The sequence below is a fragment of the Hylobates moloch genome, unplaced genomic scaffold (genome assembly GCF_009828535.3).
Source record: "Hylobates moloch isolate HMO894 unplaced genomic scaffold, HMol_V3 SCAFFOLD_22, whole genome shotgun sequence".
NCBI classification, from domain to species: Eukaryota; Metazoa; Chordata; class Mammalia; order Primates; family Hylobatidae; genus Hylobates; species Hylobates moloch.
The window spans coordinates 25,228,306-25,372,484 of NW_026652297.1; positions in this window are offsets into that span (position 1 = coordinate 25,228,306).

Here is a 144,179-nt window from a genome sequence, read left to right on the forward strand (position 1 = left end):
CTGTGGTTTTCGTCTTGGCTCTCTGTGCTCCCATTTGGACTGTGAGTTTTATGAGGATGGGGGCTGTGGTGTCTGCATTAGTTCCTGCAGTGGCCCTGGAACCTTTCACAGAGTGGCACGGTGTAGGAGATGCTGAGTGAAAGAATCAATGAATGAACGGACAAACAAGTGAGCGGATCTCAGTGAATCCTATAATTACCCCGTGATGTGCTCAGGTGCCCACTCCTCCATTCATCTCTTTACCCTGGAGCCCCTCAGCGCTCTCTGCTCCAAGAAGAGGTCTTTCCTTACACTGCGTTATGCTCTTCCACCTGGTGAGACCCTCCGCCTCCCAGGAAGGGGGTGGGGTGGGGTGGGTGGGGTTACGGTGCTTCCATTACACTTGCAAAAGAGGCTTGTCTACTCTATTGGTGAAGTCAACAGACCAGCAATTCCATGAAAGCCTAGACAAATGCTCGTGCTTCCCATCATCTCCGGTGAGAAACACTGGCCTCAAGAGCAGACCTTCCATCCAGAGGCCACACATCCCCTTTTACCTCCCTAGACCCAGTCTCAAACATACAGCTTGTGTGCTAGGAAATCAGGTCACCAGACATTCCATCTTCTGCAGGCTCCTAGGAAGCAGCACACAACAGCAGGCCTTTTGTGGCCTGTCCACTGTGGAGCACCACTGTCTGGTTCCGATGTCGTTATGAAGTCTCCTTGTTGTTACCAGCATGACAGCTGCTTTGTCCAGCAAGTCCCTATTCTATGCAAACTGGCTAGGTGCCATTGCCATGAGATTCATAAGAATATGCATTCAGAAGATTAAGAGGTCCTGGGTAGCCACTGTTGTTCTACCAGGATTTAGACACCCACCAGAGCTTCTCTGACATTAGGGCAACAAGGAGAACAAAGCGTGAATCATCAGACCCCTGAGACGTGTTTTCCTGGCCGTGTCCCTCCATCTGCACTTTGAGTGATATGGTACAGCTGTTGTTGGAAAACACAGAATTCATCAACAACATGTGTGAAAGAAAAGAGGCCCTGTTACCTGAAAGCTTTCTACATTTTAGTATTTTTTAATCTGTGAATTGGGAGAAACTCTTTCCTTCCACTTCGCTGATTTTAGTGGAGAATTCCTGTTCATTGGAGAAAGCTGAAGGAAGGGCTGGAGCAGTGCTGCGGGTCGGCAGAGCCAGCTCCATGCTCCTGTCTCCGTATTGGTCCTGTGCCTCTCCCCACAGACCATCCGTGGAAACTGTCAGGGATGGAAGGGAGACCTTCCAACTGGCCCTCTCCTTTTGCATACATGGAAACTAGTAGAGAGGGCAGAGATGGAACCAGAGCCTAAGGCTCGAAACTAAAGGACAAAATATGCATCTCTTTTGGTTCATTTCTTCCTGTTGGCTGAAGACCCAGGACCTATTCTAGGTCCATAACATCTTCCTCAGCTTTTTCACAGGTACTTTGGCAGGAGGTTTATTTAAAGAAAGCAAACAGATCAAGAAAATTGAGTCAGGATTTGGCCTGTCTTGTCAGGATGCCTGGGTTGTTAAATTCTGGACTTCCTGTTTGTTAGCTCTGTGAGCCACACGACATTTTAAAACATCTCCAAGCCTCAGTTAATTTATCTGTGAAATGGGCATAATAACAGCACCTCCACAATAGGGATTTTATCCTGGAAATAGTGCTTGTGAAGCACGTAGCAGTTCCTACAACATAGTAAGTGCTCAGTAATGTTAGCTGTGATGAAGAATCCGGCCCTTCTGAGAAAAGAGGCTACTAGGCTAATGCCGCTACCCAGCACTAAAATTCACAGACGTGCTTTCACTTTGGTGATAGTAGCATTCCTGGCAGAGCAGCACTGCCTCCATTTGTGCAGCAGATTTTTCTTATATTCTTCCTAACACTTTCAGCCTAATATCTTTTCAGTTTCAATTTGCATCAGCCCAGAGCCTATCCTCACCCATCTTTATTCCATCGCCCAGGTTTTAAATGCATAGGAAGGATACTAAAACTATTAACAAACCAGGAACTTTACATAATGAGATGCAGACAACACAACAGGCTGGAATACAAAACAGGTGTATGAAAAAACCAGCGTGGCATTTGTTAGCAAGAACTTCATTGCTCCCCGTATGGGTCTTAAGCTGTTTGAAATGGATTTGAGGGTGGATAGAAAGTCAAAATCGAGCCCATGTGAAGATAGAGATAGAGAGACAGAGAGAGAGAAAGAGAGAGAGAGAGAGAGAGAGAATGGGCTCTGGGAAGACTTACTTTCTTGCTTTTAAAATTGCCTCTCCCAAGCCTCATGCTAAAAGCAAGTTAGCGAAAGGGTCAGATCGGCTCAAGAGAGCCAAGCCTGAAAGCAATTTTATCTCCTGAGGAAAATCCAGGGAAGCCAATTCCCCAACCTAGATTTCAGCTTTTTATATGAAAACAAGAGCAGGGAGGAAGAAATAATCTCTGTAGAGAGAAGTTAGGAAGCACAGGGAACTGGGAAGCAGGAGACTTGGGCTCCAATACATCCGAGGAGGATGCTAATTGTCCATCGGGGTGGGGGGTGGGGGGGCGGTGGGCACAGGTGTCCTTGCCAGGTCCTGTCTCTGTGGCTTTGTAAAACAGAGAAGAGAGCCCCGGCTGCGGACTCAGGAGGCCCGATTCCTCTGCTAAACGTCATGACCTGCTGCTTCACAACATGTTCTTGCCTAAGGTTTCTTCTCTGTGTAAGGCGAAGGTTGGACGAGATGCTCTTTCTATTTCTTTTCAGCACTGCCATTTTAGGATGTGCGTTCCCTGCCTGGCTGCCTGAGGACTGGAGGACTCTGCTCCTGGGGTTATGAAAGGGTTTCTCGGTGCTTGTCTTTCCTTCAAGGGTGTTTGTTGTCCCATTGTTGCCCACACCTGATTCTGAGCCAGACCATTGCTTCGGTCAGGGCTGTCCGAGTCAGCGTCCTCACTTGGCGAGACATATCACTGTGTGCACTTCAGAATTGCATCTCCCCTTAGGACAACTGGCACTGGGAAGAAAGGAAGTTGCTGGCAGCTCTCAGGGTGGCTGGGGAGCCAAAGGTCTGGGACAGTAGAGATAGCAAGTTGCTCCTTTCCAGGTTCTTTGTTGGGGTAAGTAAGGCAGAGGATGGGGCTGGAGTATGCCCTGCAGTGCTTGGGAAGTCTTGGGGAGCCGGTTGTCTTCTGGGTCCAAGAGCCACGGGCTAGAGGTGGAGGGAAGAAGACCCCTGCGGGTTCATAGAGAAGCCTGTGGGGAGCCCGCAAAGAACAGGGACACTGACAGACTGCAGGGCTCTAGGGCCTGCCCTGTCCTTCCCCAGGGTCACAGAGCCCCTGCTATGGCTCGGTTTTCAATGAAGTTGGCCAGGCTGCATTCGTATTAGCTGCAATAATTAGGATAAAATCTGTAAGCGTAGAGAAGAGGCTAATTTATACGGTGGATGCCATTGATGCTGGGTTAGCTTCTGAAACTCCAATTACGAGACAAATTTCCTTATGAACCAACTGCCAGAAAGTGCCCTTGTTGATATTCTGACAGCAGAAGCTAACTCGTTACTCTTCCTTTTTAGAATAAGAAAGGAGGAATGAAATAAAAGGCAATTGTCTCTCCTTGTTAATAACCTGACTGGATTCTTCTTCTAAGACTGAAAATGGCTAATGGGTCAGGTTCTAAGCCTGGCACAGATGAATGACATTAAACCTGACTTAAGTGGTTATTCTTGGCTCTACACAGAAGGGCTAGAAAGAAAATGACCTGCTATTGCAGCAAGGAATATTGAGATTAAACCAAGAGAAGGACTTTCCCTGCCTAGCAGAAACCTGAGACCTTGAGAAAAATCATTTTCTGTGGAGGATTTAGTCTCTGGGTGCCAAAGTCAAATAATCTGGGTCCAATGGCAATTTAGCCTTTTCCTAAACTGTATGAAGTTAGGCAAGTTAATTAGCCTTTCTAAGTCTCAAGTAATTAGCTGTAAAATGGAGATAAAAATACTCTCAAGGTCACAGAAATGTTATGAAAATTAAGTGAGATAGTGCATTTAAAGTGCCTAGCACACACAAAGGACTTAGGGGTAGTTTGATGGGACACTGAGCACATTTTATCAGGTACAAAGGAAGTAAGAGTATGACTTTTATCAAACTACTGCTGGTGTGCAATTCAAATTCTAATCCTTCATCCATAGATCCATAGAAGTCTTAAAACTCCTAGAATTCGAGACTTCTAGTCTTCTAATAAGCTGGTCTCTGGAAATAATCTAGTCTTTGCAATCAGAGTGACCTGGATTTTAATTCTAGTTTATCTGGTAGATAATTAAGAATTATTAAGATAACTAGAATAATTCTAGTTTATCTGGGAGATAACTAGAATAATTCTAGTTTATCTGGGAGATAACTAGAATAATTCTAGTTTATCTGGGAGATAACTAGAATTATTATCACTTATTAAACTTCTAGCTTATAATTATTATAAACTAGAATTATTATCTGGTATGCTTTGAATGTGTCCTCCAAAGTTCATTTGTCAGAAACTTAATTCCCAACATAACACTGTGGAGAGGTAAGACCTGTAAGAGATGATTAGGTTACAAGGGCTTGCCCTCATGAATGGAGTAATGCTGTGATGATGGGAGTGGGTTCCTGATAAAAAGAATGAGGAACGATTTGGTCCTTTTCCTTTTCTCTCTCTCACCCCATGAGATACCTTCCTCCATGGAAGATGCAGCAAGAAGGTCCTCTCAAGATGCCCGCCTCTCAGTCTTGGATTTCCCAGCCTCCAGAACTGTAAGAAAAAAGAAATCTGTTCTTTATAAACTACCCAGTCCAAAACATTATGTTATAGCAGCATAAAACTGACTAAGACATTCTCACAGAGAATTGTCATAATCTCTCAGAGCTCCAGCCCCTCTTCAGCAGCCTGGAGCTACAGCTCCCTTCTACTTTCTCATTGTGAACAAAACCCAAGATAACTTCATGAAGCATTTGGCACAGGGCCTGACACTCTAGTCACCCTACAAATCTTCATTCCCCTTGCTCTCTTGAAATAGTTAGAAATTTCAGTTAGGTAATTTCCTACCAGTCTTAATTTCCAGGGCTGGAGTACCAATTTACATATATTGTTTATTATATGTACATATACACATATGTAAATATATATATACATGCATTTATATTATATACTATATATTGTATATAATAATATAATACACAATGTATTTATATTATATTTATATATAGTATATATGTATTGATTTGATTTGATTGATTGGTACTCCAGCCCTTGATTTCCAGAGATGTAGTACTAATTTATATATCTATTTATATATGTTAATAATAGTAAGCCTCTGTACAATTAAAAAATTTTGTTATTATTTATCAAGATTGGGGCCAAGTGGCCCATAGGTAGCATTAGATGGTGCAATACTGTCATGAAAATGGAAGGAAGTTTTTTTGTTTGTTTGTTTTTGAGAAAGGGTCTCCTTCTGTTGTCCAGGCTGGAATATAGTGGCATGATCATGACTCACTTCAGCCTCTTAACTCCTGGGCTCAGGCAATACTCCTGTCTCAGACTCCTTAGTAACTGGGACTATAGGCATGTTTCAACATGCCTGGCTAATTTTTTAAAAAATGACAGTGTCTCGCCATATTGCCCAAGCTTGTCTCAAACTCCTGGGCTCAAGTGATCCTCCTGCCTTGGCCTTTGAAAGTGTTGGGATTATAGGCATGAGCCATTGTGCCAGGCAGGAGGTAAGGTTTGAGAATAAATTTAGTACTAGATATTTTTAAGAAGGGGGAATTGTTAAACATTTACAAAGACTACCAATTGCCAGATCGTGTCTTAGGCATTTTATGCTGTTACATGTATATCGTGGTGTTGGGATAAATCCAACTAGACTGTGACTCCTAGAATGTTTATTAGGAATTGCCTGAAACTGCAACTTGCAAATCAGATGGTTTCTTTCTAGTGGACTGTAAGCCCCTTAAAGGCAAGCCTATATCTTATACAAATTCACTTTCTCCACAGCTCCTGGAATAGTGCATCAGAAGACCATGAGAGATAGCTGGTGAATAGGTGGGTATGTGATTGTATTTATTTATTCTTTAGTTCAACAAATTTTTTATTAACTACGGTGTTCCAGGCATAGATCCAAGCACTATAGATAGAGCAGTTAATAAAAATTTACAAAGTCTATTGTTTGGATTTATTTATTTATTTATTTATTTATTTGAAATGGAGTTTCACTCTGTCACTCAGGCTGAAGTGCAGTGGTGTGATCTCGGCTCACTGCAACCTCTGCCTCTCAGGTTCAAGCAATTCTCCTGCCGCAGTCACAAGAGTAGCTGGGATTACAGGCATGTACCACCAAGCCTGGCTAATTTTTGTATTTTTAGTAGTGAGGGGTTTTCACCATGTTGGCCAGACTGCTCTTGAACTCCTGACCTCCAGTGATCCTTGCACCTTGGCCTCCCAAAGTGCTGTGATTACAGGAGTGAGCCACTGTGCCCGGCCAAAATATACAACCTCTATTTTGCTCTCACAGAGCTAACATGCTAGCAGGGGAAATATAACACTTAAGGTGTGAACAGATGCAAGTGGAGGGAGGAAATGGAGAGAGTGGTCAGTGGGTCAGGAGATGACCTGTCAAAAGCCACCTGTGAACCATCTGGATCTCCCTCATCTATTGTCAATGTAAGCTTGCATCCTGTACTCACTGAGGTCAGTGCTTCCAAAGGTAAAACTGCGGGTACTTTCAAGAATTTCAAGAAATCTATGGTCTTGAGCCCAGGAGCTACTAGACAGCTCTCTCTCTTTCTCTCAATAGAGAATGTATTTTTTAGAGCAGTTTTAGGTTTACAAAAAACCATAACTTAAAATACAGAGAGTTCTGATATACCCCTCCGGACCCCCGACCAAGTTCCCCTTGTTATTAACGTCTTGCTTTTGTGTGATCCATTTGGTACAATTGATGAGCCAATATCGACATGTTATTATTAAATGTATCCACTATGACTGTATCATAAGAATAGTTTCACTGCCCTAAAAACTCCTGTCCTCCATTTACTGCCTATTCATCTCTATTTCCTCCACCCTCCTAGCCCCTGACAGCCACTCATCTTTTTACTGTCTCCATAATTTTGCCTTTTTCAAGATGTTATATAGTTGCAATCACATAGGACCCTTCTCCGTTCACAATTCCTTTCAATTTTGGTTTAATTTGGTGGCTGCGTCCATCCCGGAGTGATGGAACTAAGAAACCTCTGTCCTCCCACAGTCGTATAGGCTCACTCATGTAATTGAGAGGCAGAAATGTACAAGATAAAAGTGTTCTCTCTTAGCAAGGAGGATAGATCCACCATTAGCCCAGAGGGGACAGATTGGATCTTTGCAGTTTCCTTGATTCAGTAAAGCACATTTAATCACTTAAATACTTTTTGATGATGAGCTGGGATGATCGTTATCATTTAAGCCAACTCCCCCCAGTCTCTGATGTGTCCTGAAGAAGAGAACTGAAATGACAGGGACATGGGAGTTTTGTTTTGTTTTGCTGTATTTATTTGTTTGAATCATCAACTTTTGCACTTACAATGATCCAAATTCACCTGGAAACTGCAGAGCTCCCACTTGGATGCAGGCACTGTGGTGCTGGCAGGATGGAGCGGCTGGCTAGGAGTCTGAGTGGTTAGCGTGAGGACAGAGGTATGCTCTGGCCCAGCTCTTTCCCAAAGGCACAGAGCACAAGAGAGCCCAGTGGAAGATGGCAGGGAAGGGCAAGTGTGTGGGAGATGTTGCCTGTGTTGTTTGTCAGATTTACGACCGCTAGTAGCACTTATCAAAAGTGACGTTTATTGGGTGTGAAATGTTCTCATTTGTTAGATAACACAAGCTGTTTAGTATTAAAGCAACTTTCACACAGCACAATCTCCTCTGTCATTAGGGACCTCCTAGGATTAATTACTGAGATCTATGCCCCAATGTGCAGATGCCTCCCAGAACCATCAACTTATAAATCACGCATGAGCTGATTGCTAAGAAATTTTCCTTAAAGCCTCGATCTTTCTGCGAGGGGGACTAGGCAAGTCATGTGAAGAGTCAGTCGCTCACAGATGAGCACTCTCTGGAGACCTGAGCTCCTGGTCTAAAAGGCAAGGCTGTCCCTGCACCTCTCAGACATGCATATTTAGCCTTTCAAATTATTTTATCCTTAATGGTGCTTTCTTTCTTTCATCATTGCACCAACAGCACTTGGAAAGTGTATGCACATAGTAGGCCGTAGGCCCTTAATCATGGTGATGGATGAACAAGAGCCCCAGGAAGGACAGAGATCTGCTTGGATCTAAAAGGTGGGTGTGCTGCTTATCTCAGATCACAAAGGCTCCCACAGGCTGAGCCGGTTCCAGGAGCCCGGTCTCTTCTCTGAATCCAATTCACCCTTCCTTTTGACTTGTTCTTTAAGGCAACATCGTCCCAGGTCTCTGACCCCTGAGGTCACCCAGAGCAACACTATGACACTGTTAGGGATCATGAGAAAAACAATCAGACATTGGCTACAAGGGAATGTGTTGGGGCATTCAAAATTACTTAGAATGAAGGTGGAGTCCACACGTAGAGGAAATACACCCACTAGTTACCAAAGCACTTCAGATCACTAATTGTTCTAGGGCACAAATAAATGAATATAAAATGCTACAAGATGGATTAGGGTGGACATTAGGACATTTTTATGGGCACTTACACACATTAATGGGCAACAGGGAAATAAAGGTTGCTGAATCTTCTGTATTGCACATCCACTGTGCAAGCTGGTAAAAATACGACATCCAAGGTAGTCCCAAGGCATGTGGATTCACTCTCCAAAAAGATATCCCATCTCTAACACTATCACCCTAGGTCAAGACATCATCATCTTTTACCTGTTGCAAAAATCTTCTAACTGGTTTTCCCATTTCTATGTCTGCTCTAAAATATTCCATAGCAACTGCTTAAAACATCTCAATGGCTTCCCTTTGTGCTTAGGATAAAATCCAAAATCTTGATCATGACTCAGAAAGCCCTGCAGGATTGGGCCCCTGACTACCCTCCCAACCTTGATTCTTACCATTCTTTCTCTCATTCACCATCTACAGCCACACTGGCCTTCTACTGGTTCCACAGATGTGCTGGCTTTTTACTACCTCAGGACGTTCGCATGGGCTGTTCCCTCTGCCCACAATGTTGTTCCTCTCACTGTCTACACCACTGGCTCCTTATCATCCTCCTGATTCCCTTCCAAATTCATCCTAAATGTAATTTCTTTAGAGAAGCCTTCCCTGACCACACAATCTCAACCAGACTCTTCTTCTGTTATTGTCTCTTAAAGCCCCCTGTCCATTCCCTTCGAAGCACCTGTTGTTTATTTGTGTTTTCATTTTTAGTAACTATTGCTCACCTTACATGGTATGATACATAAAGGCAGGGACCATGTGTATTTGTTCTGCCAATAGCACCTTAGAGTTAAGCATAGTGTCTGATGGCAGAAGAGACATTTAAGCAAAATCTGTTCTATGAATGGAGAAGGAATGAATTAATGAGTACTAAGAAATATAATGCACTTGTAATGTTCCCGAGAAACTTACAGTCCATTTTGTGTGTATGTGTATGTGTGTGCATTTGTGTAAAACATGTACTTCCTAAGAGCTCAGAAGTATTTGTCTGTTTTGTTCACTGATGTACCTTCAATATCCAGGCAACACTTGGCACTTAGTAGCTCAAATAAATGCAAATCAATATTTGTTGAGTGAACAATGAGCAGAAATATAAGGAACTATTACAATATTTAGCAGGGAGACTTAACCTAGTCTGCAAGCCGTAGCAGACATCTGAGAGTAAGAGGCATTGAAATGGAGAGCCAGCATTATCCACGTGAAGGGAAGGGGGAAGAGGTAGGGGAGAGTAGTTCAGACATTGTGAATTACCTAAAGGAAAGGCCCAAGGGAAGAGGAAAAACTGAGCTTGGCATGGTACAGGTCCAAAAGCAATTAAGTGTGCAGTAAGGCTGGATGAGTATCACTGCAGATATAGTTGGAGAATCCGTAAACCCTTATACTGGGAAGGAGTCCGCTGGGTGAAAATTGGGTTTCCCATCATATAAACAGGCACTGACTTTACTGTACTAGGCCATTCTTGCATTGCTGTAAAGAAATACCCGAGACTGGATAATTTACAAAGAAAAGGGGTTTAATTGGCTCACAGTTCTGCAGGCTGTACAGGCATGGTGCTGGCATCTGCTCAGCTTCCGGGGGAGGCCTCAGGGAGCTTTTACTCATTGAGGATGGCAAAGCAGGAGCAGGCACTTCACATGGTGAGAGGAGGAGCAAGGGAAAGAGAGTGGGGGAGGAGGTGCCACACTCTTTTACAAGACCCAATCTCCTGAGAACTCACTATCAGGAGAGCAGTACCAAGTCATGAGAGCTCTACACCTATGATCCAAACACCTCCCACCAGGCCCCACTTCAAGTATTGGAGATTACAATTGAACATGAGATTTGAATGGGACTAATTTCTAAACTAAATCATTTCTGTATAGATTGTTGGCAAGTTTGGTTAGGGCGAGTCAGTCCTTCCAAGTCTGCTCAGCCCTGTTCACTGGTTAGAAATAAATGCTTTTCTCTGCGAAGCTGAGGGCCAGATCCAGAGCCATGATGACATCACCAAACATGGCCACCTTGGCAGGCTCTGCAGGACAGCCAGTCGGCCTCTCCTTGCAGCCAGGACAAGGTCCCAGGGCTCAACATACCTGAGTACTGTGCTTAGGTGACATCCAAAGTCTCATCTCTGAGTTCTGGCTCTCTTTGTATTAATACTTTTGCTCTTAGCTTTCTTGGAGGGCAAGGTTGGGATTCCCAACCTTATTGAACACAATGTCTTGCCCATCATAAGTTTGTACTTACTGATGAACTGAATGAAACAGGGCAATGCAGAGATGAGAGGGGTCCTGGAAAAAGATGGTTGACCTTGACCACCTGTCTCTGTGTCGTTCCTGACTTCTTCTTCTATGTGTCCTGCCCTACATTTACCCAGGAGGCTCTTTCATGCCCCTCCCAAATCCTCTCTTCTTCCTACTCCAACCATGGGAAGCCCTGAACCTCTATTTTGTAGTAATCTAAGCTTCTTTGTCTTTTGCTCGGTCAATATTAATTGAAGGCAGATTATAAGTTGGGCTGTGTGTGAAGTTCTGGGGATGTAGTGAATAACAAATTGGCATACTCTTAAAATGAATAAAGGGATACACTTTATTTTAAATTTATTTTTATTTTTTCATTTTTTAGATGGGGACCAGTGCAGCCAAGGGCTATGATTTAATAGGGGAGTCAGATATTTATTTATTTATTTATTTAGAAATACAGTTTTGTTCTTGATGCCCAGACTGGAGTGCAATAGTGTGGTCTCGGCTCACTGCAACTTCCACCTCTGGGTTCAAGCGATTCTCCTGCCTCAGCCTCCCAACTAGCTGGAATCACAGGTGCCTGCCATTATGCCTGGCTAGTTTTTTTGTATTTTTAATAGAGATGGGGTTTCACCATGTTGGCCAGGTTGGTCTCAAACTCCTGAGCTCAAGTGATCTGCCTGCCTCGACCTCCCAAAGTGTTGGGATTACAGGCATGAGCCACTGTGCCCAGCCAGATATGAAATTTCAATACACAAGTAAATATATAACTCAAGTTGTGATGTAAGTTAGATAGGAAAAGCATAGAGTCAGAACACAGGTTATATGTGGTTGGAAGTCACTGAAGTCACTGAAGAGCCTTTGAAGTGACATTTGAGTTGAGATGAGTATAGAAAAGGCAGGTAACCATGCAAAGAGTAGGGGGAGCTTTCTAAGCCAAAATGAAGGCATGCACAGAAGGCCCGGGAGTGGAATAAAGCTCGGTATGCCAGAGGACACGAAGCAGGGCCGGAAGAGCAGGATGCGTTTGGGAACATAAGCCTGGCTAGATGAGGCCTGTCAGACCAGCTTAAGGATTCTAAATTTTATCCTCAGATCTAGGAGAAACTCCTGAAGAGTTTTAAGCAGAAACCAACATAATTGGATTTGCTTTATTTTATTTTTATTTTGAGACAGAGTCTTGTTCTGTCACCCAGGTTGGAGTGCACTGGCCCAATCTCAGCTCACTGCAACTTCTGTCTCCCAGGTTCAAGCGATTCTCCTCCCTCAGCCTCCCAAGTAGCTGGGATTACAGGCACCTGCCACAACTCCTGGTTAATTTCTGTATTTTTAGTAGAGACAGGGTTTCAGGGTTTCACCATGTTGGTCAGGTTGGCCTTGAACTCCTGACCTCAGGTGATCCACCCGCCTCGGCCTCTCAAAGTCCTGGGAGATCCTTTCAGGGGCTGTGTGGAGGATGGATCTGGAAGATGTGAATGAGGAATGCATTGCAGTAGACTAGGTGGAAACAACAGGGGTCTGTGCCTGGGAGCTGGACAGACAGGAAAGGAGAAGGAGAAGAGGTAGATTTTTGAGGTAGAAATGGAAGGACAGGTGCTGGCTTGGATTTGGGGAGGAAGAAAAGGATATGGCAAGAATAGCTCAAAAATCTCAGATTTAAATTTAAAAAAGCTCCTTCCCTTGCCTTGACTGTTCTAGCTGGTTCTTGCAATGACTTTGGGAGGAACTAACCAGGGAGTGTTGTCCCTGGTTAACAGAAAATAAGAAACGGAGAGACTAAGGACGTCATTGGAGTCTCACGGCTGGTTGGTAAAAGCCAGGGGAAGATCTCTCCTCTTCAGCCCCTGGTATCACCTCGGAGCCCTGTGGGACGGTGGAGGGAGGGGCGGGAAGCACCGTGTCTTGTGCCTAGGCTTTCTCCCATCAGGGGAGGGATGGCTCAGGAGGTGCCCGCTGGCCCATTGCCTCCAGGCTGGCCCCCTTCACTGTGGCTCTGTCCCGCCTCCACCCTGCATCTCACTGCCAGCTCCAGGCTCACTTTTACTTAATGACTCTCATCTCCCAGAAAGTTCCTCCCCAGAATCCACAATGGGCGACATTACGAACTCCTCATGTCTGGTGATAACTTTTTATGAGGTTTTTATTCTTTTACAATATATTAAAGCCATATTTTTGCCAGGTTTTTACTTCAGTTTATTTCTTGTCCTTGAATCACTCTTCTCCTTCTCTCCCCCCACCCCTCCGATTCCTTCCCCCACTCTCTTTACCTGAGCAGGCTTTGCACTGGAGATGTTTAATTCTCCTTTAATCCCAATTCCCAGAGGTACATGAAAGCAGCTTTACGATCCCATAAATCCAAGAAGATAAAGTGCATTTTTATTAGTTGTGTTGGCATCAAAGGGAAAAAAATGGAATCTAATGTGAAATAGTCAATAATGAATTTACTTAATAGCTATCCTCATCACTTAACATGGCTCATGGAGGGTAGTGGCCTGGCAGGTAGGGCTGGGGACTGGCAGCTTTCTCAAGAGATGAGGCAAGGGGTAAAATCCTCGCGGGTTGGGTGTATTTTTCTTCTTCCTCCAGCAGGAGGAGATTTCTTCCAAATGAAGCTAGAAGGCTTGAAGGTAGGGTGGGAGAGGCAGAGACAGGCTGGCTAGGAGTGGAAGCCCACTTTTGCCCTGGGGCTGCCGAAGGTCTCTCCTCTTTGCTCTCAGTCCTGGTGAATGGTCTGGCCCCTGAGATCAGCTTTGGTGAAAAATGGAAGGCAGAGTCAGGGATGAATGACATCACTTAGAAGGGGGTGTGTTCCCCTCCAGGGATCAGGTCAGCTCTGCAGGTAGCCAGCATCGCTGTGCAAAGGGGCCCCGCGTGCCCCATCCTCCCTACAAAGGTGAAGGGCAGCTCTGAGGGCATCCATGCTGGCTTCAGGTCAGAGCCTTGCTGTTCTCCCTCTTGGTCCAGGCAGGGCTCAGGTTTCTTATCCTAGATCCTGCAGGTCATTCAGCAACAATGGGCTACACCTTCCCCTATGACCCCAGCGCTGTGCCTCACATCCTATGTCTTTGTTGGTGTAGGCCCAGGGTTTGCAATGACTCCCTCATCCCTCCTCACCTCACTGCTTTCTCCTTCCCCCGTCCTCTCCTCCTCTTTCCCCTTAACTCTCTACTTCTGTCTCCCTTTCCTTGCAACCCTCCAATCTGCTTAGAGAAAGCCCTGATGCCTGTGCTGGCACTGGAGTGGGAAGGGCCTTTTCCACTCCAGATCCTAAGACTGCAGGGCGGCAGGCAGTCAAGTGATCCCTGGAGAACACTGAAGCTTCCTGGTAGTCTTTGCTTGTAGTTTTTAGGACCTTTTGGGGTTGAAAAAGAGAGCTTTTTTTCTCCCCTACTTTTTAAAAAGGGGAAAGGGGCATTTGCAAGGCCTGGAGTGGGGACAGGTTTATGCCTTATGGCCACTAGATGGCAATAGCCAAACGTGCAAAAAGCACGCTGCCCGAAATCCTACCGGCCGCCTCTCCCAGCATCTCTCCCCACGGAAGGCCGGGTGAGGGGGGAGGGTGGCGAAAGAAGAGGCAGGAAACAGACACATAGGTAGGCAGGGAGGGAGGCATTTGAGAAATGGGGGGGGGGGGGGGTCTGAAGCCGCACGTGAGGACAGAGGTGTCCGGAGTGCAGGATGCTGTGCTGCCCCCATGCAGGACTCAGCCTGCTCCCCAGTAGGGACTGACCACTGGGGCCCCAGCTGCTCTGTGAAGTCCTGGCCAGGTGAGGGTGGAGCACTGGCCTGGGCGTTACCACACCTGGTTCCTGCTGTGCTCAGGTGTGACCTTTGGGATGCTAGGTATTCATACAGGGAGAACAAATGGTTTCCTATTTCTCAAGGTGGCACTGAGGAGGGGCTGTGGTTTCATTTGATTTCAGGGGTGCCCTGGGGTCAATAAGGCAGGGCATAGCGCTGAGGTTTGCATGAGGTTGCAGTTTAAACTTCCTATCATCAAAGCTGTCCCTCTGCACAGAATAGCCTGGAGTCTGGATCAGCCTGTCAGTCAACCTGTCCACAAATACAGGCAGGGGAAGATGGTGGGTGTTCAGTCAATATTTGTTGAATTGTGTTTAATTGAATCATCTCTGCACTTCAGAACCTTATGAGAGAGAGAGAGAATTGGAGAATAATTTAGTTCAAGACCATGGCTTACTATCAGTGGGACTTCAGAAAAAAAAAAAAAAAAGAGATAGCACTGGGCTAATAGAATTTGAGGCAAGTGTTGAGGGTTTAGATAATAATAAGCTACAGAGTGACAGACAAGACAGGAAGGTCCTGGCACAATTAGGACATTTTACCTGCAGAGATTGAGGGTTCATATTACAGTTAGCAAGAGAAGGTGGGCCTAGGTTGAGTGTGGGTGCCCAAAAGTCAGGCTAAGGAATTGATTCTTGATACCACCGTAGTAGGGAGCTGTTGCAAGTTCTTGAGCAGGATAGTGACTGACTAGAAGTATTAGTTGAGATAACTCTCAACTATGGCTCATGACTGGGAGGTGATTGAGGGCAAGGATGGTGGGTGCTTCTTTCCTATGGCTCTTGCACGGATCAGCATCATGCTTGGCCTTGGTAAAGGTTCATTAGATGTTGAATTGAATGGATGGGTGGTAGGAGCCCCAAGGACATGGAGGCCAGCAATGGATGTCCTCAGCGGAGGTCAGCTTTCCTGGTGAGTGAATGGAGCAGAGCCAGGGTTGCCGGCGGGTTGGCAAGCGCCGCCCACGCCAAGTACCAGTTTTCCAAGGGCTGTTTTGTTCACTGGCTCAGCAGAGCGTGTGAGATGTGATCACAAGCTTGAAATAACACAGACAGTCTCTGCTCTCTGCCACTTCCTATTGTGCTGATCCTCTTATTTGACAATGCCTAAGAAACACCTACATCTTCCTCTCCTCCTAGACCAGCCCACTTGTGGGAATCTGCAGTCTGAGGATGGCAGTGTAGAAGGCACCCTGCCAGCAATCCCCTTGCCTGGACGGAGGCGTCCTTTGGGGTGGAGGGAGCATGTAGAGTCAGCCTTAGCCAAACAGTGGTGTGGGTGACACATCCGGGTGCTTTCTGGCTTTCCGCCGTGGTGGCAGGCGGGGCTGTCTGAACCACACGCTGTTTTTATGGAACAGCTTTCTCTTTTCAAGGGCTCTTATGTTCGCTTCCATTGCTGGTTTTGGAACAACTCTCAGGTTGGTATCATTTCATCCATTTACAGTTGAGCAAACTGAGGAGTGGCACTGGTAGGTGAGTTGCAAGAGGTGACACTATTCCTATACTGGGGACCTGGAGATGAGCTCCTGCCATCTCACGCCAAGCCCTGTGCCGGTCCTGTGAGGCCCTGCAAACTGGGCCCAGGCTATGTGAACAGGGTGGGGGACACTAGGCCAGTCGAAACCACCATACCAGTGCTCAAATGTGGAGGTAGTGAAGCCAGGTAGGACAAGGAGAAACATCTCCAGGGTGCAGCAGCGCAGTAAAACATGCATGTCGGAACCCTCATGCTTCCTAAAAACTCAGGGCCAGGCTCAAGAGAAGCTTAATCTTTGGTGTCTCTGGAAATCAGATTGGCAGAGAGATAGGATCCATTGTCGAATAAGAGCCAGGGGTCAGGGACACTCAGGCATCCAGCAAAAGAATGGGTCAGTTGTCAGTCAATGAATAGTCACTGAACACCTACTTACCACAGGTGATGAGTAAGACATGATTCCTGACCCCGGTGGGGACAGAGACAACGAAACCAGCAGTTACAGTATCATGTGCTGTTTATGGTAATAGGGGTGCATAAAAATGCCACGGGAATTGGAAAGAAAGAGTGGTTCTGTCTTCTCTGGACTGATGGGACTTCAGGAGTATGTGACAGAGGTCATGTCATGGACATGGATCACAGGGCAAGGAGCTGGACATGAACAGCACAGAATCCTTGAACGTGCCACCATAGCTGCTTTTTCTTGAAGCCTGTGGGTGCTGGAGCTCTGCAGAAATGAAGCTTCATGTTTCAACATTGTGATAGCAGCAGCACACAGTTTGTGGATTTGTTTGCCATGACGTCCTTCTCTTCTACCTGATCCCTTAGAACATCATAAAATCTAGTGCAAGAGCCACTAATCTTTTCCCTGTCTCTCAAGCCCCCTTTCTCGCCATCCCAGGTCTCTTTGCACAAGTCATCAGGACCACTGGAGTCCTCTATCATGAAGTTGCTCTAAATCATCTTTACAGACTTCAGGGACCAGTCTGAGAGTGAGTGTTGTAAGACTGGCTGTATGGGATACTCAAGAGTGGTTAAGTGTTAATGGACTTGCCTTTCACACATGAGACATTGCATTTTTATCCCTTGGTTGTAGATAGGTGTGTTTTTCAGAGCTAGTAGAGACCCTTTGACAGTGGTAACATCAGTGTGCCGTGAAAAAAATAATAACTCAATAATAGTGATAATAAGAGTCCTATTGGCTACCATACTGAAGGTCCAAAATGACATAGCAAGTGAATGGAAATGCAAGTGAGGATTTATCTGTGATTGGGATGGGCATTGCCTTGGGGCTGGTGATGCTGGTGCTGGTGGGTCTCCCTGACTTTGAATCTGATGAACAGAGGGCTGTATGGGAAGAGGGAGGAATAAGGGGAGGAGCAGAGAGTGGACCCAAGGCACGCTGCTGCTTCTAGCATAAGAAACAAGCTGTGAAAGCAGCTTACAGGCCCAGACTTTGTTCTCATTGCCAGGAGGCAACTTCTAGATCTATCCAGGCGACTGCAGCTTTCTACACACAGTACTCAGGTCATTTAACACCTCACAGACCTTACCTGTGCACTCAATTAATCTCACTTGGTTAGGGGGTGCAGAGCATTTTATAAAATGACAACATTGAACTTGATTCAGATTCAAAACTAACTAGCATTGATTGAGTACTTACTGTGTTCCAGGCATTGGGTAATTTTGTACACATGATCACATTTAATCTGTGTAACAACCTGGCATGAGGTGTCATCTCAGTTTTTTAGTTGGAAGGCCCAGGGGTGCTGCCCACAATTCCATGATGGATTAATAAAAGTGGCACATTCTTTCCTTTGTTCTGGCTATTTCTGAGGTCCTTTCAGTTCTGATATTCTATTACTGGGACCATTGAGAGAAACATCAGAATCGATTACAGCTGGGAGTAGGATGCTAGGAAGCTTCCAACAGGACAACTTCTTTTTTATCACTAACAATTTATCCTCTCAGGTTCTCTTTCCTTTTTCTCCCTTTTTTTTTTTTTTTTTGATAACAGTCAACGGAATAAAACTCAAGGAAAATGTGAAATTAGAAACAATAGAAAATTTGCATAATTAAAGCTAGAATACAGAGGAGAGCAGGAGAGAAAGGTGAGAATAACTTAAGTAGAAGATATTCATATCTAGGAACAGAGGTCTTGGATGAAATCTCAGCTTGCTACTTGTAGACTGGGTGGATGGGGCTCAAGAAAGTTAGATGACTTGCTTGGTGTGGCTGACACTGCCTGAATATTCACCAGTCACATTTCCTCTTTCTTTTGGGTTAACAGCTAGACTGAATTTTCTAGCCCTTCTGAAGTTAGGGGTGGTCAAATAAGTGTTGGCCACTGAGATGTGGGTGAAATTGGTGCATGCTGCTTCTAGGTTCGGCTGGTAAGAACCTCTCACCTGTCGGCAGGAGAGTGGCGTGAACCTGGGAGGCAGAGCTGCAGTGAGCCGAGATCGCGCCACTGCACTCCAGCCCGGGAGACAGCGAGACTCCCTCTCAAAAAAAAAAAAAAAAAAAAAAAAAGAACCTCTCACCTGTGACCTTCTCCATGTTTCTTCCTCTTCCACGGTGACTCTAGTAGCCACGTGCTCTGAAGATGACGGAGCCACAGATGGTAGAAACTTGGGTCCCCGAATTACTCCTGTGAGAAATGTATTTTTATCATGTGAGGTCCCTAGGATTTGAAGGTTTATCCATTGTAACAACTAGCATGATCTCAGCTAGGATACTCAGCTTCTTCATGTGGAAAAGCAGAGACTGGTAGCCAGAATGATTTCTGGGGTCTTTGCAGAATTTAACAGCTTCTGGTTCTGTGACACCATGAAGGAGGACAGCAAACCCTGGCAGCTTCACATTGAGCTTGAGTCATGGTATATTTTGAGCTTTTTTCTGGTCCCTGTCTTGGGCAGCTTGCATTTGAGGCCATCTATGGTAGATGTTTTCTTTCCTGGCATAGATGATTCAGGGCAGGACCTTTTCCCTTTGTGTGATTTTCATATGATGACCATGGTCTCTTCTTGCCTTCTGGAGTAGTAATGAAGGTGGAACAAAATAATGGTTGGCAAAGATTGCTTTTGAACACACCTAAATGCTACACAAAAGATTATTATTAATTATAATAATTAGGGTAGAGGAAATCAACAAAAAATTCTGGAAACTCTCAAGTGATCATTCTGAGTGTGACATTTACTTTTAGTGACCCCAGCCAAGTTACACAATATTAGCCCAGACGGTGGTATAATCCATTTTATGTAAATCTAATAGATGGAGATTGAAACTGTCATAAACAGATGTAATTAGAGAATAGTTGTTTTCAAGTAGGGGATCTTTAGCTATCAGTTTTCCTGATCTTATCTTGCTTCATACAGAGGGAGAAAAAGGCAAGAAACTTTAAAATAAGTTATCAATGAGAGATCGATTCAAAATAATGATAAAGTAATGCTGGGTTTAAGGAAGGATGGAGTCAGACTTAATAAAATCCAACTTAGATATGGCTTAAAAAATAGTACACAAAGTGTAGGTTTTTTTTTTTTGTTTTGTTTTGTTTTTTTTTTTTTTTTTTTGAGATGGAACCTCGCTTTTTTGCCCAGGCTGGAGTGCAGTGGTGCGATCTTAGCTCAAAGCAACCTCCACCTCCTGGGTTCAAACGATTCTTCTGCCTCACCCTCCCGAGTAGCTGGGATTAAAGGTGCATGCCACCGTGCCTAGCTAATTTTTCTATTTTTATTAGATATGGAGTTTCACCATGTTGGCCAGGCTAGTCTCAAACTCCTGACCTCAAGTGATCTGCCCACCTAAGCCTCCCAAAGTGTTGGGATTGCAGGTGTGAGCGTAGGTTCTTATGATGGGTTTCAGAGGCGGCTCTCTTACCACAGCCTCAGCCCCTCCCATGTGCTGGGAGCACAGCAGCGGGCCACAAACACAAAGTTCCTGCTCTAGTGGGGAAGATGGACAATGTGCATTTAGAGAACGCAATGTCAGCTAAACATAGCCAATCACCATTGCATCCCGCCATGTTTCTTTCTAAGCGGTTTACAGGTATTAACTCATATAAGCCATGTTAGGCTAAGTGCTGTTATTCTGATTTCCATTTTACAGGCGGGGACACTGATGCACAGAGAAGTTAATTGCCAAATCCAGGGAGACTGCTCTTAACCACTAATCCATACTGTTTCCTATTAGTGCTATGGACTAGAACTGACATAGGGCAGGGAATAAAATATAGTAGAGAGGAGGTAGCTAATTAGGTAGAATGGGTAAGAAGAGATGACATTTGAGCAAAATCTGATTGAAGTCAGGAGGCCAGTCTGAAGCTATCAAGGGAAAGAAAGATAGTGATCTAGGCGTAGGGAACCATGGAAGGAAAAAGCCCTGAGATGGGCAAAGGATCGTGGGTTTGAGGAATGTCAAGAAGGCTGGTTTGAACAAAGTGGATATGCAAGGGGGAAGGTGACAGAAGATGAGTTGGAAAGATGTCAGAGGCTAGATCTTGTAAAGCTTTGGTGTCCATAAATGCTTTGGCTGTTGTCTGAAGAATTATGGGCAATCCTTACAGGTATGTTTGAGCGAGGGTAGTAATGAGATTGAGTTAGATTATTTAAAATTTCAAACCATCCTGGATACTCAGCTTATGGCAGGAGTGAGGGGTGGCAGGAGTAGCAGTAGGAACCAGAATGGAGACTATTGCAATATTCCAGGCAAGAGAGATTCTGGGATTTGATCACAGCGATAATGGTGCAAGTGCCAGAGTTGGAAAAAATCGAACATGGGATATGAGAGAAAGAGAGGAATAAAGATGACATCAAGCCCTTTGACCTGAGCAAATGGGTGTGCAATGGTGATGGTGCCATTTGCTGAAATGAAAAAGAGTGAGGATGAGCAGGTTTGTGTGTAGTACAGGAGGTAAGTAACAGTACTGGTTTGGATATGCAAGTGAAGATCTTGAGTAAGAAATAAGATACCTGAGCCTGGAGTTCAGGGAAGAAGAAGGGGTTAGACATGTTAATTTTGGAATCCCAGCCACAGATGGATGAGATTACTTAGAGGAAAAAATGGCAGAGAAGTGGTATGTGTTGGAACCTCCACGTTTAGATCTGAAAAAGAGGAGGGACCAGCAAAGGAAACTGAAAGAGGGTCCAGGAAAGTGGGAGGAAAATGAGAAAAAGTGGGTTTCCAGATATCAAGAAATGGAAGTGTTTCAGGTAGGATGGCATCATCAGCAGTATTGAGTGCTGACTATAGGCTCAATAAAGTAGGGAGACCAAGAGTTGACCTCTGGATTTTGTAACTTGGAAGTGGTTTTGATGTATGAAGTTTTTTCATAGAGTGATAGGGACAAAAGCCTGTTTGGAAAACCAGCATTACTTGGCAAGGCTGCAGTACTACTTGTACTACTCTCAACTCTCAAAGGCTTGCAGAACAGCAATCTTTTGTTGTTATCGCGTTACCTGTTGGAGGCTGTGGATCAGCTACGGTTTTGTTCTTCGTAGCTTCTTTCAAAATCCAGGCTGAAGGAGTAGCTCCAATCTGGGGTTGCAGTTATTATGGTCAAAGGGAAAAGCAAGATTGCCAGTAGAAACTTGACATGCTTTGTAAAGCTTGTACTCAAATGTGGTCCATACCATGTCTGCTCAGCTTCTGTGGAGTAGCACCAGCCATATGGCCAAGGCTGCTGATGGGTAGGAGGCCTACTGTCCCTGCAGGGAGGCACAGCAGGTCACATGGCAAGCACCAGGGACACATGATCCTCCTACAAAGAAAGGAGGAGCCAATAATTGAAAACAATAACCCAATCTTCCACAAAGGAAGTTCAAGAGAAAATGGAAGGTGACTTAATAAAGATAAGAATTATAGAAAACTTCAGGAATTTTAATATCAAGGGAGTAGGGGAATAGGGCAGTAGCTAGAGAGGGAACTGGGATGAAGTGAGAACTTTGTTTGTTGGTGTTGAGATGAATGTTATTTCAGCATGTTTCTGTGTGATATACCGATCTAGAGAAAGGAATTGAAGCAGGAGAGTGATATGATAGCAATGAGGATAAAGTTCTGTGGGTGAAAGGCAGAGGGATTCTCTGGACAAGTGGAAGGGTTAATCTTCACTAGGAATGTCACAGTTTGTCCTCTGCCACAGAAGAAAGACAGAGCCTGTTGGCGCAGAGGCTGGGAATTGTGTGGTTAGGGGAAGATAAAGAATGATCTGATTGCTTCTATGTTCTCAGTGAAATAGACCAGCATTCGAGAGTGAAGAAGTGCAGAGGACTGTTGGAGATTTGAGTAGTGACAAGTTGTGAGATGCTCACTGCACAAAGTAGGAGAGTGAAATGAGCAGGAATATATAGTAGGAATGCCCACCTCCTTGAGGCTTGTGTTCATGGACTCCAGATGATACCACTCGAGGTGTTTGCATATTTTTCATCATTTCTGTTCACCTAGATGCAAGTATTTAGCCCAAGCTTGGAGGCTTCCCCAGGATGGCTTCCAAAATGGAAAGAGAAGCAGACAAAGGATAGATTGATTTTAGTAAGGGACTCTGGAATGAAAACAGAAAAGGTGTGATGGCCAGTGCACACAAGGCCTATGATCTGGAAGTCATGGAGGGTCAAAAATCATTGGAGTAGAAACACTAGAGAGAGTAAACTGGAATTTTGGAGGTGATGGCCAGAGTCGGATGTTTGTTATCAAGATACTAGAGGTGGAACACGATATTAGAGGTGGTATGACAAGATCCAGGTTGTGAATATGGGAGTGATTGGCTGAGGTGGGGCCAAGATGATTACTGAGCTGATTATTGAAGATGATGTCATGACACTGGGAAGTGAGCGTGTTTCATGGATCAAGTACGTGGATGTAGAAGTCATAAGAGGACATGGGAAGGATGGAGGGAGAAAAGGTTATAAATAAATGCAACAAAGAGCGATGGCAAAAGTTTCTGAATCTCATGATGCAATCTTAAAAGATCTTGCCTTTTCCTGTTGAGCAGTGTTGGGGAAGGGTGTGTCCTTGATGGCTAATTGGAGGTGTTCTGATGAAGGCTGGCTGGTAGGCTGGCATATGGAGAATGTAGGAGAGGCTCCAGGGTCTTGCAGGGGAACGTGTCCTCACTCTAGCTTCCATCCTGCCTCCCACTACTGAAGCACAGAGGCTCTGATGGATGTCTGGCCGGCTGTGAGAACAGATGGTATCTTTCTGCAGCAAGTCATAGGGGCCAACAGAGGCCTCAGACTTGGGGAAATTCAGTCACAGGAATGGTTAAATGGCACCACAACTGGGGCAGGGAGTGGTCAGTGTGCGTGTGTGCTGGGGAAAGAGAACACAAGCAAAGGAGGCACACTGTTTTGTCATCCCAGTAAATGATCTGTAACAGGGTCCCATCCATCATATGGGGTTTCTCAGAAGATTTCCCTTCCCATCTCCATGATTCCCACCCATCCCAGCTTGATAACACCATTTTGATTCAATGGTGTAACTACTGGAGGTCTGAGTACTCACACCTCTTGTAGTGGGGCATCTGCTGACAGCCAGATTAGGGACATTGTTTGATAGCATTGCTTTTAGTCCATTTGATCACAGAGATCTGAGATGGAGCTGATGTCTCACAACTGGATATTTGGATCAGCAAAATGACAACTGTTTAAATAACAGGTTCTCCAAAATATAGTCTTTTTCTGAGGCTTATTGTAATGTTTATGTTCCTGTGCTTTGTTTTTTGAAGCCGATATTCTTGGAGCTTTTCTTTTTTTCTCCTCCTGTGACCATCAGAAGATGGCAGCTGACTTGCCCCCCTCAGCTCGGGTTCTTTTTGTATTCTGTTTCACTGGTTGTCACAAGTTTTGTGTAGCATGATGTTCAGATGCCACCTGAGAGATTGCCATGTATGGTGCTGGGACTCTAAAGAGTCACTCATATCTGGGTTTGAACCTCCACTGTGCCTCATGCCTGCTATTCCTTAACCCTCTCTGTTCCTCAGTTTCTTCTTCTATTTAATGGGAATAATAATAGGCTTTCTCTCATGGGCATTGTATGAGGTAAAGCATGCTGACTCAGAGTAAGCATTTAACAAATTGATGGTAATAAGATCACTCTAATCAACAATGTCATTCTTATGATCAGGGCCAAAGGCACTGCTGTGAATCGTCTTTCAGTAATCATCTTAACCTCGGGTCTATGATAAGGTATTGAAAAGTCTGTACTCCTATGTAATAGCCATGGAAATAAAAATGGTTGGGCCAGGCACAGTGGCTCATGCCTATGATCCCAGCACTTTGGGAGGCCGAAGTGGGCGGATTACTTGAGGTCAGGAGTTCAAGACCAGCCTGGCCAACATGATGAAACCTCATCTCTACAAAAATACAAAAATTAGCCAGGCATGGTGGCACGTGCCTGTAATCCCAATTGCTTGGGTGGCTGTGACGGGAGAATCACTTGAACCTGGGAGATAGAGGTTGCAGGGAGTTGAGATTGCACCAGTGCACTCCAGCCTGCAACAGGGCCAGAATCTGTTTCAGAACAAAAACAAAAACAAAAACAAAACAGTTAGGGTTGTATTCAAATATGCTTCTAAGGGATGTTGGGCCTAAGAGACAGCAGATAGGAGATCTCTAAAGTCTTTTAGGAGGGCTAGGACATCATCCAGGGCTCTTTCAGTTTCAAGTGACAGAAACCCAATTCATATTAGCTTAAAGAAAAAGCATAACCAATCTTCAAATAAGCAGAAATAAAGGTGGCATAAGACCGACAGAAACTTTCCTTCTCCCACCCTCTTACTCAAACCTCCTGTTTTTCTCCTTTCCTTTCTCAAGTCAGTTTCCATCTCTGTGTTGACTCCCTTCTCTCATGTTTTCCATCTGGTTAAGGACCTGGCCATGGGAAATTCTGAAGTAACATTCTTATACCTGGAAACCCAAGGAGAAAGAATGAGCACTTTCTTCATCTCCACTTTGTGACAATTCCTGGGAAGAACTCTGATCGGTCCAGCCTGGGTTACAATCCAAGCCCTAGGGGATGGGGAGCCCTGATTGGCAGCTCTGTCAAAGTTAAAGGAACCAGGAGAGGGTGGAGCAGTTCTCTAAAGAGTAGCAATGGGAGCACTGTCAACAGAAGGCAAGGGATGGCTGCCTGGGTGCTCCCAAACAGCTAATGTCTACTGCGATGGGAAGTCCTAGGAACTCTAGCTTTTCAAAGGTGACCAGACTCTTGTGAGGCTCCAGTCTGCCCAATAAAGTGGTTAAGAGTGTAGGTGTGGCCAGCACAGTGGCCCATGCCTGTAATCCCAGAACTTCAGGAGGCCAAGGCCAGGAGGATCGCTTGAGCCTGGGAGTTCGAGACCAGCCTAGGCAATGTAGTGAGACTCTGTGTCTGCAAGAAAATTAAAAAAAAAACAAATAAATAAAATAAAAATAGCCAAGTTACAAAACATTGGCATACACCTGTGTAGTTTCAGCTATGTGGGAGGCTAAGGCAGGAAAAGCGCTTACAGCCAGGAGCTCAAAGCTGCAGTGAGTATGATCGAGCCACTACATTGCAGCCTGGGTGACAGTTCTGAAATTAAGAAAAAAAAAAGAGTGTATGTATGAAGTTTGACTGCCTAGGATCAGAATCTATCTCTAATGCATTTTGGATGTGTCATCTTGGGCAAGTTACTTAATCTCTCTTGTGCTTTAGTTTTCTTATGTATGAAATGGAGATTTACCCATCTCACAGAGTGCCTTTTGAGGATTAAATGACATAATTAATGCATCATATTTAGCAGTGTCTGGTGCATATGAAGTGTATGTAATATGTTATTAACACAGCATCATATCATCATCATTATTTTCATTTACTGGCCCTACGTCCGGGAACTAACCCCTGCTTATAAACTGAGAGCTCCCTTAACAAGACCTACACACTCTTCATTATCCAAATTGTGTGGCATCTGCTTGAGGCTGAGTAAGTGGCCCCGGACCTGAGAATCTTCCTCCACAGCCCTAAGAATGTCCTGAATGTTTTCCTCTCACCTGGAGAGATTGGGGATGAATCTTTCTTGGCTGTGTGTTGACTACTTTGCTTTGGGGAAAGAAGAAGGGGGCAGTAAGATATGAAACAAGGCATCTCAAAAAATACCCTGAGAACAAGCATTTGAGAAAAATCTCAGAAAGGTTAAATAACTTCCCCAAGGGTATCCAATTTGCAAGTCGAAGCAGAAGCCAAATCCAGGCCAGCTGAGCCCAAAGCTGGTGCTCTTGCTACATGTGTCTCTGTTGTGGGTCCCACACTCCCTTGCTTGACTTTCAAAGCCTTGTGTAACTGGGTGCCATCTTACTCTTATTTGTGAACACCTTGTAAGTTCTCATTCATAACTTTTTGCCTTTTTTTTTTGAGCTTCTATTTCCTGCATTGCCTTTTTTTCTTTTTTTCTTTTTTTTGAGACAGAATCTCATTCAGTCACCCAGGATGGAGTGCAGTGGTGCAATCTCGGCTCAGTGCAACCTCCACCTCCTGGGTTCAAGCGATTCTCATGCCTCAGCCTCCCAAGTAGCTGGAATTATAGGCAAGCACTATCATGCCTGGCTGATTTTTGTATTTTTACTACAGATGGGGTTTCACCATGTTAACCAGGCTGGTCTCGAACTCCTGGCCTCAAGTGATCTGCCCACCTCGGCCTCCCAAACTGCTGGGATTAGAGGTGTGAGCCACCATTCCCGGCCCCATTGCCTTGCTTTCTTCCCTTCACTTGCCTAAGTCCTTCCAGATCCAAATTGACTTCTGCTTTTCCACGAATTCCTCTCAGAAGCTGCCCGCTCTCAATGACCTGCCTCTGTGGCCACCCACGCCATGCCTTGGTCATCGTGACCAACAGACCACACTTCCCTGTGCTTTGATGACCATTGTTTAAGCTCCTCCCCCAGCTGGACAACTCATCTCTTGGTATCCCTACCTCCCTACAGGGCCTCACACAAGGTTGGGAACCTGCAAGACTAAATTTCAGGATGGAGGGATGGCAGGATGAGATTTAGGTAGCATGAAACTGGAGCTCAGATTGACTGAAATCTCAGTACTTCAGGTAGTAGATTTGCATGCCAGGAAGGGATTGACTGAGTGGGACCCAAGGCTTTCAGGGAGGGTGACAGGGCAGCACGGTTTCAAATTTCTCATTAAACTCAATCGGTAGTTATAAAAATATTATTGTTGTTGATATCTAATTTGATATTGCAGATCATTCAGAGATCTACTTCAACCTCATTTACACAGCATCCTTTCCTGGGTCTTAAGAGGGACAAGAATCACACTATCCACTGTGATCATCCCTGGGCAATACACGATTTAGGGGTCTCAGAGGATGCGAACAGCAGCACTGTTCACCCTTCCCACAGTACAGGGACATTGGAGGTTTTCAATCATAGTTTTGTCTTATCCATGGGAAGATAAAAGGCCCCGAGACCACAAGGAGTTACTGGAAAAACCAAGACTGAAATATAAGTCTCCTGAGTTTGGATTGATGCCATTGTCATAAAAGAAAGGAATAGGCTCAAAGGAGAAGTGGTTCCCAGTTTCTACCTCCCCACCAGGCATCTCTCCAGCCTGAGATTAATTCTCTGCTTTTGAGTCCTGAGCAACTTTCTGTCTGGCTGACAGCCTGGTTGAAGGAACCTCCTGGAAAGGCAGAATGACCGGGGCCAGTAACAGGGTGAGAGACCCTCACTATCCCTGCAGTTGCCTATCCAGTGTCCCCAGCTACCCACGCTTTAAAGAGCAAAGATACCCCCAGATGTGCGTTTCTCTCAGAATCGGTGAATTATTGGTGTAATTTTGTTACTGCAACTGAGCAGAGGAAACAATTAGGTTTTGCTACATTTTCACGGAGTAAAAGAAGAAAAAGCAGAAGGAAAAGAAAGGAGATGAGTAGACAGATGGGCGAGTCCTCGCCACCCCAAGACCTCCCTAAACATGCACTTCCTTGTCCCTGCAGGCCTATGGTCACCTGGCAGCTTAACAAGGCTTCAGCTCCCTCCCTGGACCCTTGTCCTCAAGCCCCTGCCCAACACCGTGCCCCTCATCCTTCCCTGGAACTTCCTTGTCATACTCCAAGCCTGGCTGTATCTTTCATATCTTTCCCATGACTTCCCTCCTCAACTCTTCTGAAGTCTGCTCTAGCTTCTCCCAGACAGCCTTCCCACTCTTGAAGCTCTGCCTTCTTCCCTGCCTTCAAAAGCCCACCACCCCCAAGTCTTTGACATGGTTTCTCTGTCCCCCAAGTCCTGGGGGTCAAGTCCAAGAGGCTGGGCCTCTGTCCTTCCACCTGCTGTTGACCATCATCAACTTCCAGCTGAGTCCTCTAGAGACCTACCCAGCTACTTAGGCTGGTTACACATTTTTCACCCTGATGATCTCTCTTGATCTCTATACACAAAGACAGAGAATATAGCCCTCTGGACTGTCAGACAGCGAGTGGAAGAGAAAAAGCTTTGACGTCAAATGAAGGAGATCTGGATTCCAGTCCCAATTCTCCATAAATCAACCATCCCTTTGTTCATTCCTACATTCACTTATTCATCAGACATTCAATGTGAGCTCTGTGCCTGGCATCCAGCTAGAGGTTAGGGAACGACAGAAATGATTAAAGGAAAGTTTGGCACAGAAATTGTTTATTGTCTCTGAGGAGACAGACACACAACCCAGGTACTGTGGCAGTGCAGTGATCGAGACAGGAGAGAGATGGAGGGAACACGGAGAAGGGCATTCTTCCCAGCCTGGGAGGATAAAGGGAGCTGCCTTTCTGAGAAGGGGCAGCTGACCTGGGTCAGAGAAGCTAAAAGAGGAGGAGAAAAGAAAGAAGCAGGAAATCAGAGGTAGAGGAGTCACTGAAGCAAAGGCAAGCAGCTTCGAGCTGTGAGGCGTGCATTTTGGGAGGGACTGCGTTTGCCAGAGGCTGACATGCATGTGGATTTATTGCTGCTACGCTCTGGGCAGGGAGTGCTTTGAGATGAGTTTGGGATGGATCCTGGAGGATTTTACAGGCTGTAGGAGGGCAGGTTGGGAATTTATCTTGTAAGCGATGAGGGTCCATTTAAAAATTTTAAACAGGGGAGGTGAGGTGCCTGTTCTAATGTGTGTTTCTTCTAGCATTGGTTTGAGGGATGGACTTGAGGAAGGCCAGGAGGTGAATTGGGAGGCCATAGCAGTAGTTCCCTGGGAGAAGGGAAGGAAAGGAAAGGACACGTTTGAAAAACGTTTAGGAAGTAGCTGTGGGAGAGATTGTTGGTTGGCTCTGGGAGGGCAGTAGAGGGAGGTGACCCAGATTGAGCCAGAGACTCTGGGAAGAGCGGGGTGTGTGAGGGTGGGGGGAGGGAGGACAGTGGTCATTTCATTTGGGAAGGCTGAGTCAGAGACTTGGGAACTTGGGTGGAGATGTCCAGCAGGCAATTGTGTGTGGATGGGTCTGAGGGAAGAGTGAGGGAAAAGGCTGACTGGAGGTGGAGACTTGAGGCTCCTCATCTTAGAGTGGTGTCCACACTGACAGTGCCTAAGCTTTCCCCAGAGAGAAGGCGTCCAGGGGGCTGGGGACGTCAGAAGGAGAAGCAACAGCCCATCAGGGAATCGAAGAACAAAACAGAATGCCAGAAGAAGAGAACTGGGGCAGTGGGCTCTCCCAGAGCCAAGGACAGGAATGTAGCAAAGGAAACTGAAGGGCAGTGTTATGGACTGAATGCTTGTACTTCCCCCAAATTCACATGTTGAGGTCCTATTCCTTAATGTGATGGTGTTTGGAAGTGGGGCCTTTGGGAGGTAATGAGGTTTAGATGAGGGTGGAGTTCTCATCATGAGATTAGAGTCCCCATAACGAGAGACCAAAGCTCTCCCCTGCTGCCCAACACATGTCAGCCCTGCGAGGACACAGGGAGAAGGTGGCTGTCTAAGCCAGGAAGCAGAAAACAAGACCAAGGCTGGGATCTTGATCTTGGACTTCCTAGACACCAGAACAGGGGGAAAAAAAAGTCTGTTGTTGAATTCATTGGTCTCTGGTATGTTGTTATAGGAGTTCACTAGGGTGAACCATTTCCTGATTCTTCTGGGACCAGGAATTCATTATGAAGAGCTGTCTTCAGGGGAGAGTTGGGGCAGATGTTTGGCTTAATAAATTAAGCAGTAAATAGGAGACGTGGAAATAGGAGCTGTGCATGAAGACTATTCTTTTTTTCTTTTTCTTTTTTGAGATGGAGTCTTGCACTGTTGCCCAGGTTGGAGTGCAGTGGCCCAATCTCGGCTCACTGTAACCTCTGCCTCCTGGGTTGAAGCAATTCTCCCACCTCAGTCTCCTGAGCAGCTCGGATTACAGGCACCCGCCAGCACGCCCAGCTAATTTTCTGTATTCTTAGTAGAGACGGGGTTTCACCATGTTGGCCAGGGTGGTCTTGAACTCCTGACCTTGTGATTCACCCTCCTCGGCCTCCCAAAGTGCTCGGATTACAGTCGTAAGCCACTGGGCCTGGCCGATTGAAGACTATTCTTTAAAAACCTTTGGCTGAGAAACAGAGGGAAGAGTTTATCCAATAGCTACAGAGGATCAAAGTATCTAGGAGGTCTCTACGAAATGTTTGTTCTAGGGCAGGACATCTCGCTTAATATTCAACTGAAAAGTCTTGGTATGAAGGACATTTCCATATCCATTGAGGGTCACTGCTGAGGAGACGACTGAGTATCTTACTCCATTCCATTTCCCTGTAACTCCATTGATAACTTTTGTTTAGAACTCAATGCCAGGAAAAAGTTGTTTCTTCTGAATAAATGTGCTCTCTTTCTTTCATATGACAGTAATGGCTTGCAACACATTTTACTTTGCCTGCTAGGAAGCCCAGAGGCCAATTTATGGCTAGCTATAGTGAAGAGTCTGTTTCTGACTCTTGGCACAAAAATCTCCTCCTTTGCCTAGATGATTTCTGATTCCTTTTACATCTTTATTTTATATTCACATGTATACAAGTACAGTTGTTATGTTTTTTTAAATGTTCAATATAAGTTTATTGAGCAAATAAAACCTGCAAATGGTGATTTTCTTCATAAATTGAAGTACTTTGATTGTCATAACATGTGTTCTGCACATAGTTTTTGACCAAATGTGGAAGTGTTTCTACAGTTAAACTTCAAATGCGAGTCATTATGTAAATATCATTTTATTTTAAGCTGTAGAAAATCCTTTCTGAACATAGGGAGGGTATAAATCACAAAAAATGGGAAGAGGCTTAACCTCTCTACACCTCAGGTTCTCCATCTGTGAAATGGTGATAACAGTTCCTGTCTGCCTGACTCAAGAGATAACGGATATGAAAACAATTTGATGGGAGCAAAACATTACACGAAGTCAAAGTAACATAAATAATATATTGCTTTTTGTTGTTGTTGTTTATATTCCTCAAAACGTGTAGCATGAGTCCTTGGCCGACGTATGGAAAATGGAGTTTGGAGTGAGAGTGGTCTTCGTGAGACTTTTTGACTCTAACAGTTCACAAGTCAGTGCCTTATTTTCAGAGGGTGATTGGCGTTTGCTGTAGGGTAAGGCTGACTGCCCATCTATGAGGTTTCCCAGGTGTTTGGGGTGAGACAAGAGTGAGGGGGAACAATGGTTAAGAGGTAAACTGCCTTCCTTGTTACACTGGATGGCAGGCCTGTCTCCCCGGGATTTTCCCAGCAGTCTTTGTGGAAGGCTCTTCTGCTGGAAGTTACAAGGAGCATGAGGTGGTGTGTGTGGGAGAAGCAGTGCCGAAGTTGATGAAGAGCCGCCAGCTGCCTGCAGGCCTGGAGGGGGCCATTTCTGCGTTGCTGTGCGGTCTGCAGGGTGATCGAGGGAGAAGGGATGACGGATGGGAGCTTCCTCCCTGCCATGGTCTGCTGGTTGGCCCATCACTCACACCCCCGATGGATTACCTCCTTCCACAAAGACAGGGCTATAGGGTGGGTTATAGATGAGCTGCTGTAAAAACTACTTTTTCTAATTACATTTTTGAGCTTGGGATGTGGCTGTCCATGGGAGGTGGGAGGTGCCTGATTCTGGAGGAGGAAGTGGAGAAATAAAGTGAGAGGAGAGTGTGGGAGGTTCTTCAGTTGTGTCGATAACTCTATTTAAACAGCTAAGAAGCATCTCTGGGTTTCAGGAATGGCTGTGGGTGAAACCATGTCTGGGGTTTGATGATCTTTCCTGGTTTCACTCACTTATTCACTCAACAAACACCTCCTGAATCACTGCAACGTGTGAGGCACTGTGTACAAGGCGTTCTCTAGACAGAACTTGTCATACTTTATTTTGCATGTGAAGCACTCCTGGATTTTTTTTTTTTTTTTTTTGAGACAGAGTTGCTGTCATCCAGGCTGGAATGCAATGGCATGATCTCAGCTGACTGCAACCTCTGGCTCCTGGGTTCAAGCGATTCTCCTGTCTCAGCCTCCCAAGTAGCTGGGATTACAGGTGCATGCCACCATGCCCAGCTAGGTTTTTATTTGTTGTTGTATTTTTAGGAGAGATGGGGTTTCACCATGTTGGGCAGGCTGGTCTTGAACTCTTAACCTCAAGCAATCCTTCCACCTTGGCCTCCCAGAGTGCTGGGATTACAGGCGTGAGCCATCACACGCAGCCAAGAATTTTGTTAAAACAGAGTGTGCTTCAGTGGTTCTGGGGCAAGGCCTGAGACTCTATACTCCTGACAAGCCCTGAGGTCCGCCAGTGCTCCTGATCCACAGACCATATCCTGTGTGATGGCGACAGCTCTGGACACACAGTCAGATACAACGTGGCCTCCCCACATCCATGTCATTTACATTGTGCCTCGAGGGTGAGCTAGATTTTTATAAGTAAGAAGAGGAGGAGAAGGAGGCTGGGGAGAGTGGGGAAGTTGCTTTCCAAGGCTGATAGAAGAAAGAGTGTGAACGGAACATGCTCGTGGGCAGGTTAGTTCCGAGAGAGAGGAGGATTTCTGGACCATCCCATTGCCAACAAGTTTGGAGCCTTTTCTATAGCAAATGAGAAGCTATATTCAGAATGGAGTGAAAGATCTAACCTGTATTGTGTGCACTTCCTTGTGGGGGACTTTAGAGGGGCTGGACAGAAGCTGAAGGCAGAGTGGGCTGGGAGGTCCTCTCAGGTCCTGGGGAAAGGCGAGGACACACGATAGAAGCTTGGTCGGGATGTGGAGAGCTGGCAGACAAAGCTGCGCTCCTCAGCTGGGGTGCTAAACTCACACCACCCTCTGTCTCCTTTTTCACCCCAGAGGCATCGAGCTCTATATTTTCAGCTCTTTTTTTCATGAAAATGCATCCTGTTGTTCTATCCTGAATACAGGCTTTCTGAAGACAGGGGGCCTCTTTTGTACCTTGCAAAGTAGCTTGTACTTAGCAGGTGCTCATTAAATATTTGTTACTGACAAGTGTTTGAGGAAAGTGATGAAGATGGGCTAATTCGCATGATCCCTTTAATGATTTGATCTGATGGCCTACAGTTTTATCTTTTAGGTTGCTGTCCCCCTCTCTCTCTCCCCGTTTGGCGGGAACATCTCAAGGTAGCAAGATTGAAAGGCAGTTGCCACAGAAGACATTAAAACATACTTTAATTTAAGAGACGAATGTGTCACTTCTCCCAGGAGCAGTTGATTTTAAAGAGAAGTCAGAAGAAAGCCACTGGTGCTGGCTCCCCACCCCCTCTGCCCCCAGCCTCTCTTTCTCTCCCTTTGTTATTCTGAGACAGGGTTTCACTCTATCACCCTGGCTGGAGTGCAGTAGCATGATCACGGCTCACTGCAACCTCGACCTTGCAAGCTCAAGTGATCCTCTCACCTCAGCCTCCCAAGTAGCTGAGACTACAGGCATGCACCACCACATCTGCCTGATTTTTTCCTTTTTTTTTTTTTTTTTTGAGATGGAGTCTTACTCTGTCACCAGGCTGGAGTGCAATGGCGCAATCTCAGCTCACCGCAACCTCCGCCTTCCGGGTTCAAGTGATTCTCCTGCCTCAGCCTCCTGAGTAGCTGGGACTACAGGTGCCTGCCACCACGCCTGGCTAATTTTTGTATTTTTAGTAGAGATGAGGTTTCACCATGTTGGCCAGGATGGTCTCGATCTCTTGACCTCATGATCCACCCGCCTCGGCCTCCCAAAATGCTGGGATTACAGGCGTGAGCCACCACACCTGGCCTTTTTTCTATCTTTTATAGAGATGGGGTCTCACTATGTTGCCTAGGCTGGTCTTGAACTCCTGGGTTCAAGTGATCCTCCTGCCTTGGCCTTCCCAAATACTGGGGTTATAGACGTGAGCCACCATGCCTGGTCATCTTTCCCTAGTCTTAGCATGTGGATGCGAGAGCTGGAAGATTCCCAAAGAACTGGCCCAAGACTCCTATTTGAAGGAGGAGAGGGAGGAGCCTTAAGGGGTTCCCAAAGTTGCACATCTGGGCAGGGACAGAACATCAGACACATTGTACTGGCTGCAGCAGGCTGGCACTGCTGACATCACAGACATCAGGACAGACCAGGAAGACACCCATCAAATTCTAGGCTGGAAGACGCGGAATACTCTGACTTTGCCCAAGGCTGAGCCTTCCTCAGAAGCTCCTGAGAAGAAAAGAATTCAGAGGCCTCATGAATGAGGCTCAGAAATTTGGTGCAATAATCACCAATGAGCCTCAACCCAGGGAAGTGTAACGTATCACCCCAATTTTATAAGGAAGAACACTGAGGCTCAGAGAGGTAAAGTAACCCGTCCAAGAGTCATAGAGGGGGATCGTCTGGGTCCAAAGCACAGCAGCCTCATGGGGAGCACCTTGTACTGTGTCCTGTGGTACCCGTTGGCAATGCAGACAGCAGGGGGGATGCATGCGTCTGGAGGAAGATTAGCATCAGCATTTCACCTGAAGCCTGAGGGCTCAAAGGAAAATGTTTTACAGGCAGCACTAGCTCTTTGGAAAACCAGGGAGGGCAGTGACCAGGGATGTGTCTCTGCTTCTGCATGGCATTATCATGCAAGCTGTGCAGTGTGCCCCAGCTCTTGAGATGAGAGTCACTGCAGACCACCACTTGCAGCCCCAAATCTCTATCCTCTGGAAGGACGGAGAACATATTCAGGTGCAGACCTCAGCCCTCTTGCATGCAGTAGAGGTGAAATAAGTCATTGTGGAAGGAATGAGTGAACGGAGGGAATCTGCGCTCAGAATCCCAGCGATGGAATTGGAGGAATGTGGACCCTGGAGTCTGGATCATTTGGTATTACGTTCTGGCTCGAACTCATACTAGCTGTATGATTTTAGGTAAATTTCTCAACCTTCTGAATCTCCATTTTCTCATTTGCAAACAGAGGTTGGATAGAAACACTCACTGTACAGGTTTTTGGAGCGTCATTTAGAGAAACTATGGGCAGCCCCTGGCCTGGTGCTGGGGCCTGTGTTAAAAGTCGCTTTCCGTTTATAGTCCTGGAGTCACTCTTATTAACTGGATTCTACAGTTACTCTGTCCCTTGTTGTCTATAGGCCTTTGAGAAAGTCACATATTCCTGTTTTTTGTTGTTGTTGTCTGTTTGTTTTTGAGACAGGGTCTCACTCTGTTGCCCAGGGTGGAGTGGAGTGGTGTGATATCCCAGCTCACTGCAGCCTTGACTTTGACCTCCTGGGCTTGAGCAATTCTCCCAACCTCAGCCTCCCAAGTAGCTGGGACTACAGGTGCACGCCATGATGACCAGCTAATTTTTCTGTTTTTTATAGAGATGGGGTCTTGCTATGTTGCCCTGGCTGGTCTCAAACTCCTGAGCTCAAGCGATCCTACCACCTCAGCCTCCCGGTTTTGGGATTATAGGAGTGAGCCACTGTGCCTGGCCTCACATACACTTTGAACCTGAAGTTTCCATACCTGTGACTCAAGGAATGATAACAGCTGTCCTGCACATGTGTGTCTTATAAGGATAGATGATGATAAGCTGATAATGTCAGTGAGAATGACAGTAGCAAAGCATAGCAGTGTGGCTGTTGTCCATGGAGCACTGACTATGGAGCCAGGTGCTTTCAAGAACATGCGAAGCTTAAATCAGACACGCCAAATGCTTAGAACATATCCCAGGCATAGAAGGAGTGCCCTGAAACTGTTTGCAATTGTCAGTATTTTTACCCCAGATGACAATAGTTCGGGAGACTCGAAGCCCAGTCAGAGGGAAAAGCTCATGGTCAAGTGTGCTGGGCACTCCACTGTCACCTGGGAATTATTTTCTTCTGTGGCCTTCCTTTTATTCCCTCCAGAGCATTTCCAAGGAGCAGCCAGGATCTGTGACTTGCCCAGGGACTTAGTGAGTCCAGCCAGCCCAGAGTCCAGGCCCTGCTGCCCAGCCAACTCCTGGCTGCTCAAAAGCACCAGGCTGTTCTGTAAGTGGAGGGCAACTGCACCTGTCCCGCACTCAGCCTCTGTCTCCTGGACTCTTGCTAACAGCTTCCCAGCTAGTTTCTCAGTTTCTACTTGGCCCTTTAACCTATCCTCTCCTCTCCCACAAATACAGTCTTTCTGAAGAGCAAACCTGATCCCATTCCTCCCTGCTTAAAATCCTCCCATGGCTACCCGCTACCCTGAAGTTAAAGTCTGATCTCTTTAGAATAGCACAGGAAGTCTGTCTGTGCTGGCCTTGGAATACCTCAACTGTCCCCTCAGGGGACCCAGTGCTCCAGACTTGAATGGTTTGAATGATTCAGAAAACCCTGCCTGGTCTCCTGAGTCCATGGTTTTGCAGATCCTGGTCCCTCTGCTTCAAACACCCCCTCCCATCCATCTATCCATCCATCCATCCACCCATCCATCCATCCATGCATTCGGTAAATAATAATTGTGCTCTCTTTACATGCCAGGCATAGTGTGAGTTGCCAAAGTTACAGCAGTCAACAAGACAGCGTTTTTGGCCCCTTGGAGCTTGCATTATAGTGGAGGGAGACACACCTTAGAAAGAGAACAAACAACAAAAATATGTATGTATTTTGAATGGATGTAATTATGTACGTGTGTGTGTGTGTGTGTGTGTGTGTGTGTGTGTGTGTGTGTGTTTATAAGTGGAAAATGCCATGAGGGAAATTAAACAGCATAGTGTGTTGGTCCCTGGGGTGAGGGGACAGTAGCCTTGGATTACTAATTCATTGGGCTAACGCTTATTTGTTTATCTACACTCCAATCAAGGGTCACTTCCTCCAGGAAGCCTTCCTGGATCAGAGCCCATCTGAATGGATGCCCCTTGTCAGTGCTCTCAGAGCACCACCCCCACCTCCCCGGCCATACCATGTCTCAGGGCTTAATGCGCCAAACACAACTTGTGATCAGTGTCTGTCTCCAGAGGCTATAAGCTCCCTGAGGTCAGTGATTGTGACCTTCGTTGCTCAGTGTGGTGCCTGGCTCAGAGTAAATACAAGCTGATGGTTGTGAGTGAATGCCTGGACTGCATGGTCCAGGGCTAGGACCTGGGGATGGAGAGATCAAGGAGGCAAACCCAGGCAGGTTCCACCTCACTCTATTTAGGAGAGTGCAGCTGCAGTTGGAATTGTGGAACTCAGTTGGGCGTTTGTTTATAAACGACAAAGGCAGTTGGGAGCTTTTGACGAGCACCTCATTCATCCTGCCCCCATCACCTTCTTGTCATTTTCCAGTTATTTAGAACCAACCGGCCAGATAGCCCTTAACCAAGCAATATACATGTTAATGTGGAGAGCATGGGCTGAGATTGAAGTAGCAGCGGAAAACACATTATTCAAAGGGGAAGGCAAGGAGAAAAAGAGAAATGAATGCAGGGAGAGGCTAGGGACAGCTATTCCCTTCATTCAAAGTCACAACCAGGCTTGTCTCCCCAGGGCCTGGTACCCTGCTGGGCCCCACACCCACTCCCCCACTCCGCAGCCTCCCTGCTAAACACTCTTCCTCCAATCTAAAAATGCCCTTAGTTTATTTTTAGCCCTTTCCAGAAGGCCCCGGCAGTCTAACTTTAATTAGAATTGTACCCAAGGAAGCCAGAGCTATTGATGGAATGATTTCTTTTCTCCTTCTCTTCTTGTTGGCATTGTGTAGGGGGTGCCAAAAATGCTTTCAGAGAAGTGGAAAATTTAGCGTTTATTTGTTTTTCTTGGCTGACTGGTACCCATCCAGGAAGGTATGTGAGAAGGAACACCGGAGATGGTGGGAGAAGGGGACACAGGCTCTTGCCTCCTCCTCTCGAAAGCTGTTGGGATTCCACACCCTGGCCTCTGGAGCGTGCCTTGTTTGCTTCCTCTGTGAAGTGGGGTTACCTTTCCTGTCCAGCCTCCCTTCCTGAGTTATAATGAGAAGCAAGTGAGGTAAGGAGTGACTTTCTTATTATAAAATGAGGTGACTTTCTTATTACAAGATGGTTTGTATAAATTAAGGATGAAGGCATGAAGGGCCATGGGTCCAGGGGCTGGAGAAGGCAGGCAGGCAGGCAGGGAGGAGGGGGGTCAGATTTCTAGGTTCTTGAGCATTGCTACATCGAAGTGACCTTTGCCTCCAACTCCCTCTGGCTCTAAGGGAAGATGGGGTTTTCAGAAGGATAGAAATGGTTAGGGGGAGACCTTTGGAAATGAAGACTCCACAGCGTGCTCTAGGACCACCTGGAGGGACAGCACCCCCTTTTGGTTCCAGGCCCCAACTCTGCAGGTTGTGATCACATCGAAGGTACCTGGCCAGGTGGGCTCTGGTAGTATCCCCAGAGTCTGACCAGGCGCAGCCAGGGTGTCAGAGAGTGGCAGTGAGGACTCTGCAGCCCTCCTGGGAGCATGGTGGACACTCATCTAGACAGGCATATACTCCCAGCAGTGGACACACGCGGCTATGCACATGCAACCCTGCACACAGACACACACACACACACACACACACACACATACACACACACGGGCATGCACACACACGGGCATGCACACATGCATGCTAGAAACTCACAGAAATTTCTGAACAAAACCATTATTAGTCATATCAGATTGGGTCATTGTGCCTGCGTTTGGTATTAGTCATTGCAGGTTGGGTTATCCTGTCATAACAAACAACTTACAACTAGCTCAGGGACTTAATACAAGCAGAGTCTATTTCTTTCTTTCACAAATTTCCTGTGGATCCAGGTGATTTTCCAGGGCAACTTCCCCACAGGTGTTGGCTCTGCATTCCACACTGCACCTGTCTCGTGGCACTTCTGTGTTAACAGGTGATCACTACCACAGGATCATAGCTAAATGCCAGCCACAGAACACTTTGGCAATTGCAGAAGGCAGGTCTCATTCCTGTGTAACCAGTTATTCATAAACACGAGTTACACCTTTTGACTCTCACCCCTTCCACTTCTCAGTTTCCTTCTCTAGCTTCATTTTCTCCTTTAGTGAAGAAGATGAACAAGATGACGTTCTGCCCAGACATTCTGAAGTAAAACATGCCCAGCAGACTGAGCATGGTGGCTCTTGTCTGTAATCCACTTTGGGAGGCTGAGGCAGGAAGATTGCTTGAGGCCAGGAGTGTGATACCAGCCTTGGCAACATAGTGAGACCGTGTCCCTATTTTTAAAAACAACAAAACTAAACACAACATGCCCAACAGTCTTGCACTCCTTTATCTTTCTGTCTTGGGGCTCTGAGTCAGGTGCTCTGATCTCCCCAAGGTCACCCTATTTTGTGAGAAATATCTGGGTGCATCCCTGAGGAACTACCTAGCAGGCCTGGCTCGTGCCTTCATGCCTCCATTCTTGCTCCTGATGCATGAAGTTCATCTGCCTTAATTTAGTGTCTGAGGTTTTCTAACTTCAGTCCAAATTAGTTTTCCAGACTCATTGGACACTTCAACTCTAGTCCAAAGCAACAGATCACTCTTCCTTACATATGGCCTTGGGCCTCAGGTCACCCTCCTTTTCTCCTTGTTCACTCTGCTCTTTCTACACTGATCTTGTTTTTGGTTCCTTGAATATGCTGAGCTTGTTCCTGCCCCAGGGCCTTTGCACTTGCTGTGCGTTTGCTGTGCTCTTCCTCAGCCCATTCCATCTCCTCACTGTCTTCTCAGCTGAGACGTCACCACCTCAGAAGGGACTTCTCTTTCACCACCTCTGGAGCATTGCCATCTTTAGTCTCCCCAGCATATTGACTTCATGTCCCTTCTCCCAATCAGAAGGTATCCAGTATTTTTTATTTATTTACATTTGTTGTTTGTCCTTCCCAATTAGAATGTAAGACCATGAGGTCAGGAACCATGTCTGTCTTCTTTACTCCTGTATCCCCAGCACTTATTTTTGAGACGAGTCTCTCTCTGTCACCCAAGCTAGAGTGCAGTGGTGCAGTTACAGCTCACTGTAGCCTCGAACTCCTGGGCGCTAGCAATCCTCCTGCCTCAGCTTCCCAAATAGCTGAGACTACAGGTATCCACTACCATGTCTTATCCCCAGCACTTAGTACAGTGAGTGGCACATAGTAGTTGCTCAGTAAAATTTGTCAACTAAATTGATGCTGCTTCTGAGTATTCACTCTCCTTCCTTCCTTCACCTGAACTTCCCCCTCACCCCATCCCCATTTTAGCATCTCTACAGCCTACATGTTCTTTCCATCAACTAAAAGATTACTTCTTTCATGAGTTTTTCACTTATCATGTTTCCAGTCCCCCTTCCCCCAGCAAGAAGGTATCATTCTCAAAGGACAACTATATTCTTCTTATGCTTCTGAACCTCACAACAACCCAGGGATAAAGTCCTCAGAAACAAAGAGGCTTGGAGAGCTTCTGTGGCTGGGGTGTAATCCCTTCATGTCTTAAAACTATGTGCCTTGCCTTCAAATCCAGCACCAGTCTTCCACATGGCAGCAATGTTCGTTTCCTCTTACATGCTGGTTATACACAAAGAAACCAAACTGCAGTCCCTATCTCAGTGGGAACAGCAGCTCATTGTACCTACTTCTCTCCTGATGGCCCAGGTGTCATAGAAGAGACATGTCCTGTGTGTCAAAGGAACCCCAAGGAGACTGCACCCTAGGGCTGGTGGGAAGGGGGCCCGTGATGACTTCCAGGAGGACGTGCTTTGGGAGTCTGGTCTTGAAAGAGGAGAAGTTGGCCAGGCTGGAGGACAAGATGGACATTTCAGGTCAAGACAACCTCAGGACAGCATTGGAGAAAGGGCCCATGCCCCCAGATTTGCTCTCTGGTGGCTATTCAGAGTCATAGATACCTCTTCCTTGATTTTGGTGCATGGAGAAGACGTGAAGTCAGATGCGACTAGAAGAGGCACCCCACCACCCCCAGGGCTGCACAGGTCCCTGGTGGAGGGTGGTCTCAGGACTGGTGAAGGAAAACCCGGCCTGGAAGGAGGATAGTAAAAAGACCCAGAAAGGGCTAGCAGAGAGGTGGCATTCACAGGGTGAAAGTTTAGCACCATGGACAGCAAAAGCCAGGGACTCCTGGAAAGTAGGCAGTCGGAAGTCTGCACCAGGTGTGTCCTATTCTGCAACACATTGTTATTCTTCAAACTTTAAAAAGCTTTTGAGAAGGTCTTGGGTTTGATTCTGTCATTAAGAAGATGTGAAGCCATGGGGAAGTTGTGTAACGTCTTGGAACCTCGGTGTTCTCGTCCAGAAACTGAAGATTATAATGCTAAAAGACTGAATGAAAAAAATGTAAGAGAAGTGGGAAGTGAGGACCATACCTTATTAAATATGTTTCCTTTTCTGTCTGCTTGTCAGGGGCCAGATGACTGCCCCTGACCAGGGGTCATGGTTGCGTAAAGGCTGGATTTCAAACGAAGGTCTGTGCTCACCTTGGAGCCTTCACTGTCTCTGGCTGGGAGGAGAGGTGCTGACTAAGCAGCTGTTCATCACAGCAAGGTGGGTTATCAGCCCCAGTTCCTCAAGTAATTAACCCCCCCCATGAAGCTTTTATGTTCACGGTGAGTGTTAACTGTGACCGCTCCTCCACCATCCGGACAGTGAAACTTACTCTCATTTTTCTGGAGGGTAAAACAGAGGCAGAGAGAGTTGAAATGCTTTGCCCAGAAGCCCTGCAAGCAGAGAGTGCTGGAACTAGAATTCCCAGGCCTGGACTCTCGAGTTTATGCTTACCTTCTTTAAGTCATGTTCTTCTTCCCCTATAGCTCAATTAAAAACAAAATAAGACAAAACAAAAAGCAATGTTGCCTGAGCCGAAAAGCACATAGCCAGTTAGGACAAAAGTTGATTTGTTGTGGCTGGATTGGTTTTCTCCCCCCTCAGACGGCTCAAATGCTTTCACAAATGGTTTTAAAATAAATTGGGAGATAAGGTAACAATAGTGTTTCTCAATAATGGTGACAATAAAAAGAAAACAAGACTATGTGGCTTCCCCCACTGTTTGACTTGCAGCTTTTGGGGAGGGAACTTCACTGGGGAGAGTAGGGTGAGGCAGTAGAGGGCTGCGTCTCTTGGGGGCCGGGTGGGTAAGTCTTGCAGATGATGGAAACCTATTCAGTTGTCTCCCATGACCACAGTTCTCAGAGAACACAGGAAGGATGGAAATCTTTATTTTTTAAATTTTATTTTATAATCTTTTTTTTGAGACTGGGTCTCACCCTGTCACCCAGGCTGGAGTGCAGTGGTGCAATCTTGGCTCACTGCAACCTCCGCCTCCGAGGTTCAAGTGATTGTCCTGCCTCAGCCTCCCGAGTAGCTGGGATTACAGATGTCTGCCACCACACCTGGCTAACTTTTGTATTTTTTGGTAGAGATGGGGTTTGACCATGTTGGCCAGGATGTTCTCGTACTCCTGACCTCAGGTGATCTGCCCACCTTGGCCTCCCAAAGTGCTGGGATTACAGGCATGAGCCACCACACGTGGCTGATGGAAGCCTTTATAAGGAAGAGATTTGGGGCTGGCAGAAAGTTAGCTGGCATAGGGCAATGCATAGTGAATATTCCCACAAATATGAATAAAACCACTGGCCACCTCCCTCGTTCCCTTGCTCATCTCCCAGAGGCTGCCTCTCAGATCTTCTCCACCAAGGAACCTGTGTCTCCTCTGTGTGAGAAGCTCCAGCGAGAGAGAGCTGAGTGCCTTCTCAGTGAGGTGGGAGATGGGTGGTCGCAGCAGTGGCTGGGGAGGCCTGGGCTCCTTCTGACTCAGTGGTGAGTTTGGTGTGACACCACAAACAGGGGGTTTAGTTACCGGAGTAACTGGGCTTTCATGAAAATGTTGGTTTGATGACAGTGATTATATGCTAGAAAAGTTTAGGAACCATTAGATGGACAACCTTTAAGGGAAATTCTAGGGCTAAAAGGGTGTGATTATTGAGATGTGGGTGGCTGGGCTGGGACTACAATGAGGCAAGAGAGGCACTAACGCACAAAATCGAAAGGGGCTTTGCTCTCGGGGATCTGCAAGCCCAGGGTTGCCCTTACAAAAGAGCACCTCCCTTCATTTTGCCCCCTGGTTATCCCTTGCCTCATCCTAGTCCCAGCTCTGGTGAGTGAGCAAATATATCAATATTTCTTTCTTAGTTCCTGGAGGACTGCATGGTCACCTGAGATCACCTGGATTAGCCAAGAGAAACAAAGAATAGGAAGGAGGTGAGTGGATGGCATGATAAGCTCTTGTCTAAACCAAAGAAAGTCCAGTCCACTAGGGAAGGGAGAATGAAAGTGTGACAGGAGGCTGGAGGCTTTCTTTCTAAAACATCTAGGAGGTGATGGGGGTAGGAGGGATCTGGTAAGAAATGAGTATGTGAATCCCAGAGTCAGAGAAATCTGGCCTTGAATCCTAGAAGTGTGAGCCTGGACAAGTCACTTTGGCTTGATTACCGGTTTTCTTATCCATGAGACTAGACTCTACTACCCTCTCCAGAGAGTTATTGAGAAGGTGAGATAAAGTATGTAGAAGGCTTTGGCAGTGTTGGTTCTGAGGATGTAAAAAGACAGTTATTTAGAAAATGCCAATTTCTCACTTTTTCCAGATTGTATCGTAGGGAAAAAAAATGCCATAAAACCTTACATCTACCCACTAAACCCCTAAATTCTGCCACCATCCTCCAGTGGAGACAGGGACAGTTCTTACAACTTGGGAATATCCTTTCTTGCTTCATTCCTAACTTGGATACCCTTGGCCCCCTGAGAGAGGGGGCACAAAAGAAGGAGGAGGTGGCATAGTTATCCTATCAGAGGACCCTGAGGCTGAGTCACAGCCGGGAAAGAGGCGGGGGCATAGGAGGGAAGGGGGGAGAGCAGCACAGGCTCTGTGCTGGGTGTGTGAGTGCTAAAGAGATGGTGTTCAAATCAGTCCAAATGACACCAGTATCTGGGGTCTTTCCTCTGCACTTGTGTATTCCTGTGGGTAGGCAGGGGTGTTGGTAACGTCTATGTCAGTCAGCTCTAACCTATGCACTATGATGAAGATAGTGATGGAATCTTGATCCATATCAAATGCTAGTAAGTGGTAGAGCTGTGACTTAAATTTGTTCTCTCTGGTCCCAGATTTGTGATCTGGCTATTCTGCTGATTTAATTTGGCTGTGGCCCCACCCAAATCTCATCTTGAATTGTGGTTCTCATTATCCCTACATGTCATGGGATGGACCCAGTCGGAGACAATTGAATCATGGAAGCGGTTTCCCCCATGCTATTCTCGTGACAGTGAGTAAGTTCTCTCAAGACCTCATTGTTTTATAAGGGGCTTCCTCCTTTGCTGGGTTCTTATACTTCTCCTTCCTGCCACCATGTGAAGAAGGACTTGTTTGTTTCCCCTTCTGCCATTACTGTAAGTTTCCTGAGGGCTCCTCAGCCATGCTGAACTGTGAGTCAATTAAACCTCTTTCCTTTATAAATTATCCAGTCTTGGGTATGTCTTTATTAGCAGCATGGGAATGAACTAATACATTTTCCATACCACATTCAGTGGTTCAAGTTCCCAATTTACTCTCTCAAGTCCTACCCTGAGCCTTCATCTGTGCTTTCACATGAGATTGTATGAGTTAGGGTAACATTAACTGCTGTCCAAAGCTCAAAATTTCAACTTGTGAGTCCATTCTTGAACAGATACCTTACTTCTGGGATTGCCGTTCTCATCTATCATTGTAGAAGGAGGGAGTGTGAAGAATCTTACCTGGGAGGTGGAATGAGATGCTTCACTTTTGCTCAGTCCTTCTGGCCAGAACTCAGTTACTTGGCCACACTGCGAAGATGCTGGAAAGCAGCTACTCTGCACTAGCCACAAAGAACTTCTGCATTTGGCTGACAAAGGTCAAGATGAGATTGTCAAAGAATAAGGAGCCCATGGGAGTCAACTTCCCAGGCCACCCTCCTTCTGGGGCCTATTGCCTCCATCTGGTGCTGGAGTTCTGTTTCCTATGAATCCACTGGGGATACCTAGAGTTCCCTACAATCTTTAATAGACCAAACAGGGAAAAGACCCTGGATTACACAGTTGTTTTCCCAGAATAAGTGTATATTGATCTTTAGGGGAGTTTGCTTTTCATGTTCTGCAACAAGATTTTTTTTTTAGAGAAGGAAATGCAGCTTTAGAATCCCATGCAAATGTGCCTCTGAGGAAGAAGGAATTGTGGGGTGGCAGGAGAGGCTTGGAGGCAAAATACCCGAGTACTGATGCTGGCCCTGCCCCTCCCTGGCTGTGTCCAAGCGGTGTAGCCTCTCTGAGCTTGTTTCCTCATTTATACTATAAAGCGAATCTCCTTCCCCCAGGGCTCCTATGAGGACCAGACATGGTGGAGGTGTTTGAAAGCATTTGGTATGTACTAGGCCTGCACCACATTTTAATATCAGACCTATTGGGAAGGAAGGAAATTATGCCCTCTTCCTTTCCTTAATCATCATCAATGCCTCGTCCCCGCTGTGTCTTCTTTTCACAGCAGAGCATTCTCCAAAGCTGTGTATCAGTTGAATTTTTTTTTTTTTTCTAAATTGAATCTCATTTCCCATGCACTGAGGGAGCTGGGGATTGGAAAGAATTCTCTAGTTTGTCTTTTTGTAAAGCTAATAACCACCCCTTGATGTCTGTGGTACATAGCAGCCTTTTCATTTATTGGCTTTGTTGAAAGTAGGGTTCCCTTGTATTTATTAAGAAAACCACGTATACATGTTTGGAACTAGGAAGGAGATTGAATGTGTCAATTGAAGAGATCTGGTCCCTCCCTGCCATCGGAGTGCAGCTGAGAACGAGATTCAAAATGTCAGAGACCAAACACAGCCACAGAAAACTCTTGGGAATATTAGTCCATTGGCACTTGTCGAGTTGTGGCTGGGACCTCTCGAGGAGGGCAAAAAAAGGGGCATTTTCATCTGAGATCTGTGGATGCTCTTCCAAGATCCCACTGTGCCCCAGGTGAAACCCTGGTGCTGTGTTTTTTCCCCTTTATTGAAATCTATTTCCTCTCCCTCCCACCTTACTTCCCTCCTATCAATTGTTTGCTGGTGGATGGAACACCATGTTCTGTTCCTCACATCTGTGGACCTGTCTCCTGAGGCCCTACGCCTGACTTCAGCACAGACACAAATTCATCTGTCTAGTCTTTAAATCTCATTTGGTTTGTCTGTTTTCCCTAATAAGAAGAATAGAATTAGTTAGCTTGCTACTCAGCAGGGCACCAGTATGGAATTTACGTAAATTATCTCCTTAATAAAATTACTAAATATAGCATCAACATGGTTAAAAGGGGAAAGAAAATAAAGCTCTTAGATTGTGAGTGTCTTTAAAAAACAAAGCTATGTTCCACCACCAGGGGAAATGAAATTTAGCTTCTTAACCAGTAGGTACAAAGTGGGGGAATGGGAATAAGAAAAAGGTTAGGGAGGACAGGAGACAGAGACCAAGAGAGAAGATAGGAAAAATCTCTAAGCCAGACATATAGATAACCGTTTAATTAATTGCTCTCCAGAGATTTTGCTGGGTGTTTGGAATCAGGTCAAGGATATAACCAGTGCTTGCCTTCCTGAAAAAGATATTCTGATTACCTTTTCTTACGTCAAAGAAATTGTTCCAGTAAAATAATTAAAGGTACTAGATGTGACAAGTCAGTGTGTTTGTGTGTATGTGTGTGCAGGCAAGTGCTATTATAACATACAGGCCAATACTGGGGGAGCTGGATAGAAAGAAAAACATTAGAAATCGTGGGCAGACGGCCAGGCAGGGTGGCTCACGCCTATAATCCCAGCACTTTGGGAGGCCAAGGTGGGCAGATCATTTGAGGTCAGGAGTTTGAGACCAGCCTAATGAACATGGTGAAACTCCGTCTGTACTAAAAATGCAAAAATTAGCCAGGCGTGGTAGCAGGTGCTTGTAGTCCCAGCTACTCGGGAGGCTGAGGCAGGAGAATGGCATGAACCTGGGAGGTGGAACTTGCAGTGAGCCGAGATTGCACCACTGCACTCCAGCCTTGGTGACAGTGAGATTTTGTCTGAAAAAAAAAAAAAAAGAAAAGAAACTGTGGGAAGAAATTGGAAATTTTTGAGAGGTACATTTTAGAATCACCTACAGGAGAAACACAGAAGAGACCCCACAAGGCCTGGATTCCACCTTCTCATTTCTTCTGTGTAAGACACCCTCTGGGTTCCACCTCCTGGAGTCTCTTGTCTTTCGAGCACCTCGTCACTGCCTTTGTTCAATCCCTCCTCTCTGTGTGTACTCTCCATAATACTCTCTGGCATCCCGTCTCTAACTTCTTATATTTTGTCTTTTTAGGGCTGCCAGAAGCATCTTTAAAATTATGCTTTGATTATGATATTGTGCCAAGAAAAGTCTGTGGACCCTAATATTCTCACTCCATACCCCTCAGCCTGATGTTCAAGGTCTCTATCTCTTCACCTGACCCATCCCTTCCTGTCCAGCTTCCTACATGAGATTCCTCTTTGCCACTCACCTGCCAATGATGCCAGAGAGATGCCCCCACCAGCTCTTCAGGCATCAGTCTGCAACCAGACATCCAGGCCTTTTACACTTCGCCTCTCCATCTCTGTCAGCTCCCGGCATAATGGACTGCCCCTCCCTCTGTTGCCCCAGCACTTCCAGCTTGTGGCTCTGTTTGGTGCTGGTCCTGCTTTTCAATACAGTCGAGTGTTGTTGCTGTATCTGAATGTGATGCAGCTCCATGTAGGGATTGAAGATGAGGGCTCTGGCATCAGCCAGGCCTGGTTCCTAGCCCAGATCTGCCACCTACCAGTTGTGTGACCTCAGGCAAGTTTCTTCATCTCTGTGCAATGCTGATTTTTCCTCTGTAAGACAGGAATAGAGAGGTCTACTCCATTGAGCTGTTAAGGGGACCAAATTGTGTAATGCCTGCAAAGTTCTTAAGTTACAGTAATCAAGCATCCAATAATACATTAATGTCTATTGTCTGTCTTTTGCACTTGGCCATGGGGTCCTTCAGAAAAGTACAGTGTCTTCTTCAACTTTGTATTTCCAGAAGCTAGCACAATATCTATCTCATAAAAGGCTTTATTGACCTTCTTGGATGAATAGGGTCACTGAGCAGTGAGGGATCCCTAAGTTCTCCCCCTACTGCTGGTTACCCTTTTGTTCAGGCTGAGAACTGGGATTCCAGAAATATGTTAAGTAGAAGAGAATGTTACACTTGAGGTGCAGCAGACATGGGTTTGGAAGCTGTGTCCCTTCTCTGTTGACTGCCTCATCCCCTTCAATCCCTGTTGCAGGCATGGAACCTGGGTGACCAGTTTATAGCAGAGAATTTTATCCACTTCTCTCACAGAAAGTGGTACCAGGTTCAGTGGTGACTCTTCCCTAAACGGGTGAGCTTGGGCAGTCAGACTGTCCATGGGGTGCGAGCTAACAGACTCAGGGTCTGTGGTCAGCCTGTGCTGTGCTCCGGGTGAGCAGGTCTGCCATGGAAAACCAAAGCCAGGAGCAGGTCAGCGTGAGGGGTGCTGGGGCTGCTGTAACTGAGAACCACAAGCCAGATGGCTTAAGCAACAGACATTTATTGCCTTAGTTCTGGAGACTACAAGTCCAAGATCAAGGTAAAGGGGTCTGCACACCAACAAGCAGAAGGTGTCTTGGGAGAATACCAAGGTCAAGCTGGCAGCAGGGTTGGTTCCCTCTGAGGGCTGTGAGAAAGGGTCTATTTCAGGCCTCTCCCCTAGCTTGTGTGCTTTCCTGGCAATCTTTGGTGTTCCTTGTCTTCTAGACCCATCACTCCAATCTCTGTCTTCCTCTTTATGTGATATTCTCCGTGTGTGTGTGTGTGTGTGTGTGTCCGTGTATCCAAATTCCCCCCCCCCTTTTTAAGGATACCAGTCATGTTGGATTAGGGCTCACACTAATGACCTCATGTTGACCTAATTAATTATATCTACAATGATACTATTTCCAAATAAGGTCACATTCTGAGATACTGGAGGTTCAGACTTCAACATATGAATTTGGGAGGACATAATTCAAGTCATAACAAAGGAGGAACAGAAACTATAACTAATGAAGGGGCAGTGAGCAGCAGGGGGGAAATGGAACAGGTGTATATAGAGAGGCAGGCCTGAGAGACCCTAGAGGTGAGATATATACATGCCTCACCCCCAAAAGGGTTACTCTTGTCCTCTTTTCAGCTCCCCATCCCCCACTGGCCCTCTCTCCTTTCTCTCTCTATACATACATACATACACACATACATAGTTTCCTGGCAATCTTTGGTGTGCCTTGTCTTGTAGACCTATATATACATACATATATGTGTATATTATGTATATATAGAGATGGTAGAGCTACTGTAACTAAAAACCACAAATCAGGTGCTTAAGCAAAAGATATTTATTGTCCTAGTTCTGGAGGCTAGAAATCCAAGATCAAAGTGAAGGTGTCTTGGTAGAACACCAAGGTCAAGGTGTCAGCAGGGCTGGTTCCTTCTGAGGGCATGAGAAAGGATCTACTCTGGGACCTCCCCTAGCTTGTGTGGTTTGCAGGCAGAAACCAATACATATATGGGTTCTCAACTCTCCAGTTCAAGCTCATGCCACTAGGCTCAACTCTACTTGGGTTCTGTGAGCTTCCTCTAAAGCCTTCAGGAAACTTCCTTTTGATTTGACCTAAAGTCATGGGATTTCTGTTTATAGCATCAAAATGACTTCTCTAGAATAGGGACATGCAGAAGGTCCGTTTTTACACCATATGTGGAATGTTTTTGTCTTCCACAGCTTTCTCAAAGCAACAGGAGAAAGAAACAGAGCTGCATGGTTAGAGGAAAATAATAAAGAACACAAACATTCAGCTGCATTGGGCAGATCTTCTCACAAACCTTCCTTTCCCCTTTCTACCCACACAGGCTCATTCTTATCCCCTTTTCAACTCCTATCCTCTATCGACTCTCTCTCCTTTCTCTCTGCTTATCCTATACTTTGCACTGGAATCCCACCAAAGCACTCTCCTGTTACATCAACCAAATTCATTTGTTGAAATCCTAACCCCCAAGCGACAGTATTTGGAGATGGGGGACTTTGGAAGGTGATGAGATCATGAGGGCAGAGCCTTCGTGAATGGGATTTGTGCCGTTATATAAGGGACTCCAGAGCACTCTCCATCCTCATTCTTCCATGTGAGGATACAATGAGAAGTCAGTAGTCTGCAACCCAGAAGAGACCCCTCACCAGAAGCTGACCATGCTGGCACCCTGATCTTCCAGCCTTCAGAACTGTGAGAAATAAATTCCTATGGTTTAGAAGCCACCCAGTCTTTGACATTTTGTTATAGCAGCCTGAAATGACAAAGACAGAAATTGGCATTGAGAAGTCAGATGCTCTTATAACTAATACTTAAAAATGTGGAAGCAGCTTTGGAATTGGGTGATGGATAAAGGCTGGGAGAGTTTTGAGGGGCATGCCAGAAAAAGCCTAGATTGCCATGAATGGCATTCCAAAGGTGATTCTGCTGAGAGCTCAGAAAGAAAAGAGAAGAGCTGTAGAGAAAGCTTCCATCTTGTTAGAGAACACCTAAGTCAGCATGAACACGATGCTGGTGGAAACATGGACGGTAAAGCCTATTCTGATATTCACATGTAGAAATGAGGAACATGTTATCAAGCAATGGAGAAAAGGGGGTTCTTGTGATGAAGTAGCAAAGAACGTGCTGAATGGTATTGTTTGTGTTCTAGCATTTTGTGGGAGGTAGAATGTGAGGCAAAGTGTTGAAGGATCAGCATGGCTCCTCTTGACTGCTTATAGTAAAATGAGAGAGGAAATGCACTGAAGGTGGAGTTGTTAATTGAAAAGGAACCAGAAGTTAGAGAATAAAAAATCTGCAGCCTGTCCATACTATAAAAACTGAGAAAGTATGTTTGAAAGATAACCCAACTGCCGTAGTGGACCAACAATGTGATACAGAGATTAGTGTGGGTGTGACCCACAGATTTAATCAACCATCTCTGCAAAAGCCACGAATAGAGATGGGATGATACCAGCAGAAACACTGCTGGCTGGGACTAAAGGAATCAAAGAAAATGTACAAAATGAAGGGAGCCTGTCACACTTCTTAGAGAAGTCTGGACTAGGAGCAGACCATAGAACTATTCAGCTGCCACTCTTCATGTGCTACTCTTTTTATTTATTTATTTTTTTTTTGAGATGGAATCTCAAAAAAATCTCCGTCACCAGGCTGGAGTGCAGTGGCACGATTTGGGCTCACCGCAACCTCCGCCTCCTGGGTTCAAGCGATTCTCCTGCCTCAGCCTCCTGAGTAGCTGGGACTACAGGCATGCACCATGACGCACGGCTAATTTTTGTGTTTTCTAGTACAGATGGGGTTTCACCATGTTGGCCAGGATGGTCTTGATCTGTTGACCTCGTGATCTACCCGCCTCGGCCTCCCAAAGTGCTGAGATTACCGGCATGAGCCACCACACTCAGCTACTCTTTAAGACAAGGAAAGAAGGACCTTGAGGGTGATTCAGAGATCACCATGACTTCCACTCCCACCGCAGACTCAGAGTGCAAGGGCCTGGGGAGCAGAACTTCCTCCACCTTCATTTCAAAGACTAGAACCAATGCCCAGTGGACCTCAGGGGCTAAGGCCATGTAGCAGAGCCTGGGAGCATAACCCCCACCCCAAAAGAGAATGGGCATCCCTTTCAGCTGTAGGGGTGATGTTGCCATCCTAGTGGGCTTGAAAGGTGAGACCACTTCCCCAGTGGATGCAGAAGGCAGAACATCAAGCCAAAGAGGATTGTTCTCAAGTCTTAAGGTCTCACGGAGCTTGCCTTGCTAGGATTTGGACTTGATTAATGGGAATGTCTATTCTATGCCTGACCCACCATTGTATTTTGAAAGCACGGAACTTGTTTGGTTTCACGGGTTCACAGTTAGAGAGGAATTTTACCTCAGGATGAATCATGCTTTGAGTCTCATCCATATGTTAGATGATATTTAGATAAGACTTTGGACTTCAAACTTTAGAGGTGATGTTCAGAAAAGAAGATTTTTGGGGTTGGTGGGATACAATGAATGTATTTTGCATGCAAGAAGGACATGGATATTTGGGGGGCGGGTAAAGGATGTAATGTTATAGACTAAATGTTGTATTTCCCCCACCCCAAATTCATTTGTTGAAATCAATGAATATGATGGGACTGGGAAGGAGGGCCTTTGGGATGTGATTAGGCCATGAGGGTGGAGGCTCATGAATGCAATTAGTGCCTTTATAAAAGGGACTCCAGGCCAGGCATGGTGGCTCACACCTGTAATCCCAGCACTTTGGGAGGCCGAGACAGGTGGACCACTTGAGGTCAGGAGTTTGAGACCAGCCTGGCCAACATGTGAAGCCCCGTCTGTACTAAAAATACAAAAATTAACCCAGTGCAGTGGCATGTGTCTGTAATCCAAGCTACTAGGGAGGCTGAGGCAGGAGAATCCCTTGAACCCAGGTGGCGGAGGTTGCTGTGAGCCAAGATTGCACCACTGCACCCCATGCACTCCAGCCTGGGCCAAAGAGCGAGATGCTGTCTCAGAAAAAAAAAAAAAAAAGGGACTCCAGAGAGCTCTCTCATTCTCATTCCACCATGTGAGGATACAATGAGAACTTGGCGGTCTGCAACCTGCAAGAGACCACCTCACCAGGACCTCAGCATGGAGGCTCCCTGATTTTGGACTTCACAGCCTCCAGAATGGTGGGAAATACATGTCTACTGTTGGTAAGCCACCAGCATATGGTCTTTTGTTATAGCAGCCCAAGCTGACTAAGATCCCTCCTCTCTCTAGCCTTCTAAGACCATCTGTGTAGGTAGGACCTTTTGTCTGGGCCATACAGTTCACACTCAGTTTGTTTGATGAGGAATTATTTCCCCACATTTCAAGTGGGTTGAGGTCTCATTTATCTAGTGAAGCTTCAAATTCCATAAAGATATAAACACTCCCTTGGCCTCACTCCATGATGCTCAGCAAACATTAGTGGAATAACTATATGGCTACATCCCCTCTTCTTTAAAAACAGGTTGTTTACAATGGTGCTAAATTCAGGAGGTAGATAAAGACACCTAGTGTGAAGTTCCCCTCCCATCCGTGTTTCTAAGCTACCAGATTGTTCTCCCTGGAGGCAACTAATGTTAACAGTTTATTGTGTATGTGTATTCTTCTAGAGATATTTTATGCATCTGCAAGCAAATACATATAACTATTCTTTTTCCTCTTGTTACATATGTAGTAGCCTGCTATACAGACTGTTTTTCTTTTTTTTCTTTTTTCTTTTTTTTTTTTTTGCTTAAGAATCCTGGTGTGGTGATTTTATAGATATGTCTGCCAAATTCTTTGATACTTGTCCTCTCAAGAGGGGCAGCTAAACTCCCCTTCCTTTGACTGTGGGCTGGAATTAGTGATGTGCTTCTAGCAGATAGAATACAGAGGACTTGATGGGCTGACACATCTGAGATTAGGTTACAAACAAACTGCATCTTCCGTCTTGGGTACGTTCTTTCTTTCTCTCCATCTGTCTCATGAATCACTTATCTGGGAAGCCAGCTGCCATGTCCTCAGGACACTCAGGCAGCCTGGGGAGGGGCCGAGGTAGCAAGGGACTGAGGGTCCCACAGCTGAGAGTGTAGAAGCCGATCTTCTGAGACCTGCCAACAGTGACATGAGCAGACTTGGAAGCAGACCCGAGTCCTCCCGCACAGGCCTTGAGAGGGCTGCAGTCCCTGCCCACAGCTTGATGCCAACCTCTTGGGAGATCCTGCACCAGAACCACCCAATTAAGCCACTGCCCAATCCCTGCCCTCTGGAAACTGTGAGATAATGTTTGTTGTTTTAAGCCAACATATTTTTTATGCGGCGACAGATAATACACATGGAGGTCCTTCTTCCTGAGTGCCTAGTGTGCCTATTCCTTTTCATAGCTACTTTGTATTCTGTTCACTGGACATAGCACTATTTATTTCAACCAATCCCCTACTAATGAACATTTAGACTACTTCTAAGCTTGTGCTCTTCAAACCATGCTGCAATGGAAAACTTTATGAAAATTTCTCACTCTGTTGCCCAGGCTGGAGTGCAGTGGTGTAGTCTAGTCTAGGTTCACTGCAGCCTGTGCCACCTAACTGGGCTCAAGAAATCTTCCCACCTCAGCCTCCTGAGTAGCTGGGACTACAGGCACATGCCACCACATTTGACTGATTTTTAAATTTTTTGTAGAGGTGAGGTTTCCTTATATTGCTCAGGCTGGTCTCAAACTCATGGGCTCAAGTGATCCTCCTGTCTCAGCCTCCCAAAGTACTGGGATTATAGGCATGGAAAACTTTATAAATACATCATTTCACCTGTCTGTGAGTACACCTGTAGAATAAATTCTTAGAAATAGAAAAGTCGTGGCAAAAGGTTTGTTTTTTAAAAAAATAAAGTCTTTCCAAATTCTTCCTCTTTTTTTTTTTTTTTTTTTTTTTTTTTAGACAGGGTCTTGCTTTGTCACTCAGGCTGGAGTGTAGTGGCTCACGGCAACCTCTGCCTCCCGGGTTCAAGCAATTCTCCTGCCTCAGCCTCCTGAGTGGGTGGGATTACAAGTACCCGGATAATTTTTATATTTTTAGTAGAGATGGGATTTTGCCATGTTGGCCAGGCTGTTCTCAAACTCCTGACCTCAAGCGATCTGCCCACCTCAAACTCCCAAAGTGCTGGGATTACAGGCATGAGCCACTGTTCCTGGTCCAAACTCTGTTGTATAGAAGTTGTACCAATGTATACTTCCATCAGTAACAGATGAGAGGCTGGTTTGTCTCCACCCTCACCGTCTTCCTTAACCCCTCTGGAATAGGTTACATCATAGAGATTCAATATGTTTTAAGGATTAAATTACATCTCCTGCATCTCCACAGCAAATGATTCAAAATGTCCTTGATTTATTTATTTAGAAAACCAGAGAGGTTTTCTGACCTTACCCAGCAGATACAGAGGCTCTGTCGTGGGTATAACAGCCATCAAAGCAGCGATGGGTGGTGGCAGCAGCAGCAGCAGCACTCATATGTTGAAAAATCAAAATAAAACCAGGCTAAGCCTGCTCTTTTCAGTTCCTGCTTACAGTAAGAAGGGAAAGGCCCAGGGGCCTGAAAATCCTCTGCTGTGGAGATGCAAAGGGAGATCCGTAGTTTGCAGGTGTCTGGTGACCTTCTAGTCCTGCAGGCAACATGGGGCAGGACGCTGCTGGAGGCTTCTGAAATTGGCCAGGTGGCTGGGCCTTCAAAGGCTTCCCCCACAGCATCTCTTTCTGTGCCTAGCAGAGCCCAGGGCTCACACAGTGGGAGGTACTGCATCTTGGCTGCAGGAGAGTGCCTATGAAGCCAGCTTGGAGCTGATAGAAGCAGCGAGGTGTCGGCTTCAACTCCCACCTGCAGGTTTCTGGTTCTTCTGGCTTTTGGCCATTTGGTGGGGCAGTCTTCTCCCAGGAGTGCACAGATCTGCCTCTCCTTGGTTCAGGAGAGTGCAAGAGGGGAAAAAAAGAAAAAGCAGCGAGGGTCCTAGTAATGGGACTTGCTTCCCAAAATTTGGAGAAGAATACTTCAAAGATGCAGGGTTTCCCGGAAAGAAGGAATTCTGTGCCCTCTTCATATAAAACTTCAATGGCTTTTAGTAAGAGGCTCCTTCATGCATGCACGCACTCACTCACTCACTCACTCACTCACTCACTCACTCACTCACTCACCTCCATATTTACTGAGCACCTGCTATAAGCAATGCATGTTTTAGGTATGAATTCCCAGCTCTTTCAGAATCTGTTTCTACCCAGATCTTGGGATGCTTGCCCATTGCTAGCCCATTGCTAGATGCCAAGTTCAAGTCCCTATGCCCTTTCCTTTGTCAAAAAACCCCATCTCACTCCACCCCAATCTCCATTGCTTACAGAACAAGTCCCAGCTCCTGGATCTGACTACCGAATCCTGAATGTTCTAGCCTACATTTCCCACGTCAGCTTCCTGTCTTGCCAGTTCTTGCCTCAAACTCTGCAATCTAGCCGCAATGAAACTATTTCCACTTGTTCATTCACATATTCAGTCATTTATTTCTTCATTTTTATTGTGTACAATACGCTAGGCACTGTGTTAAGTGCTCTGGCTATATCTGTGAAAAAAGGTGGCAGGACCCTTCCCTCAGAGACTTAACTTCTAGAGACAATAAGTGAGCAAATAATTAACCATTGCAAGTTATGATGTGTCTTGAAGGAAATAAACTGGGTGATGTGATAGAGAAGAGTGGATTAAGCCTGGCCAGGAAACATCTTTCCAAAAGAGGTGACAGGGAAGGAGGTAGCTGTGCTAAGATCTTGGGAACCTACCTCCTGAGCAAAGGGGCAACTAGGGCAAAGGCCAAGGCCCTGCTCTGTCAACCTCAGTCCTTTGTTCATTGCTGCTGTTTTTCTTTGGAACTTTCCCAAGCCCAATCTTCCTGATTCTGGTGGATGTCTCTTCCTCCAGGAAGCCTTCCTGGATCACTGCACACTGAGGGAGTGCCTCTGCTCTTGCTCCACTTGCCTGCCATGGTTCTTCATTCACCCTCTGTGCTGTAGGGTGCACCCCAGGCACCGAGCCATTGACTTGGGAAACTCAGCCCTAGCCAGATCCATGTCTGATTTGTTTGCTATTGCAGCCTGTTGTAGGTTGAATTGGGACCCCCAAACCAATATGTTGAGGCTGTAACCCCTGATACCTGTGAACGTGGCCTTATTTGGAAATGAGGTCTTTACCGATGTAATCAAGTTAAGATGGGGTCATACTGGATTAGGGTGGGCCCTAAGTCCAGCGACTGGTGTCCTGATAAGGAAAGAGAGATTTGGAGACAGAGACAGCCACTGGAAAGAAGGCCATGGGAACATGGAGGCAGAGATTGGGGTGATGTAGCCGCAGGCCAAGAGCGCCGAGGACTGCTGGGGGCATTAGAGGCTAGGAGAGGCGAGGACAGATTCTTTCTCTAGAGGACTCATTCTAAGAAGGGTTCTAAGAGGGGGCATGGCCCTACCAACAGCTACCAACGCCTTGATATCAGACTTCTAGGCTCCAGAACTGGGAGAGAATTAGATTCTACTGTTCTAAGCTAACCAGCATGTGGCACATTATTTCAGCAGCCACAGGAAACTCACACAGAGCCCCGGCCCTGGGAGGTGAGGGCATCCTTGTCCAGCGTTGGGCTGAATGAATGAACCCCATCAACTGCCTCCTCCTCTTTTTTTTTTTTTTTTGAGAGAGGGTCTCGCTCTGTCACCCAGGCATGATCTCGGCTTACCACAGCCTCAATCTCCCAGATTCAAGCTATTCTCCTGCCTCAGCCTCCTGAGTAGCTGTGATTACAGGTGACCACCAATAGGCCCAGCTAGTTTTTGTATTTTTAGTAGAGACAGGTTTCACCATGTTGGACAGGCTGGTCTTAAACTCCTGACCTCAAGTGATCTGCCCACCTCTGCTTCCCAAAGTGCTGGAATTACAGGCGTGAGCCAGCATGCCTGGCCCTTCCTCTTGTGCCCAGTGTGTGGCCTTGAAGTCCCCTGTGTCCAACCAGGGATGTCTCCTTGCAGAGCACAGCCTGCCAGGCAGGAAGGGGGCCACCCTCCTCCCTTGTGTTTGCATGTGGAAAATTCTTCTTGGCATTTCTTGGGAGAAATTTATATTTTTTGAATCCTGAATCCTGAGAAAAATCAGTCGAGAAGTCAGGAAAATGGGGAAAAGTATTATAAGTCTCTTGTGGGAATTAAAGCTTGTAATCAACATGCAGACCTTACAGCTTTGAAGGAAGGCACTGATGCTGAGTTGAAAGCAGAGTCAAGGGTTAAGATCGGCATTTCTGAGAGCCAGGTCAGAAGAAGGTAGAGAGGTGGCTATGACCTAATCCATCAGTCTCTCATAATCTCATGGCTGAGTTAACGTGTGTGTCTATGGCCCTGTATGCTGCACGTGGTGCATCCTTCATGCAATTAAAATACATATCACTAAATTTACGTGCAAAGTGTACTTGATACAGAACTGTTGAATGGTGTTCTAAGAAATAACAGGTTTTGGAAGCAAAGTAAGTCCTTAAAGTGGCCATTTGACACATGATTCTGTGTGATGTTATTCCTCCTTTTTAGGAGATCTGACTGTTACATGGTTCAACTGCCACCCAGTGATGTTCTCTGGTGTTTCCTGGTGTTTGAATATTTTCTATAGGTTATGGTCCTTTGTAAGCAGAACGAAGCTGAATATTTCTTGTTTATTAAACATCTTCCATAATACATAAAATTATAATAATAAAGACTATGGAGAATGTTGGAAGTATTTAAAAAATAACAAGATTTTGGACATTTCCATTTATTGGTTCTGAATCTGGAAGATTAATATCTGTCGGGAATTTGGAAACGCCACAGTTCCAGCTTATAAATAGTTGCTGTACCTCATATAAGCATTAGCTCAGTCTCAAACCCTCCAAAAGCTTTCTTTCAGCTGAAAGTGGGACTAGAGAGGGGCTGATTTTATCTGCCTAAGTGGAAATCCAGTTCTGATCTCAGCAGCCGTGTGACCTTGGACAAGTTGGACCACCTCTGGGAGCTGTTTCCTTACCCTGCTCCTGTGCCCCGAATGCCTGGGCTGGGTGATCTCATGGGGGTCTTCCAGCCCCTGCAATCTATGATTTAATAGCACTGCTCCAGGCTACATCTCTGAGTGAAAATGCTCTCTAGCCTACTTCTAATCCTGTTGGGTGTTGGGGAGGTTTTCTTGTGTCCAGCGAGAGGCAGTAAGGACTGACTTATGGCTCATTGCTATGCATATTCCTCCTATATGTGATTTTGTTTAATCCTCATCATGACTCAAAGGGAAGCTTTATTATTGTATATTACAGATGAGAAAGCTGAGGTTCAGAGAGGCATGTGTTGTGCCCCAAGGTCACAGATCAAAGGGAAGGAGGATGGGGGTGGTTCTATGAAAGGACCTCTGGGCTTGAGTGGACACTGGCACACCCGCAGCTTCCTCTTTCTTTCTGCTTGTTTGTATTTCTGGCCAGCTGCACACAGAGGCAGGCTCCTGGGGAGGGCTTTATGGATTCAAGTGGAAAGTGAAAGCATGTGGACAACATTGACTGTTCAGACACTGCCCAACCTTCGTTTCAGTGTGGAGGGGAGAAGAAAAAATTGGTGTAGATTAAAGTATGGCTTGGAGGCTGGGTGTGATGACTCACATCTGTAATCTCTGCACTTTGGGAGTCTGAGATGGGTGGATCACTTGAGCCCAGGAGTTTGAGACCAGCCTGGGTAACATAGCAAGACCTCATCGTTACAAAAAAAAATAATAATAAATGAGCTGGGCATGGTGGTGCATGCCTGTAGTCCTAGCTACTCAGGAGGCTGAGGCAGGAGGATCGCTGGAGCCTGGGAGTTGGAGGCTTCAGTGAGCTGTGATTGTGCCACTGCACTCCAGCCTGGGTGACAGTGTGAGACCTTGTCTCTAAAGTAATTAAATAAGGGCCGGGTGTGGTGGCTCATGCCTGTAATCCTAAAACTTTGGGATGCTGAGATGGGCAGATTGCCTGAGCTCAGGAATTACAGACTAGCCTGGGCAACATGGTGAAACCCCATCTCTACCAAAATACAAAAATTAGCCAGGTGTGGTGGTGCACACCTGTAATCCCAGATATTCCGGAAGCTGAGGCAGGAGAATTGCTTGAACCCGGGAGGCGGAGGTTGCAGTGAGCCAAGAGTGCATCAAATGCACTCCAGCCTGGGTGACAGAGTGAGACTCCATCTCAAAATAAATAAATAATAAATAAGTAGTTAAGTAAAAGTATGAGTTGCAGGGGTGGATGGCGATGTTGGCTGTGGTGTCTTTTTCTCACTCCATACAGGTAGGACCTCCTGTGCTTTGGGTGCTTTTTTCAGGTTGGGTTAAAGACGGGGCTAAATTGCAATTCCCCCAACCCACCATGGGCCCAGTGGTGTGAGCAGGAGGGGCAGGAGAACATGCGATCCCCTGGCAATGTTGGGTGTGGCTGGAAGGCACTGGTAGGATGGAAGGAATCTCCTCTCCTACCCTTTGTGCCTCTGTGTCCTCTTCCTGTAAATTGGGTAGGGGGTGGCTCTGGACTGTGGGGAATGGCAGTTCTTTTCTACTTCATATTTCCTGGTTATGTGATCAAAATAAAACTGTGTTCATGCTCCTGCTTTAAAAAAGTCCTTACTGCCACCATTTTTAAGCTGTAGAACAGATGGCCATGATATTTACATTACAAATGGATACTTCATTTGGCCAGAGAATCAATGTAGGTGTATTTGGGGGAGCAAGTTCTTTCTGTTAGGGACAGAATTGTATCCCCCACCCCAATTTCATATGTGGAGTTCTAACCCCCAGTGTAACTGTATTTGGAGATAGGATTTTTAGGAGGTAATTAAAGTTAAATGGGGTCCTGAGGGTGGGTTCCTAATCCAATAGGATTGGTGGTCTTTATAAAAAGAGTAAGAGAGATCTCTCTTTCTCACCATATCCCCTGCACACACTGAGGAAAGGCCATGTGAGGACAAAGTGAGAAGGTGGCTGTCTGCAACCTGAGGGGGGTGCCCTCAGCAGAGCCCGATCCTGCTAGCACCTTGATCTCGGACTTCCAGGCTCCGGAACTGTGAGGGAATACGTGTCTGCTGTTCAAGCCACCTAGTCTGTGGTGTTTTGTTATGGCAGCCCAAGCTAACACACCCTCCTTGTCCCAACAGCATGCCCATGTACTTTGACTTAACGATTGTTAAAGTGAGGGAAAGGTGTGTGTGTGCAAAGGTGGGCATATGTGTGTGATTCCTCCAAACGATGCCTGAAGACACAGCGTGTTTCCTTCACTGGAGTGGACCCACCCTTGCTGGTTGTCTACTGTCCCTCCCCTCCTTCCTACTCTCATACTACTTGAGAATATCTTCCTAAAACTGGGAACTTGTTTCCTCCTTGTGAGGTACTTGGCTTTCTGTGTGTATTTGTGTGTGGAGGGTTGTATGTGTATATGTGCGTGTATGTGTGTAGGAGGTTGTATGCGTATATAAAAAGACATGGTCTGTTTATAAGACCATGTGTGTTTATAAGACATGGTCTGTTTATAAGACCATGTGCATGTATTTGTGTGGGCATGTGTGTGCATGTGTATGTATGTGATGCAAGGTGTGTGTGTGTTCTATGTGTATGCATATGTGTGTAGGCATGTATATATATGCATGTGTGTATGCGTGTAGGCATGTGTATATGTGTGTAGGGGTGTGTATAGGATATGTGTGTGTATTTGTGGGTAAGTGTGTGTGTATAGGGTTGTATATGTGTGTGTATGGGTGTGTGTATGTGTGCGTATGGGTGTGTGTATTTATGTGTGTGTAGGGTTGTGTATGTGTGTGTATAGGGTATGTGTGTGTATTTGTGGGTAAGAGTGTGTGTGTATTTGTGGGTAAGAGTGTGTGTGTAGGATTGTGTGTGTGTGTGTGTGTAGGGCTGTGTGGGTGTTTGTATGTGTAGGAGCACATGTGCATGCATTTGTGTTTATGTATGTGTAAGGGTGTGTGTGTATGTGTACATTCTGTTTCTTTAGACAAACACTTGAAGAAAAGGCATCAGAGAAGGACTAAGAGATGCTCTCCCTGAGGGTGAAAGACCCCTTCCTCTGTGGGGTAAGAGCCTCACCGTAGAGAAGCCCTCAACCGAGACCTTGGGTGTTTTGGTTTTTGGCCCTTCCACCTCTGTTCCCCCTGCTCCTACATGGACAGGCAATGGAGCAGTCCAGCTTTATCTTCTGTTTCCTAGCAACCGTCTTTGGAAGGTGGAAGGCACATGGCAAGGTCTAGAGATTGGGGTAGGGCAGGTGGCAGGCAGGGAGGCAGGGGTCCTGGGGTGCTCCTCCTGGAAGGCCATGTCGCTGGGGCTAGGAGATGCTTTCTCTTCTGTGTAGCAGTGGGGGTGGGGGGCAGCTCTCATTATTTAATGGTATAATTTGTGTTGACAGAATGGACAGGAATATTTCATCAAGCAGTTACAAAAGGAGTCTGACTCGTTCCCAAACACAAAGGCGACAGGCAGCATAAATTAATGTGCGTGTGTGCTAGTGCACTAAGTGTTTGCTACCACACTTGCTGAAAGGGGGAAAAAGAGACACTGCCTTCTCCTTCTGAGACAAGAATTGCTTGTGGTGGGAAAGAAAAGGTGGAAAGAGTTATTTCCTGGCAAAATGAGCACAATTCAAGCAGCAAGCATCCTCTCCCTCTGCCATTCATCCCAATAAGAATCCCTTGGGGTCCTGGCCTTGTCTCTCACACAATTGGGACACACTTACTTCAGCCATCCTCAGTGAGAGCTGGGTTTGGACAAGACATGCTCTGGCTCCCTTCCGCCTTTGATGTTCATCTTAACTAGATGTCACCTGGATGAAGATCAAAGGTAGCCTTGGAGGAAAAACAATGTCATAAGAGGCATTTCTCCTCCCTGAGAGTGAGAGGAGCAGGTCGAGCTTGGAGAGAGGCTGTCTCCTCGTCTTCTTTGTCAAAGTCATAAGAAGAGCCCTTTCTCCCTCTGTGTCCTTTTTTTCCTCTTTGCTCTGTGTTGCTCTCCTTCCTTTCTCATCCCTTCCATAACTTTCTCTTCCCTTTTTAAAAGAAGGGTCTAGTGGGGGAGGTTTAGTGACACATGTAGTGTCACAAGCCTCAGCAGCTACAAACAGAAGACACAGTGTTGCAGGGTGAAAGGAATGCTGTTGAGACTCAGTAGCCAGGGTTTCCATTCTGGCCTTGCCACTAGACAGCCCCATGATCCCTGGGGGTCTGGGCCTCAGTTTACTTACTTATAAGGCACAGGGGTTGTACTAGATGCTCTTGTGAACTCCCTGCAGCTCCAACAGTCCAGGACTCCCTAGCCATTCTACTCAGGTCTCAAGACATGGTGCCCCTTGGCCTCCCTAAGTCATAGCCTGCTATCACCATCACAGCAGTGTCAGTGGGGACAAGATGAAGGGACGGAGCTGACTACACCCTTCAGCCTTCCTCCTTCTGACTCTTGGAAAGCACTGAGCAGCACAGTACTAAACTACAGGACTTCTTTTGGTTCCACCATCTCTATATATTTCTCCCAAATGAAATTAAAAAAAATTATTGAATTATGAAAGTACACATACATGTTGTAAAAAGAAGACATTCCAAGTGAAATTCCCCTGATAACCACTTTCCACATGGTGTATGTGCTCCCAGGCTTTTAAAAAACACACTTATAATGATGTAAATATGTGTTTGGATTTGTGGGATTTTGATTTGTTCTTTGAGGTTCTGATTCATGGACTGCTGACATGTTGACCACTGGAGCTGTCACAGCAAAAGAAGAGAAGGAACCAGCTTCTTTTGAGGGCAGTGAGATGTGTTTGTCCCCAGCTGTGAGCTAGGTCCTGTATTTTGGGCACCAGGAGCCCTATGCTCTCTCCTTATGCAAGTTGTATGTAAATTGCATCCTGGCGGAACTTGAGACTTCTAGATTTACTTCCACAAAACAATGACACAAAGCTAAGAATCTTCACAAAGCGTGCCTAAAACCAGTTTGTTGTTAGAACAATGGACACACTTTCTAGGGATTGCTGTTTCTTTCTCTCTTTCTTTTTAAGAAACTTAAACATTACAACGTATATGCCCTTTATTGTGAAGAAATTAGAAAACAAATGAGTCTGTAGAAAAGTAATCACCGTATTCCTTTATTTAGAAATATATTTAGTTTTTTTTTTTAATCAAAGAACACCTAAAGTTTTCCTGCATACATATTTAAAGAGCCTTTTCAGTTGACTTGATGCTTGCAGTTTAGAGATAGCTTGAGGTGACGTGTTATCTGTCCTACCTCCCAGGACCTGGACCTTGAAGCCATATTTATTCAGCCAGACTCTTGGGACATGGAGATGAATGTAACTGGGTTTTTGCTCTGTAAGTTCTCCTAGCATGTTAGGAGAATGGTCCCAGAAACAAATAAACAAATAAAAAACTATAGTTTAGCATGGAGCATGCTAAAATTTGGAAATCTACTAAGTATCATGGAAACAGAGAGGAAGAGGTCATTAACTGAATAGATGTGAATCTGGTAAATTTCAAGGTCATTGATAATTTAGAACATCTTCCTGCTTAGAGTTTAATCCCAGATACAAGTAGTTTGTTTCCACTGTGAGAGATCTCCAAGGTGCTTTCTGGTGGATTTGTGGCGAGGGGCCTCCAACTTCTACTTTCAGTATCACAAGGCAGAGATGTAGGAGGTAACGCTTTATTTCCTCTCTGCAGAAGCCTTGTTTTGCTTGCCTCCATCTCTTAAGTCTACAGCCTTCCATATGCTTGGGTGGGAGCCCGTGGGTCTCGCAACTCTGGGGCAGCAACATTGGCTTCATTTTTAGTGCATGCCAGTCTATAATCTTGGTAATTCCACCAGGCTGAGATAACTCTGGTGATACACAGATTTATTTCATGTAAGCCCTTAGAAATCTTTGCGTGGGACCAGACCTATGTCAATTCTCACTTATTCTGGAGGAGGGGTGTGGGGTGCTTGGCGACATCTTCATACAGTTGCAGAAAAGTGCATTTGATGTAAACTTTGAAACAGTGAAGTGATATGTGCTGATTTGGATTGAATTAACTGGAAACAGGCCCTGAGACAGAGAATTGCATTCAGAAGGCTTCTTGTGGACTGCTCTCAGGAAATGTACCTGTAGGAAAGTGAGGAAGACCGGATTGGGCAGTGAGAGAAACCAATTGATAATGCTGTTGCAGTTGGAATCTCAGCTGATCCTGTAAAGAGCTTTGGATCTGGGATGAACTATCAGAGTTGTCCCAAACTGAGGCAAGGGCATGATGGCTTGAGCTCATAATCACTGGCTATGAGCTACCTTCTGGGAGGTTGAGTAATCTTGGACAAACTAGTTCCCTGAAACCAAGGGCAATTCCCAGTGAGGAACACAGCTATGAGCTGTCAGCAGCAAGATCCCCATCAGCAGGGTAATGAATGACAGGAGGAAAGGGAATCAGAGCAGTATCCACTACAGTCTGTTTTTTGTTTCTCTGACCCACTGACGTCTTTAGTTTTCCTCACCTGGGGACAAGTCCTTTAGGATTAAAGTTGGTCTCACTTTCTGGGGAACTTACAGGTAAATAATTAGAGGGACAAACCATAGCTCTTTCTGTACAGTTGATCTTGAAGCCATAACTGACACTTACCTTCCCCCCACTCCATCACCCATTCTAGATACCCTCACCTTCAGCTGACCATTTTACTAGTCTAGGCAGTTTGCTTCGTGAGGTGGACTGGATCCTCAACCCTGAGGTGTCTTAGCCTCTGTTAGAATGCTCTTTTCAGGACATGGATGCTGTATCTGCCAATGTACTATTAAAACAGGGCGTGTGAAGCCATAAAACAAAATGCGTTCATGTCCTTTGCAGGGACATGGATGAAGCGGGAAGCCATCATCCTCAGCAAACTAACACAAGAACAGAGAACCAAACACTGCATATTCTCACTCATAAGTGGGAGTTGAACAATGAGAACACATAGACACAGGGAGGGGAACATCACACACTGGGGCCTGTTGGGGGGTGGGGGGCAAGGGGAGGGAGAGCATTAGGACAAATACCTAATGCACAGGGCTTAAACCTAGATGACAGGTTGATAGGTGCAGCAAACCACCATGGCACATGTATACCTATGTAACAAACCTGCACATTTCTGCACATATGTCCTAGAAGTTGAAGTAAAATTAAAAATTTAAAAATAATAAAAGTATGAAAATAAAAAAAAACAAAACAAAACTAGGGCACGTGAACACCAATAGATGCCTCAGTGGGTCAGCTGAGAGCTGAGCATATTCTTCCCCATTGTCATTATCTAACAGCAGCCCAATCTCCTGTCATATGATTGTTGCTTTTCCATGCCTGTTGGTCTTTTGGTATGAGGAACTCAAAGGCCTGGTTAGCAGTTGCAGTTTAAAGTTTAATGGACTTTTATGGAGCACGCATGTACAAGTGCTCCCCTCTCTGAGAACCAGGATCTGTAGAGCCCACAGAGCCTGATTATAGGATTGGGAGCATAAATTCCCCAAGTGGTTATGGGTTGTTGGTAAGTGGGGCCACTCCCACATTCACCCTTTAGTTTCCTGACTCATGTATTCTATGCACAGGGGACACAGTGCCATATAATAGGCATTAATTTAGAATCCATACTGCACTCAGAAGATGTTGTCATTTTCAAGTTGACATCTCCATTGTTTCTTTAAGAGGCCATTCCACTCCTCTATCAGGCTGGTGACTCCTAAAGGTACAGTAGATGACAGAACCTGTGAGTCCCATGGTCAAATACCCACTGCCATTGCTGTACTTTTTTTTTTTTGCCATTAAGTGGGTTGCTTGGCCTAAGGCAAAGTTGGTTAGGATTTTATGTCAGCTGATGAAATCCTCTCCATGTCCTCAAATAGTTGTGTTGGCCAAAGTCCTACAAGTAGAAAAGTCAAGACCATATAGAATAAATGTGTTTATATTAATAAGATGGAATCATTGTTCCTTTTAGGGTGAAAGGAGTTTAGAGTAGTCAACTTGCCACCGTGTGCCTGGTTCATCTCTTCAGGGGATGGTGTCAAAGATGGGTGCGGTCTTAGTTTCTGTTGCTGGAAAGTTGAATATTCAGCAGCAGCAGTAGGCAGATCAGCCTCAGTGAGTGGAAACACATTCTACTGGGCCCATGAATAGTTTCCAACACTTCTACCATGGCTACTCCACTCACATGTCCATTGTATCAGCACTAGGTTGGCCCATTACAAATACTGGGTGATGTCAAATGACCGAGTCCTTCTGCTCACTTTCTTGGTTTAGTGTCTCTTACATTGTGGATACATAGTGTCTCTTACACCAAATCAAATGGCCATTTGGTGGCCATTACATGCCATACTAAAATCTTCCCTCTTTATATCCATTCCCATCGGTCCATCTAAGTGAGTCTTTCTAAGACCTCATCCTCAATCTTCTAATCTTTCTTCTTTCAGGACCCTGGTCCAGCTGGAAAGTCCATTTAAAAATGCCCTAAGTCTACAGATATATTCACTTTGGGCTACTTGTCTTTTCACAAAGCGGAGGGCCTGATGCATCACACAAAACCTTGCCGATTTGGATAATTTCTCCTCATTGCTTTCTTCAGGGCCACTTTTGAATAGAGCTATAAAGCAATGAGTCTATTTGTACTCACACTGATGTGCCAAGTTGATCCATCCATGTACCAAACTTACACTTTTTCCTCTTCCATTAGCTGGGGGTAAGGGAGCAACAGGTGTGAGTTGTGGAAGGAGGTATGAATGCAACCAGAGAAGGTGATGTGGCGGTTGAGACCACCGATTCAGGCAGCTCAGTTGTGATCTCTGGCCCTGCTCCTGCTCAGTCCGAGATACAACACTTCCAGCTTACACAGATTGATGCTAGGTCAGCCTGACTGTCTCAGTGGGTATGACAGAACCCAGCTTATGATGGGCAGCTCTGGCTGCATGGCCACTTGAAGCCATGGTCAGATGGCCTGTGTTTACTAAGCCCCAGTGGCAAACAAGGTTCTGCCTCTCAAATGGAATATAATCCTGTGGTATATGGCATGGCCTTGCTCCAAAACCCTAAGGGTTTACACTGTGATCTCTTATTGGGGCTTGCCATCTACTCTACTTGATGTCTTTTCCAAACACAGAAACGTCTCATACCATAAGGTCTGCCATGTTGTATGGCCAAGTGACAAGTTTGCTTTTGCATAGCCCTTTTTATGCCCACTTACAGCTGGCAGATTTTCATGTCACCTGGTAACTGGGTGAGAGCAGTTTTTCCAAATGTGGAGTATGCTGCCTCCAGAACCCAAAGGGGCCTACCAAGAATTGTGTTCCTTTCTTAGTGGTGGGAGTTATGAAATGCAAAAATTTGTCATTTACTTAGGGGAATGCTTTGCTATGCCCAGATCACTGGACCCTAAAAAAATCTGATATGGCAGGTCCCTGAATCTTCATAGAGTTCATCTACACCTCTGGAGTACATGTGCCTTATCAAGGCCTCCAGAACACCTACTGCTTCTTATCTGGTCTAATTAGCATGATGTCACCAATACGGTAAAGCAATGTGATAATCTGTGGAATGTGCAGATGGTGTAGGCCTCTTTGTTTTATATTATGACAGAGAGAAGGTGAATTAAATAAGCCCTCGGGCAGAAATGTATATTGTTAACTTGTCCCAAGTGAATGCATACTGCTTTTGATCCTCCTTGAGAAGGGATGGAAAAGAATGATGCACTTGCTAGATTAATGTCTGCATATCATGTGTTGGCATGTTAATCTGCTCTAAAAAAGGTACCACATCTAGCAAAGTAGGCACAATTGGGGGCTGCTGTTTGGTTAAATTGGCAGTAGTCCACTCTCATTCACCATGATCTATCTGGCTTTTGGATGCTAGCATTCCCATTGCTATCAGGGAGTCCAGTATTGTAACAGCATCGCCTGCTGCCAGCTGTAGCTGAAAGAAGACAGACACCACTGAGCATATTAATGATGCTGGTATTCCTCTCACCAACACATTCTTTATCACTTTAGGAAATAAAATGTCCTCTTGGTTTTCATAGAACGTAGTCCGAAAGTGGGTTTTCTGCCTGTGTCCAGTCTGTCCCACCCATTTTTCTGAGCTCTTTGAGCCCTTCTTCCACCATTTGCCAGGGAAGTGCTGGTACATCCATTTAGTTTGGGCCATTACTGGTTCCAAACTTACAAGATTCAACCTGGCAATTTAGTAGCATCTTCTTCCAGGATCCTTGCCAGGGTGTTCAATTCCATATCATGGGGAAATTTTAATACATTTTCATATTAATATAACCCCCTTTATCCAACTGTGTTCCATCCCCTTGATCCATTGTGCTCAGAATCCAGCCTAATGCACACAATCCCATCTCTTCTTGATACATATCAGCCAGAACCTGCACCCCTTTGGTGTATAGTCCCTCTCTTCCATATAGTCCCTCTCTTCTCTGGCCTTTTGGTCTTCTTGATTTGCTTTTTCCTATTGGTCTGATTGACGGAAAGAAAGATTGGCATAGGAATCCCCAGGGGGCCAGTTCAGTCTTGCAAGGCAGTTGACTCACTTGCCATCATTGTATGATACTCAGGCAAGGAAGTGGGGGCACTATCCTTTATCAAGAGGAATAGGTACTTCTGCAGGCCAGCAGGTTTGGAGGAAGATGGGAGTTCAAAATTCTCAACTACATCATTACCCAGGTAATCACATCCCAAGTGTCAGAGTCCTACTCCTTTTCTGTTATGGCCTTGACCTTGGCATAGGAGACCTCTCAGCTGAGAATTCAGTCTTCTCTGAAGTTCTGTTGCTATTACATTATTAATTACTGAATCCGATTCTTTGTGTGGATGACCCTCTGTTATAGGTTTTTTTTTTTAAATGCTTCAAAGGAAGTCACCTGGCTTTCACATTTTGCCTCGAATTGTCAACTGATTATCATGAGTTTGATACTATCTCTCTTCAGCGAGTGAATCAGTAGCACTCAGCAACGGCCACCAATTCCATGGTCTTTCTAGTTACTATTTCCCTCATGCCTCTAAGGTGCCAGAGATATTACTCCAGCCAGTGCATCACCTTTTACTGGTGTTCTAATACCTTTAAGCTAGGTAGACATTTTGCAGTTGCACTGCTAATGCACACCAGAGACTATCCATACTATACTGACCACCAGGATGGAGTCCTCATTGCCAAATGGCCAGGGAATAATTCACCTCCAAAAGCACATTTGATAGCCCACTATCTAGGTCCAATCCTGGTACTAATGGGCTCAGATTGGGTTCCCTGGAAACAGACTATGAAATGGAGAATTTCACTCAGGGTTTATTAGGGAGTGCTCTTGGGAAAAACACCTGTTCAAAAAGAATGAGGAAGGGATGGTTGGGGAATGAGGAGGAAGAGAAGAAGGAGGAGGAGAAAGAAGAAAGCAGCAGTAGCGGAAATTACTGACCTAAAAAATAGTTTCCACTGAGGATTCAGCCAGTTCTGTGGGGAGCTTTGAGCTAGGATGACCTTTCCGACCTTTCAGAGTTGTTCCCAGTTGAGGCAAAGTTGAAACTTTTTGGATTCCCATATCAGTCCATCATTGGCCACAGGCTGTCTCTTTGGAGGGGTGTAAGCTTGGGCAAGGGAATTCTTTGTGGCTTAGGGCATCGCGCAGCCAGGGTCACAGCTGTGAATCCTCAGCAGTCAGTATTCTCAGCATCTGAGAATTGACAAATCAGCCCTGATGAGGGGATCTGAGGAGAGCACTGGAGTGCCTGCTGCAGGTACCCTGTGCTCATGGTTCCCACTGAGCAACAAGAACTGGATTTAGAAAAAGTGGGGAACAGCCTGGCAACATAGACCTCATCTCTACTAAAATTAAAAAAAAAAATTAGCCAGGCATGGTGTCTTGCACCTGTAGTCCTAGCGACTTGGGAGGCTGTGGCAGGAGGATTGCTTGAGCCTGGGAGATCGAGGATGCGGTGAGCTGTGGTGATGCCGCTGCACTCCAGCCTGGGTGACAGAGTGAGGCCCTGTTTCCAAAAAAAAAAAAAAAAAAAAAAGTAGAGGAGCAAAAATAGTACATTGGTAATGGCAACACCAATTTCACACTAGCCTAGGATTATCAAATATTATTCTGTTTGATCTTGGACAAGCTATTCAGTAATTTTTGTGCCTAAGTTTCTTTAATTATAGAATAAAATTACTAAGTAGATATCAACCTTGAAATGGTGCATAGCATATTGTATATAAAAAAAAATCATTGTTGTTGTTACTGATATTGGTATTTTTCAGCAACATAAAGTTATTTTCTAGCTCTGTTTCCCTTCTCATGATCTTCTAACCTGGCCCTTGCCCACCTTTCTCCTAAAATGAAACTTCTACTTCTATCTTGCTGGTTTCCTCACTTGTTCCCAAAAGATGCCATGCACGATGCTTGCACCGTTTCCCTTCCTAGACTCTGTCCTCATTGGTCTCCCCTAAGGCTATCTAAATCTATATGGTCCGCAAGGGAGTGGAAGGAGCAAGTGCTTTGGATTTAAAAATCTAGGTTTAAGTCTTAGATCCTCACCTTACTTAAGTCGCGCGACCTTGGGTAAGCCATTGAACATGTCTCAGGGTCAATTTCCTCACCATTAAATAGGATATAATAGCAACTACTACACTAGCTTGTCATGAGGAGTAAATATGATAACTAGGTTAAACTCCCAGCATAGACCCAGGCATATTTTAGTTTACTCAACAAGCATTGGCAATTGGATTCCTTCACGGCCTTAATGTGATCTAACCAGAGAGCCATTCAATGCACAATTATTGAAAGCCTGTGATGCACATGTACCTGCAAGAGATAGGAAGATGCAGGAGTTACAGCTCCCCCAAGGATGATAACAGTTGCCTTGCAGCTTTCCCAACCTGCTCAGTGTGCAGGCCCCCGCCCACCTCTCCCTCCTGGTATCTCCACTGCACAGACCCATACTCCATCTGAATACCTATCTCTTAGGCATTGCTATTTACATCTTCCTACATATCAGTTATGCCTCTCCACGTCAACTGTGAGCTGCTTGAGGAGAGAGACTTCCATATTCTTCCCTGTCCCCATGCAACACTTAACACAGGCACATGCCCTGTGCTCTCTAAGTAATTGCTAAATAAATACATTTTAAAGGAATGTTTGTGATCCTTGATAATACTGAACAGTTTTCATTTTGCAGGCTGACACCTGTTGGAACCATAACATCAATTTTGTGGGCTGTGACATCAAAATGCCCCTAATACACATGAGTATTGTTTGCTGAAACTTTCATTTTTGTTTTAAATGCCTGTCATGGGCTGGGTTGTGGTTTAAAAATAAGTTTCTTACTTTTGATTATGGTTTGAAAAAAGAAAAAAACAGTGACAGGATGCGTATGACAAGGCTCCTAGCTTGGATGCTGAGCCCCCTGTGGGCAGAACCAAAGACACTGGGCACCAAGACCTCCCAGCTGGAGAGGAAGCAACTGGTTTCAGAAAAGCTCTCCTAGGGTTGGGGCAGTTTATAAGACAGGCAGTCAAAAGAAGAAATGCTCAGGGGCCTGAGCACAGTCGCTCAAACTGCTTATTGTCTGGGCAACAAATAGGCACTGCAGGCTCACCTAAAAACCTCAAGTCTTTCCTTCAGAAAGACACAAAGCACTTAATACCCTGCTTGCTCAAGATTTTCCTCTAGGGATCCTTGTTTTCTCTAGAACTTTAGATTGTAATAGAAACACCGTTGCCTTTATTCTTTTCTCACTTATTAAGCTGAAAAAGTAACCTGGAATCTTTAGCCTTTGGAGATTTGGCGATAATTTCTTGATGCAAAATTTGTATAGACAGCTTGACCATGATTGAAAGACCACAGGACAAAATCTTTGAAATCGAAATTGAAATCCTTGAAACTGGAAATTCTAGGACTGGAAATTCTTTCCACCTATAGATGCTTTGAGGTTGAATTCAAAGTGTCATTGACCCAGGCACTGTTGGGAGTAGGAAGCCTTTTGTCTTAGGGAATTTGAGCCTCATCCTCTGTCTGCACTTTGTGGCATCAGCTGTGATGGGGCTTGTCTTGGCTGTGATGGCGCTTGCCTTCTGGTTCCATGTTCTGGACAAATGCTTCTACCTTTCCTTCTGGAACCCATGCCTAATGTCTGGCTGTCTGCTGCTTGTACTCAGAAAACTACTTTAATTTGGAAGGTCAAATACAGTCTCAAATGCCCTTTTTGTGCCTTGTGAAAGGCCTCTAAAGCTTAGCTTAACTCAAAGAGCTTAAATCAATAGCACTGGCCCATTTTCTAATCACAGGGAATTTAATAATGATCAGGAAAGCCATTGTCAGTCTGATCTGTGGGACTGTTAGGACTTTAACTATTGGAAAACAGCTTCTTGTCAAACTTACATACCGTTATCATATGAAATGTCACTCAGGAGGGTATTAAAATCCCTCTTTGGAGAGAAAGCATTATAGGGGTTCTATCAAAACTACTCTGTATGCTGATGAGTTAGGTGCTAGGAGAGAGAGAGAGAGCTAAAGACAAGCTTGGAGGTGGAAAGGAGGGAATTGTTCTCTTTTTGCCACAACACACCCAAATGGAGAAGGGGAGGCTTCTTGGTGTCTGGGTCTGTAATTCAAGAAGTCCCTTCAGACACCTCAGCCCAGGGGCCAGAAAGTTCATGTCTATCCCCTGAGGCCTGGGAAGCCTGTTGGGGCCCCTAAAGGGAAGGGTGAGAGGAGAGCAGCCATGTTGCTCCATTGCTCCTGGCAGAAGTTTGAGGCTCTTGGACTCTGGCGACTTAGCCCCATTTACCATCACAGAGACATACAATACAGGCATTTTCCCACTTAGATCCCAGCCATGTGAGTTTTGGAAGTGCTGCTGAGGTGAATTTCAACCCTGGTTACCATAATGCAGTTGGGCCTTTTGTGAGTTGAATGTGATGTTGTTGTTTTTAGGGATTAAATGTTCAAAGAGAACCACTGACTTGGGGTTAGATGGTTGGCCTTTAACAAAACCCTAAAGGAAAAGGGTGTGAACAGTTACATAACAAAAGATAAGAGGAACTACTTGAAAAGCTGAGTTGGCCAGCATGGTGGCTTATGCCTGTAATTAGCACTTTGGGAAGCTAAGGTATAAAGACTGCTTGAGCCCAGGAGTTTGAGACAAGCCTGGGCAACATAGTGAGACCCCTCATCTCTATAAAAAAATGTTAAAAAATAGCTGGGTGTGGTGACACGTGCCTATATTCCCAGCTACTCACAAGGCTGAGGCGGGAGGATTGCTTGAGCCCAAGAGGTTAAGGGTTGGCCAACTCTCTGCACCTGGGTTCTTCCAGCAGCCAGAAAGTTCTAGAGAAGAGAAATGAGTGCATGTGGGCTCTGGGGAGCACGTTCCTCCTGTCGTGTGCTCACATCAGACACCTTCCTTGATCTCAGCCATCTCCTGGGGCTGTGACCTCCTGGAGCCCAGAGTCTTTCCTGAGCCACTGCCATGAAGCCAAAATCCCCAGAGTGAAGCTGCCTGCACTGCATCCTATGTCACCAGCCCTGGTTGCCCTGCTTGACACCAATGGAGACCCCATCTCCATCTGACTTGTTTAAGGTCTTAAGTCTAACACCTCAGCATCTTCACAACTCCACTTGCCTTATCCCTCCCCCAACAGACCCCCCCGCCCCCAGGACTGCTAATCTCTCCTGCTGGGATGCACGTTCTCCCACCCCACATTTTGCAGGTTTTAACCTCTTTGGCTCTTTCAGAAGGCCTTAACCTCCTTAAGAAACTTATAACACATGGAGATCGAAGGCCCAACACTGATTTTAAATATTAGAAACTCAAACTCCGAGGTGGTCCGTGAGACCCTGTGGCTGGTGGGTGGCAGCAGGTGTCCAGGACACTGGCCTGGGGCTTCCTCCTGGCCTGTGTGCCTTCTGTGTACCACCTGCCTGGGATGTCTCCATGTTGTACAAAGTGAAGACTCTGGAGGGGGCCTTGGTACAAGCTTTGTTTCCCCAAAACTGAGTGACTGAGGGAAATACTGCAATCCCTCTGGTCTTCCTTTCTTCTTCTGTAAAATGAGGATAATCGTGTCTAATTTGAAGCTTAAATGTATTTAGTGTTCCTAGCACTAGAACTGGCATGTAAAGTATTTAATTGAACTGTCATTGACATGCTTCCTGAAAAATTACAGGAAAAGTGGATCCTGAAGGAAAATTGGGAGTTATGGACTACATGATTGTGTTTCCCCAAATTCATATGCTGAACTCCAAACCCCCAGTGTGATGGTGTTAGGAGGTGGGGCCTTTGGAAAGTGATTACGTCATGAGGGTGGAACCATCATAATGGAATTAGTACCCTTGTGAGAAGAGACAGGAGAGAGCTTGTTTTTGTGTTAGGCTGTTCTTGCGTTGCTACAAAGAAATACCTGAGACTGAGTAATTTATAAAGAAAAGGCATTTAATTGGCTCACGGTTCTGCAGGCATGGCACTGGCATCTGCTCAGCTTCTGGGGAGGCCTCAGGGAGCTTTTACTCATGGTGGAAGGCAAATAGGGAGTCAGGCACGTCACACAGGAGGGCAGGAGCAAGAGAGAATGAGGGTGGGTAGTGTCACATTCTTAAATAACCAGATCTCAAGAGAATGCACTCACTACTGCCAGGATAGCACTAAACCACGAGGGATCTGCCCCTGTGACCCAGACACCTCCCACCTAGGCCCCACCTCCAAGATCGAGAATTATAGTTCAACATGAGATTTGGCGGGGACATATATTCAAACTTTATCAGTTTTCTTCCTCTCTCTTTCTCTCTTTTTCTCTTCTTCTCCAAGAAGACAGACATCTGCAAACTAGCAAGCAGGTCCTCACCAGACATCAACTTGCTGGCACCCTGATCCTGGATTTCCCAGCCTCTAGAACCATGAGAAATATGTTTATGTTAAGCCATCCAGTCTGGAGTAATTTGTTATGGCAGCCCAGACTAAGGCAGGGAGCACGAAGAAATCAGGAAATATGGCCCCAGTATGATGCCGGGCTCTGTGGGAGACAGCTGCTTGAGGGCAGCAGAGGTGTCATCTCTAGAGGCTTACCACCTCTTAAGATTATCTTGGGGTTTCCAAGCAATGACTCATGACAATAATATCCAGGTGGACAGAGCCAGTCATTGAGTTCCAATGCATATTGTCTATACAAAAAGTGGGTTAGCCAAAGCTCTCCGTGGCTCCAAGGGCTGCACACAGTCTTGAGATATCAAATCATTAATAGGAGCCAAAAGTTCTTATTCTACCATCATTATTTGTATCGATAAAAGGAAGCGGAGGTATTGCTGATTCAAAATCACATGACCAAAATATCTTGTCTACTGTCCATCTCCTCCCCTAAATATAAATTTGACAGAGATCTTGTCTGTCCTAGTCTCTGCTGTAGCCCCAGAACCGGAGTGTCTGTCACAAAACAGGTGCCCAGTGAACATTTGTTCGATGGAGGAATGATGAACGGGTTAAAAAAATAGACCATGGCTGAAATTGCTATTTTAGCCAACAAACGCAGTATCAAACTATCAAAATTGCTATTTTAGCCAACATATGCAATATCAAATAATCAAATAGACTTGATTATTTCGATAGTGTGTATGTTGGCTAAAATAGCAATTTCAGGGTCTTAAAGATATGTGCATGCATAGTCACTTCTTGATTAGTTCTTCTTTAGTTCGTACATGCTTTTAGATCATCACTTACTGTCTCTTGCTGCCCATTTTTGGCCTGTTTTATGATTTGTTTGCAACCTATAATCATGTCTAAGCGGAGAAGACCAGTGAAAGCCAGGCAAGTTGATAGCATCTTCACTCTAGAAAAGAGTGAGAGTGTTGGGGTGAGTAGGTGAAGGGGTTTGATGTGGTCTGCGTCCTGCCATCTGTCTGTTTTCCCTGGTCCTCATGGCCATGTACAATTGCAGAAGTCAGAGGCAACCTTGCTTCCTCACAATCTTCCATGAATTGAGAGCACTTGCAATCTGTCTAGGGCCACAGTAATTGAAATTAATTGAATTTTAGAGATAATAACATTTATACTAATGTGTGTATTGAGAGGAGACAATAGTCTAAGAGATAAGTACCTAGGAGAGGTGGGGTGGGAGAACGTGCATCCCAGCAGGAGAGATTAGCAGTCCTGGAGCAGGGGATCTGGTGTGGGAGGGATAAGGCAAGTGGAGTTGTGAAGACGCTGGGGTTTTAGAGACGCAAGAGAGAGAAGCAACCTGGGGAGGAAGAGGCAGAAGAACCTTTGTATGATAATGATCATAATATTAATAGTGCCAGATTCCCTTTATTGAGTGTTTTTATGTGCCAGACACTGTATTTTAAAGTTGTGATGTTATTTTATCTTCACAAGAAGCTCATGAGGCGAGTTGTCCTCCGTATTTTATTTTATTTTATTTTATTTTCTTGAGACAGAGTCTTGCTCTGTCGCCCAGGCTGGAGTGCAGTGGCACGATCTTGGCTCACCGCAACCTCCGCTTCCTGGGTTCAAGTGATTCTCCTGCCTCAGCCTCCCAGGTAGCTGTGATTACAGGTGTATGCCACCACACCCAGCTAATTTTTGTATTTTTTAGTAGAGATGGGTTTCACCATGTTGGCCAGACTGGTCTCAAACTTCTGACCTCAAGTGATTTGCCTGCCTCAGCCTCCCAAAGTGCTGGGTTTACAGGTGTGAGCCACTGAGCCTGGCCTTATTTTATTTTGAAGAAGAGAAGCCTGAGATTTAAAGGGATTTAAATAATTTGCCTCAGGTTGCTTGGCATATACAAATGCCAAATAAGCACAGCTGGCCTTGAACAATATAAATTTGAATTGCATGGTTCCACTTTTACGCAGATTTTTTTTCAATAAAAGTTACATGAGCGTTGCTATCTCTCCAGCCTCCCCTTCCACCTCCTTCACCTCTTCCACCCATGAGACAGCAAGATCAGCCCCTCCTCTTCCTCCTCAGCCTACTCAACATGAAGGTGATAAGAATGGAGGCCTTTATGATAACCCACTTCCACTTAATAAATAGTAAATACATTTTCTCTTCCTTATGGTTTTCTTAATAACATTTTCTTTTCTCTAGCTTACTTTATTGTAAGAATAAACTATATAATATGTGTTCATCAACTATTTGTGTTATCGATAAGGCTTCTGGTCAACAGTAGGCTGTTAGTAGTTACGTTTTTAGAGAGTCAAAAGTTATAGTTGAATTTTTGACTAGACAGGGTTTCCCTGCATTGTTCAAGGACCACCTGTACTCTTGTTTATCTGCAGCATCTCTCATTTATCCAAAGCAGGAAACCAAGAGCAGAGAGGACCAGGAGAGAAGACATTCTAGATGAAGAGCCAAGGAGGCTGCTGATTCTGAAGCAGCCCCAAAGAGGGTGGTTTTGACAAGGACCTGGTTCCTGAGAAAATAAAGGAGGTCTGATTCCAGATAGCAAGCATTTCCCAAGAAAGGACTCTTTATATTTTATACATTTATAAATATAAAGGATTTATATTTTAAACATTACTTGACTTCTGCCCATTTCTGGATGGAAGTGGTACAATTTTAGCCGGCTTTGGGTTTGTCCCTAGCTCTTGTGCAGTGGTCTGCCTATGGTGCCCTTCAAGAATGCTTAAAGTGAGGGATTAAATGCACAAATGGGGTACTGCGTGAGTATGAGGCCAGTTGACCCTACTTATGAAAACTGCCATCCCCTCCCCATCTTTATCCCAGTTATTATTATTATTATTTTTTAAACTGAATCTACCGCCAGGTTCTCATACTATGAGAAAATGTAAACTTTTATCTTTATTGAACTGTAAGGGGCATTGTAGAGAGGACTGAGAGAGAGAGGTTTAGGAAAGAAGATGGTTTTAGAAGAGAAACCCTAGATCACATGAGTGATAGCAGCAGAAACTTACCCAAGTTGAGAAGGCAACCTTGTGGTGAGGTTTTTACCTGGATTGGGGGCTGTTCTGTCAAGAGGCCTTGAAGGTTAGGTAGCTGGAGTTATCAGCCACCTTGGAGAGAAGCCTCTGGGCATGTTGGTGCTTCTCTGTGTATAGCAGTGCCAGAAGCATTTGAACCAGAGTGACTCCATCTTAAATAAGGGCTGGTTAAAATGAGGCTGAGACCTGCTGGGCTGCATTGCCAAAAGGTTAGACATTCTTAGTTACAGGATGAGATAGGAGGTTGGCACAAGATACAGGTCACAAAGACACCAGTGATAAAACAGGATGCAATAAAGAAGCTGGCCAAAACGCACCAAAATCAAGATGGCGAGGAAAGTAACTGCTGGTCATCCTCACTGCTCGTTATACGCTAATTATAGTGCATTAGCATTCTAAAAGATACTCCTGCCAGTGCTATGACTATTTATAAATGCCATGGCAACATCTGGAAGTTACCCTCCCTAAAAGGGAGAGGAACCCTCAGTTCCAGAAATTCCCTGCCCCTTTCCCGGAAAACTCATGAATAATCTACCCCTTGTTTTGGCATATAATCAAGAAACAACTACACATAGACCCAGTCAAGCAGCCCCTGCTGCTGCTCTGTCTGTGGAGTAGCCATTCTTTAATTCCTGGACTTTCTTAATAAACTTGCTCTCACGGTACTCTTTGGACTTGCCCCAAATTCTTTCTTACATGAGATCCAAGAACCCTCTCTTGGGGTCTGGATTGGGACACCTTTCTGGTAACAGCAGTGTGATACTGTTTGGAGACAGACAGAGCTGGACTTAAATCTAGGCTCAAACATCCACTAGTTGAGTGACCTTAGGTTAGTCCCTTTCCCTTTTGAAACTGGGACTTTCTATTGTCAAGTAGGGCTGCCTCTCAAGGTTCTCTTGGAGTTCCAAATAATGACTAAAACCCTGGCTCATCACAGACATTCCATAAACAGTGGAGGTTTTGTGGATGTACTTGCCTTTGATCAGGCAGAGAAGCAGAGAAGAGAAGTTAGAATTCCTTTCCTTCCCCCACACCCTCTGATTTTTAGTGATTTTTGCTGTATTACATCTTTTGAAATCTGAATGTTGACCTCCCAACCTATTTTCGTTGATATTTAAGTCAACATTGAACTTCGTGTTTCCCAAATGGAAGGCTGTGTCATTATTAATCCATTTGGTCATTTCATTCCTTTCATTTTCAAGCCCTTTTTAGTTACTTATGCTTGAAAAGGTCTAACATGTACCTTTAATCTCCTTGTCATATAGCAAACTGCCATTTGCAGCTTTCTTTTTATAATATATGGATACTTTATTCAGTATAATTTTGTGCTATGGCAATATGCAAGTATCATTATTATGTTTTTGCATACTTACTATCTAGGTCAGATCATGGGACTATTCTTGTATATTTGAGAGAGATGACAAAATTAAAATGATAGTGAAATTAGGTACTATTATCTCAGCCTAATAGAGCTGGTCTCAAATTGAATGATGCTTAAACTGATTCCAAGGTCATGATATGTGTAAATTTCATAAGTCTTCTTGGCTTGCATTGCCTTGCATTCCTAGTCATTAGAAAAGCCATTCACCTCCCCACTAATCAGTCTCTGAATCCGGCAAATCCCAGCACAACTGTCAGCCATTCCCTCCAACTCAGGAACATGGCGTTGCCCCATTCTCTTATTTCCCATAGTCATTGTCTCTGGGAAACCTTACACAGCCCTCATACACCTCATCTGACCTTCCTAAGGCATAAACACAGCACCATAACAATAGTCCATTAAATAAAAAGGCTGTCTGTCCTGACATTGTGGTACCCTGAAAATACTGAAGACCGCCAGCCACTTAGAAGCAATGAAAAACATCAAACTGGGTAGAAATTGCGGTGCTGCTCTTAAGTTCAATTTTCCTTGTAGCTCAATTTCCTGGCTTTGCACTTTCCTAGGTACATCACATTAATAGAGGAGAAGGGCAGGAGGTACAGGGAGGTTGATAGTGGATAGCCAGATGGTCCTCTGGAGAGAAAGCATCTCATCCTGAACCATCAGGGAATAGGAAAGAGGTACTCCTGACAAGCAGGTATTCAGTGGTATGAGAAGTCATTTAAATGGGAAGTGGGAGCAGAGGTCTTCTGCTGGAAGGGAGTATCTTCATTATTGCTGTCATGGTGCCTGTTAAATATCCCCATCCATCATGTGTTCAATACCTCAGTGAAATTAGCCAACTGCATATTACAGCAGAGCTCTGATGTGCCAATCTCCTCTGAAAGCATTAAGCTGTCTCTGTTATGCGTTCTCCACACCCCCCGCCCCCTTTTACTGCCCATTAATGATCTTTCATTTGCATCACGGAACAATGAAGTCCTTTGGCCAATTATGTGAAATTACAGGTGCTCTGTAGATGCCCTCTGTCACCCGTTTACCGTCTTTGCTGAAGCCGTGGGCTGGAGTGGATTTATATTTTAAACATCATTTGACTTCTGCCCATTTCTGGATGGAAGTGGTACAATTTTAGCTGGCACAATGAGCCCCTGCCTTTGGCTTAATAAACTGGCTCATGCCCAGCCTGGATGAAACTATAAAGTCAGTTTTGACAGATCCCTTTAAGGGATCCTTTCAGCTCATAAACCAGGAAGGGAATAGGACATCTCAGAACATAATAAACTTGCCCCTTCTATCCCAGGAGACTTTTGGCATGCCTCCTCTGGGATGCTTCTCTTACCATAAAACCATTATTCCAATTTCTTTGATTTAGGGAAAAAAAAGTTAGTTTGTACTTTTGAACATAAGTAAATGTATCATAATTTTCTAGGAACTGGAATACAAACGCAGGGGAAATGAACACTATGGAGCATCTATTACCAGCCAGATGTGGTGATATGTACATGTATGTTGATTTTCAACCCAGCTCTGCAAAACAGATATAAAGTCTAACTTTATTAATGTGAGAATGGAAGCAATGACAGTTTAAGAAAATCATCTGGCCGGGTGTGGTGGCTCACGCCTGTAATCCCAGCACTTTGGGAGGCTGAGGTGGGTGGATCACCTGAGGTTGGGAGTTCAAGACAGACTGACCAACATGGAGAAACCCTGTCTCTAGTAACAATACAAACTTAGCCAGGCGTGGTGGCAAACACCTGGAATCCCAGCTACTTGGGAGGCTGAGGCAGGAGAATTGCTTGAACGTAGGAGGCAAAGGTTGCAGTGAGCCAAGATCGTGCCATTGCACTCCAGCCTGGGCAACAAGAGTGAAACTCCATCTCAAAAGAAAAAAAAAAAAAGAAAGAAAATCAATCATCCAAGATTGACGAAAACGTCAAAGACCATTACCTTTCTTTTGCACAAGGAGGCAATCTTGAGCAGACCCAGAGAAAAGCACTGGGATCTGAGCTGCACCACTTGCTAGCTGAGTTATCATTGGCAAGTCATTTATCCTCTATGTGTCCCAAATTCATCATCTGTATAAGAAGGAGAGAAACACTGTTCAGATCTAGGATTGTCATGAGATTATGTTAGACATCATAACAGCCTTGAGCACAAGCAAAGTACTCAAGGATTGTTATAACATTTCTTTCCTTTCTACATATGCTACTCAGGAAGAAAGCTGAAAAAACTAAAAGAAGAGAAGATGTACTCAAGTAAAAAAAAAAAAAAAACGCAGAGCATAAAAGCACTAAATTTCACAGCACTATATATTGATATTACATAAGTTTAAATAGGATAGTATAGCACTTAGTAGAAAAGCTTATCATTAAAGCAATGCCTGGGTAGTGTAAAAGTTAAAAGCAAGGAGTTAGGTGAGGGAGGGATCAATACTGAAGTCATACAGAATGACAATCACCTTTCTCCTTAAGAGGACTTTGATTGAAAAACATTTTATTTATTTATTTATTTTTGTTTTTGTTTTGTTTTGTGTTGTTTTGAGATGGAGTCTTTCTCTGTCGCCCAGGCTGGAGTACAGTGGTGCGATCTTGGCTTACTGCAACCTCTGTCTCCTGGGTTCAAGTGATTCTCTTGCCTCAGCCTCCTGAGTAGGTGGGATTACAGGCACCCGCCACCGTGCCCAGCTAATTTTTGTATTTTTAGTTGGGACGGGGTTTCACCAGGTTGGCCAGGCTGGTCTGGAACTCCTGACCTCGAGTGATCCACCCGCTTCAGCCTCCCAAAGTGCTGAGATTACACGTGTGAGCCACCATGCTCGGCCAAAACAAAAAACAATTTTAAGTAGCCAATACAGTCACATGACTCAAATATAAAAAATCTTAAAGGTTTGCAGGGGAAGTTTTTTTTTTCAATACATTCCCAAATTCTATTCCCCCATTTCTCCTCCCCAGAGACAGTTAGTGTTATCAGTTCCTTATTCTTGCAGACTATCTTTTCTTTTTCTTTCTTTTATTTCTTTTTTTTTAAAGAGACAGGGTCTTGCTTTGTTGACCAGGCTGGAATACAGTGGCGTGATCAGAGATCACCACAGCCTTTAACTCCTGGGTTTAAGTGATCCTTCTGCCTCAGCCTCCTGTGTAGCTAGGACTACAGGTGCATGCCACCATGCCCAGGTTATTTTTACTTTTTTGTAGAGATGGGGTCTTGCTGTGTTGCCCAGGCTGGTCTTGAACTCCTGGACTCAAGCAATCATCCTACCTCAGCCTCTCAAAGTATTGGGATTAGAGGCACAAGCCACTGTACCTGGCCAAATTTCTTGTAATGTGTGTTTGTTAGCATATATATAAAATATAAAATATATAATATATAATATATAATATATGTATAATATATTAAATATATAATATATAATATATCACATATACATATATAATATATGTATAATATATTGTATATTATATATTATATATGTATAATATATTGTATATTATATATTGTATATTATATATTGTATATTGTATATTATATAATATATGTTATATATTAGATTTAAAATTTATATTTTAAATATTATTTATATATTATATATATTATATATATATATCAGATTTAAAATTTAACTACATAAAAATCCAAAACATCTGCATGGGGAAAAGCACAATATACAAAGTTAAAATTAATAATATATAAATCTGATATACATATATAATATATTATACATATTATATATTATATATATAATTTTTTTTGCCCCCTCATATATTCTTTCTGGACTATTATTTACACTGTAATTTCACCTAAAGTATATTTTAGAGATTATTGGCATCTTATTATACCAAGAGCTTCCTTTTATATTTATGCCAGCATAACATTCTATTTTATGTGTTATAATTTATTAAATCCCATTGATGGATATCTATTTTATTCCCAATCTTTTTCCACCAGTAAAAAATGCTGCAGTGAATAATCGTGCACATATATCATTTCACATGTGTGTGAGACTAGAACTGGTTTTCTGGGTCAAAGATTTTGTGCATTTGTAAAGTTGATAGATATCGCCAAATCGCCCTCTGTAGAGGTTGTGATTTTCTCTCTTCCTAGCATTGTCTGAGAGTAGTTGTTTCCCTATAGCTTTTCTATCCCAGTTTTTAATGAAACTTCTGGATTTTTACCAATCTTATAAGTGAAAATGGTTTCCCAGTGTAACTTAAACAAATAGTTCTCATATGATGAAGGAGGTTGAGCCATTATTCTCATGTTTAAGAGCAATTGTATTTTCTTTGCTGGGAGATGTCTCCTGTGAACCGTATCCTCTTTTCTGTTGTATTGTTTATATATCTCTTAAAATTATGTAAAGTACTTCGATTTTCCAGCTTGTCATTTGTCTTTTAACTTTGTATATTGTGCTTTTCCCCATGCAGATGTTTTGGATTTTTATGTAGTTAAATTTTAAATCTGCCTAACGTGATTTTTTAATTCCCTAAATTTATGTAGAATTTTTATTCCAGTGCAGTTTGGGCCCTTGGCTCCTTTCCACATCCCTCTTAACTGTGTATGGAATAAAAGCAAGCAGTGAAATGATTTTTCTGCTCTTCCATGACTCTTGTTACAGAGCCAGAGGTCAGACCCATCCACTTCTTTCCATACATTTTGCTTAATACTAGGTGGTTAATAAATATTAAATGCATGAATGGGAGAGTGGCTAAAAGCATGAAGGAAATGCTGAGTTGCTGAATACAGGCCCTGACGATGATGATATGTGAGTCCACAAAGCACAGAGACTAGGTGTTTTTGGATTCAATATGTTTATTCATTGGTCAGTGAGTTAACAATGCAGTATACAACATCATTCACTTTGTGAGTGGCCATTAAATGTTAATAGTTACTGTGCAACAGGTAGAATAAAGGAAGGGAAAAAAAGGAGTAAATAGTCAAGACAAAACCAACAAAAATTCAGAACCTTGGATAGGACCGGGCCAGAGCTATTCTAGGACACACATAAGAAGTCCTAGTGCCCTCTAAACAAACCCTTTAGGACTTTCCCTTTCAGCATTTCTCATCTGTTCTCATGTCTAGGGGCATAGCGCCATTTTTCTCTCTAGAACTGGGCACTAGATTTTCAGCCACTACCCTATCACCAGCACGACTCCCACCTACTCGGCAATTGTTAATGCTGGCCTGTTCTTTGCAGATAGCTGTCCCCTTGCTCCAGACCAATTTTTAGGACTGACCATTTTATAATAGAACATGCTTTGTCCTATCCTGGAAAGATGGATGCTACTCTTGGCCACTTAACACTGTGAGGCGTGGCCAGATAAAGAAATCATGCTGAAATGGGAATGACTGCTACTAACTTACATATGCTACTCTTTAAACCCAAAGAATAATTCTCATATAGGAAGGTTTTATATAATGAGAAAGCTGAATATGGATACATTTTAAGCCTTAGGAATTTGGTTTGTAAGTTCCCGCAGTATTTGGTTCTAGTAATTAGCATTCTTTTAAAAACACTTTTTAGAGACAGAGTCTGGCTATGTTGCCATGACTGGACTTGAATTCCTGGGCTCAACCCATCCTTCTGCCTCAGCTTCCCAAGTAGCTGGGACTACAGGTGCAGGCTGTAAGCTGCATTCCTAAGTTTGGTAGTTGTTGTAGATAAACAAATTGTGCATGTGTCAGAGGCTTTTGAACCAGAGCAACTCCATCTTGAGTAGGGGCTGGGTAAAATAAGGCTGATACCTACTGAGTTGCATTCCCAGGAGGTTAGGCATTCTAAGTCACAGGATGAGATACACCCTTGCTGATAAAACAGGTTGCGGTAAAGAAGCCGGCCAAAAGCCACCAAAACCGAGATGTTGACAAAAGTGAACTCTGGACGTCCTCAATGCTCATTATACGCTAATTATAATACCACCAAAACAAAGATGTAGACAAAAGTGAACTCTAGTCATCCTCATTGCTCATTATACACTAATTATAATACATTAGGATGCTAAAAGACACTCCCACCAGTGCCATGACAGTTTACAAATGCCATGCCAACAACAGGAAGTTATCCTATATGGTCTAAAAAGGGGAGGAACCCTCAGTTCCAGGAATTGCCCACCCCTTTCCCAGAAAACTCATGAATAATCCACCCCTTGTTTAGCAAATAAACAAGAAATAACCTCAAAAATAAGTTACCAGCAGCCCTTGGACTGTCTTGCCTGTGGAGTAGCCATTCTTTTGTTCATTTACTTTCTTAATAAACTTGCTTTCACTTTATGGATTTGCCTCGAGTTCTTTCTTGCGTGAGACCCAGGAACCCTTTCTTGGGGTCTGGATCGAGACTCCTTTCCAGCAACACATGGTGCTTTAAACTGAAGACAAAGTGAAAAAAGAAGTCCCATTATAATAATGTTCCTTTATAATCGTAGTGTCAGGAGGAGTTTGAGAGTGGGGAGCATGCCAGGAGTCAGGGCTATCAAACTTCCGAAAAGATCTCTCTGATGTTCTGATAGCATCTGGGAGCCTGTGATACCTTAATTCTTCTGCAGGGCACATAGTAAATAGCTCACAAGGCTTCCTGGTGCTGTTTTATCTAATCTAATTCCTTTTCGGCCCCCTTGGCCACATAAGCACTTATTTTTCTCCATTCCTGCCCCTCTGGCTGGGAAGTAAGGTTTGACTCTGCCTTGCTGACATTCTTCAGAGCAAATCATCTTCAATAGCCAGGTTAGACTTGTGTATCTAAGCTGCTAAATGTGCACTGTCATGGAAGCTGTTGCCTTGATTTTGCATGACAGTATGCTGTTTACTCCTGTCTGAAGCCTGACACCGGTGGGGGGATGTCTGAGGTCTTCACTGCAAAGTGAAGAGACTTCCCGGAAGGAGCTTCTGATCTGGATGCTGACAAATAAGTAGACACGCTTTTATATCATTTTTTAAAGGTAATTCCAAGAGGGTGTGGAAGTGGGAGAATGTCAGGGTGCCACACACAGGCTGTCAGAAATGCTAAGGCAAAGTTTTTTATAATGCCTGAATACTTCAAATGATTTAACCACTGGAAGAGAGACAGACGATTATAGAATCTTAAAATAAAGCCAGAGAAGTAGGGAGCTGGAGAGGGCACTCAGGGTGGGCAGGAGAAATGATCATCTATTGAATGCCTGTCATGGGCCACACCCCATGCAAGTTGCCTGACATAGATGCCTCTTGGTATCCATGGGGGATTGGTTCTAGGAGCCTCTAATATACCAAAATCTGAGCATACTCAAGCCCTGCAGTTGCCCTGAGGAATCTGGAGATACAAAAAGTCAGCCCTCCCTATACATGGGTTTCACATCCCAGGAATACTGTATTTTTGATTTCTGTTTAGTTGAAAAAAATCTGCTTGTAAGTGGATCCATGCAGTTTAAACCCATGTTGTTCAGAAGCCAACTATACATATATATATATACACACACTATATATACATATATACACATGTGTGTATACATATATATGTGTGTGTGTATATATGTGTGTGTGTGTGTATATATATATGTATATATACACACACACACACACACAACTAATTCCCACAGTCTTATGACTTAAGCATTTTTAACATAATCATGGTTTAGGAAACTGAGGTTCGAAGAGACGGAATAATTTTCTCAAAGTCTTGGTACTAATTAGAGTGGAATAAGTCAATCTCTCTCCAAGACTCATCTCACTAAGCTATCTCCACCTTTCCCACCCATTATATTCTCCTGCTTTAAAGGTGAGCAAACTTAGACGCAGGAAGATAAAATGCCTTAACTTATTTCTCAATCCAGAGCAACAGGAAGCGAAAGAGGAGGAGAGGAGAATCCTTTCATCTTCATCCTCTCATCCTTCATGTCTTTATTGATGTGTTGTGATCACCGCAGAGATTTTGTTGTTAACATAGTTTGAATCCCCTTCATGGCAGGTTCATTTAAGTGATGCTCATTTAATGAGTTGATAGAGTTGTTGCAGTTTGGAGCTCAGATGCTCACATAAGGGGGGGTGGGCAGACTCCCTCTAGTAACTCATTACTCAACATGCCAGCCAATACGCAGGAGCCTTGACTAGGACCCACGTGTGCCTGCCTCTGTGTGTGTGTGTGTGTGTGTGTGTGTGTGTTTGTGTGTGGATGCGCATGCATGTCTGTATGTTCAGAGATCAAGCAGGAGTGATTTGTTTTTTGTCTCTCAGTTGATTCCTGGCAGCTAGACCACTCTGTACATCCTAGGGAGCTTAAGGAAGTTAGTGGTCTATAAATCATCCACTAAGCCCCCGAATGAGACTCTCTATTGGAAATGGTAACAGTAACTCCGTCAAGAGTAGACTAGGGTTGTGGCCTCATCTTTATTGTCATAACATCTTCTGAGTCAAGTCACGCTCTTTGCACTTGCTGTCTGAAGCTGGCATTTGGAGATAAGCTTTTGCGATGTGTCATCAAGCCAGGGACTTCTTATGCAGGAAGGGAGTTGTGTTTTCAGGCATGTCTAGCATGATAGAAGCAAGGAAAATGGAACCAAACTGCTTTGGTGGAGTCCAGATCCCTTTTATGTGGTCCAGAGGATAAAGTCTGTGTGGTCCAGCTTGGACTGAAATTGCCCAGAGGCAATGAAAGGCTCCACAGATAGGGGTAAGTTTTAGTAAAATCAGCAGTGATGATTGTGTATGAGAAATGGCTCATAAGTGGGAAACCACTTTATAATCCTGTCTGTGGCTGAGCCAGTAATTTATCAAGTGACCTTATGTTAATCATTTCACTTGTCCGGACCTCCACTTTCTCATCTGTGAAATGGAAATAATGGCATCTGATCTATCTATTTCATAAGATTGCATCAAGGGTCAAAAGAGCTCACATATGTAAAACTGCTTTAAGGTATTTATGGCCCTATATGACTACAAGGTATTGTGAGGGGCAGTGTTGCATATCCCCCATTCAACAAGCAAAGTCCTGTTGATTCTACATTCCTTCTAATTCTCCCATTGTAGGAGGTAGATTTATGAGGTGGCCGCTAAGATTCTTTCCCCTTGGTGCACAAGCTCTGTGTGATCTTCTCCCCTTGAGTGTGGGTGGGAACTGTGACTATGATAAGTGATGTCGTTTGGCTGTGTCCCCACCCAAATCTCATCTTGAATTGTAGCTCCCATAATTCCCACATGTTGTGGGAGACACCCAGTGGGAAGTAATTGAATCATGGGGGCGGGTCTTTCCCATGCTGTTCTCATGATAGTCAATAAGTCTCATGATATCTGATGGTTTTATAAAGGGGAGTTCCCCTACACAAATTTGTCTTGCCTGCTGCCACGTAAGATGTCCCTTTGCTTTCTCTTCATCTTCTGCCATGATCATGGGCCTCTCCAGCTATGTGGACCTGTGAGTCCATTAAACCTCTTTCCTTTACAAATTACCCAGTCTCAGGTATGTCTTTATTAGCAGTGTGAGGATGGACCAATACAATGAGATAGTCATTACTGTTATTATGTTAGCTTATTTACCACTCCGCCGTAACAGCCTGGAATGGGATCTCTCCTATTGGCCACCATGAGTTCTACTGCAAGGAAATGAATTCTGCCAACAAACAAGTGAGCGTAGAAGAAGAATTTGTGCCTCAGATGAGACCCCAAGCCTAGCTGACACCTTGATTTCAGCCTTGTGATATGCTGAGCAGAGAACCCAGCTAAGTTCTGTCCAGACTTCGGACTTACAGACCTGTGGGATATTAAATAGATGTTGAATGAAGCTGCTAATATTGTGGTCATTTATTATGCAGCAATAAAAAAAATACACCCATTTCTTCCTGTTATTTCACTTTTGCTACTATCAAACACATTCCAAAAAGTACCTTATTTTACCTAGACTATTGCCATAGTCTTCCTGGAACCAGTCTTTTCTTCTCTCCCCTCCGCTCTGGTAATCTATTTCATACTGAGACATGTGGCTTCTCTAAATTATATATATCCTTGATTCTATTGGTGAATTTTTTTTTAAATTTTCACATTTCTAAAATAGGGCTGTGTCTCATGATGGATGTGCACATTTAGTATAGTGCTTGTTTTCTTCCCCCAAAAGCTCTTATTAAATTGATGATGCATTTTACTAATTGATGGTGTCTAAAAATTGAGGAAATCTGGTAGCTTGTCTTAAACACATCTATTGTAGCACTAAATAAAATCTAGTGAGAGCCTTCCTTCAGATGCCTTACCAGAGGAGAAAAGAGGATCCCCTTCTCAAGACCTTCTTGAACGGCATCAACAGTAAAAGACATTGATGATCAGGAGTTTCCCTAGGAAGAAGCTGGTGCAGGTGACATCAGCCAACAATATACTGGGACTCAACATCTTTGCAGTTATTTTCTTCTTTCTTATTGCTCCAGGATGTTGGCACCCCAGATTCTTCTGTCACCCCTCTTTCTCTTTGGCAGCAATGACCAGCATTCCCAGTACAGAGTATTCCCCGATTCCCAAACAATGCCACAGATGGTGACACATTTCTTGTGATTTTCCTATTTATCATGTCTCTGCTTTAGCAGAGAGACCATCTGGGATCTCCTCCCAGGGATCCCAAGAGATTCCATTCATTGCTTGACTGAAGCCTTGATTGGATTTATTTTAGGCAGAGGAGAGAGCTCTGGCACAGGAGCAGAAGGCTCAGCTATCACTCATCAGCTGTATGACCTTGGTGGTGTCACTCCTTCCTCCCACAGCCTCAGTTTTCTCATCTGTACAATGAGATGTTCTCTAAGGTTATTGTTATATTCTCTGACTAGCCCCAGAGCATCTTTTGCCTCATTTCAAATCTCCCCCAAAGTCATAGCAGAGAGTGGGTACTACAGGGAAGTCAGTCCATGCCACCAAGGGCTCTTGGGTTCCCTTGGGCATCCCAACAAGAGAGTTGGGGGAGGCCCAGGTCCTCTGTTCATCCCATTGTCCTTAGGAGGTAATAGAGCCATCACCCAGACTTCCTACAGCATGTTTTCCTGTACAACCAGACTAACTGATATCCTTCTGTCTCCAAGTTCATTCCTGCAGATGTTTCCAATCCTCATCACTTTATCATAATTGTTATGATAAGCATTTCTGCCAAAATGGTAGTAAAAACTCAATTTTCCTGAGCAAAATTAGCAACAGAAAGTGTTCACGGCTCGTGCAACCTGGTTATTAAGCCATAGCAGGAATTGGCTGCAGCTGTGAAGTAAGATATAATTAAAATCTGAGGCCCTTCACCACGTATCTGGTTTGTGCATTTGCAGTGTTGTAGATACATGAATTATTGGGGCTGACCAGCTCAAGCTGTCCACTGGGAACCTGTCCAGTGGAATTATATCTATTTGAATGTTAGAGAGAGAGAGAGAGAGAGAGAGAGAGAGAGAGAGAGATGCAAGTATACACATTCAGGACAGTGCAGCAATAACTTGAGTAGACACATAAGGTATGGAGGTGGAGGAGACAGACCCCCCCCGGAACTCATGGGCTCTAGTTTAGATCTGCCATCTAAATCACATTTAGATCACACATCTGTGTGACTTTGGACCAGTCACTTACCTTTCAGATTCTTAGCATCCTCTTTGGTGATATATAGGAAAGTAAATATTATTCATAAGACGCTTGGTTCTAAAATTCCTGGCTGCTATTCTATTTGTAAAAGATAGAAATAACGGCCAGGCACAGTGGCTCATGCCTGTAATCCCAGCACTTTGGAAGGCCGAGGCAGGTGGATTTCTTGAGGCCAGGAGTTTGAGACCAGCCTGGCCAACATGGTGAAACCCGTCTCTACTAAAAGTACAAAAGAAGGCAATAGTGGTGCATGTCTGTAATCTCAGCTACTTGGGAGGCTGACGCAAGAGAATTGCTTGAACCCGGGAGGTGGAGGATGCAGTGAGCCGAGATTGCGCCATTGCACTCCAGCCTGGGAGACAAGAGCAAAACTCCGTCTAAAAAAATAATAAATAAATAAATAAATAAATAAATAAAACAGGCCCAACATGAATAACTCAGAGCCGTAAGAGTAGAGGACATCACAGATTCATGAGGGAAAGACAAGACTGATGGAAATGAAGCCAGGAAACGCTGAGCAGTAGACTTACTCTGATCAGTCTTTTATTTTTCAATTTATATGGACACTAGTATCTCATTAACCCTTTTTTCCCCTAAGCAATCATGATTTTATTAAACTCATATGCAGTACTTTTATCTGCTGAAGCCCCTGGCTGGGCTATTAATGATAGCGCTTTTCTTGTTATAAAAGTCAAAGGATGTTTTGGGACTGGCCTCTGGCCCCTCTACTCTACTGCCACCCCTAGACACAGTTGTATCTTCCAATCTTTCATGTTCATTTCAAGTGAAGGGTGTGTGGGTACAGTGAGTATTATGGGTCTCAGCACCTCCATAGACATCTGATGCTTTGATTTCACTTACATACCTTAGGGCTACTGGAGAAAGCTGATGTTCCTGGAATGTTTCTCATGCCTTACTCATTTATTTGGGCTTCAAAAGATGCTGGTGGTCCTGACTTGGATCCCCCAGAGGCCCTGGTTGGTAGCTTGCAGATGAGATTCTGCTTTGGAGCTGTGGCAGAGGACAGGAATGCTGTGGTTGGCAGGGCATCTAGAATCCAAACATCTATTTTCCGTCTTGGTTAACCTGCTGGGGGAAGCTGTCCTTCAAAACGGAGGATTGGGCTGAGGAAATATAGGCTCATTTCATCTTACAAAGTCTGCTGTCTCCCACTACTCTCGGGCACTTTCAGCAGTTTGGCCACATGTTCAGTAATCTGTCTCCTAAAATCTCAGAGATGGTCCATCCTCTAATTGCCCCTTGTCTCCTGTGTCCTCCCCACAGGAACCATGTTAAGAATACCCCCGGGAGGGTGTGGTAATCCAGGCAATACAGGCTCATGCCTGTAATCCCAGCATTTTGGGAGGCTGAGGCGGGAGGATCACATGGGGCCAGGAGATTGAGACCAGCCTGGCCAATATGATGAAACCCTGCATCTACTAAAAATACAAAAATTAGCCAGGCATGGTGGTACACATTTGTAATCCCAGTTACTTGGGAGGCTGAGGCACAAGAATCCTTTGAACCCAGGAGGCGGAGGTGCCAGTTAGCTGAGATTGCAGAGTGCACTCCAGCCTGGGTGACAGAATGAGATGCTGTCACAAAAGAATAAAATAAAATAAAATAAAAGAACACCCCTGTGTTGCTGTGGTTTTCTCTTCACTGCTACACAAACTGTGTGGAGGTGGGTCAGCTTCTTGTTCTCTAGGGGTCTTGGTTTTTCTCATGACTGTGAGAACTGGGCTAGAGAGAATCTCTAGTTTTCTTGTAGGAAAAGTTACGGCCTGTCATGCTTCCTAGACCAATGTAGACAGCCGGGATTGGACTCTAGCAGAGTTGGCATAAGGATTTTTAGACTATGTTTTCTCTTGCAATCGTTGACCCAGGTTTTCACGGATTGAAGTTAACTCCTGCCTCAGGCCCTCAAGATAAAAGCAGGCAAACCTGAAATGTGACAACAAAGAAAAAGTGTGAAGGGTCCCTAAAATATGTCAAATATCAGGGGTCTGCCCCGTGCTAGGCATTGTTACCAACATTGCCTCATTTGGTAGCACACAGTGCTTAGGAGCAAAAGCTCTGGGTTCTGATTGCCTGTGTTCAAATCCTGCCTGTAATACTAAGTATCCATATGGTTTTGGGAAAGTTATCTAAGAATTTCACACCTCAGTCTCCCGATCCATCTGTAAAATGGGGTAAGAACACCCCACCACGGAGTTATTGTCAGAAATTAAATATGTACATGCAAAAAACACAGAAAAGAAATGAACATGTAACAAGTGCTAAATACATTTTAGCTATTATTACTACTATTCAGTCTTAATCACACACTCACCCTTTTACAAATATGGAAACAGGCTCAGAGAGGTTACATAGCCTACCTGAACTCACCTAGCCAGTTAGTGACAGAGTTGAGATTCAAACCCAAGTTTATCTGGCATCAAGCTCATATTGATTTTTTTCCCACTCTACGTTTAGAGTTGATGAGAGTCTAGAAGAATTATTTTCCCATTCCATTTTGACTTTCATAGCATCACCATGAAAACATATTAGAGAAATCCGGGACTCACGGTTCATTCCACAGACGTAGACTCTGATTCAGGAAGGGGGCTGTCATGCTGAGATTTCAATGCCTCCAATGCGGAATTAGCCTGAGCCCAGACAGAGTCCCGGCTGGGCAGAAACTGCGCCACTCACTTGGATTGGCCCTTTCCACCAGCCAGTGTGGGAGAGGCAGAGAGTGTGCTTCTGTTACAGTCAAATGTTCATCGTGGAAATAGATAATTTAGCTTCCTTGAGGCTTGGTTTCTGCATGTAGGAACTAGAGCCCGGTCCACTTGCAGGGTTGCAGTCAGCGTGGCCTGACAGCTCCCCGTTCGAACTTCTTGGCACGTTGTGGGGGAGACCTCAGCCAGTGTTCATTTCCTTTGCACCCCTTTCTGTCTCTTATGCTAGTTGATCTGACAAAATTTCCCAACAATCTGAAACTGTGTATCTACACTCCTCCAATCATTTCTGTGTTTTTACATATAAAAGTAAAAGCTTATTGAGGATTGTAATTGCTTGGAGACTTACCTTCTTGAAGTCTCTTTGGGTAACCAAAGTCTCTCTGGCTTCTCGCACTGTTTCTGATGTTAACATTTTAATAACACACTCAGAGTGTTTTTGTTTTATGAATTCTAATATAGATGGAAGTTCTCCCCCAGAGAGGTTTTTAAAGCAGGTGTTTTTAAGTGAATAACTCAATATCTACATGCATATTTCTGTGACTAAAAGCCATTTTTTCTTCCAGATGTCAAATTGCTCTAGTTTTCAGGCAGCTCTGCGGTGGTCACCTGCCTTGTTTAAAGATTCTTTTACCTTTCTCTGAGGAGCTTATTACACTCTGAAAGCCCTGTATGTGTGTGTGTGTCTGTGTTTGCGTATGTGTGTTGTACAATCAGAAAAGTTTGTCCACAGCTTAAGGCAGACTTCCTCTCCCTCATTAGTTGAAAAAAAAAATAGCTGTAACATCTATGAACATATCTCTAAAAAGAAGGCCTGACTAGGTAACAATTCATGTACCTCTTCTGTTGGACTTATTTTCTCCCTTCTTATAGAGAATTGCAGTATCTGCCTGATCTGGAGGAACCTTCTGATCTCATTCCACACCCTGGACATGAGCTTTTGATCTCAAAGCTTATAGGACAGTGCATAATTGCTGTGCTCAGAGAGTCTACTGCGGAGGGGGCAGGAAAGAGCAATGATCCCTGGTGTGGAAGTGTGGTCCTAACAGAGCTTCCCAAACTCTTGTATCTAGGGGACTCTCCTGGGAGATCTTAATAGGGATTTCTCCAAAGTTACGGTCACAAAAGCTTGGGCCATACCACTGCTCCAGCATTCTCAGGGTGTCAGGATACCTACTTATAGATTAGGGAGCTCGATATCTTGCAATTAGAAGTTCAAGACACAGAGAGGGGATCAACACATACTGGGGCCTGTCGTGGGGGCAGGGGGAGGGAGGGCATAATAATAAATAGCTAATGCATGCGGGGCTTAATACCTAGGTGATGGGTTGATAAGTGCAGCAAACCTCCATGGCACAGGTTTACCTATGTAACAAACCTACACTTCCTGTACATGTATCCTGGAACTTAAAATAAAGTAAAATAAAAACTCCAGTTATTGCCTTTTTATAACCAGCATTTCCTGAAGTTATTTCAACAAGGAACATGTTTCTTGTTGCACACGTGGTAACGTGCCGGGGAATGCTGTTCCGCAGGACATCAGTTGTGAAGTGCTGATAAGGAATAGACAGATCCCCTGAAATGAGCATGGCTACTCGTTTTATCCATCTTGGAGCTGAAGGGAGGGGCCGTGCCACCTCTGGTCTTTGAGATCATAGAGCCTGAGAGAATATAACATCAAGCTGGAAAGGACTTGAGGCGCAGTCAGCTCAACCTTCCCACCTTGACCTTGCTCAGGGAGGGCAAGAAGCTCTCCTCGGGCTCACGGAGTAAGCGGTAGCAGCATGACAGTGACTGGAACCTAGGTATCGCTACCCATGCATGTGGGGCTGCAAGCTACCGCCTTAACGGCAAAGGCCAAGATGGAGCAGAGAAAAGGAGGGAGATGAAACATGCAGAAGGAAAGATAGGGAAGAGACAAAGGAAGAATGTTGGATGCAGATTCTTAGACTGGGTTACTGGGGGTGGCGGAGGACTGGCAAAGCCTAGAAGTGCACAGAGCATGTTGAACGAGCTTCTGGCGAGAGTTAAAAAAAGTATCAGCGTAGAAGGAATGTGTCTGCCTAGGAAAAGGGTGTGGCAAGAGGAGGAGCAGCACCTGTGGAGAGCCTGGAACACTCCGCCGAGAATGACTTTTGGAGCCATTTGGCAGAGATTAGGGAAAAGAATAAGGGGACACGCTCCAGTTAGGAAAAAAAGACATATGGGGATTTAGATTATGAACAGGCAGGAGAGGAAGAATGAGGAATCATTCTTTGGAGACAAAGCCTCCCCGGAACAGAAGCGATGCTGAAATGCGTAAGTCGACAATAATGACGGATCCCTTTACTTTTATGGCACTTTACAGTTTATAAAGCACTTCCACCTGTGTGGTCTCACATTCCTCTGGCAGCGCATCCAGGTTCTTAAATAATGAGAGCTGGGAGAAGAACTGGTGAGAAAGCTCCCTGTGAAAAGTAAGAGGCAGGATAGTTAGGGAAGGAATGATCACTTGGATTCATCCATTTATGAAAATAAATGGAGAGGCAGTGTGCGCAGCACAGCAGTTAGGCGTGCGGAGTCTACAGGCAACTCTCTGGGTTCAAATCCCTGCTCTATCACCTAATAGCCATGTAACCTTGGGCACATTGCTTAACCTCTCTGTACCTTGGTTTCCTTAGATGCAAAGTGCGGGTAATCACAGTAACAATTTCTAGGGGTTTTATAATGACTTATCTTTCTTCTGCTTATAGGTGTCCGACAGAGCTAGGAAACCAGTTGGGGAAAAAGTGGGAACACGCTTATTAGAAAGTAAATTTCTCTATGGTATTATAGATACTATGTACTTTTAAAATAACATTTGTCTTGGCAATAGATTTGGTGTTTAATCCATTCGGGGGAGGTGCTTTGGAGTTGGTAATGGAAATGAATACGTGTGCAAAGTCCAACACAGGAGGCAATTTAACCATAGATGTGTCAACTGGAGGACTGAAAGTGCCTTCGTGGTATTTTGAGACCTGGATAATGTTCTGATTTTTTGGTCTCTGGGTAAAATGGGAACATGTGTGGGCCCCGCTGCCAGGACCTACTGAGGGGCTTTATCTGCCTGCCCACACTGCACAGTGCCAACTGTCTCCAGAATATTACTAATGTCTGCGTGGGCCCAGTGAGACCTCTGTCACCCGCACCCCTGCAGACACAGCCTCCAGGTCAAACCTTAGTCTGGTGGCTAGAGTTCACTACCAGACAACAGCTTCCTCTACTATTCCCTGCCTTCCTCCAATCCACACACCGTGGCTCAGGCCTCCCAAAGCCCAAAGATGGAGTCAGAGCATCCCCCGAATAGGTGTCACCCACTCTTCTTCATTGCAAAATTCCTGTATGAGATTCTGCACGGTGTGTGGTCTGAGCATAACTCAGTGCTTGGCACACGGATAGGCCTGTTCATGTCAGCTTTTTGATAATTTTAGGTTGGGGTGTCTTCTGTCCCAAAGGGCTGGCTTAGAAACTCTGAGAACCAAGGAGGGTGGTGAGTGTGCCCAGAGGTACCCCCTAGAGTTCACCCTGAGACCTGGAGTGCCCAGCAACATCTAGACAGGGATCACTCTCCTCCACTTTCAGTAGGTGCAGTTTTGGGAGAGGCAGGCGAACAGGACGTCTGGTGACAATACGTCCTCAGAGCTCCTTGAGAAGGTCTAAGTACAGTAATTTGTTGTAATGACTCAAATTTAAAACAATAACCCAGAGGCGTAATAGCCTGGGCCAAGAATATCTCCTGCATGTGATGGGCCGTTAATGGGAAATGAACGGTTTGATTTGGTGGCAGAGAATTTTCAAATGGCTTTCACTCTGGATGTGTAGCGTGCGGTGTAGAGAGTGAAGTTTCCTATCAGGGTTAATTTGGACCACTTCCTCTCTGCCTGCTGAGAGCCATTCTTCTGATGGAGGCCCCTTTACTGCGCCACTCTCCCGGCAACTTGAAGCAAATCTCTGAGGCCTCACTCCTGTGTTCCTTCTCTCTCATTTTTTCCCTCCCTTTTCCCTCTCCCCCGCCCTCTCAGTGAAGCTGCTAGTTCAGAGCCACTCTTCTTAGTGACGGCCAGGGAGTAAATCTATTTTAGCTGTAGGGCATGTGTCAGCCAGGTGGAGAGGTGACAAGATAGTGTGGAAATCTGCCCAGACCATGGGAGACGTGGGGGCCATCCCCGAAGCTCCCGTGTGACACAGAAGAGGCAGATCCAGCAGGCAGTGACTGCAGTAAGGTCTCCTTGCTGAACAGCAGAAGGTCTGGGACTGGAACCCAGCTCCACTCTCCTTCCCCTGTCTCTGGAGGACTTCCCACCACTGACAGCATTGACTCAAGAGCCTGGCAACCATCTCTCAGGAAGGCCTGGGTTTAGAGGGCCTCATGTTTCAAAAACATCGTAGAATCTTAAAAGTCACTGAGCCCAACTGCTCACCCAGGGAAATGGTTCTCTTCCTTTGCTTTTTAGGCCTCACTCCTCCTTCCTGGTACTGCCTTCCAGGCACCCACTGCAGACCCACTCAGATAGCATCACCAGGACTCCATGTGCCAGCATCAGCCTGTGCTTCCCCATCAACAGGGCCATCCTCACAGTGCCCTTCACTCTGCAAATGCTCTTAGGGGACTTCCCAAGAAATTAATCTCTAAGGGTAGAATTCCACATTGTCATTACAACAGGCCAAAAGGAACACACACAGACACACAGAGTGACACACACATATGCACACACATATACAAAGACATACATAGATATACACACTGAGAAAGACACACAGATGCACACACATACATATGCAGAGACATACACAGACACACACACACCAACACCTGCACACAGATATAGACATACACGGACACACAAACCAACACCTGCAGAAAGATACAGACATACACAGACACACATAGGGATATACACAGACACACACACCAATACTTGCACACAGATACAGACATACAGAGACACACATAGGGACACACACAGACACACGCACACCAACACCTGCACACAGATATAGACACACATAGAGACACATAGAGACACACACAGGCACACACACACATACACACCTACACACAGATACAGACATACATAGACACACATAGAGACATACACCGACACACACACCTTCACACAGATACAGACATACACAGGCACACATAGGGACATACACAGACAGACACACACCAACACATACACACAGATCCAGGCATATACAGACACACACAGAGACATACACAGGCACATACCCCAACACCGGCACACAGATACAGACATACAGAGACACACAGAGAGACACACACAGACACACACACACACACCAACACCTGCACACAGATACAGATATACACAAACATAGAGGCATACATATATACACACACCACTTATGCAGACATACACAGACACACATAGAGACATACACAGACACATACAGACACAGCCAGATACCCACAGACTGACACACACACGGAGACAGACACAGTTTTTTGTGGGAGACTTTTACAACTCAGCACTAAGAACACTGGTTTCATGATTCCTTGACAGAAAATAATTTCTTTGTGGAGAGTCAACATATTCAGTTCAATACAGCAAATAGCCCCTGTACTGGGTTGAACCATGTTTTCCAAAAAGCCATATTCAAGTCCTAACCGTGGTACCAGCGAATGTTACCTTATTTGAAAATAGGTTCTTTGCATATATAATAAGGTGAAGATAAGGTCACACTGGATTAGGGGGTGATATGGTTTGACTGTGTCCCCACCCATATCTCATGTCGAATTGTAATCTGCTTAATCCACAAGTGTTGAGGGAGGGACCTGGTGGGAGGTGATTGGGTCATGGGAGCGGTTTCGCCCATGCTGTTCTCGTGACAGTGAGGGAGTTCTCACAAGAGCTGATGGTTTTCTAAATGGCAGTTTCCCATGGGTTTTCTCTCTCACCTGCTGCCTTGCGAAGAAGGTGCCTGCTTCCCCTTCTGCCATGATTGTAAGTTTCCTGAGGCCTCCCCAGTCATGTGGAACTGTGAGTTAATTAAACCTCTTTCCTTTATAAATTACCTAGTCTCAGGTGTGTCTTTATAGCATGTGGACCCTAAGCCAATGACCGGTGTCCTTATAAGAAGGGGAGAGGAGGGACACATGCACACACACACAAACAGGGAAGTACGCTGCATGATGAAGGCTGAGATGGCAGTGCTGTCAAGGGATGCCAAGGCAGCCACCAGAGGCAGGAAGAGGCAAGCAAAGTTCTCCCCTAGAGCCTTTAGCGCAAGATGGCCCTGATGACATCTTGATTCCAGACTGTGTCTTCCAGAACGGTGAGAAAATAGATTCGTGTTGTTTTAAGTCACTAGGTTTGTGGCCATTTGTTAAAGCAGGCATGGGAAATGAATGTGGTCCATAAGTGCTCGCTGAGTGCCAGGCAGGTGCTCTTCCAGAGGCAGGAGACCTAGCAGGGGATGAAGCGGGCGCAGCCCTGGCCCCAGGGAGCTCCCCATGCTCTCTTCAAGGGCTCTGGAGTGCTCAGCCCTGATTGAGATTTTCCCTCATTCCCTCCCAGCAGCACCCACATCAGCTCCACTTCCCTTTCATGCAGCTCTACTGTGGACTGGGCATCCTCCACCCATCCAGCATGGGGCTGACAGCCGGTGGAAAGTTGTCCCGTCCCCTCTAGACAATGACTTCTCTAGGAGTGTGGGAAAGTATTTGGCTTTGGTGTTGAATAGGCCCTAGTTTTAAATCCTCACTCCATCGCTTAGCAGGTAAAACTTCCATTTCCTCATATGTACAAAGGGAATACTTGGATTTGACAGGAAATTGAGAGGCAGATTCCAGAAGCAGACAGATGGACCTAGGTCCTCTCATCTCCCTTTTTACTGACCACTTGCAAACAGTGTGATCTTGAGCAAATTGCTTACCTTCCTAGGTCTCAATTTCTTCGTCTGTAAAATAGGAATTTGGATGGCATTGGTCCCATATCAGGGCTGTGAGTATGGACTGTTACACCTGTAAGTTGCTTACATGAATTCCTGGAAAATAGAAGGTGCTTGAAAAAGAGTCGCTGTTATTATCATTTTACTAGTAAGGAAACCAAGTCCCAGAGAGGTGTTAGAGGCTGTGCTGGTCTTGATATCATTCTCAGGCTGATGGATTCTCTGAATAGCACTGGATTGCTCGTTTGAAAAGTATTCATCAAGAGGCTGTACTTCATGCCATTAAGAGTCCCAACCTGAAATCAGCCCTAAATGCCGTCTCAAAACTTATTAATTACAAGCTATGTGACCTTGAGCTTGTTACTTAACCTTTGTGGGCCTCAGTTTTTTCACCTATGCAATAGAGATATCAACCTCACTGGGTTGTCAAAGGGGTGACATTAGGATAAATGTTAATACTAAACCACATATTGGAAGCATTCATAAATGTTTGTGGCTACTTGTATTTGTTAGGATTAACTTCAGCTGTATGTAACTAAATAATAGTGGCTTTAAAAGCCCCCAGATTCATTTTTTTCTGTCAAAGGAGTATGGAGACAGGCAGTCCAAGAATAATAAGACTGGGTCACAAAGTCACCAGGGACCCAGGCTCTCCTTGTGTTTCTGCTCTGACATCCTCAGTATGTGGCTTCTATGCTCAAGGACATAGCGTGACCCAGTGTGGCTGCTGGAGGTGCAGCTGTCCTGTCCATTATCTGAACAGCCCAAGGGAGGAGGAGGTGTGTGGGGGGATGCGGGAAACACCTCTCAGTTGAGCTGGCTCCCTTTCTTTTTCTGCAGCTTTATTGAGGTACAGGTGACACCCGTCAGCTCCTTTTAGGGGTCCATCTCTCAAGTCAGCTCTTTGCTTCAATCTCATTGGCTGGGACCTCATCACGTGGTCTCATCTGTCTGCAAAGGAGGCTGGGAAATAGAGTCTTATGGCTGCCGGCAGTCAAATTCAGGCTCCATGACTAAATATAAAGGATAAATGGACATCAGGAAGGCAAATACCAGCCTCTGCCAGATTGTTGTTATTGTTTTTATAGTTGTTATTCTCATATACCAGGAACCCATCCTTTAGGAATTTTCTATTTTTAATGCAATGTTATAAATACTGTGAGAGAGGTGCATAGTAAGGGACGTGGAGCACTTGGTGGTCAAGGATGAACTTGATCTGAGGCATCAGGGAAAGCTTCACAGAAGTGATGTTCAAGGTGAGCATGATGTTTAAGTGATTTGCTAGGATTACACAAAGGGCATGGAATTCCTAGCAAAAGGCATGCCATACATAAAGTCTCGTTATTTCATGAGCCTGGCGCTTGGCAGCTTGGAATTGGGCTTTTTGGAAATTGTGCTACTGATGGACGGGACAAACTTCCAGGAGTTATCCTGGCACATCTCTGATGCACATAGTCTCCAGGGCAGGTGGTGGGGGTGCTGAGCACTGCTATCCATGAAGGTTTCCTGATTCTCAATTTCGATTTCACCAGACAGCAATCTATTTGTTAAATTAAAACTAGCTGGTTATTGAAAGAAACATATTTATTGAGAATTAACTGCAGTGTGCAAAATGGGTATTTACTACCTACTTGTCAAACATCAGTGAATTTGTGTTTAATAGTCATTTTTTTCAATTAACTCACAAAAATGCATCCCATTAATTCTAAATTAAATGCATATTTGCAGAACTCTAATTCACAACATCATCAAATCATGTCTTCCCAGCCAGTTTCTGATGGTTTTGTGTTGATGAAAGAATCTCAGTTGTTGTCCTTAGAGACAAATATTTTTTGTATGGATAAGCAGTTGTAACTTGGATTAGCAGACAAGAGCCTCTTTTTTCTATTCACCTCTTCCCTGTTTTCTTCCCTTCACTCCTAAATCCTTCATGTACTACAAGCACCTCGAGGGTGCCTCTAGCTGAAATGATTTTGGATGGTCTAAATTGATGGTTTAAACTTGACCTCTGTCTTTAACCTCCCAGTGATAGAAGGTCTTGGAAAACTTATCAAGCAGTAGATCTCCTTTACCTAAGGCGCAGGTCAAGATCACATGGCTGGGAATCAAAGAATCTGGGGGTTTTTGACTCTTCTTCTTCTTCTTCTTCTTCTTCTTTTCTTCTTTCTTTTCTTCTTTTTTTTTTTTTGATGCTGAGTCTCACTACAGGCATGCACCATCATGCCCAGCTAATTTTTTTTTTTTAGAGACTGGATCTCGGCTGTGTTGCCCAGGCTAGTCTTGAACTCCTGGCCTCAAGCAATCTTCCTACCTTGGCTTTCCCAAGTGGCTGGGATAGTAGGTGTGGACCGCTATGCCAGGCTAATTCTGAATTTTGTTATGTGACCTTGGATAAGCCCTTTTCTTCTTTAGAGCATTTGTATCAGAATGAAGCTAAGCAGGTTTCTTCACTGCAGCATTGTTAAGAGAAATTGCCATGTTAATGTGCACAGAGAACCTCCAGTTGGGAAATGGGTATAGTTTTTCTAAAGCTTCCTTGACCACAGAACATTTTTTGTTACTGGATCATCTGGTGGATTGGTAATATGAGAAATACATTTTGGTAAAGGGTAGGAAGGATGATTTCTAGGGTCATCTGGCTCTAGCATTTTAGGATTTTGTTTCCTAGTCCAGAAACTGGAGCCAGCTTCCAAAGGCTGACTTGGCAATACAGGCCTCTCTGCCCGCCAGACTCTCCTACTTCTGCCCCCCACTTCTGGCCAGATTAGAGGAGATGTGAAACATTGCCTGGCATCTTCAGAAGCCCTGCCCTTTGGAAATCTGCCAGACAAGGGTAGGAATGGAGTGATCTCTGGAGCCTGCTCCCTCCCTACTGCATCCAGCTGCACTTAGCATTCGGCCCCTCTCCTTCCCCAGCACAGCAATTACATGCTCAGCATCCACCTCGGAAATGTGTAAGTGGTAACAAATGCCCTGAGGGTTCATTATCATCCAGCACTGCAGACAGTACTTGCGTGGGGGCATGGGGCACCTTACAGAAGGCAGTGATTTCTCTCCTCGCTGACTGAGTCATGTGACTGCACATATGCTGAAATTGCAATGAGAGGGGCTGCACAGCCCACTCTCCTTGGCACAACATTGCTATGGCTGCTAGTGTGGCTGCCTTTGCACAAAGCTGACTACTGCACACCCTCCATACAACTCAGCAGCAGTGGGGACTACCCACCACCGCCATAGCTGGTAGAGAGGTCTCTATCTAGCCAAAGAGGATACTTTACTGATAATCCATAATCAAACAGGGCAAAGCTCCTAGAAGCCTCAGAAAGTGCATGCCCCCAGGAGTCCTCACAGAGGTTTGCTGATACCCTGGCTGTCCCTTCCCAGTCCAGGATCTTTTAGGTCATTAAGATAGTGGGTCTAATGCCTCAGGATGCTTTTACATTCTTAGAAATTATTGAAAATCCAAAAGACTCTGCTATATGCTGATTATTATTATTATTGTTATCATTATTTTATTTTTTTGAGACAGGGTCTTGCTCTGTTGCCCAGGCTGGACTGCAATGATACAATTATGGCTCACTGCAGCCTCCATTCCCTGGGCTCAAGCAGTCATCCACCCTCAGCCTCCTAAGTAGCTGGGACCACAGTCATATGACACTATGCGCTGCTAATTTTTTATGTTTTGTGGAGATGGGGTCTCACTATGTTGCTCAGGCTGGTCTTAAGCTCCTGGGCTCAAAGTGATCCTCCCATCTTGGCATTTGTAAGTATTGGGATTACATGAACTAACCATGCCTTGTCGATATGCTGATCATATTCATTGGCATTTGTTAAAGTAGATATTATAACTGAGAAACCAAAAAAGTTTATTACTCCATTTCAAAATAAGACAAATAAATGCCTCGTGAGTTAATATAAATAGAACACTTTTTTCTTGCATAAAAGAACTATATTTTTCAAAGCAAACAACACATGTGTCAAGAAGAGTGGCTTTGTTTTACACTTTTGCAAATCTTTGCAATGTCTGGCTTAGTAGAAGATGGCTAGATTTTATTTACTTCCTAAGTCATTTGTCACGATATGTTGTTTTGGTTGAAGTATATGAAGATGATCCAGCCTCATATGGATCTATATTTGGGAAAGGGAAGACCTCTCAGGCCCTCCTGAACAGGTCTCGGGGATGCCCAAAGGTCCCCAGGCCACACTTTGAGAACCACTGATCTAGTGTATATCTTGTCGGGAGATGATGTGGTGGGGTGGTATTGCATTTAGGTGGTCTATACAGCAGAGAAGCAGCCACTTCTCAGATCACATGTGCTTCTTTTGCCTGGGCTGTTGCTCTAGCCTCCTAGATTGTCTTCTGAACTCTATTTTTCTTCCTTAAAATTTTTTTCCTTTTGGAGACAGGTTCTCACATTGTTACCCAGGCTGGAGTGCAGTGGCACAATCATAACTCATTACAGCCTCAATCTCTTTGGCTCAAGCAATCCTCCTGCCTCAGCCTCCTGAGTGGCTGGGACTACAGGTGTGTACTATTGTGCTTGGCTAATTTTTAAAAATTGTTTTAGAGACAGGATCTTGCTATGTTGCCCAGGCTGGCCTCGAACTCCTGGCCTCAAGGGATACTCCCATCTCAGCTTCCCAAAGTACTGGGATTATAGGCATGAGCCATTGTGCCCGGGTCCTATTTGTATCCCTTTATAAGCATCCTCCACACAAAATCCAGAGTGAGCTTTTCAGAGATAAATTGAATTGTATCACTCCCTTGCCCACAAGCTCTGAATGGTTCCCATCACACTTAGACTGAGGTCCCATCTTATAGGCCTGTGTGCCCTGGTCCTTGCCTGAGCCTCCTACCTTGTTTCTCAGTTCTCTCTCCCTTGCTGGCTTTGCTTTAGCCATTCTGGCCCTTTCTGTCTCTGTGAATGTATGAGGATCAGTCCCCATTTGGGGCTCTTGTCCAATCTGTCCCCCTCTCTGGTTACTCTTCCCTTGGACATTGGCATGGCTGGCTTATTCTTGCATTTATATTTCAGTATAATGTCACCAACATGGATTCACACTTATTACCCTCTTTTGTTTTCCTTATAGCCTTTGTCACTATCTGCAATTGTCTTCATTATTTTGTTTACTTTTTTATGATATCTCTCCATGTGAGGAAGTTAGTTTCATTGGAGCAAGAACTTTATCTTATTCAATACTGTATTTTCAATACAGTATTAAATGCTTTGTACAGCATCTGGCATGTAGTCAATGAGCAGTGAATATATCTGAATGCATGAATGAAAAAATAACTAAGAAAAAATATTTTACTGTAAATCAGACTCAGTTTTGGATTATGACTTTGTCATTTACTAACTGTGAACTTGGGGAAGTTTCTTTTTATGATACTTTTCTTATAAGTAAAACACTGATTACAATGATCTATTGTACAGGGTTGCTGTGAGCTTAGATAAGATAACAAATGTAAAGCACTTGTCACATAAAAATCATTCTGTAATTGGCCCTGTCTTTCCTTCCTCTTCCTAACCTAGCTTGTCAGTAACATTTCTAGCTCCAGAAACGATCATATCCCTCTTTTTTTCCTGAGGTCCAACCCTTCCTAGACCCTTCTTCTAGTGGATAGTTGAGTGGAAGCTATGTCTCTTGACACCTAGTCAAGTGCTGTCACTACTGCCTGTTTCTGGACACAGTAAAACTCATAGCCCTGCTGGAAGCACTCGGTTGTGGGTCTTCAAACGATGGCTCCTTGAACACCTGATGAGAATTAACTGGGATATTTGCAAAAGTGCTGGCTGCTGGCTTTTGGCCTCCCTGGAAACCTATTGAATTAGATGATTCAGAGGACAGGATCTAGAAAATGAATTTTCCTGGAGATCCTGGTGCATGCTGAAATGGGGAGAAAACTGGTATGAGAAATGAGCAGAGGGCACAAAAAGATTTTCTTTTATTCTTCCCTATCTGTTCACAGCTTTTTAAAGCCTTCTCAAATATTTATGCAGTAGCCTGACTTGTTCTCCCAGTTGGGCCCCTGAAGACACTGGCTCTCTGACCAGCTCTACCCCAGTGAGGAAGCTACTCCAGGGGCCCAGGACAGGGTAGAAGCATCCGTGAGTGCTGCTCACACCCCTACCTTGGGCTTTCTTTCCCAAGACAGAGGGGGTACAGCAGGGTGCTTGAACAATCCATAGCAGCGGACACAGTATGGAATCTCGGGACAGTGCATGAAAAAGCTATTTGAAAAACAACCACAGCCACTCTTGCCAAATTCTCAGGATCCACTAGAAAAATAGAATAGTCCTTTCCCATCATTCTGTAAATCATTCCACTGAAAGCCATCAAAAATGCATCCTTAAAAGACATTTTCACTAGCAGCTCAGCTAGAAGACACACATCCTGCCCCACTCAGTTTTTCTCTCCTGGTAACCAAAAACAAAGTTCCAGGAACAGAGGAATAAGCTTTCTTGGAGAAAGCTGTCATTCTCCATGTTTGAGCTTTTTGCCCTGGATTCTAAATGCAACCACACCTGGTTTTCCCCAGGGGTAGATGGTTTGATCTGAGAAGCAAACATTCTGTTGAAACACGTCTTTTATTGACAGCAGTTAGTGCTGCCCTGGCCCTGTGAAGGTGGAAAGAATTGTTGGAGAGCCAGATGGGACTGGAGTTGAATCCAGGCTTCTACTCATTAGCCTTGAGATCTTGGACAAATCACTTAATATCTCTGAGCTTCAGCTGCTTGAAACAAATGATAAAAAAGAATAGACTCACAACATGGTGACAGCACATTTGAAGTTCTCGCACATGCCCAATACCTGGCAATAGCAGTTGCTCAAGTAATACTATTTTCGTATGGTTGGCCAATAGTAAGAGTCTCTCATGTTGCTTAAAGGTAGTAGGAAGTAGGAAAATGATGTGTGTTCCTCTCCCTGGTGTAGGAGGCAGTAGAACTGGTTTTTGACTTAGCCTTGTCATAGAACCACCAAGGTGTGACCTCGGTGATGCCACTCTCCCTCTCTGAGCCTCAGTCTCTTCTCCCAGGAAGTGAAGGAACTGCAGTAGCTAATCTTGAAAGTTCTTCATTCTAACTTCAGACTTTAGGATTTCAACACTGATAGCCCAGACCTAGCTGATAGCCTGGGCCTGGTTCTCCTCCTGGAAGTCTCTGGCCCTGCTGGCTCTGTGAATATTTTCCAGGGAGATCAGTGGGCTCCTCTGTGAAATGGAGGCATCAACCTCCTTGCTGCTTTGCTTGGGGTTGTGGTGAAGCTTTAAAGGTGCAGCAGCTTTAGGGAAGACTCTAAAAATTAAGAAGCACTATGTTAAGTGATGCAGGATGGCTGCCTTTGTCTCTTGTGCCTGGGCTCTTTCTTCACAGAGCTGAGTACTAGGCAGGGTACTGGAGGCTAGACGGCAAGCCTGGTGTGAGGGCTGCACACAGACCCTGTCATGTGGATGTTCTGGCTGCGAATGGTTCTGCTCTGCTCTGCTCTTCTCTTGGGGCCACTCCAAAGAAGTAGTGACAGGCAGGAGGAACAAGGAGAAGAAGGACAAGAAACAAGAAAAAGTTTCAAGACGGGATTAGAATAAAGGCGGAAAGAGTAGAAGTCGGGAGGAGGAGACTAACAGGAGCTAAGGAAGAGGAGAGGAAAAATGATTCCCATTACTCTCTCTTAATATTGCCCAGGCATCAGCAAGACCATCATCAGCAGATCAGAACACCTCACTATGACCTCTTAGCTTGATTTAAGAAATAATTCCTAGCCAAACTGCGGTGCCTAAATCTATAGCAAATGTCAGCAGCCAGGCCTGAAGCCACAGCTGTGATCTCCCTCATGTCAATAAATCCTTGAAGTTCCTTCTCCCTTGGAAGCTGGGGTTTCTTCTGATGCCGCTGCTTTCTACCCCAGGCTGCCCTTTCATGAGTAATTTCTTTTAACCCGAGGATTACAGCTGTGAGCCATAATGAAAAGATTTCTTCTGGACTGACACTGTGGAGAAGCTGCTGTGCCAGCAGAAGAAACCTAGGAAAAAATACAATGAAATCCAATGGCCGACCCACGGCTGGGTGAAGGCAGAGCAGCGGACTGAGGAGGCCTGGCTGTTGTGCATGCCACCACTCCAGAGAGATCTTGCAGGTGGTCCAGGAGACACATAGTCTCTGGTCAGTGCTGTCTTATGTCTGCTGGGACTGCAGAGATGCCAGGGACAAGAGGGGCTGCCTTGACACAAGGAGAGGCAGTAGAAAGTACTGCCACCTTTTTCCTGCTAGTTCCTGTTTCTCAGAGTCCCTGCTTTCCACTCCCAAATGGAGGAAATAATACTGAAGTTCATCTCGGTTATTTACACTTGAGATTTGTTTTTCTTTTTTTACTGAGATGGAGTCTCACTCTGTCACCGAAGCTGGAATCCAGTGGCAGGATCTCAGCTCATTGCAACTTTCACCTCTTGGGTTCAAGTGATTCTCCTGCCTCAGCCTCCCGACTAGCTGGGATTACAGGCGTCTGCCAGCATGCACGGCTAATTTTTTGTATTTTCAGTAGAGACAGGGTTTCACCATGTTGGCCAGGCTGTTCTCAAATGCCTGACCTCAGGTCATCCACCTGCCTAGGCTTCCCAAAGTGCTGGGATTACAGGCGTGAGCCACCGTACCCAGCCGAGATTTCCATTTTTTATAGGAAAAAGTTGTGCATTCAGATGTTTGCAGGAAGCTCTATCCATGGCCTTGGGACCTCAGGAGAAGAGAAGCCATGTAGATTTTCAGCTTTGAGCAGCACAGTTCAGACATGGAGGGGAGGGCTTTGTGCTGTCCCCTAGCCTCTGTCCACACTTACATTAGGGATAGAAAGCGGAGGCAGGCTCCTCATGGGAGCTTTGAACATTCCTCGTCTCCTCTTGCTCCTGAATGGCATAGCTCTGAGGTCGTGAACCTCTGGCACTGTCCCTTGTTTTGACAAAGTGTGTGCTGCACGGAGAGGAAGAGAAGATGGGCATAGAAATTCAGCTTGGAATGAACATTTCGCTTTGGGTGGTGGGGCCAAAATGGGTGACAGCACATTTGAAGTTCCTGCACATGCCCAATGCCTGGCATTAGCAGTTGCTCAAGTTATGCTATTTTCATATTGTTGGCCAATAGTGAAGTCTCCCATGTTACTTAAACAGTAATAGGAAATAGAAAAGTTCCTCTTGGCACCTGGGTTTGCATGGCGTGGATGTATGGGCATGTGTGTGCACACATGTGCCTAGAAACACTTCTTCAACATGGCAGGACTTCATTATTCCGCAGCTTCATTAGTCCTTCTCCATTCTTGAGACTCAAGCTGACCTGGTTCGAGCTTCTCAGAGCCCCTTCCACCCCCAAATGGAGGGACTAATACTGAAGTCCATCTCTTATTTACACTTGAGATTTCTGTTTTTTATAAGAGCCTGTCAATCCAGGTTGGATTAATACCCTTTGAATATGTTTTGGGGCATGTCTCACCAACACAGATGAAAATTTACTTTGGTTCTACAATTGAACTTCCCCCAGGGATGCTGTTTGCACATTATTTAGGCAGCTTTGCACTTCTTGATGTAATAACATGTTCCTAAAAAGTTGTGTAAAATGAGAATTTTGGCAAATAGGATCATATTTTAATGTAATGGGAGTGTTTGTTGCTCATGGGAATTCTATGGTGAATCATTTTAGGAAATAGAGAGTTCTTTTTTTAAAACACTAATAGCCATTCTCAATTTATCTTTTTGTTCTTCCATGTGGTTTTCCACAAACCATATTTTCTGGAATCGAGCCCCTCCTATAAATGCTAATGGCCAGCTTCAACTTGTTCCTAGATGGCTAAGGTAGAGTAGTGACAAATTAGTCATTAGCTGACCTCACTCCAGGTGTGTGCTACCTAAGACAGAGCCCTGGACAGAGATTTCAGGCACCTCTTCTAAGTCTCTTCTTGTAACTGCCATGAATTAGCAGTGTGGCCCTGAAGAAATCACTATCTACTGTTCTGTTTTCTGAATAAAAAGCTCGGGGTTAGAGTGTGTGTCATATAGAAACTATTTTGTATATCATTTTACTAATGCTGAATGCTATGTGTTTCCTTGCTTGTACGGGTTGGGGGAAATAAGAGATGCTCACACATCCAAACTCAGAGGGAATCTCTTCTTTATATTCTCTTCTTTCTGTCACAGAGCATAAGCAGATATTAATGGACTGCGAGTGTCAGGGATGAGGGATGGTCCCCTCTGACTTCAGAGTTCAGCCCAGCTTAGGCTGCCATTAGCTTCCTGCTGGCACTTGGCTTTGCACGGCAGGTGTGTGTGTATATGTGCATGCACACATGTGCTTAGAAACCCTTCTTCCCCCATCACAGCAGCACTTTATTATACCACAGCTTTCTTAGCAGGATGTTAGGATTCTGGGTCGAAGGCTCTCCTTCAAAATCATCCTCTTAATTTGCAGAAGCAGCAGCAAGGAGACTCTTAAGGTGCCGAAAACTAACAGAAGCTGAAGTGATGAAACAGAGATGACAGGAGCTGGGAGAGTGATGGGGAGGAACACACACTTCATTCTACCCAGAGGTCCAGCCTCATGAGGGGATTCTTGCTGTAAAGGGTTTGAGCACCTGGTATTTATTTGAAGCATTGTGGATTTATTAAGTGTTTCTAGAAAATAAGAAGAAAAGGCTGAGTTGCACTAGTGAAACCAGCGTGATGGAGAGAAATGAAGCCTTTCTGGGCAGAGGGAGTGAAGAAGAGCCATGGGATGGCAGAGGATGGTGGGAAGGCTGGAAGGAGTGGCTTCCCAAGAAAAGGGACCTAAAGGGAAGGAGGTGGGAGGAAGAGGAGGTGAAGAAGGAATTGAAGGATGGGGGAGGAAGAGGGGCAGGGATTGGACAGGATCACAGTTTAAGGGAAGCAACATTACACAGGCCAGAGGAACTGAGATGGAAGACTCAGGAATGAGTGGAGGAAGAGGCCTCGCCAGCCTTCTGAGTCACCAATGGCTGAAGTGGACACAAGAAAGAGTCTACCAGTCCAAGAGGACAGGTGTTTCCTTCATCTTATCAATAATACCAGTGAGATGAGACGTGGTTGTGGGGGGTGTAAAAACTTGCCGATCATCCCTGTGGCTTTCTCCAGGCAGTTATGCTGGGGTGAGGTCTGCTCCTGCAACTGTACCTACGTGTCACCATCTGTAGGTGTGTGCATTTCATAGCAAGAGTTTCATTTGCACCGGTATCAGCATGTCCTGGAAGGGCCAAGAATTGGGAGGGAAATGACTCACTGCACCTCCTCAGCTTCAAGCTCTAGTGCCTTCTACTAACTGTGGAACTTTTGTTTTATCAGAAGAAAGTGGAAGAAATATTTTTTAAAACTTTTAGGTTCAAGGGTACATGTGAAGGTTTGTTACATAGGCAAACTCACGTCATGCAGGTTTGTTGTACAAATTATTTCATCAACCAGGTATTAAGCCCAGTACCCAGTAGTTTATGTTTTCTGCTCCTCTCCCTCCTCCCACCTTTCACCCTCAGGTAGACCCCAGTGTCTGTCGTTTCCTTCGTTTTGTTCCTGAGTTCTCATTATTTAGCTCCCACTTATAAATGAGAACATGCGGTATTTGGTTTACTGTTCCTACCTTAGTTTGCTAAGGATAATAGCCTCCAGCTCCAACCATGTTCCTGCAAAAGACATGATTTCGTAAGAGAAAAGAAGAAAAAGAAGAGATAACATCTTGTCTGCCACAGCTGAGAGTCCCAAGTTCTGTTTCTTTCCCCTCTTGTTGGAAATAGCCAAAGGCTCCTAGGAAGAGAAGGGCTAGGGCAAGAAGCAAAAAAAAAAAAAAAAAAAAAGGGTATCTGTAGGAGACATTTTGAGGGCTGTCTGGGGACTGCAGGACAAAATGAAACAGGAAGCAAGAAGGAGGTGAACTTTGTCCATTTCTTCCCTTAACTTGGGACTCAGCTGTAGCAGCAATGAGGCTTTTAGGTGATTTTTCTGTGAGTGGCCTCTCTCCAAGACGAGGAAGGATATGGGAGGTGCTCTTTGGGGAGTGTGCCTGACACACAGGTTTGTAAATAAAGATAAATCTGCATCTGGGGCTCCTGGAAATTTTTGAGGATAGGTTTAAAATTTCCACAGAGGAAGAATAACAGGAACTACAAATTACTGATTTATTGTTACTTTATTTCTATCTGCAAGTCAATGAGACCTTGGTGACATTTGAACTACTCATTCACTAACAAACTGTTAGAAATTCATGAGTTGTTACTTTTGATTGTTCTTTTTTTTTTTTTCTCCCAAAGATAGTCTTTTGACTAAGGACTATTTTGTACCTTTGTTATGGGCTGTTAGCCCATGAATGCTGCTCATATTCCAGGCAGGTATTCAGGCATCCACATCTCACACATCACCCCAGCAGCAGCCTTGACAAATATTTTCACGCCCTGACGTCTCTGATTGAGGCCAAAGATCTTAATTAAGCAAAAAGATAAGTAGAATAAAATGTACACCAAGGCATTGCCAATGAATTGGTGAATTCTCCAAAGCTGTGGACATTAGGCAGCTACTGTTGGAAGTTTAACACAAGTAGTCACAAATGTGAATCCATCCATCCATATATATTTACTAAATATTTACTGTATCCAGTACTGTGCTAGGCTCTACAGAAGAGCAAACAGAAGAGCAAACAAAATATGAAGTATTGTCCTTGACCTCAAAATTTGCTAATGTAACTTCATTTTGTAAAGAAGAGTCTAAAAAATAACCCATTGATGGTCCTGTAGATTCCCTGACACCTATTATGTAAGTAATATTTCAATATTTCTTTTTGTTTCATGAGAGTGTTATGGTATCAACAAACCCAAACTATTGTTTCTTTTTTCCAAGTTGGTCTCATTAAGATTCATAGAGTCTTTTCCAGAATATATTATATATAATGAAACAAGGAGAAAGAATATGTAAAGTTTGCAAAATTCCTGGGAGAAATCCCTTTCGGTCCACATTATTCTTACTTCCTACTTAGTGTTTATATTGGAGAATAAAGACAATTTTGTGCCCCAAACAGGGTAAGAGAGTTGGTGGTTGGTTGTTGCCACTGGCCTATGGCTTTTGTCCAGAGAAGACGGGAATGGGGGTCCAGTTACCCAACTCCTTCAGAATAGATGGTTTCTCATGCCCAGGGACCTTGGTTACGGAGTGTGAACAGGATTCTCCTAAATATTTCAACTTCAGAAGACCTGATTGAAAGTCATCTCAATTAAGCAAGGACTGAGAGTGTGCAAATATTATTTGAACATTTGTTAACTTTTCCTTAAATGGAAATGAATGAGCAGTAAAGTCACTTTGATGAATCTTACACAGAGCCTCTGTCCCAGAGTCCTGAAACTTCACCTGATGGTAATAAAGAATCAAAGTAAGTCCTCTGCCAGGCTGCGTTGGGTTGGGATGGATGGGTGAAGGGTCCTTTCAAATTTTGTAGATCCCAGTACATTGCATCTACGGGGTATGTGTTTAAATGATGGGTAATTGACCCACATAATTCCCCATCCTCCTGCCTCATGGTTAGAATGTGTCTGCACTGGGGATTCTGCATACATTTTCATCACATATCTACCTTTCTGGCTTTTAAGTAATATCCTCTCCTTTGTTTTTTGCCAACAGTGTTCATGAATAGTGAACGTAGGAAAGCATTATCATTGCTATGTTTTATTTTCACACTGTATCTCAGTATCAGGCTATACTTTCAATGTAGTAACAACTGTCACTGAGGCAAAAAGTTTTAATTAAGCTCACACATGATTATTTTCCAGCAAACAGAGCCTAATTGATGAAATTGCTAATTGTACTTCCAGGTGCAGTCAGCAGCCAGTAGTGCATCATTAGTATGCAATATGGCATGGGCTGTTACATGGTGTGATACTAGATTATATATTTACTACAAACGTACGTATTGTTCTTTAATGACATCTATTTGTTCATTCAAAAAATATTTATTGAGCATGGACTCTGTGCCAGTTATTAGAGTAATAATAGCTGCTGTGGCAAATGAGTTTCCTCATCTAAGAAAAATAAAAGTTAATTATTTTTTCTGCACATAAAGGTCTAAAATGTTCTGCCGCGTGCCTTCCATGTCATGATTCAGGGACCCAGGCTCCTTCCATCTTGTGGCTCCCCCATCCACTAGGTTCTCAGACTCTTTCATTTCCAACTGGTGATTGTTGAAAGAGAGGGTGATGAAGGCATACCCCACTTACGTCTTACCCACTTTCACCTAGAAGTGACACATATCACTTTTATTGGCATTTCATTAGCAAGAATTGTCCTGCAACACACTTGGAGGAAGGGGGCTGGGAAATGCTGTCCCTGGCTGTGCACTTACAGTATCATATGTATTTTATGAGACTCTTTGCGGGATAGCTGGCTATCTCTGCCACAGCTGGCCATGTCTGCCATGGCTAGACATTTCAGGCTCTAGGGAAATAGCAGTGAAGAGAAACAGACAAAAATATCTGGCCTCATGGAGCATAAATTCTTGAATTAAAATTCTTAAATTCTTCGTGGGATGAGACAGACAATAACCAGGCTAAATCAGTGTGTTGCAAAGCAGTGAGAGCTGCTAAAACTAAGCAGAAAAAGGGGTAGAAAGCATGAGAAAGAAGGATTTGAGATGAGATAGTGTGGTCATAAGAAAGCCACACTTTCTATGAGCATGAGAGAAAAACTAAAGCAGGAAAAGGGGTAGAAAGCATGAGAGAAGGGTTTGAGATGAGATAGTGTGCTCACAGAAAGCCTCTTGAAAGAAATGATATTTTAAGTAAAGAACCAGAGAGCATAAGGTGTCCAACTAGGTGAATATCTAAAGGGAAAACATTCCAGATGGAGAGAATAGCAGGTAAAAGGAACCTGAAGCTGGTGGAGATAATAAGGGTGAGAATAATAGAAGGTGAGATCAGAGAGGTAATGGTCAGGCCAGACTGTGTTGGGCCATTTAGGTCATAGTAAAAATCTGGGCTTTTTTTTTTTTTTGTAACTAACTTTATTGAGCTATGATTTTCATAAAATATACCCATTCGGTAGGTTTTAAAAAATGTAGGCATGAAGACATCCATGTAATCGCCACTACAATAAAAATATAGAACATTTTTATCATCCCCTAAAAGTATCCCTATTTATAGTTCATCCCTGGCCCCAAGCAATCACTGATATGCCTTCTGTCATCACAGATTAGTTTGTCTTTTCTAGGATTTCATATAAATGGAAAGGAACAGTAGGTACTCTTCTGTGTCTGTATTCTGTCACTCAACATAATGCTTTTTAGATTCATTCATATTGGTGTCAGTATCACTACTTTATTTCTATTTATTGCCATTATATGAATTCTATTATGTGGATATACCATAATTTATTTAATCTTTCAACTACTGAGAGGCATTTGAGTTGTTGATAATTTGGGGCTACTATGAATAAATCTGCTAGGAACATGATGTTCAATTCTTCTTTCTTGTGGACATATATTTTCATTTTTCTTGCATCTAGGAGTGGAATTGCTGGAAACCATAGGGTAAGTATTGGTTTAACTTTAAAGAAACTGTCACTGTTTTCCGCAGAGGTCATGGCTTTTCACACGTCCACCAGCAATGTATGTGAGTTCCAGTTGTTCCATATCCTCACCAACCCTTGTTTTTGGCAGTCTTTTAAATTTAAACCATACTAGTGGGTATATAGTAATATATTATTGTAGTCTTAGTTTGCATTAATGACCATGAATATTGAACGCCATTTCACATGCTTTTGATCATTTATACAACTTGTTTTGTTAAGTGTTCAAATATTTTGCTTAAAATAATTTTTTTGTTCTATTGAGTTGAAATAATGTTAAAAATATTTTCTTGATGTAAGTCCTTTGTCAGATATATACAGTCCACGAATTATTTTCTCCTAGCCTATGGCTTGCCTTTTCTCTTTCCTAATAGTATCTTTCAAAGAGTATATGTTCTTAGTTCTGATGAAGTAAAACGTATTTAATTTTTGCATAGTTAATGCTTTTTGTGTTCTAAAGAATCTTTGCTTAGATTTTAAAGATTTTCAAATTCTAAAGATTTCCTTTTGTTTTCTTCTAGAATTTAATTTTAATTTTTATTTTTTAGTTTTAGATTTAACCTTTAGGTTTATTATCTATTTCAACTTAATTTTAGCATATAGTGTGAACTGAGGGTTAACATTTATTTTTTTACAATGCAGTTATCTAGTTGTTTTAGCACAATGTATCAATAGAACTATTTTTTCCTTTTTGAATTACCATGGCAGCTTTCTTGAAAATCAATTTACCTTACGGTAAATATGGTAAATTTGTAACTCTATTTCTGAACTCTCCATTCTGTTCTACTCATCTAAAGCAATTTTTCACCTATACCACATTGTCTTGATTACTCTTGCTTTATTGTAAGTCCTGAAATCAAATAGTTTAAGCTTTTCAACTCTATCCCCTTTTTTGAAAATTGATTTACTATTTGGTTCTTTGGAGGTTGTTAATTTCTTTTTTTTTCTTTTTTTTTTTGGAGACGGAGTCTCGCTCCATCGCCCAGGCTGGAGTGCAGTGGCGCTATCTCGGCTCTCTGCAAGCTCTGCCTCCCGGGTTCACGCCATTCTCCTGCCTCAGCCTCCTGAGTAGTTGGGACTACAGGTGCCCACCACTACGCCCGGCTAATTTTTTGTATTTTTAGTAGAGATGGGGTTTCACCGTATTAGCCAGGATGGTTTCGATCTCTGGACCTCGGGATCCGCCCATCTCGGCCTCCCAAAGTGCTGGGATTACAGGCGTGAGCCACTGTGCCGGCCTGGAGGTTGTTAATTTCTACCAAGAAGTCTTCTCAGCTTTTAACAGAAGTTGCGTTGAATACATAGATCATCTTGGGGGAAAATTAACGTTTTAACAATATGGATCTTTCCAACTGTGAGTGGTATACTCTTATTTATTTCAGCCTTCTAAATTTCTCCCAGCAATATTTTGTAGTTTTTAGTCTATAAATCTTGTATACATTTTGTTAAATTTGTACCTATGTGTGCCATATTTTTGGAGCTACTATAAATAGTATTTTTAAAAATTTTATTTTCTAATTGTTCATTGCTGTCATATAGAAAAAATTTGATTTTTGAATATTGCTTCTGTATACTGCACTCTTGCTCAATTCACTTATTAGTACAATTAGCTTTGTTTGAATTGGGCCTTATACAACATAAGAAGTATTTTGGCTTTTATGCTGATGAATCATATGGGGGTATGAGAGCACAAATTTTTGGATCTTAGTTTTTGAACATGTTATAGGTAAACATGTAAGGCTGCTAGTTAAATGCATCTGGAAGTCACAGAGGGGTTATGGGTGAATATGTGCATTTGAAATCATTAGCTTAGCAATGATAGTTAAGCCATAAAACTTACTCAGATCATCAATATTTAGGAGTTAATGATGAGGAATCAGCAAACCAGTTTGAAAAGCAGCAGTCAGAGAGGTATGGGGAAAACCAGGTGAGTGTGATACCTTGAAAATCAAGAAAAGAAAATGTTTTAAGTAAATTGCTTTGGGAGGCCGAGGTGGGCAGATCACTTGAGGTCAGGAGTTCGAGACCAGCCTGGCCAACATGGTGAAACCCTGTCTCTGCTAAAAATACAAAAAAAAAAAAAAATTAGCCAGGCGTGGTGATGCATGCCTGTAATCCCAGCTACTTGGAAGGCTGAGGCAGAAGAATCGCTTGAACCTGGGAGGTGGAGGTTGCAGTGAGCCAAGATCACGCCACTGCACTCCAGCCTGGGCGACAGAGTGAGACTCCATCTCAATAAATAAATAAAAATAAGTAGATTGGTCTACTGTATCAAATATTGCTTATAGATCAAGGAAGATGAAGGCTAAGCTAGACCCTTGGAGTAGTAGATGTCATTCGTGACCTTGACAAGCAGCTTTGGTGGAGTGCTGGATGTAAGAGACTGCTTGGAGTAAGTTGAGAAGAGAAATTGGAGACAATGGGTAAAAAGAACTCTTCCAGGGATTTTACTCAAAGAAGAGAAATGAAATGAAAGTTGGAGGTAAGTGGAGTCAAGAGAGGGTTTTTGTGTGTGTGTCTGTGTGTGTGTGTGTGTGTGTGTGTGTTGTTTGTTTCAGTTTTCAGTAAGAGAAAAACACAGCAGATTTTTATGTTAGTTTGGATGACGTCGAATGACCCAGGCTGATAGGGGAGAGTGAGAGGAGAGTTGCTGGACAAAGGTTTTGAATAGGTAAGAGGGGTTGGGATCTAGGTGACAGGAAAGGTGCAGATGTCTCCTTCACAGGGACTGGAGAGAAGGGAGGGCAGGTGTATGCAGATGGATGTATAGATGGGTGGCAGGAACTTGTGAACATTCTCTTCTTATTGCTTTCATTTTCTCATTGAATTAAGTTAGGTTGGTTTGTTGTGGTAAAACATTTAGAACAGTGCCTGGCCTACAGTAAGTATGATGTAATTCTTTGTTAATTAGGTGCTTTTTCTGATTTCCCAGAATCCGATCATAGAATGATGATTGGATATAGATTTTCACCTTTGATGCTTGAGTTTATAGGCTTTGAGCTACAACCAACACCCGCGTTTGGGCTATTGCTTGGTGTTACCTGTGAAGAACTATGATCTTGTTGGGTAACTGCTGCATGTGGATCTCTGTTCTACAAATAGCATAAACAGTCTATAAATAGTGTAGATAGGTAATAAATAGTGTAGTAGCCTTCCTTCCTACAAGGCTTCTACACTATTTATTTGTGGAATGATAGAAGCCCTTCCTCTTCTCTAAATTATGAAGGCCTAGAGGCATGGGCCTGTTGTTTCGTGGCCAAGTGCATGGACAGGCTTATTAGTATTATGAATAGGTAATCTAAGCTAATATATATACACTCAGCACTTACCAAGTAAAGCATGTTATGCTAAGTGCTCTCTATTATTTTCTTTAGCACACTCAACAGCCTTGTGTGCATGGTCTTATAAACATTCTATATTTGTGGAAACTTAACTCAACCTGCACCAAGCCACTCGATAAAATTAGATACCAGGTTTTTGTCCTCCAATTGTGCTCTTCTGCTCCACCTGCTCCCACTGCCTCTATTGTCAGCTATCACTGAGCAGTGGACAGGAGCGCTGGGCTATCAGGTGACACCGGCTCTTGTGCCAGCACTACAAATCACGGGCTGATTGAACTTGGAAAGTGACTCACCTCTTGGAAGATTTTTCATCTGCATTCTGTGAACTCAGATGATCCATACCATTTCTTCCAGCTCTAACGTTCTGAGATTTTAATACTTCCACGGCTGTCATGTTCACTCCCCACATATTTTAAGTATCTAGGTCAGGGCATCCCTAGGTGAAGAGGTGATTACAGGTTTAATCAGGGCAGATCCTGAGGCAGCTCTGGACAGTGTGAAGCCACCACCTATTGCTTTATCTCTGTGCCTTTCCCACCAGTTACCAGCAGAATTAAATAGCTAACACGACCCCAGCCTGGGCTCCAGGAAGAGCCACAAGACAACCTGCTAGGTCCAAGCCACAGGCTCCTCTGGCTCCTAGAACACTTGTCCAATGGCCTGACAGGCTAGTTTTAGTGCCTGGTATTTATTATCTTTGCGGAACCTTGGCCAGGAGCCTGGAGCCTGGACATGCGGGGTTGAGTGATTAGACATGGGGCTCTCATACATCTAACTTTAAAAAATCTCAATTACATCACAAAAAGGGTCCAGGGTAACAGATGGGGTCCTGGGGACTATCGTGTAAATAACAAACAAGTGCACTTGCCGTGATGCATGGCTGGTCCCAGGGAGCAGGAAGAGCTGGAGCTGGCATCTAGGCATGCTCCCCAGCTGGGGCGCCCAGAGGCGGAACATCCAGCAGGTGGCAGCGCTCACAAACGATACAGTCCGCACTGACACCTGCAAGGTCCTGGGGGGCGCCAGCTCTGGGTGAGGGGGTTGGGGGTGGTGGTGGGGTGTTCTGGGATTTCACAGGGGCTGGTCAGAGAAGTGTTTTATGAAGCAGGTGGGTGGAGTCAGGAAATGAGTGATCGTCCAGAATCTTGCAGATGCAGAGACAGAGTAGAGAAGGCACAGACCACGGCAGTAAGTATGATTTGGCAGTGACCCCTTGGATGGGACACTGTACCCCTGGAAACATAATTCAAAAACAGAGGATGCATTTTCATTGAAAGGGAGCTGGAGGTATCTTTAATCCAAACAGCGTTTTTGCAGATAAAGAATCAGAGGCCCTTAGGGAAGAGGTTGCCCAGCTTGGTTGGTAGCTGGCCCTGATCTAGACTCCACAAACACCTGGGTCCCTGGGTCCTTCTCCATTCCTGCTACACTCAGCTCAGCTTCCTGTAGTGACCAGCTATGTTTATAAACAAGAATTTTGTCCCTTGCTTCTGTGGGTGTCCCTGAGGTCTCACAACCTGACAAACAATTTGAGGCTACATGGACCTCCTTGAAGAGGACAAGGCTCCATGGCCTGTCTTTGTCTGCAGTGCCATGGCCAGAGAACCATCCTGTCCTTTTCTCATATGCACACAGTGCACACACATGATACACATGCTTCTCTTTCCTCTCCTTGACGGTGGTCTTTTCTTTCTGCGTGTTCATCGTCACTCATGCTGAAGAGTGCTTGTTGAATGGTTCTCTGGCCGTTAGGCTGCAGGCAAAGACAGGCCATCCAGGTCCAGTGGCATGAGGAGCCATGGGGCCCCGTTGAAGGACACTGCTCCTGCGATGGAATGGCCAAGGCTGGAGTCTCTGCTCTGCCACTTCTGGACTTGGGACATAGAATAAGTCACCTAACTTATCTGAGCCACTTTTGTACGATGGAGCTGGAATTTGGAAGCAACCAAGTGGCATATTCAATGTGAAGGAGCTTTACATAACCCACAAAGTGCAATGTAAATGTGAAACATTCTGATTCTAATATAAAGTCAGGGGAAGTTGTTGTTGGCTGGATTTAGGGATGGAAGAGTATGTGAATTTGACTCACATTGGGGCCTCAGAGAATGGGGGCTTGGGGGGAAGAGGAGGTAAAGATTCAAGAATAAAGACGAAACTCTGAACTCAACACAGTATGTGGAAGGGTTGGAGAGGAACCAGCCTGGGAGCAGGAGGAGTTCCAGGTGGGATAGGAAGAAAGGTTTGTCAGTGGGCACGCAGAAGATGGGTATGAGGAACTTGGATTTGTTTCATGAAATGAGGAGTCACTTGGATAGTTTTTAATGGAGTGATATGACAAACAGTGCTTTGTGTGATCTACTAGGTGGTAGGTAAAAGAATAGATTTATTTATTTATTCAAAGTTAAACATTGAGTGCCTGACACTGTGGTAGATGCTAGGTGTATAATGGTCAGTGAAGCTGGATGAGGTTCCTGATTCATGGCACTTAGAGTCTAGTGATGAACTGAGGATGTGGAGCTGCTGGAGAATAGGGAGGGAGGCTTCTAGGGTCTATAGGATCCATGCATGAGGTTCCATTCATACTCAGGATTGATCACCAAGGCCAGGTACAGTGGCTTACACCTGTAATCCTAGCACTTTGGGAGGCCAAGGTGGGAGGATTGCTTGAGGCTAGGAGTTCGAGACCAGCCTGGGCAGCATAGCAAGATTCCATCTCTAAAAAGAAAAAAGCAATAAATAAATGAGCTGGACACGGTGGTGTGCACCCGTGGTCCCAGCTACTTGAGAGGCTGAGGCAGAAGAATCACTCGAGCCCAGGAGTTGACTGTTACAGTGAGCTATGATCATGCCACTGCACTCCAGCCTGGGTGACAGAGTGAGACTCTGTCTCTTAAAAAAGATTAACCCCCAAGAGAAGGGTGGTGGGCATCTTATAACGGGGCATTTTCCAAGAAGATGTAAATCTCAACCATGATTGTTAATGGCACCATACCTGATATCAGAGCAGACCCAATCTTTTTTTTTTTTTTTTTTTTTGTGAAGCCTGAGATCTCCATGAAAAGCCTGCAACAGATTCTGGGGCAAGCCAGATCTCAAAGGAATGGTTTGCAGTTGCTTTTTGTTCTGTGTGGGTTACCTCTTAATGCCCCAATATATTAGACATAGACTTTACCTTCAGAAGTCATCCTTTTAGGGAGCATTAGTTTTATCTCTCTATTCCTCCTAATGATTTATTTCAGTTTGTGCCAATGCACAGTTTTTGAGCATCTCCTTTGTACAGGTTTGAGTCATTTGTCTCAGCTCTTAGACACTGGATATGGCACAGTGTGCTATATGAGTGGTAGAAATAAAAGGCCACCATCCAGGAAAGGAAAGCAAACCATGTGTGTGCATTGTGTGCATATGAGACAAGGATAGGATGGTTCTCTGGCCTTGGGACTGCAGGCAAAGACAGACCACGGAGCCTTGTACTCTTTAAGGAGGTTCATAGAGCCCCAAATTGCTTGTCATATTGTGAGATCTCAGGGACATCCATAAAGGCAAGGGGCCAAATTCTTGTTCACAAACATAGCTGGTCATTACAGGAAGCTGAGGTGAGTGTAGCAGGAATGGAGAAGGAGCTGGGGAGCCAGGGGTCTGGGGAGACTAGATCAGGATCTGCTACCAAGCAAGCTGGGCAGCCTCTTCCCCAAGGGCCTCTGTTTCTTAATCTGCAAAAATGCTGTTTGAATTAAAGATCTCTCCATTTCCCTTTACCAAATATTCAATTTCCTCTTTATTCCCAAATAGCAGGATCCTGGTGTTTAGGTGGGCACGTTTCCAGGAGGAACAGCTAGGGTGCTCAAAGACTGCCGTTCGAAGCACTTCTGGCAGCTAGGTGTGGTTACACAGCTAAGTTCTGGTCAAAGAGATGGAAACAGGTGTTGTGTGAGATTCTGGAATAGCTTTTTCTTTCTTTCTCCATTCTGATGCTTTTAACATGCACCCTGCGTAGCCCTCCATAATCAGAGCCAGGGATGCTGGAAAGATCCTGGGTCTCTCATAACCACAGTGCATCCATATAAGACCAAACTTTCTATGTCTCGGGCTCCTTTCCTGAAGAAAGACATAAATTTCTATCTCATTTCTAGTGCCACCATCCAGGCACCGTGAAACCTAATCCTAATGGACACATTGGCATACAAGGTTCTTTTCTTTCTTTGGGTCCAATATTCACCCTCTGATCCCAAATTGAACATCTCTGAACCAAGTCTTGACAGCTGTCCTAGGTCCACAATTATTCTTTACCTCCCCTGGGCACACAGCCTGTGAAATACCTATGGTATTTCTACTCTTAAAGGCTTTTGGTTGGGTTTAGAGATGAAGAAACAGGCACAAAGCATATGTGACAATGATTAGCATAGGGTTAGTTGTGTAATAGCTGCTGAAGGAATAAACATTACCAGAGCCTAGTTTGAAGGATTCTGCCCACTTCCAACCTGTCGTGGGTGTGTGCTGATACATCTCATCACTTCCATTGTCAATCCCCACCCCTCTTTCTTTTGAATCAATGACTTCAGGAAATTCCACTTTTATTTTATTTTATTTATTTTTTACGGTTTCATCTCTATAGCTTTATTTCTGGGAAAACAGGTCCTGCAAAGCCCCAGCATCCTAGGCAAGTCCTCCAAGTACACAGCTCCTCTGGTTTCTCAGTACAAAACATGGACCATACATAATAGTAGTTCAAAAATTCCTGCAGTTACTCTGTCTTCTGCCAGATTGATTCTTGAGCCTATGTGATTTTATGAGAGGGTGTTGCTGCCAAAACTCTGCTATCTCTTTTTCCAGTAGTGTGACGTGTAATCCATGATGGTTTATGGATGGGAGTCTGCCTCTTCTTTGCCTCCTGGGTGCCATGTGCATTTTTACAGAGGCCTGATGGTCATAGTGGTTAATGCAATAGGGGGCACTATGGACACAGAGCAGGCTGGCAGAGGAGCCATTTGCAGGCTGTGAGCTATTTGGCACCTTCCATATCACACAGCCCAGGGAAAGGCATCCTTAACGCAGGACTAGGTCTCCCCCCCATTCCAAATAGAAGCAAGAGGGCACTTTCTATGGCGGCATTGACTTTCAACAACAGTATCTGGTTTCAGAAGCCTTTTCAAAAGGTAAGTAAGTACAAGGATTCACTCTATCCAGATGGAATCAGAAGTAAAAAGTCATTAGTCCACTATTTTTTTTAAATGTGCATTTTATAAAACCAATGCTATACGAAAGCACTGGTTTTATATAAAGAAACATCAGATAAATTTATAAAGTGTTGTATGTGCACATAGTGAAAGATAATTCAGCCTTAAAAAAGAAGAAATTCTTGCCATTTACAACAATCTGGATGAACCTAGAAGACATTATGGTGATCGAAATAAGTCAGTCACAGAAGGGCAAATATTGCATGATTCCAAGTATATGAGGTATCTGGAATAGTTAAACTCAGAAGCAGAGAATAGAATGGTGTTTGCCAGGGACTGGGGAGGGCATGGAAAGGGGAACTGTGACTCTACGTGTATAAAGTTTTAGTTTTGCAAGATGAATAAGTTCTAGAGATGTGTGCACAACACAGTGCCTATAGTTAGCCATACTGTATTGTGCACTTTAAACTGTTAAGAGGATAGATTGCATGCTAAGTGTTCTTATACACACATGCACACACACATACATGCACATAAGAACATCAGTAAATTTTTGGAGCTGATGGATAGGTTTAGTACCTTGATTGTGGTGATATCACAGGTGTATACATATGTCCAAACTCATTAAAATACATACATTAAATATGTACAATTATATATGTCATTTGTATCTTAATAAAGCAAATATATGTAATATATAATAATGTAAATATATATATGTATATGATATGAGCCAAAAAAAGACATAAGAAAGAAAACCTCAGACTCTAAATAGAGTCAATTTCCTTAGCACTCACCACACCCCACCCAGAGGAAACTGTGGTTAGAATGTGAGTGTATAGGCCAGGCATGGTGGCTCACACCTGTAATCCCAGCATTTTGGGGGGCCAAGGTGGGCGGATCACCTGAAGTCAGAAGTTTGAGACCAGCCTGGCCAACGTGGTGAAACCGCGTCTCCACTAAAAATACAAAAAATTAGCCCTGCGTGGTGGTGCATGGCTGTAGTCCCAGCTACTCGGAAGGCTGAGACATGAGAATTGCTTGGCTGAACCCAGGAGGCGGAGATTGAACCCAGGAGGCAGAGGTTGCAGTGAGCCGAAATTGCGCCACTGCTCTCCAGCCTGGGCGACAGAGTGAGACTCTGTCTCAAAAAAAAAAAAAAAAAAAAAAAAAGAAAAGAAAAAAAAGAAAAGAACAATGTGACTGTGTTTTGCTTTGGAGCTTCTTCTGTGCATGTGTATGTGCCTGTGTGTGTCCTAGATGGGATCCTACTGCTATGTCTTCTTTTTCTCACCCAGTGACATGCCTTTCTATGCAGATCCATCTGGATCTGCCTTAGTTTTGTTCACTGCTGCATAGCCTTTCATGGTATGAATGCCAGAAGCCATTTAGCAGCTCCCATAAGGAGGGGATTTATGTTTTTTCCAGACCAGTGGTCTACAAATTGAGCTCTGAGGGGTCTTCAGGAGCCATCAGAGGGGCCTCAGGGACCCCAAAAGTCAGACAAGAAAAGAAACAGCCCGTGGGGCCTCAGACCCCCAATCGGCATTAATCAAAGCAACTTTATTTTTATTGTTTTCTTTACCGAGCTTCCACAAAATTGTGTTTGGTAAAAGAATTTTGGGACTAAATACCTTTTTAAACCAGTTATCTAGTCTAGAGTTCTCACTTTATAAGTTGTTTCAGTGCAGGCTCAGAAAGGAGAGGTGACTTCCATAGGATCAGACAGTCCTTGTTGGAGTCGGGCTCAAGCCCAGGTCTGGGGATCCATTTTAGTGTCTTTGATGCTCAACCCTCAGGCTCATCCTATTTTCTTCCATGATTTGTTCACATCAGTCACCGATTAGAATAGATTATCTGGTCCCGATCCTGAATTGAGGCAGAAATGTTATTATTACCAACCCACAGGGAGCTAACACATTTATGGCTTGCCTAATGCTGGATGGCCTAGTTGGAGGCGAGGTTGAAGCCATCACAAAGTCCAGCAAGAGAACCAACTCAGTGCCTCTGTCAGACTGGAATGGGGTCTAGCTAGCCTATAGCTTAGACGTTGTTGCTGTTTCTTTCATTGCATTCATTGAGCACCTACTTTGCTATGGGTACTATATTCCCATGCACATCATTCTATTTAAAATCATAAATTCCTTATGAGATATGGATCATTCCTACTTTAGAAAATGAGGCATAGAAAAACAGGATGATTAGTTGAAGGTTCAGTGAAAGTTTGAACCAATCACCTTGCTAAAATCAACCCCCTTTCTTCCTAGCTCAACAGCTTCTTCCTGGGCTTGGTCAAAACAGTGCCCAGCATGTGTGTGTGTGTGGCTGCCTTCTGTTCACAGGTCACACCTTTCCCAGCATCTGCATTAAGAAAGGATCCTGGAGACCAGGTCTTGGTGCACACACCCACACTGGTGAAGTCTCCAGACTAGTGGTGTAGTCTCCAGGCTACACCAGGAGCTGTGTCTTGCCAGGGCTGCCAAGAGCTGCCTTTTCCTTCTCTGGCTTCTCTCTTATTTTTTTTAGAGCCCACTGGGCAGGACTAATATGCAGTAAAACTGATTTGTGCACTTTCCAGCCCTGGCTGAGAACAACAGCCATATACATTAGTTGAGAGGTATTTAATGGATGATTTATAAGATGTTCAAGATAAAATTTGAGAGATACATGGGGAGCACTGAGGTGCAACGTTCTTGAGGAACAGAGAACATTAAGTGCTTGATTGGCTGAGATGATTTAGAGGGCAGCCCCGGGCAGCCATCCAGTCATCCCGTTGTCATTCCAGCTGCATCGTGGGCTGTGGCTTCTCTCCCAAAGGCTGCAGCCCACAACGTGGGTCTGGGATAGAGATAGATCTCAGTGGAAACTTGTGCTTCATCTATGTCCAAGACCTGAGGGCTTTCCTTCCCACACCCTCTTAGGGATGCAGCTTGAATTCTGTAGAACAGAGCACAACATTCAGAGGGTGAGATGTGTCCTGGGGAATGGCCTCTAGTAGATAAACTGATCTTGCTCTTTTTTAGAGCAGTTTAGAGTAACAGTCCAGCGAAATTCAAAAAGAAACCCTGAATGGGTGCCTCGGATGTTCTAGACAGTTAGATCTGGGGGAATAGAGATAAGGAAGTCAACAGGGTCCCCAGATTCAGAAAACTCGTTGCTTTTCCTCTCTTGATATTTTCCAAACAAAGCAACGATATCTGCTCTGAGAGAAAATATCAAATCAGAACTATTTAGAAAAAGCTGTCTCTCTGATGACTGATTCCTAACACAATAAAGACATTGAGACATCATTTGTCTGAAAAGTTCTATTCTTCCCATATTTATTTAGTATGCACACAGTCCCCCTTTCTCACGGTCTTGGTCACTCATGGTCTCAGTGGGACCCACAGTATCTTGTAGCTTACTCGTGGCAAAACTATAACATAGCTAAGTGGCTCCATGCCTCCCCTCTCCAAAGATCTCCTTTCTTTCTTTCCTCTCCCATATCACCCTCCTCCCCCAAACAAACAAGACCCTGCACCATCTGTGGTGCCATCACAAAGCTCCTGCTGCTGTAGCATTTCCAAAACTGTCACTTGCATCCAGACTTTCAAGGACAAAATAGCTCTGAGACCCAAACAAATGATTTCCCTAGTGGTGCAATTTCTCTCAGTGACAGGAACAGATACTTGAGAGGAGAAACAAGGAGATGATCCTCCCTTGCCTTGTCACATCCTATCCCATGGATGGGCACCTGTTAGTCTTTTTTTAATTTTATTTTTAGAAATGGGGTCTTGCTATGTTGCCCAGGCTGGAGTGCAGTGGCTGTTCACAGGTGTGATCCCACTACTGATCAGCACAGGAATTTAACCTGCTCTGTTTTCTAGCAGGGCCAGTTCACCCCTCCTTGGGCAACCCAGTGGTCCCCTGCCAGAGCCTTCTAATTTTCTCTAGCTGCCCCTCCCAGACCACTGGGGTGGGTGAAAGAAAGAACCATGGGTGTGCACTCTCAGGAGGTGCACTCACAACCTTTTTGGGGTGTGATCCCTGGCATATCCAAACCTTTGATTCTGGGGATCCGATCAGAAAACTAAAGTTGTTAGCCTCACTCAAAGAAACCTGGCCATTGCAAATAGAAATTTGAATTTACTCAAAGGATGGAATGGGGAGAAAGTTGTTAATTATAGAAAAATGAAGACATTGGGTCCATTTGCAAACATTCAGGAGCGAAGGAGGTTAGCTCCCGTGCCAGCTGACAGATTTGCTCATGACCATGAGTGATCATGCAGCAGGTGACAGGTTAACTCATCCACATTCCTGCAACTTTTTACAGTTGAGAAATTTGAGGGTGAGAGAAGTTAAGTGGCTGGGGAAGGCCACCCCACTAGTCAGTGGCACATTCCAGATTTGTATGCACATTACTTGTTATTAAAGTTTCGGCTCTAATAGTAATAATAATACTAATCTCTGGAGGGAGGCCTCTCTGCGGGGAGGAGGGTGCCTGCTGGCCCACCCACCCAGGGCCATGTTTGTGGCTTTCCGAAAGCGCCATCTGTGTGCATAGGGCTGGCCTCCCTGGTCCTTGCCCCTGCTTTCCGCTGTAGTGGCACCTTGTCTGACCCCAACCCTGCAGCTCTGGTTAATGAAAAAAGAATGCAAGCTAATTAGCCACATTCCTGTTTTACGGAGAGTGAGAGAGAGATCCAACAAGAGCTTCCTCTTTTTGAATAATGGCTGCACTATGGCTCCTCTGCACTCAGCAGCTCCAAGGTCAGAATACACTTCAGACATCATCAATATCCTCAGCAAACAGTTCCCAACCACGGCCAAGGCACTGTGATCGGCCTGGGGAGAGAGGGGAATGTCAGACACTCTTGAGAAGTTAATTTAATTCAATGTAATTGGAGTTTGCTAAGGTCTATGTGTGCTGGATATCATGAAAGGTGATGAGAAGATTAAGACAGAAGTGAGATTGAAGGGTCTTATTGTCTAGTAGAAGAAGCAGGCTATGGTGATGAAAACTGTTAAAATAGGAGATAGCATATGCCGAGAGTCTGTGTAAGTAGGGATTGAAACATGAAGAAGTCAAATACTAGACATGTTCTTGAAGACCTGGATTCAACTCAGCACTTCACCTAGCTGTGCAGTCTTAAGCGAGTCACTTAACCTCTCTGAACCTCACTTTTCTGAACCACAAAGAAAATAGTTACAACCTGAGGTTATCCTGAGACATAAATAAAAGATACGATTAATTTAAAAGTATTTAACTTCATATCTGACATCTAGATGCAGATAAAAATTTAGACAAATAATTATATATCGGGGGCTGAACACTCTGCTTTATTTTTATTTAATGGTTTAAAAAAACAACCACTTATTTAGTTCACAGTTTTGTTGGTTGGCAATTTGGGCTGGGCTCAGATGGGCAGCTCTTCTGCTGATCTTACCTGAACTCTGCTAGATCGCTCTGTGTATTTGTGGTCAGCCAGTGGGTTGGCTTACAACTGGACAATCTAGAATCTAGAATGGCCATGCTTCCATGTCTGGTGGTTAGCAGGCTGTTGACTGATATTTCTGATATTTCTTTCATCATCCAGCAGGCTAGATCAGGCTTCTTCATGTACTTAGTTGAGTTTGAATCTAGCAGATTAAAAACCTAGGAAAACCCAACTAAAGTGGCATTAGATGCTTGGGTACTTTAAAGAGAGGATAAAAATAACTCATCATCTTCTGTCTTTCACCAGGGAAGGCTTCCTGGAGGAGGGAGATTTTGAGCTGGGACTGGGAAGATGTTCAGGATCTAGGGCTAGTGTAGAACAGAGGGTGCTCCAAGGATCTTGAGAGGCTCTTAAGGGAGGAAACATCCTCACTGATCATTGACAGGGAAGGAAACCAGGTCTAATGTAAAGAAGATTCTCACTTGTCACACTGCAGTCTCCAAGCCTGGCATCAGCAGGTGCTTGCCCCAAAGGGTCTCCCCCATTAAAGGGGAGGATGAGGGGGAAAGAGGAGTCTGGGAGAGTGAATATGAGATTTATTTTGGAACGATTTTAGATTTACAGAGAAGTTGCAAGATAATACACGGAATTCCTATATATCCTTCATCAAACATCCCTTAGTGTGAATACCTTACCTAACTATTGTACGCTTGTCAAAACTAAGCAATTAACACTGGCACAATATTATTAACTAAACTACTCACTCTATTCAGATTTCACTAGTTTTTCCACTGATGTCCTTTTTCTATTTGAGGATCCAGTTCAGGATATCACATTGTATTTAGTCACCATGTCTCCTTGTTTCTCTCCAGATCTGTGACAGTTTCCCGTTCTTTGTTTCCTAAAGTTTCCAGGTCATGAAAGAGTATCGGCACTTTGAAGAATGTGTTTCAGTTTGGTTTGTCCGATGTTTTCTCATGATTACACTGGGTTTATGAACTTCAGAAAAAAATATCACAGAGGTGATGCGTTCTTCTCGTCCCTTCTTAGCAGGGGGTACATGATCCGCACAGCTCTCATTGATGATGCTGACCTCGATCATCTACTGAAGGTGGTGTCTGCCAGACTTATTCCCTATAGAGTTACTATTTTTTCTTTTCTCTACTCCATTATTTGGAAGAAAACCCCTAGGTCCAGCCCACAGCTAAGGGGAAGGAATTAAGTTGGGGCTGATAGAGTGTCTCTAACTTTGTATTTTGAGATATTTGTGGATGTGCATTCAATTGTGAGAAATAATTCAGAGAGATCCAGTGTGCCCCTCACTCCTTTTTCCACAGTAGTGATGTCTTGCATCATTGTAGTATGATTTTATAACCAGGAAACTGCCATTGATGGAATCCACCAACCTTATTCATATTTCCCCATTTTATATGCACGTGTGTGTGTGTGTGTGTGTGTGTGTGTGTGTGTGTGGTGAGGGGAGGAATTTAGTCCCATGCGGTTTTATCCCTGAGTAGATTTGTGTGACCAGCACTGCCGTCAAGACACAGAACAGTTCCATCGTGTCGGGAATCCTTGGTGTTGCCTTTTAATAGCCACAGCAACCTCCCTCTGCCTGCCCACAATGCCTGGCCATCACTCATCTGTTTTCCCTTTCCCTAACATTGTCGTCTCAAGAATGTTATAGACATAGAATCACATAGTTGGTAACCTTTTGGTATTGGTTTTCTTTTCACTTGCCATCATTCCATCGAGATGCATCTGCATTGCTGCCTGTATCCATAGCTCATTCCTGGTTATGGCTGAGTCCTATTCCACGGTATGGAGGTGCCACCATTTGTTTAACCACTCGCCCAGTGAAGGATATTTGGGTTGCTTCCAGTTTTTGGCTATTACAAATAAAGCTGCAATGAACATTCACGTGCAGGTTTTGGTGTGAACACCATTTGGATTTCTCTGGGATAAATGTCTATGGAAGACTGATTTTGAACACAGTTGAGGGCATTCGTGGTTTTGCTCTCTCCTTCTTGATGCCCAATTTGATCTTGGGCTGGTGCCCCTCCCTGAGACTACTGAGCAAAACAAGAGAGGCAGTGCAGTTGCCTTTCAAATTGGCATGAGGGGGCTCAGTTCTTTCCTCTTTGGTGTGCTGTGATGGGCTGGGCTGACAAGGAAGGGAAGCAGAAGCCCTGGTTCTGCAAGGAGTGAACTCAGGGCTTCTACTGAAGATTCTCCCCGGGTTCCCTCTGCCCCTTGTCTTGCTTGTGGCAACGCCATGAGGAATGTATCATCTGGCAAGGCTCAGGGAAGCTGCAGGAACTAGAGTCAGGCCATTTGGGGTGAGCTGTGTGAGCTGGGGTAACTCGCATGGTCTAAATGTTCATTAGCTTCTCATTTACATGTGGTACAGTGAACTGAGACACTCTCACTCCCCTTCTTTTGGAGTAGAGATTTAAGTGTCTAGCATACTCTAACCGGGACTATCACCACTAAGAGGCTAAAATACATCCATTCACAGCTGTTATGGTGACCCTTGCAATGAGAAGTCCACTGCTCCATAGTGCAATAATATAAGGATTATAGTTTCACAGGGAGAGGTTCAAAAGCCCCATTAGTTGGAACAACATGCATCCCTTTTGTGAGACCGTGCTGTGTTATCACCATAAAATAATGCTTTCTTTGATGAAGTATCTTGACTTTTTGGGTAATTGGTGAGAAAATTAGGCACTATTCTTGCTGGCGGGGAGTCTGAGCAGAACTGGGCCATCCAACCTTCCCCTCGTTCTTGAGACCAGAGTCCTCCTCCTGGAAGCTGGGCCTGCACAGGGCAAGTCTCCTGGCCTGTGGCACTGGAGTTTGTGAGACACAGGGAGAGGACAAGCCAGAGCACCTCATTCTTCCTTGAGCTGGAGCGGAGGGTTTGGGACATGGACTAGCAGCTGCCAGGGGATGACAGGGGGTTGAATAAAGAGCAAGAGAGGCAGGGGGACAATATGTGAGTTAAAGGACTAGTCTTAGATCCTTCCTCACATGCAGCTGTTGGAATGGGCCTGCTCACCATCACTGACCTTGGTGGGTTTGTGGTCTGGGGAAGATTGAGGCTCTGGTCTTATGGTATGAGTCTCTGTGAAAGACTGTGCTACAGGGCCAGTGCCACTCATCTCTTCCCAAGGTGCAGAGTCCATTTTCAGGGTGAAACCTCTGCTTACCCTGTACCTGACCTCTTCTCCATGGGTTAGCTGTGGACACTGTGAGACTTAAGTGCCATGCTTAGATTTCACTTAAAATGAGGGGCTGCCAGAATTAAGATTTTATCTGTATACAGGTCTCCAGAGTAAGACGTGCCCACCGCAGGATGTGCCCAAGGTAATCCATTGTGGTGCATAAAAACAGTGGAACTTCCCTCCGTATTATTATAAGCTTTGCTTTAAAGAAATTATATTTCTGATTTTCTAGTTTTTAGGTCAATAAAATTATACAATTTTATGAATAAATAAATGCTCACATACTTAAAAAAGTGAGGGATTATATCAGTGTGGTCCCCAAGCCTGCCTGGTCCCCAAGACATTGAGAGATTCTGAAAAAAATGTCAAATTCTGGGGCTCATCCTAGAGGTCCTGAAGAATTTCCATGGGGGAGACAGGAATCTGTATGTTTTATTGACTTTCCAAATGATTTTGATAAACAACCAGTTTTGAGGGCGCCTGTGTAAGATGATCTCTAAGCGGGCAGAGGATGTGCAAACACAAAGGTGGAAGCGGGCCATTATTTTTATACTCAGTATCCTCGTATCATGAAATTCCAAAGCTTTCTGCATGCTCTCGTTCCCTTAATATTCCCCTTTCAGGCATGACAGTAAGAAAAATGCTGCACAATTTGTGATGCTTTGGAGAGAAGGTGAAGCCCAAGAGGAACATTCTTCTAAATTTCTTTCTTCTCAGAAATATTCAGAAATTATTCACCTGACAAAAAGGTCAGCTGGAAAGAACAGTTCACCACAAATTTGGTTTTCCTGAAAGAGGCAAACAGTGGAGATTCTCATTGCTTCAGGGCTACATTTTTGAAAGAACCTTCTCTACTCACTCTCTACTAATCTCCCACTAAAATGATACCAGCTGGCAGCTTGATCTGTGGTAGTCTGACTTCCTCTCCCACCGCTGCCCTGAAACAGCTCTGGCTCACATCCCCAGTGACCTGCTCTTTGTCAGATTCCAAGGCTTTTCCATAGTTCTCATGCTGCATACCGTGACTCACCCCACACGACTCTCCGGTATTTTACAGAAGGGATCGCTCCCTTCTGCTGTCTCCACGAAGCCATTTTCCCATGGATTTTTTGTAATCTCTGGACATTCCCTGTGGTCTCTTTTTCTCGGCATATCTTTTTCTGGCCTTTCCCAGATTGCTCTCCTCAGTCTCTTTTTCTGGAAAGCCACACACTCTATACACCCATCCTGTGTGATCTGATTCACCCCTCAGGCTTCCAGTATCACGTATACCTGGTCACTTCTTAAATCTCAAGCCCAGATCTTTTTTCCTAAATCTCCACTTTAAATTCTACACATCCCAAACTACGGGCATCTTCCTGCCCAAACACACTCTGCCCACTTTGTTAGTTTCGCGAATGGCATTACATGCAGTTGCCCGAGCTGGAAGTCCAGATGTCGTCGTCTCTGGAAGTCTGTTCCTTCTTTATCCCATGCTTACTCCTCTCTTATCCTCTCTTTCCTGGACTATAGCAAAGCCTCCTAAATGGCTTTCATCTTACCTCTCACTGTGCAGTTTACAAAGTGATCTTTATGTAGCACATATTTTTGCCAAATTTTTGCTCAGTTTAAAACATTTGCCAAATTCCATCGTCTATTACCATCTATAGCACCAGCTCCTTAAGGCTCTTTGCTGTCTTGCTGTGTCTGGCCTCTCCAGTTTCTTCTGCCGTCCTGCTCCATCTACCAGCCCTTATTGCAAGCCTTCTGTGCTCCAGCCACACTGGACTTCCAGAGATCCCTAGACATGCCCTGTGTTTCCTGGATGAGGCCAGGCTCTGTGCTAGGAATGCCCTGTCTTAGAATGTCTTCTCTGCTTGATAAAACCCTACCCATCTTTCAAAACCTGTTTTATAGACGGAATGTTTTGTTTCCCCAAAATTCATATGTTGAAGTCCTAATACCCCATGTGGTGTTATTTGGAGGTGGGACCTTTGGGAGCTTATTGGGTTTAGATGAGGTCACCAGGGTGAGCCCTGATCCGATGGGGTTAGTGCCCTTATGGGAAGAGATACCAGAAAACTTGCTCTCTCTTTCTCTCTCTGTCATGTGAAAATACAGCAGGAATGTGGCCATCTGTAAGCCAGGGAGAGAGCCCTCCCTACAATCTGACCTTGCTAGCAACCTCATCTCAGACTTCCAGGCTCCAGAAATGTAAGAAAATACATTTCTATCATTTAAGCACAAAGTCTGTGGTATTTTGTTATAGAGCCCAAGCTGACTAAGGCAGTCCAGTTCTCACATTCTTTGTGAAGCATTTTTGGACCCTCTGGACAGACTTGACCTCTGCCTCCACTAGGCTTCCACATCATTTTGTTCATGGTGCTAATAGAGCACTTAGCATATTGTATTATGATTCCACCATCTGCCTCCTTCACTACTGCCAGTGAGAAGCAGGGAGTGTGTTTAGTTCATCTTTCTATTCCTAATAGCACAGCAGTTGGCACATGGAAACTTTAATAAATGTTTATAGAACAAATGATGCCTTAAGCTTCTGCTAAGAGATAAGAATAATAGTAATCATGAAAACCACATGAACTAGCATTTATTTATTTATTTATTTTTGAGACAGAGTTTCACTCTTGTTGCCCAGGTTGGAGTGCAATGGCGCGATCTCAGCTCACTGCACCTTCTACCTCCCGGGATCAAGCGATTCTCCTGCCTCAGCCTCCCAAGTTGCTGGGATTACAGGTGTGAGGCACCATGCTTGGCTAATTTTGTATTTTTAGTAGAGACAGCGTTTCACCATGTTGGCCAGACTGTGATCCACCCATGTCGGCTTCCCAAAGTGCTAGGATTACAGGTGTGAGCCCCTGCACCCAGCCCAAACTGGCATTTATTGAAGCCTATGTTCCTGGCACTTAAAATACATATTTAGATCTCATATTGGCTCTATGGAATGGGAATTGTGGGTATTATTGTCCCCATTTGATAGAAGAAAGACTGAGGCACAGAAAGGATCAGTCATTTTCCCTAAGTATGTTTGCAGGAGCCACGTGTGAAGTCCCAACAGCCTGACTTCATTCCCTCCTTCTCTAGTCTAGAGCTGAAGGCTCATTCTTTCCTGAGTAGGGATTGATGAGGAGGGAGAGGGGCTGGGAGCTTCAGGGAAGGAGCAGAAGTGCAGAGAGAGGCTGGGATCTAGAATCAAACAGCTTCCCTTTGCAATTTAGCTAGGCTGGGCTGGCATTGCAACTGCAGTTTTCTTATCTCAGGCTGGGCGATTGAAAAAGAGAATAACAGAGACAGAGAGATTTTCCTGACAAGCTAGCACCAGCTTGACAGTCCCAGTCTTCACCATCACCTCAGTCAAATCTCCAAGTGAGAGAAGAAGGAGAAAATCACTCTAGGTTTGAGGAGTATTTCCTTTAAAGCATGTAGTCAAATGGCCTCACCACCAGACAAGCGGATCACATACAGATGATTTAGCTGCCATATCGCTGAGTTCATGGAGTGAGGAATTCCCATTCCCGTCTCCAAGAGGACTGGAACTAAATAAAGTTGAACTGACACCTGACAGTGCAGTGCTCAGGAATCTATTTGAGTTTCTATTTAAAGGTGCATAACCTTATTTTAAATTAGTTTCCCAGGGTTTGGATAAGACACTCCAGGGTATCAAAATATAAATTTTATGGCACTGTAGAAAGCTTCCTTTGCTTAGAAAGTTTCAAAATATTTTTGTACCACATGCTTCTCTATCTATTGGGAACTGTAAGACTCAAAATAATAGTAATAATAATTACTATTCTTTTCTTAATTTTTTTTTGAAATATAGAGACAAGTTCTCGCTGTGTCACCCAGTTTGGAGCGTAGTGGCATGATTTTAGTTCACTGCAGCCTTGAGCTCCTGGACTCAAGTAATCATCCCACCTTGGCCTCCCACGTAGCTGGGACTACATGCATGCACCACTATGCCTGGCTAATTTTTAAATTTTTTGCTTCTAGAGATGAAATCTCATTATGTTGTGCAGGCTGGTCTTGAAATTCTGGCCTTAAGTGATCCTCCCACCTTGGCCTCCCAAAGCACTGAGATTATAGGCATGGGCCATCGTCTAGCGTAATAGTTACTATTATTTCTGCCAAGTACTTTCCTGTATTATCTCATTGAAATGTCACCCATCGCTTATTGGGTAAGTAGTATTATTATCCTAAATTTACAAATGAGATGACTCAGTCTCAGAAAGGTTAGGCCACTTGCTCAAAGTCACACAGCTAGTGAGGGAGATAAATGAGTGTGTTTGCATTCTGCCCAATCTGTAACTGATGGAACTATAAACTTCTACTTCAACGATAAGTAATGCAGGCTACCCAAACTCTGAACTCTGGAATTTAGGGCACCTAGCCCTCTGCTCAGCGTTTCTTTGCCAGGACCCAATTTGGGCTGGAAGGCTTAGTTTGTGGGTGATTTGGGTGGAAGATAGCTGCTTAGTGTGTAGTCTTGAAGTAGTTCATATCCACCCCATGTCTCAGTTTTCCCATGTATAGTAAGGGTGACAGGCCTCACCCACTAAGTTCGGACACATCTAGCAGGACAACATGATAAATGGGTTTAAGAAATTTCAGGCTCGGTGAGGTGGCTCATGTCCGTAATACTCACACAGTTTGGGAGGCCAAGGTGGGGTGATAGTTTGAGCCCAGGAGTATAAGCCTTCAGTGAACTATAATTGTGCCAATGCACTGCAGCCTGGGTGACAGAGCGACACCCTGTCTTTTAAGAAGAAAGAAAAAGAAAGATGGAAAGAAAGAAAGAAAAAAGAAAAGAAAAAGAAAAGAAAAGAAATCTCACTGTAAGTGTACAACACATGGTCAGGCCCAAGGAGAGCATAGGCCAGTGCAGGTCTTGGAGGAGCGTTGGTTGGTGCAGCCAGGAACCCTGGCTCCATAGCCTGCCTGAGCTTGCCTACAGCCTGGCCCATGGGCACCTGGCTTTCTAGAGCCACTCAGCTTATCTATCTCTGTCTCAGTATCCACTTAGGGTGGGGGGTGGCAGAGGAAACTCTGATCCTGTGTTTATTCCCTTTATGCTCCTGGCCCGGTCAGGATTCCTTCCCAACCTGGAGTCTTAATCACACAGAGCAATTACATGAAAACAGAACAACAAATCAGGATCGATACAGACTCGACTGTTGACTGGAAGAAACAAAATTTATGACTTGGCTGGATTATGCTTACCAGCCAAGAATAGCGGTAATTCCAAGCAACCCTACTGACCAGGATCAATCATGGCATTTTATTACTTTGCTAAATCCTGCTAGCTCCCCACCCCACAACCCTCATCTAGTTAGAACCCAATCTCCAAGGAAAATATTGCACTTGTTATCAAATTTTAGAAAGAGAATTTATGGCAAAGGCAGATTGATTTAAAGCCTTCTTCTAAAGGGGAGCAGAGGGAGGTGGAAAGGTAAATTTTGCTTCGTCTTTTAGATTGGTTCTTTTGCTTATCTCTTCGTTTTATGACATAATCTGTTGTAGCATTACCCAGGGTCCTCTGGGCTAAAGCTTCTTGCCTGGCATTAGATAAGGGGGAGATATTGTCTGGGTATAAAGTTTAAAGCCCGTGGCAAGGGCTCATTTTTCTCATTTCAGGCAAGGGAGAAAGGATATAAAATGAAAAGCAAGCAATCAATAAAGAAGAAAGATAGAGATCTTCCCCAAAAAAGGAAAAAAAGAAATCTTCACCTCACTGATGACTCCTCTAACTAAGACTTTAACAGGCGGATAATGAGCTCACAGATCCTCCGGTTGGGGCAAGGCTGGAGAGCAGACCCCCAATGCCATCATAATCCGCTCCCCCTCTCCTCTTGCATCCTGCAATAATAGGATGCAGCTCCCATTGCGAGCTTTTGGATGTTTTTGTAGACAACTCAGGCTTCCTTATTCCTGTCAAACTTTAAAGAGCAGAATGGTTAATTACTTCTCTGGCAATCAGGATGGGGAATTGTGGTGGTTTGTTCAAATCAAGTAATAAATGCTGCAATCCTACCTGCTGAAGTGGAGGTATCTACCCCCCGTGGCTCATGAGAAAATGAAGGAAAAGGTGAAAGTATTCTTTGGTTAATCCTGGAGTTTATGATAGACTAGTCTGATTTAATGGCCCTACAGTCATTTCGTTGTTAGAAAATCAGTATTTTCCTAAGAAAGTGTATGGACTGCCATAAATACACTCCCAGTTATATGAACCTTGGCTACAGAACTTACATACTGCAGAGACCATAATGAGTGGTGAGGAAACGTCCAAAGCAGCAGGAAAGCAGAGCAGCCCATAAAGAAGCCTAAGGACCTGTCTATGGGTTCAGCCCCTCGGAGACCCCAAGAAGGTGTCCTGCAACCACTGGGGAGAGAGGGGAATCTATGATTGGTTTTCACTGTGGTGTTCCTTTGGGTCATGCATTCTGGAAAAATAGAGGGGATCCTAGACAGGGAACATACCCTCAGGGCCAGACACAATGCTTTCAACAGGGATAGAGGGGAAAGAACCCTGAGAGAAAGGCAAATGATGTCATGGGAAGAACACAGGAGTAGCAATTGGAACCCTGAGTTTGAATCCTTCTCTACCACTTTCCTGGGTGGCTGTGAGCCAGTCATACACCCCAGCTTTACAGAGGAGGAAACTGAGGCTGAGAGGGGTTTATCACAGCTAATACATGTGGCTGTTTTGAGTTTAAAAGAAGGTACATGTTGGACATTGCCGTTTATTTTGGCTCCCCAGCATCAAATCCCACCTTCTATGTTCAGGAATTTTACATCTCATTGAGTCTTGGTGAGAGTTGGAGGCCTCTTTCTGATACAGAATCTGAAAATGTATTTCCCAGCCTCCTTCACAGAAAGGGCATTTTGGCATTTTCTAGCCTCTTTCACAGGTAGGACACTGCACCCAATGCAGCTGTGGTCAAACACACCTGCCCCAGATTGGAATCAGCTACTTGAGTGGTAAAGCAGCAACAACAGTGGGGAGTTCCCTGGCAGCAGTGATGGTTGTGGAGACCTCTGGATTCTGGGTGCAGCTGTGGGTGACCACTGTCCAATGGCCGCAGCATGGGCAATGCCAGCTGTGGAGTCTGGGGTTCAGCATGGGAGCATGTTACCTTATAAGACTATGTGTAGATAGATTTTAAATGTCATATCTGCCTGTGCAGGCTTAGGGGTTTTGTGCACATTGTCATATTTAATTTTGTCACAAAGTGGACTCCTTCGTCGGAGGGGATGTTTAGAGGTTTGTTATGAAACACGGGATACTCTGCAAGGCCTCAGATGGTGGAGCCGACAAATGCACTTTGGGTGGGAAAGGCAGTGAAACACCCCAAATACATCTGAAATACACCCATCTGGAATCACTGTCTTCTCCAGGACATAGGGATCCAGTGTGAACATCTTATCCCTAAGGGACCATGTGGTCTGCTTGAGAGACGGCACCATGTCGGGGGCACAGTATCAATAATTCCTATTGTTGGCAGGTCAGACATTCAGAAGAGTGGTAATGATCAGGCTTGCTGACACGGAATCCATGCTGCTCAGCCCATGCATGCATAGCCTCCACCTCTGCTCTGTGACTGCTCCATGCACAGGCCCATTGTGCACGAAATGGCTGAGGATAGGGGCTGAAGCACTTTCACGGGATGCATCCTCATGTCCACCTGCTGGTCGAGAGCATCTTCTCAGGTGAATGCTCTCTTCTCCACACACTCTGTGCTCACTCCCGTTGAGTCCGCCCTGCTTTATTCCCAGGTCTCTTTGTTTCGGATTGTTCAAAGTGACTCCTCCAAGGCCCCCAAGCAACCATTCAATCCATTCGCCACTGCCTAAGAGGAGACAGATATCTTTACCTCGGGCTGCTTCACTCTCCATTCAGATGTTTACTGCTCAAAGTTCTGCCCCCTGGAGGGTTTTCCATGCACCACCATCTTTCAGAACTATTCCTGAGGGGGCTGTGTTATTACAGCAGTCCCTTTTACACTCTTGGAAAAAAAGCAAGCTGACCCTACCATGAACCAAGCCTAGGTGTTGTACACTCTAGTCAGCTGAGGAGGCCAGAAATAGGAGCCAAAAAAGAGGTTCAGTGCACAGAGGTAGCTGGCATGGGGGTCCAGACCACCCTTCATTGTAGAATGGATTGCTGCTGTGCACCTTCAACCTTATAACTTAATGTGTCTGAAAATATCCAGCTCATCTTTGGCACCTACAGTAATATAGTCATTGATACTGCATAGTCAGATGACTTAGTAGCATGCCGGGAGCTGCCTTTTAAATAGTGAGTAATGTTCTGCTGTAGATGTCTTGCTCCAAAGCCCTAGGATTCTGCACCTCAACTCTGCGATTTAGGCTTTCTAGAAATGCCATTAAGCACTCTTATCTGCCACGAATATATCTAAAAATCATGGAAGCTGATGAATTATATGGGCAAATCATTAGGGCCACTTCTACCACAACCTATTGCAAAATGCTGTTTGGCCCTGTTCACCACTCAAAACTGATAATTCTAAGTCATCAGGAGTCACAGCAGTATTCCTAAGAGTGACATGTGCTGCCATCAGAAATCCAAAGAAACCCACAAGTGCTGAGTCTTTTTCCAGGTGATAAGAGATGCAAGATACAATAATTTATCCTTTTCTGGAGAGAATGGCTTGACAGACTGCACCCCACTGGACCTCTAAAATCTTCAGGGATGGAGTCGGCTCCTTGATCTTTGCAGGTTTACTTCCCAATAACTGGTGCACATGTGTCTTTACAAGGTATCCAGAGATCTTGCTATTTTTCACTCATCGAGTCCAATTAATGTGGTTTAAGTGCAGCCACCCAGATGTCCCTATTCCAGGCATCCCTTTTCTGACTCTAGCATAGGAAAATTACCAGAGCTGTGAAATTAGCCATATTTAAAATTCTGTGACATTTGGAAATCAGATTGTGGGCCTGATTTTCAGCAGTCCTCTCTTCATCTGCAGAAGATAAGGCCTTGTTTAAACACTTTCATAAAATGATGAATTTTATGCAATCATGTTGTGTCTTATTTCACTCTATTTATTATCAGTAATGGAACCCTTGTCATATGGCCAGCAAGTGATCTAATTTTAGAATTCCATTCTGAGAGTTTCCTTAATACTACTTCTGGTACCGACTGACTTCAGATTTTCCAAGAAGACCCTGAGACAAGGATATAAGTACCAATATTTTATTTGAAGGAGATGTCAGCAATGCTGGTAAATAGACAGTAAATGGGAAAAAGTCAATAAAGACTGTGTTTTCAAGCAAGTTTGCAGTGTAAGCACCTGGAACATAATTTTTCTGGGCGATCTGTTTCCCTGCCCAAATCTCATGTCAAATTGTAATCTCTAGTGTTGGAAGTGGGGCCTGGCAGAAGGTGATTCTATCATGGGAGCATATTTCTCCCTTGGTGCTATTCTTGAGATAGTGAATGAGTTATTTAAAAGTGTGTGGGACCTCCCTTCTCCTCCCCACCCTGTTGCTCCTGCTCTGGCTGTGTAAGACATGGCTGCTTCCCTTTTGCCTTCCACTATGATTGGAAGTTTGCTGAGGCCTCCCCAGAAACAGAAGCTGCTATGCTTCCTGTACAGCCTGCAGAACCGTGAGCCAATTAAACCTCTTTTCTTTATAAATTGCCCAGTATCAGCTATTTATTTATAGCAATGTGAGAATGGACTAATACAGCAACCTAGAAGCCAGTGTCAAAGAAGCACT